At 36.4% G+C, this 143,028-nt stretch overlaps 9 protein-coding genes, 6 long non-coding RNA genes and 2 pseudogenes across 29 annotated transcripts in view; 6 read left to right on the top strand and 11 right to left on the bottom strand.

Annotated features, from left to right (window-relative positions):
- AT-HF (HIS HF) overlaps window positions 1-2,684 on the bottom strand; it is an 11,169-nt gene extending 8,485 nt beyond the window's left edge. The window contains exons 1-10 of one of the 4 annotated variants that reach the window (XM_086590395.1): window positions 2,429-2,684; window positions 2,267-2,346; window positions 1,946-2,040; window positions 1,560-1,663; window positions 1,162-1,331; window positions 955-1,069; window positions 766-821; window positions 624-662; window positions 372-470; window positions 23-85 (exon numbers count right to left, since the gene is read on the bottom strand). In XM_086590395.1, the coding sequence (XP_086446521.1) occupies window positions 23-85; window positions 372-470; window positions 624-662; window positions 766-821; window positions 955-1,069; window positions 1,162-1,331; window positions 1,560-1,663; window positions 1,946-2,040; window positions 2,267-2,346; window positions 2,429-2,552 (945 nt within the window). In that variant the 5' untranslated portion in view covers window positions 2,553-2,684. Of the gene's footprint in view, window positions 1-22; window positions 86-371; window positions 471-623; window positions 669-765; window positions 822-954; window positions 1,070-1,161; window positions 1,332-1,559; window positions 1,680-1,945; window positions 2,041-2,266; window positions 2,347-2,428 lie in introns of those variants that run through there. The other 3 variants (XM_086590394.1, XM_086590397.1, XM_086590396.1) reach the window with 3 other exon arrangements.
- A 3,098-nt stretch (window positions 2,685-5,782) lies between these two features.
- LOC147518585 (replication factor A protein 1-like) lies at window positions 5,783-7,560 on the bottom strand. Its single transcript, XM_086593959.1, has 4 exons — window positions 7,417-7,560; window positions 7,018-7,291; window positions 6,840-6,930; window positions 5,783-5,903 (listed from the first exon to the last, which is right to left on the bottom strand). The coding sequence occupies exons 1-4, from the start codon at window positions 7,558-7,560 to the stop codon at window positions 5,783-5,785; spliced, it is 630 nt and encodes a 209-aa protein (XP_086450085.1).
- An 8,868-nt stretch (window positions 7,561-16,428) lies between these two features.
- On the bottom strand, window positions 16,429-18,959 carry LOC147518586 (uncharacterized). Its single transcript, XM_086590398.1, has 6 exons — window positions 18,687-18,959; window positions 18,552-18,606; window positions 18,434-18,484; window positions 17,989-18,080; window positions 17,823-17,900; window positions 16,429-16,847 (listed from the first exon to the last, which is right to left on the bottom strand). The coding sequence occupies exons 1-6, from the start codon at window positions 18,731-18,733 to the stop codon at window positions 16,700-16,702; spliced, it is 471 nt and encodes a 156-aa protein (XP_086446524.1). The 5' UTR covers window positions 18,734-18,959; the 3' UTR covers window positions 16,429-16,699.
- A 2,760-nt stretch (window positions 18,960-21,719) lies between these two features.
- On the bottom strand, window positions 21,720-24,007 carry LOC147518587 (uncharacterized). The gene is made up of 3 exons (XR_015214082.1): window positions 23,641-24,007; window positions 22,629-23,345; window positions 21,720-22,157 (listed from the first exon to the last, which is right to left on the bottom strand). It is a non-coding gene; the product is annotated as an uncharacterized LOC147518587 (long non-coding RNA).
- A 437-nt stretch (window positions 24,008-24,444) lies between these two features.
- LOC147518588 (uncharacterized) lies at window positions 24,445-27,698 on the bottom strand. Of its 2 annotated transcripts, XR_015214084.1 has the most exons (6): window positions 27,684-27,698; window positions 27,451-27,501; window positions 26,737-26,818; window positions 25,743-26,064; window positions 24,869-24,981; window positions 24,445-24,544 (listed from the first exon to the last, which is right to left on the bottom strand). It is a non-coding gene; the product is annotated as an uncharacterized LOC147518588 (long non-coding RNA). The 2 variants fall into 2 exon arrangements; XR_015214083.1 differs by lacking the exon at window positions 27,684-27,698 and having other exon boundaries at window positions 27,451-27,515.
- A 4,795-nt stretch (window positions 27,699-32,493) lies between these two features.
- Window positions 32,494-35,620, top strand: LOC147518589 (uncharacterized). 2 transcript variants are annotated; one of them, XR_015214086.1, is made up of 4 exons: window positions 32,494-33,642; window positions 33,710-33,771; window positions 34,669-34,804; window positions 35,329-35,620. It is a non-coding gene; the product is annotated as an uncharacterized LOC147518589 (long non-coding RNA). The 2 variants fall into 2 exon arrangements; XR_015214085.1 differs by having other exon boundaries at window positions 32,494-33,771.
- A 2,153-nt stretch (window positions 35,621-37,773) lies between these two features.
- On the bottom strand, window positions 37,774-44,851 carry LOC147518590 (small ribosomal subunit protein uS19-like). The gene is made up of 4 exons (XM_086594794.1): window positions 44,802-44,851; window positions 44,705-44,729; window positions 40,130-40,162; window positions 37,774-38,010 (listed from the first exon to the last, which is right to left on the bottom strand). The coding sequence occupies exons 1-4, from the start codon at window positions 44,849-44,851 to the stop codon at window positions 37,774-37,776; spliced, it is 345 nt and encodes a 114-aa protein (XP_086450920.1).
- Window positions 44,852-53,477: 8,626 nt separating this feature from the next.
- Window positions 53,478-55,219, top strand: LOC147518591 (uncharacterized). The gene is made up of 2 exons (XM_086590405.1): window positions 53,478-54,210; window positions 54,293-55,219. The coding sequence occupies exons 1-2, from the start codon at window positions 53,998-54,000 to the stop codon at window positions 55,058-55,060; spliced, it is 981 nt and encodes a 326-aa protein (XP_086446531.1). The 5' UTR covers window positions 53,478-53,997; the 3' UTR covers window positions 55,061-55,219.
- A 276-nt stretch (window positions 55,220-55,495) lies between these two features.
- On the top strand, window positions 55,496-75,197 carry LOC147518592 (uncharacterized). Its single transcript, XR_015211843.1, has 13 exons — window positions 55,496-56,020; window positions 56,113-56,353; window positions 56,863-57,075; window positions 57,592-58,088; window positions 59,629-62,072; window positions 62,185-62,389; window positions 62,479-62,607; window positions 64,503-64,616; window positions 67,584-67,654; window positions 68,113-68,263; window positions 69,070-69,279; window positions 70,105-73,266; window positions 73,400-75,197. It is a non-coding gene; the product is annotated as an uncharacterized LOC147518592 (long non-coding RNA).
- Window positions 75,198-76,782: 1,585 nt separating this feature from the next.
- Window positions 76,783-81,087, top strand: LOC147518593 (uncharacterized). 8 transcript variants are annotated; one of them, XR_015211839.1, is made up of 3 exons: window positions 76,783-78,440; window positions 79,172-79,300; window positions 80,183-80,640. XR_015211839.1 is itself a non-coding variant. In XM_086590399.1 (2 exons), exon 1 carries the CDS (start codon window positions 77,102-77,104, stop codon window positions 78,431-78,433), a length of 1,332 nt encoding a protein of 443 aa, XP_086446525.1. In that variant the 5' UTR covers window positions 76,783-77,101; the 3' UTR covers window positions 78,434-78,440; window positions 80,183-80,640. The 8 variants fall into 8 exon arrangements, 2 of the variants coding, with proteins under 2 accessions (XP_086446525.1, XP_086446526.1); XR_015211840.1 differs by having other exon boundaries at window positions 76,783-78,435; XR_015211837.1 differs by adding an exon at window positions 80,677-81,087 and having other exon boundaries at window positions 76,784-79,300; window positions 80,183-80,560.
- A 1,063-nt stretch (window positions 81,088-82,150) lies between these two features.
- LOC147518594 (uncharacterized protein At2g34160-like) lies at window positions 82,151-84,726 on the bottom strand. Of its 2 annotated transcripts, none has more exons than XM_086590404.1 (5): window positions 84,586-84,726; window positions 83,565-83,613; window positions 83,042-83,104; window positions 82,852-82,916; window positions 82,151-82,770 (listed from the first exon to the last, which is right to left on the bottom strand). In XM_086590404.1, the coding sequence occupies exons 1-5, from the start codon at window positions 84,664-84,666 to the stop codon at window positions 82,510-82,512; spliced, it is 519 nt and encodes a 172-aa protein (XP_086446530.1). In that variant the 5' UTR covers window positions 84,667-84,726; the 3' UTR covers window positions 82,151-82,509. The 2 variants fall into 2 exon arrangements, with proteins under 2 accessions (XP_086446530.1, XP_086446529.1); XM_086590403.1 differs by lacking the exon at window positions 84,586-84,726 and adding an exon at window positions 83,883-84,128.
- LOC147518595 (zinc finger CCCH domain-containing protein 40-like) lies at window positions 84,432-87,529 on the bottom strand (annotated as a pseudogene). Its single transcript, XR_015211842.1, has 4 exons — window positions 87,390-87,529; window positions 87,032-87,302; window positions 86,634-86,857; window positions 84,432-85,269 (listed from the first exon to the last, which is right to left on the bottom strand). The product of XR_015211842.1 is annotated as a zinc finger CCCH domain-containing protein 40-like (transcript).
- A 391-nt stretch (window positions 87,530-87,920) lies between these two features.
- On the bottom strand, window positions 87,921-90,224 carry LOC147518596 (uncharacterized). The gene has a single exon (XM_086590401.1). It carries the CDS (start codon window positions 90,094-90,096, stop codon window positions 88,540-88,542), a length of 1,557 nt encoding a protein of 518 aa, XP_086446527.1. The 5' UTR covers window positions 90,097-90,224; the 3' UTR covers window positions 87,921-88,539.
- A 2,032-nt stretch (window positions 90,225-92,256) lies between these two features.
- LOC147518597 (protein CHAPERONE-LIKE PROTEIN OF POR1, chloroplastic-like) lies at window positions 92,257-93,053 on the bottom strand (annotated as a pseudogene).
- Window positions 93,054-93,091: 38 nt separating this feature from the next.
- Window positions 93,092-94,393, bottom strand: LOC147518598 (uncharacterized). The gene is made up of 4 exons (XR_015214087.1): window positions 94,257-94,393; window positions 94,007-94,080; window positions 93,860-93,910; window positions 93,092-93,175 (listed from the first exon to the last, which is right to left on the bottom strand). It is a non-coding gene; the product is annotated as an uncharacterized LOC147518598 (long non-coding RNA).
- Window positions 94,394-106,003: 11,610 nt separating this feature from the next.
- LOC147518599 (uncharacterized) lies at window positions 106,004-111,574 on the top strand. The gene is made up of 3 exons (XR_015211844.1): window positions 106,004-110,846; window positions 110,937-111,013; window positions 111,142-111,574. It is a non-coding gene; the product is annotated as an uncharacterized LOC147518599 (long non-coding RNA).
- Window positions 111,575-127,011: 15,437 nt separating this feature from the next.
- LOC147518600 (uncharacterized) lies at window positions 127,012-128,856 on the top strand. Its single transcript, XM_086593961.1, has 2 exons — window positions 127,012-127,260; window positions 127,585-128,856. Exons 1-2 carry the CDS (start codon window positions 127,012-127,014, stop codon window positions 128,854-128,856), a joined length of 1,521 nt encoding a protein of 506 aa, XP_086450087.1.
- Window positions 128,857-143,028: the final 14,172 nt, after the last annotated feature.

Genomic DNA, 143,028 nt, shown 5'->3' on the forward strand with positions numbered 1-143,028 from the left:
TGCAGTAGAAAGAAGATAATACCTCGTCAGCCCCGTCTTTATAGTACTGTTGAGCAAGCTCCACTGGCTTCCCAAGGTTTCTCACCTTCCAATGATTAAGTGAAGCAAAGGAAACATTTAATTACAGTACACAGCAATACAAGTCTAAACAAAGGCTTAGTGAAGAGGATCATGCAGACTAATCGAGTCGAGTTGATTCAAGTTTATATTGATTTATCACATAGAGAAAATGTGAAAACAACTTAGTTCTTAGCTTTGCCCTTTCTTTTTCCGAGTTGTTCCTTTGCAATAAGGTGTCCTTACCCGCTCAAAAGTAGCATAGCAAGTTTTTTCAATTAACGTAAAAAATAAGTCAAGTATTATTTACAAACCTCATTCTCCTTTGTATGCTCTCTCACATCATACTGATCTCCTTTTGTCACAACAAGGTCTCCTTTGTCATTTGCCCTAACATCAAGACACGCAATTACCTGATGAAAGAATCAAAAGTGAGTATTGGTAATTAGAAAGTAAATTTTGTAGACAATATTGCAAAAAGTAAACGCACAAGTTTCACAGAAAATAAATTAGATAATTTTTTTAACTTCCAGAAAAATCTCATTTCCAGGTTCAAGAATTCTTACTCTCTTAGCAAGTCCTGAAGCTTTCCCTTTAGTATCCCTCTGTATCTTGTATGACGCTTCAGATTGTCAGTTGAATTAAAAAAACACAGGTGACCAAGAAAATTATGTTGTAATCATTGTATTCTGAAGTTTCAGAGACTACCTTTGTTGTGTATGACTTCGAATGCAAGAACCTTGCCAGTATTGAAAGACCAACATCTGAAGAATGTATTTTAGGCATTTGTTAGTGCTATGATGTAATACTAGAAGAGAGAACAGCTACTAAAATCTGAAATGAACAAAACAGTAAAAACACGCATATAAGACATTGAAATCACAATAACTTTCTTGCCTCCACTCTTCTCTGGGTGAAACTGAACTGCATGGACATTTCCCCTTCTAACAGATGCAATGAAGTTGTCTCCATAATTGCATGTTGATGAGATCCATTCTTTGTTATCAGTTGACTACAATAAACAAAAAAATTGTGTTGGAAGAAGCCTAACTTCAGGCAGAGTCGTGTAATCAAAGAAAGGAGGATGGGATGGCAGCGTCATACAGGCACCGCACGGTATGAGTGAACAAAATAGACATGCTGTTCAGCAACATCATTCAAAATTCCCGAGCCTTTTGTGATTTGCAGAGCATTCCATCCAATATGAGGTACTCTGATGCCATTAGAAGAGTCAAAACGTCCAACAACACCAGGTATCAAGCCAAGACCTTTCACTGAGAAGCAAGTAATACAGAGAGAAAACAAGAAGGATTAAAAAGAGAAAGTAGAAGGAAAAAAATAGCTTCATTCAGAAAATATTTGTTGCGGGGGGTAAAAATTCCACTAATGTATTGCATTTTAACAAAAAAAAAATACCGTGTACTTCATTCAACCAGAGTAGCAAAAGTAAAGCTAAAGCTAAAGCTAAATGAATTCAGCATAGGCATGAGATATATGTCTACCTAGTCCTTTCTCCTCACTAGATTCAAAAAGTAGCTGAAGTCCAAGACAAATTCCTAGAAAGGGACGGTCATTTTCAATATAAGCACAGAGCGCTTCTGCCATCCTGCAAATCATACATTCTAGTAGAATATAATTATCTCTGAATGTTAATATACAGGTACGACAATATCGATGAGAATAGGAGTAAAATAGGGATAGCAAATGAAGGATTGTTGAGATGATTGATATAGGAACAGCCCTCTCCAGATTTTCAAGTTTAAGTAAGGGCGGAAGTTTGAGTTAAAGTTCATTTTGATCCCAACTACAGACTAAGGCAGGCTTCAAAATATCTTTATCTTTCCGAAAGAGCAGATTATCAGAGCATAATGCAGTGCTAAGAACTTACCCATTCTTATTCAGCACGTCCATTGCAGCAGCAAAAGCCCCAACCCCTGGAAAAATAAGGCTGTCCGCGTTAAGAATGTCTTCTGGTGTTTGAACCTACAAACATTCCAAACGATAAACTAATCAACTACATGTTTTCTATCTTTGATAAGTGTAAAAAAAGTATCATATCCAAACAAATAAACACCATTTGAGATATTTGGATTACTACTATTTTCATGTTTTTCTTCAATACAGAAAACAAAACAAGTTATAAATGACGTCATAATCATATATTGAACAATCTAAAACATAGAGAGAGAGAGATAAAAGAGATGATTACATCTTTGATGTTGAAACCAAGAGACTTGATTGCATTCCTCACACTTCTGACATTCCCAGCACCGTAATCCAACAGTGTCACTATACATTCAAACAAACATTAAACGAAACATTTCCATACAAGAAATGAAAAATAAAGTGAAAAAGATATCAACTTTATAACCTGTATCAGCTCCTTGTGCTGAAGCGCGAATAGAGAAGCTTCTCTTTGATTGGAAATTGAGATTGTTTCTAGAAAGTTCAGTTTTAGTAGAGAAGAAGTGTGAAGGAAGTAGCGCCGACTCCATTGTCTCAAATGGTCAGCTACGTTTCGTTGGTTTGACCCGTAAATCCCGAGATTTAAGTGACCATTTACCAAAACAGATGGTGAAAAAATGGACTTGACAATGCACAAAGCTTCTTCTTTCTCTTCCAAGTCTGTTTTTATATTCATATTTTAGTATTCACTAGTATATAGCCCGTGCCCAAGGCACTGTCACAAATTAAACCCAACCCTAACCAATCCAATGATAAAAGTCTAGCCCACAAAGTATTCATTGTTGACCAAATCAACAATGATCCAGTACTCTTTCAAATTAACATTGTAGACTGTACATACTCTATAAAACTTTGGATCTGCCATGTCACAAACTCACAACTTGTGAAATACAATAGTAGCCACCGGATAGAGCCCTATGGCCCCCACACCAAGCCTTTTTATTAGATAGATTGGATTGTTTTGGGTTAAACATAAACAAAAGAGTTATAGTCACTTGAAGGTGGCCAAGTGAATCTAATTTCCTAAGTTTAATTCAATTGTAGCATGTTTTATTTGTTATAGTCACTTGACATCAAATGTATGCACAATTGCACATGATCAAGTGGTAAAAATTGCTCATTTTATTTAGTTTGGTTTTTGAGCAGTTCTTGTCCGAGAAACTAATATTTCATTAGCAGCCTCTGTGTTTCATCAAGGAATGGGTTGTTTTTTAGCCGCAAATCAAAACTTGTTAAAATGTTAGCCAAAACTTCATGGGTCCTCACCTGGTGATTCCACTTTAGAGCTGGGCAACCCTAGAGGCTAGACAGAAATCAAAGAATGCTCTTTTTCTAATGCAAGCTAAAAAAGAAATAATCACATTTTCTTGGTTGGCCTATAAACAAAGCAACATGCAAATGAGCGACGACCAACTTTTATGAAGAAGAAGGCCCAACGTTCTTGGAAAGTTGGATTATTTTCATTTTCTTGTTGGTTATCAATTAATTATGGACTTAAATTACGGGAGATTTGGGTGATTGGGGAAGGGCTTTTGTATAATTATATGAAAACAATAATTATGGAGGAGTCCAAAATGCTTCAACCTGATTGGTTGGACAGCTAGGATAGCTTGCACTTGGGACAGCAAAACCGGACACGCCATATAGGACTATTTCTCCTCATACTTTCCGGACACGTTAGAGCATTTCCAATGCAACTAACAACTTATTACTTCCATATAAGACTATTTGATGGTACGAGACATCCCGTCTGAAAGGGGAAAAAAAGTCGCGGGACAGAATGAAATAACTTGTTGCACGGCTTGTTTTAATTATTTGTAAAACTCGTTATATTTATTAATAAAAAATTTCACTTAAAAAAAAAAAAAAAAAAAAAAAAAAACTACTCTCATTGTCACCTTGCATCGGGCCATTATTTTTTGCTCATAAGAGTGACAAGTTGCTATTTCCCCTCAAAACTGTTTGCATTGGGAATGCACTTAGAAAGAAAGTTGACTTAATCACAATTCATAAGTTACAAAAATAGAGATTTACTAGTTCTTTGGCTTGTGCGTTGCACAGGCTAATCTATTTGGATTGGTAGAGTTTACATTTAAGTACATAAGAGTAACAACAGATATAGAGGTGTAGTAATATGGATACAAATGTATTTGAAAGTATATATTACATACTAAGCCATCTGAATTCTTGCACATAATAAAGAATTGGATGGTATACAAGCAACATGGATTAAGCATATATTGCGTACTAAGCCATCTGAACTTAAAGTTTGAGTTAATATGTCAAATTCTTATACTGAGTAAATACTCGGATGTTATACAGACAACACAGTTGAAAGTATGAGGCAAACAAAATGATGGCTCGTGATCAAAGTTATTTCTAGTTCCTGATTTGGTAATAAATATTGTCATTAAACAATAGAGTTGTTTGGTTTGTGTTAGATAGAAATGCACTGCAAAGGAGGATGTTAATGATTTGTTCTAAAAATAAGGGAAGAGGATAAGGAGCCAAACTCATATTGGTTTGTGTTAGATAGAAATGCACTGAAAAAGGAGGATGTTAATGATTTGTTTTAAAAATAAGGGAAGAGGATAAGGAGCCAAGCTCATATTGAAACTTTGCAGAAAACAAAAGATGGCAGTTTGCCTCAAACACAACATGAATATAATTCTGACCTCCTAAGCCCAAGTTGCAAGTCTGCAACCTAACGCCCTACACGGGTGTCATATATTGGAGTCCATGCCACGATCTAAATGCAGGATGAAAAGGGAATCTCAGTCCCATTTGTATTAGAGTTTCAATTTAAATAGAATATGCGTGCCACCCCTAGTACTATATATATGTGAGATAGAAATACGAAAAAGAATAAATTGTATAGTATGATAACTCAACAGGTTAACCATAACGAATCAGTCTCATAAGTGAGAGTTATTCATCTATTATTACAAATATTATGCTGAAGGAAGTCAAAATAAAATAACATATATAGATACGACAGTAAACTCCTTACCAACATCGACAGTTATTCGACTATCATCAATTTTGCTTCTGCAAACAAAACAATTTAATTTTGTTTAGTAAATGATATGTTGTAGTTGTAGTTGGTCCTGAAAAATTTGATATCACACTTATTACTTTATAAGTTGTCCTCTTTATTCTCTTTGACTTGTAGCTTAAGGTTGAGCAATCATTAGGAGCGTCATTTGTATCAGACTATGAAAAAAACATCGAAATCATTTAATTTAAATGTGATACGGTGGGAAAATCATATCATAATATTAAAGTGACATAGAAGTAAAGTTAAAAGGTACCTTTGTATTTGTTTTGTCTGAGGTTACCATCTTGGAAATCAAAATGCTTTCTTCCGAGGAATCCTTGTCTTGTTGATCAATAACTATTTGATCTTGCAATAAATAACAATTAAGTGTACTTTACAAAGAAATATTACCTTTTATACATAATAGTAAGTGAGTCGGATACTAAACATTTTGGACGTTCTCATGTATGCCACCAATCTAAATATATTGATCTATGTGAAAGATTTTGCTGACAGTAAATGATTTATTCTGATCTTTCAAATTAAATGGAGTTATTTTAATTTCAAAAGTGAAAGATACTCCTATCAGTTTCTTCAATTATTCTTTGATCAGTTCAAAACCATTATCCTAAACATAGCAACAATATAGTAAGTAAGAACTGCAGTATAAACGTCACACTCGTTACAAACAATATTCTAATAACATTGACCATTTCTTTTAACCTATTTCTCCATATCAACCAATTTTTCAATAGGATCCAATATAAGTTTTTTAGCAAGTTTGTCAAAAACCACCAATGATATAGAATGTGTTGAGTTTTCAATTTGTATTCGAATCATATACCTTTCAAAAAGGGAAAAAGTTGTTAAGTATAAAATATGTAAATTGATTTAAAATAACAGTTTTAGCTCAAATCTTGGCTTCACATCTGTAACAAAAGTATGGCAACCATCGCACCAATCATTGTTGTTTATGCGTATCACTTTTCTAACACATTTACTGCAGCCATAATAAAAAAGCTTAAAATCATGTAGCACTTCACAAATTTTTGCTTCACACGTGTACATTGTACCTTGTGTTTGTGAAGAAACACAAAAAAAATAATTATGGTAATTATTTTTCAATGAGTCGAACAAAAAAGAGTTGGTAAAGACAAATTATATAAGCTATTTCCTTACCATGGAAGGCTTTTTATCCAATGCATTTATCATCTCCCGCAATGTTTTTATGTAAAGATTATTCAAAACATCATCGTCGTAAGTCAATACAAATGGCATTGTTAACAACTGAGTATTTTTCCCCTCGCATCTATAAAATGTATATAAGTACGCATGTTGGTAAATTGCTCATGGGAGATGTAGCTTTCAGATTTATTAGAAGCACAATATATTACTTGATAATTTCTTCCAAAGGATGTGCCTTTGGGATGTCTAAATCAGTATAAATTAAACCTTGGTTTCAGTTGTAGATGGTAGAGCGTATACACCTGTTTTAACACATTTGATTATGTTTATAACTTTGTACCCGAAGTTAATTATGTCAAAGCACATTTTTTTTGTAAAATATGTACCATTGAAGAAGGTCACACTTGTGGATGTAATAACTACAATAGGAGCAATAGTAAATGTTCGAATATTATCTTCTTCAATTTCGAGACTTTTTTTTTTCCAAAGTGTAATCTTCAATTGATGACCTCTACATAAATAACAACACATTTTCTATTATAATTTCTATATGTTATATATACAAATGAGCACTGCCTATTATAAGTTTATTTACCTTTCATTTTGTATGATAATATCCCTTCTCTTAGAAATGCTTGATGTACCTTCCTTAATGTAGGACATAGATATCAAAATCCCAATGACATCTGTAATTCAATTGCAAAAAGTGTTTTAAGGTAATGAATACTTTGTATAAGTTTGTAATGCTGAAATTCCGTTATATGTGTGATTACCAGTTGCATTTTGAGTTTCTTCATAGCTAGAACTGATGGCATTGAAAGGCTTGAAAGAGAACATATACATTGGGAAGTTGTTAGATTGGTCATTCATCAGTTTAGCAACTGTATCCCATTTGAAGAATATCATGTGTATATTGTTAACATGACGCAAAATCTTTCTCGCTAATCCTACATTAAAATTTGTGATGATACAAATGTTTCCTTCTTGGAGAACACGCTCATGTTTAAGAGCATCTTCTTCAGGAACAGAAGCATGCATCTGATTGCCCTGTATAACATAACTAATAAATTAGCAATTTGGTTTCTAATCCAAATGGTTCTATTTACTATAACACATTTTTTTTAAAAAAATATGGTATTCATTGCCAAAAGATTAGAAGGAAAGATACATACATGGGTATCAAGTAATATCAAGTCCAAGCTTATGCGTTTATCGCCATCTTCAAAGTCAAACACCTCCCAAGTTCTTGAGATTCTAATGATAATTTTCCAATGTTTCTTAGACCTATCAATCTGGTCCAATGAAGTTGCCGCCATTTCGATCTACAATTGAATAACAAATTAAAAAAGTATGAAGAAAAGAATCAACATTATGAAATTTATCTGAAAGGAAAAGTATGGAATGGAGAGAAGCGAAGGAGCACCTGGAGAGAATCATTTTTTTTTTACTATTGGGAGGGAACCATATGAAATATGTCAAAGGCATGTCCATTTAAAGAGAAAAGAGTGACGATTGAGAAAAGAGAAATCTGAAGTGTTGCGAAGATTGAGAACAAAGCAGTTGGTAATTGCTATACTGGGTCAAAAAGTTCGAGAATAGACGACTTGCAGTAACTGCATTTTATATGGTAGTTTTTCTCAATTCAATGAATGTAAATTTTACTTAGTGGAAAAGGTAGTTATATACTTAAATGTCCTACGGTTCAATGCAAATAAAAAATTGGATGGGAAGTTATCGAAATGGCACTACATTTTGGAATGAATATGTTTTTTTTTATGAGTTGGGCAGAGTATTTGTGTTCAGTTATGTGTAATGCACAATCGAGACAGATATTACTAATTTCGCCTACTTAATTGATTTTCTCTTTTTTTCTTTCTTTCTATATTTGCATGGGAAATTGAAAATTGTGATACTAACATGGGTACTTAATTGGTGTATTAACGTCGTGTAGGTGGTAGCCACTATTAGGATGCCTCTTTGGAGAAGGAATTCTCAACTGCAGGTGTGCATCAGTTGTGTGATACATTTGTGGTTTAAGAGATAAATTAATACGGCATAGTTTCTAATGATGACTCCTCATTGCCATTAAGACGTGGAGTTGGATCAAATATCAAAAACACCTTGCGTATCTCAGCATGCAGAGAATCAATTCCCTAGAGGAGCTGCTAGATTGGATAAATAAGCGATAGAGCCTCCAGATTTTGGTAAGAACATAATGCAGTAACTTGAAAAGGCTTCCCTCTTGTATAACAACTTTACAAAGTCTAGTGGTCTTGGATGTTGACAATTGTCCTCTTCAATGCTTGCATCGTTGAAGTCAAGAACTTGACAAATCTCAAGGTACTTGCAGATGACGACACATAATCCTTAGCAAATCCAGAACAACTCCAGAGTTGATCTATTGACACCAAGGATTGGATTATGAAATAATATCGCTTATGGGTAAGTGTTTGCCACCAATATCCCTTCAAGAGTTGTACCTTAGGTCCTACCATGGAGAGACCAGGCCTATCCAGCACAATCCTTCTTCCCTTCCTGAGTTGCTATATCTTTACATCGAGAATGGTGAACTCACAAGTGTAAGAACAGACTTATGGGGTAATACAGGAAAACCTTGGAAAATTTAGGCTTATGTTTGGAGTACTTGCCTCACTTAGTGGATTATCAGCTTTACCTATCATATTCTTACCATTGTGTTATTGGAGATGAACTTTGACAGCCTAGTTGAGAATTCTACTACTCTAGCTATGCCTGTTTAGAAGTTCCCCTTATTTGCTAACATTGCATGTTACGGTGAGTACCAATTCAGTAGATGATGGTTCTTGTGATAGAGAATTTATTGGAATTTGTGTTAAATTAATGTCCAATTTCTTCCATTATCTTGTATTTGTAGAGTGATTTTTTTGGGCAATGGTCGTTTTTGGGAATCTATACCACATGAAGAGATCATTTTTGCTCGACTTAAAAATCTGGTGTTGAGTGGGTTCATGGGCATGAAGAATGAAGTAAGTTTTGTCCAATTCGTCCTCAGGTTTGCATTGATGTTTCATACTATTAGAATCACATGGGACGCAACAGTTGAAAAGGGCACTAAAAGAACATGTACATTGGAGAATATGATGTAGTTCCGAAGGGCTTCACCAAGAGCAAGAGTTATATTCTCTGGCTGAAATTGCATTAAGATAAATGGAATTCCTGTCAACAACTATGTATTATGGGAGAAGGAAGAAGAGGAAAGAGAGTGAAGACGGAAGGAGGACAAAAACCACTGTATCATCCCTTACATACGTGTTAACTCTCTATTAGAGATAGGTAATCATGTTCTAGCGTTTTAGTGCGTGGTTTTCAGACTATAAATCTTAATTGCATGGTTTTATTGTGTGGTATTCAGAAACATAGATGTTTTTGTGCCTGGCAAACCCACCCTTATTGAACATTATATGTACTTATGTAGCATTTGATTATCATAGAGTTGACTGATCGAACAATGGATACAGAAGGTATAAGCGAAAAAGCAATCGAGAATTGAAATTAATAAAATTAAGATGCTACAACCGAATAAATTACAAAGTGAATGAATAAGTTATAAAACTGGAAGCACAATTCAAAAAGCAGTGAGCATAATAGGCAAATGATGAATGTTGAAAATTAATTAAATTACAATGGAAGATTCATACAGTAAAAATTACAACATTAAGTAAGTACTATATGGAGAACTTAAAAGTAATAATGTCATACATAACCATTACATAATAGAATTAGTCAGGAGATAAGATCATTTAACATCTCTATACATTCCGAAGCACCGGAAGTTTTGACAAAGTTTTTATAAGGAAGTCAATCTGTAGCTGCAAATGGTTCATAGATTTCATAAGGTAGTCGATCTGCAGCAGTAAATGGTTCATAGTCTTCTGGTATATCTGAATTTCTCTTAGCCTTTATGTAATTTAGCCGGAATTTGTAAATGCTCATGGAAGGACCCCTTTCAACATTCTTTTGGCACCCATAAACTGGAAAGCCTTCTTTATTGTATGCATCTGTTGAAACATGACCATTTTCTTGCCGCATACAATCAGTATAATCATCATGTAGCAGGAAGACATTGTTGGCTATTAGTGCTTAATCTGGGCTCAAACTGGATTCATCAGTTTTAACTTCGAAAACAAATGATAATCCTATTAGCTCATCCAATATGGCCTTTGTGACTGCTAAACCTCCTTCCTAAAATGAAGTAACATCAATAAGTCGTGGAAAAAAAATAGGGTTAGTTATACTTACCCCCCCCCCCCCCCATTACTAGTTGCAATTAGTGTTACCCCCCCCCCCCCCCCTCCATTTGAGTGATCTAATGGTCAGATTTCTTCATCCGAAACAAAAAAAATCATCTCATAACCGTTGGATCTTGCAATTGGGGAGGGTATCACTAATATTTTTGAAAACGGGGATAACACTAATTGCAACTAGTAGGGGTAAGTCTAACTAACCAAAAAAAATAATGTGCGACCAATCAAGGTATTGTGAACAGGAAAAGCAAATGGAGCAAGCAAATTCTAACCTTTTGATTCATTTGAAATAAATCATCGACAGGGATCAAAAGAACCTTTTCGGCTTGATTGCCAAAAAGAAAATTTGATGAGGAAAATGTTTGATCCTCTACTTTAATACGGAGGCCATACCTTATTATTAAAACATGAGTACATAAAAGTATAAGTTTGTATGTAGATAATATTAAGCATAACTCTATACCAAATAACCAAAATACACGATAATGAATAAAAATACCTTGGAGTAGTGTGAGAAACCATATCATAGCATCTCTCACACCATTTGTCATCAACTTTTTTGCCACAGTTTACACATGCCCGAGAGGATCAAAGTTATACATAACTTTTGAAACTTTTGCTTCAAAACTATAAATTGCACCTTGCTTCGAAACTATAAATTGCACCTATAAACTTTTGCTTCATTTGGCTAACAATTGGTTTTTTTCCCCTTAACATATCCATAATTTCCTTTAAGGATTTTCTGGAGGTGTTGTCGCTGGTCTCCATCACTTGAAAAATCAATTGAAAAGTGAGTAACAACTATCGAATCAAGCATTCTTGCTTTTTGACAATGGGTATATGTTTTATAAACTAACTATGAGAAAGGTGAAAACTGAAAAGAATTCATTTTCGGATTGTCTCTTTTGAGTTTATCTTTTTCCTGATTTTTACGACAACCGCTGTAGTCTGTAAACCTGACGAAGGAATGGCCATTTATATAGAGAGACTAATGAAGCGACTGAGTAAGTTTAAAATGAAGCGTCACAGCGTTTGGGAACAAAGAAGTGAAATCAAAAGGATTAGTTATTCGAGATTTTTTAACCGTGTGTTATTTTGGGTTTAGGATAACTGCTTTTTCCAACGTGGAGCGCTGAGCACACAGTAAAGGACAGCCTTTTAGTAGTGTTATCGGAGATTTATTGAGAAGTTCTCGCTTATTGCAGCTCCGCTCACGAAGTTAACTAGGAAGGATGTGAAGTTTGTGTGGACTAATGATTGTGAGAAGGCTTTCTTAGAATTGAAACAGAGGTTGACTACAGCTCTAATTCTAGTAATCCCGACTAGAGGCGGAAAACTAGTGGTTTTTACAGATGCTAGTAGAACTGGTTTGGGTTGTGTGTTAATGCAAGACCAGAAGGTGGTGACGTATGCTTCACAACAGTTAAAGATACACGAGAAATGTTATCCTACTTATGACCTGGAGTTAGCGGCAGTGGTTTTTGCTTTGAAGGTGTGGAGACATTATTTATATGGTGAGAAGTTCGAGCTTTACACAGATCACAAGAGTTTGAAGTATCTTTATTCACAGAAAGAGTTGAATATGAGACATCAGAGATGGATGGAATTCATAAGTAGTTATGACTTCGAGATTCAGTATCACCCAGGCAAGGGCAATGTAGTGGCGGATGCACTTAGTTGATTGCCTGGTGTTTTAACCACTCTTATGGTGCAAGAGTGAAAGAGTTTAGAGACTATAGCAGCTTATGACGTCCGGACTACGATACAGATGAGGGGTATATATGCAGTTTGGAGGTTAGGCCGGTGATTTTCAGTAGAGTGATTGCCATGCAACACAGAGACCGATTTCTTTTGAGTCGGTTAGATGATCTGGTCATTGATATTTTAGATGATTGTCCGTTTGATTGGGCAGTTGATTCTGAGAGAGGATTGAGATTTCATGAGAGATTGTGTGTACCAGATGATGCAGAGTTAAAGAATGAGATATTATATGAAGCTCATCGGTCGCGGTTTACAATTCATCCTGGAGGAACGAAGATGTACCGAGACTTGAAGAGGACCTTTTGGTGGGAAGGAATGAAAAGAGATGTCGGAGAATATATTTCTCAGTGTTTAACTTGTCAGCAGGTTAAGGCAGAACATCAGAGGCCTTCTGGATTATTGCAACCATTAGAGATACCGATGTGGAAATGGGAGCACATTTCTATGGATTTCATTGATGGCTTGCCTAAGTCTCGGAGAGGTAATGAATCTATTTGGGTTATTGTTGATCATTTAACGAAGTCTGCTCATTTCATTCCTATTGACGTGCGTAGAAATACAGATAAGTTGGTTTCCTTGTACATTCGGGAAGTGGTAAAGTTATATGGGATTCCAGTGAGTATTGTTTCAGATCGAGATCCTTTGTTCACTTCCGAGTTCTAGAAGAGTTTTCAGCGTGCTATGGGTACTAGTTTGGTGATGAGTACAGCTTATCATCCTCAGACAGATGGACAGACAGAGAGGGTGAATCAGATATTAGAAGATATGTTACGGTCTTGTGTAATGGATTTTGGTGGAGGATGGGAGGAGCATTTACTTTTGGTGGAGTTTGCATATAATAACAGTTTCCAATCGAGCATCGGTATGGCACCCTTTGAGGCTTTGTATGGGTGTCCATGTGACCATGTCGATCACCTACTTGTTGGGCAGATGTGGGAGATCGAGTATTACTTGGGCCTGAGATAGTAAGAGAGACATCTGAACAGATTAAAGTCATTAGAGAAAGGATTAAGACATCACAGAGTAGGCAGAAAAGTTATGCAGATTTGAAGAGGAAACGGGTTAAGTTTTCTGTAGGCGACTTTGTATTTTTGAAGGTTTCCCCTATGAGAGGAGTTATGAGGTTTGGCATGAAAGAAAAGTTGAGTCCACGATATATTGGACCATATGAGATAGTAGCCTCCGTTGGTAGTTTAGCGTATCGTCTTGCTTTGCCGCCTAACTTAGCGATGATTCATGATGTCTTCCACGTGTCTATGCTACGGAAATGTGTGAAAGATCCTACAGAGGTTGTTTAGTCAGCAGAGCTAGAGTTGAACGATGATGTAACTTTTATAGTGAGGCCTATCACGATAGTAGATAAGGATGTGAAACACCTTAGGAGGAGGATTGTAAACTTGGTAAAAGTGCAGTGGAGTGAAAGGGAAAATGATGTGACTTGGGAACTTGAAGATAAGATAAGACAAATGCATCCTGAGCTCTTCTTTGACACTCTACCTTGAATCTCGGGACGAGATCCTTTTAAGGTGTGTATATTATAACACCCCGTCTTTTTATTTTGTTTTCCTAGTATAATAATAATAATAATAATAATAATAAATAATAATAATGATAATAGATAAAGCAAAAGATATGATAACTATCAACTTAGGGATAAAAGTCCCGTAATTAAATATATAAGTTTCAACCTTTGTTTTTCGAGGAGATTTTAAAAACATAAAAAAATGAGTATTCTCACGTAGAGTTTTTGGGAAAAACACAACGAGAGTTTTATAGAGAGGAATAAAAAAAGGAGGGGGGGTTTACTGACAGTAGAAAAGGAAGTTTTTCTGTTACCTAGCTGATAGTTGGAGCGCGCTACAGGTGAGTAGAGAATACCTCAATTCATTTAAACATGAAATTTCTTACTCTTATTACTCTTACAGTATGTTTTGGGTTTACCGACAAAGTTATAATGCTATCAGTTTTTTGCTTTACTGCGCATGTTAAGTTTTTATGTTTACTCACTCTGTATCTATGCAGAGGAATTGGAGAATACCTATTGTGTTCACATGATAAATTTTACATTTAAAATTATGTGGTTTAACTACTGTTATCATTGGTTCGATATTGTCGACAGAAAATCTGCCCCAATCCTTTGAAATAAAACGAATACATAAGTTGGTTATGATTATTGTAATTGTCTTGGTGGAACTAGATAAGTATCTATGCATTTCTTTGATTTGTATTGACGGCGATTGTTGGTGTCGTGAGATTGGGTTGTTGAAGCTCCGGAGGAGCAATAATGGCGTCCAAACAAAAAACCAAATCGTCATGATTTTGTTGTGCTTGAATAATTTGTTTGTTGGTTTTTGTTGTGAGGTTAGACTGTAGTTTTGATTGTTGATTGTTGAAGGGAGATTGGGTGCTCGAGAGTATGAGGGGAAGCTTTAGAATAGGCGTTAATGGAGGTCAATATAGATCCAGTTTTGAGGGAGGAATTTGGGGAATCAATGAATTGGGTTTTTTTTATGAATTAAAGTAGTAAGGGTTTTGTTGTAGGTTATTTTCGGTTAGTTGGAGAGGTGAGTGGTGGTCCGACGAGTGAAGCTTTAGCAAAACATTAATGGCGTCGATTTGAGATTTTCGCAGTATAAGGGAATTGGGATTTTTGGGTATCAGTAGATTGGGTTTTGGAAGGGGAGTGGAACCGTGGGGTTCATAGTGGAGATAGGTTGGTGGGTGGTGGTGGCTGATCGGTGGAAGGGGTGAGCTGGGGAAGAAGATGAACAACGAGGCTTTGGGTTTTGTTGGGCTTGGGCCGAGCTAGTATGTGGGCTTGTGGGTTTTGTCTTTCTTTTTCTTTTATGGGCTTAAGTTATGTTAGATTGGGCCTGTGAAAGACTAAACCCTTTGGCCTTAGTCTTTGTGGTTTTGACCAGAGTTGACTGTTGATTATTGACCAGAGTTGGCTTTGACTGTTGACCAGGGGTGACTTTGACCACTTGACCCAGTTTGACTTTTAACTCGAATTATGATTCGGTCTATTAGGATAGGTCTAGGGCTATTAGCATGCTTGGCTTTAGGCTAAGACTTTTCTATATATACTTGTGTACGTGTATTAACTACTATGTGATATTTCAGTCTTTTATGATATACAACGTTATGACACTTAGACATCCATATAATTAATAACGCGTAAACCAAAAATACAAGAAACAAATACTCCTTCGTCCTCTGAAATAATATATGCAATAAAGTTCAATAATGCGTAAACAAATTTACCGCACCCTTTTAGAACTCTCCACGCCTCAAGTTTTGGAAATGAGTTTTATGACTGATGATGTCATATGTTAGGTGGGCATTTATTGAATGTGCCATAAATGGCCCATTAGCGTTATAAATGGGTATTCATTGAATGTGCCATGAATGACCCGATTATTTGGACTGCCCAAGAGAGGAACTAAGGTATTCGCCTTGCGGGTTAGTTGTATTCTTTAAATGTACGGGAATGTAGGGTTGGGTATTCCTTGAATGTGCCGGGAATGACCCAGGGCATTTATTGAATGTGCCATGAATGACACGTTAGTGATATGATAGGTATTCCTTGAATGTGGCGGGAATGACCTAAGGTATTCATTGAATGTGTTATGAATGACCTGAGTTTTATGCCCAAAGAGGCTGTGAAATATGTGTATGAAAGCCTAGAGATGGCTATGATATTGTGGTATTCGGTGGGAGAGAGGTACACAGAAATGTGTGATTTGGCAAATGTGTGGAGTACAAATCGTGGAGTAAGTACTAAAGGGTGGTTGTATAAGAAAAGTAATTGATTAATTGATAAAAGAAATTGATTTGATTATGCGAGTGTGTCTGGACTTACATTTGAATACCTATAGGATATCTACATATGTATATAAAATTTATAACTTTCTTTTACAAGAGGGTAGGACTTAATAATATTTTGTGCAGAACTCTTATACAACAATGGATATCGGTAAGTTTTAATTCAATTACTTAGTTATTAAAACAAGTTATTATAACGAGTTAATAAAATGAGAGTTTTGCTTGGAAAAAAACTATGCATGTTGAAATGACGGAATTACCTGTCTTCCAAACTAAAAATGATTATATTATAATATATTTAAAGTGTTAGTTGGATAATTAAAGATTGAAAATGTTTATATGTGGTTAGTCTACTCATACCAGCAAACCTTTTAGTAGTGTTAATAGATTCTTGTTTCGTACATACAGAAAACTAACAAGAGGGGTTTTTGAACTGGATCACGCATTTAAGCTTGAACTGAATGCTCGATGCAAATCTCAAATGGTAGTCACTAGTCAGCCATCCTACCATTCAGCAAAAATGTGATGTAATTTACATGACTGCTTGTAAACAAAACTCCAATTCTTTAGTAACTTGACGTCTACTTCAAATATCGCCTTCAGATTTGTCCTCTTTAGGCGGTGCCATTTGCCTAGTTAGGCGTGACCGAGTCCATGGATCCAACGGTGCTTTTTGAGCTTGTAGCGGAATTGGTGGTTTTGATTGCCTGAGTTCATTCTCTCTATCGACAAACCTACACGATCAGTAAAACACCAGCTAAGTATTTAATTTTACACCAAGTAGCTTATGAATGCTTCAACATACACTCACACATGCCAAGATTACCGCTAATTCCTAAACATAGGTATCATCATACAATAATTCACATAGCCTACTTTCCATGCGATAACCGGAAAAGAAGGACAACTGTGATGAGCATTTCACATAAAGGATTCAAGAAAACAATTGGATTATGCAGATTGTATAGGCTTAACAGAATATGTCACAAAGGCTCGGAAAGAATAAACTTTCCAATGACATGCATAACGGAACTTAGCTGCTTAAACAATGGATTTCAGAAACTAGGTAGTTTCCAACTATTCTATTTTGGGTATCAACTATCAACGTAGTTATTCTAGAATATAGTTGATTCTGCAATGTTAAGATGCCTCATCCAGTCAACCATGATAGTGAAACTCTGTCCGCAATATGGCTTTCTTGGAATATTAATCAATGGCAACATATATGATAAGGCTACAATTAGATAACTTAGACATAACAAAATGATACAAAAGGATCTGGATGTTTCCTATTGAATCAGTTCTCATCCATCTTCTCCTTTTTTTTTTCCTTTCTTTCTGATGAATTAAATCCCTAACTGTAAATAATGGTAAAGCTAGTGTTGCTTTTTAGCATATTCTGTTTGAGAAACAAATTGTTTAGCAATTAAACAAAACAGGGTCTATTTGCAGAACTAGAATCATGAAGGGAACTCAGAACCCCACAGCTTATAAAAGTATACATAGAACTAAGAGCAAAGTAGGCAGAATGTAAAGGACATTGCAAAAAGGGAACAAAATCTAGTTAAGTTAACGGGAAAATAAAATCCTAATATGGATTGGCATTGCTCCCTGCCAACAGAGAAGTTCGATTTATATATATTAACCAAAGAGTTCATTTCCCAACGAAATAAGGCTATGAAGATAATATATTTAGGATCGACGCTTACTCGATATAAGCCATTGGTGCAGCGTCCCCCACACGTATGCGAGTTCTGAGAATTCTTGTGTATCCACCTGATCTGTCCCTGCATATACAAAAAGCTCTAGTTAAGCGTAGGAAGATGAGATACACAGAATCCCAAAAAATGAGGGAATTACTTATGAAAGGCATACTTGTAGCGGTAAGCCAGCTCAGTAAATAACTTGTGAATGACATCATCTCCCCGCACAAAAGCAGCAGCACGCCTTGCAGCACAGAGAGTACCCTGGAATGATCTAGTGTTTATGACGTGCACTATGGAGCACATATAAACAGGCACAAAACCTACCAGTACAAACTTGACCACACTAAGGTCCTAAGAAGATCGTGTCTCTATAATTCATCAGGCTTGTTTCAATCAAGGCTCCACTCACAGTTCAATATTTGTAGGCAGGCAAACTTCAAACCAACTATGTCTATGAGTTCAGGGCTGTTAGTTACATACAGAGTCCAATTAAGACATTACTAGACAAGCACGTACCAAATTGATAAATTGATAGGATGTAGTTAAGCGAACAAGTTGAGCGTACACATTCTTATTCAAATGGCATATATTTGTTAATAAATCAGTACACATACCTCTTTTCCTAGTTGCACCATGTTATCAGCGAGACGGCGAACTTCCTTGGCCTGGAGGAAAAATAGGCAGTAATTTCATAAAAAAATGAATAAAATTATAAAATAAATAACCATTCACCTTTGTAATAGTTGTTTCAATGCGTTCATGCTTGACCAATTGAGAAACCATTGTCCTACACAAAAATAGTAAAAACTTAAATAAGGAGGTAAATATATAATAATAATATAATAATAAAAAGATTTCGAATTCAACCTGAACATGGACATACGATGACCGGTGGGGCGATTGAGCTTCCTCATTTCGAATGTGGTTCAATTTCGGGTAAGTTAAATTAATAACAAAGGTTTTTCAGTAGGGACTATTATAAAACCCTACTAGCTACTTCAGTGGGAAATGAAAAAACCCGGGTCTGAATCTGGGCTTGAGTTTAAGGATTTCTTTAGAAAAGCCCGACACCGTAAGCCCGATTGACCTTCAAAACACAACAAATGGAAGACACCTAATTTCCTCTACCATTCGTCCACTACTTAAATAATGAAAAACATTTTAAAGTAAGGGTCCTATTACTGCCGACCCCAATTTGTGTTGGGCAGACTCCAAAAAAAAAACAATTATTATAAATATGCCATTAGTTTCAAAAAATCCAAAAAAAAAAAACAATTATTATAAGTATGTCATTGATTCTCAAAAAATTGAATTCGAAACCCCAAACTAAAAGATTCCCATTTGCCAGTCGTTTTGGACTAAAATCTAAACGACTTGGCCACACCGCTTTGAGACTTAGTCCAAACGACCGCCACACCGGTCAAGCCAAAAAACGTAACTTTGAATTTTTTTTCAAAGTTCAAATCCAAACGACGGGCACATCGTTTTGAACTAAGTCCAAACGGTGTGACCATATCGATGGAGACTTAGTCCAAACGGTGTGGCCATATCGTTGAGGATTTTTCTAAGTCCAAACGGTGTGGCCATTTTTTATAAGTCCAAATTCAAAACCATATGGCCACATTGTTTTGGACTCACCCAAACGGTGTGGCCATGTCGTTTGGGATTTGAACTTTGAAAAAAAATTCAAAGTTCTGTTTTTTGGGGTCTTAACCGGTGTGGCCGGTCGTTTTGACTAAAGTCCAAACGGTGTGGCTCAAGTCGTTTGGGATTCTAAATTCCAAAAACGACTAGCTGGGTCGTTTAAGTTTGGGATTTTGAATTCAATTTTTTGGGAATCAATGGCATACTTGTAATAATTGTTTTTTTTTGGATTTTTTGAAACCAATGACACACTTGTAATAATCATTTTTTTGGGGAGTCCGCCCAACACAAATTGGGGTCCGGCAGTAACAAATACCTAAAGTAATTTTCTTATATAGTGGTGGAAGAATTGGGTAATTTTAAATAATTTTCTTTATATTTTTAAAAAAATAAAATAGTTGGTTGAAGTAATGAAATTGAGGAACAATATAATCAAGTTTTTGTTTGTATTTTTCAATTGACGTAATTATGCTTTTTTAGTTGTATGTGTGTTTCCAATTGTAATTTTGATCATGTGTTCCAATCGATGTAAGTTCTAGAAATCCTAAAAACAAGTTTCTCTGGGCAACCAAGAAATTACGCTGTGTAATTCACTCAATCGACCCAGTGAAGTCGTCCAAGTAAAGCTATGGCAACACTGCTGAGTCGTTTTGAAGTAGGTGGTGCGGCATGTGGGAGTCCAGGCCCGGCCCTGACCAGGTGCATTATGGGCGACGACACAGGGACCATGATGTGCAGGGCCCAAAATATATTTAGTTTTACTACCAAAAGCCTAATATTTTTGAAGCTACCCAAAAGCCAAAACAAAGTAAACAATACAATAAAAATCGGGGACCCATAATGTGACCCACTAGGCCACTATGTCAGAAGAATAAATAAATGAGATAAGCCCCCTCCATAACTCCATAACTCCATAGTTAGTTATTATTATTATCTTACTATATTAGAAAAACTAGTTTTCGAACCCGTCCTACGAACGGGGTGTGGTTATATTAAATTATTCTAAAACAGAACTATGAGATATGAATATAATATTGATTACTTATCTAAATTTTTTGTAAAGTGAAAACCCTATTACCCTTGATTAAACCCTTTGACATTTTTTTTTTTTTTTGCTTCATAATGAATGCATCGAGTGTCCAATTTTTCGTTCAATGCAATTGCATCGAATTTCTCATTTTCCGTTAATTATTCTTTGAAGTTAGAGTTACCAACCAAACTGGAGAATTAAAGAACCGTCCATGTTAAAAATTTAGTGTAGCTATATTGCACTAAAACAAAATCTTATTGTTCTCATTTGTAAGTATTCAATAATATAATTTCAATGGATAATAGCAATATACCATTGACATAATTGAGCCTAGTCTACTTCATTGCATGTACAACGTTGTTTGTATAATTTTAATTAATTTTTAATTTAATTTAATTTTTTTTCCCTTTCTAATAAAGACCACTCCAACAACAATAGCAATGCACCTTTGACATAATTGAGCCTAGTCTATTTCACGTCTGGGTCCATAATTCAATTTCTTGCCTTAAGATTCTTTTGAGTTAGAGTTGTCAACACCTACTTCTATGCATGACTCCATTGAACTGATTGAAGGTTCCTTCCCCATAATGAGTTTAAGCTTCATATGATATTTAAGCATGCTCGAGTCCTTCTGGTAAAATGAAAAATCAGCATTATTTTCATAACCGGATTTTTTCGTAATCGGATTGATGAAATTCCACAAAGAGCCAAAGAAGCTAAACTTCTTGGAATGCTTCCTAATTTTGTTGTGCATGAGTTGCCACCTCGAGTCCTCAACACCTGTCTAAGATCCCATGGGATTCCATAACTTGTAAGAGTAATCCGAAAATCAAGTTCCATCCATAATCATCTATTATTCCTGCTAACGGCAATTTTCATTGCTAACAACAATGGACTGCCTTGAGCCTTATAATTAGAAACAATACCAAAATCTTTGTTTGTAGTCCCACCATTTTGGCATTGGTTTCTTTTAGTATGTACAGTCCTACTATATTGGCATTGGGTGCTTTTATCCTCATACGCTATTTACACATTCCCGTCAACACATGCAGTTATTCACTAATACTCCACTGCACCTATATTGAGTGAAATACGCAAGTAGTATTGAAAGAAATGTTAATTGGCTAACTCTTACACATAACATTTTGATAGATTAAAAAACATTATAGACCCCGGAGTAGCAGGGCGATAGTAACATTCCTGAATCCTGATTCTTAAAATCTCATATGGTTTGCAGTTTTACAATATCATTTTCTACCAGAACTTGTTTACCTTCCACAGAATAAATAAACCTTCCAAAAGATTAGCAATAGAATAAAATGAGAGGCTGTTGTTACCGTAAATATAGAGCGGGGAAAATACATAAAAAGAAAAAAAAAACTTTGTTACACTTCTTATAGACCAAATAATGATGCACAACCATCAATCAATTTCAACCTTTAACACCACCAGAATACTAATCATTGTCTAAGACAACTCTTTTTATAAAGTAGATGAATTCATATGTATAAACTACATTGGAATTGAAGAGGCCAAAAAAAAAAAAAAAGCTTGGCAAGAACACCAAAAGCCACATAACTGGTTTCTTCTTGCAAATGGCAATTCAAATAGATTTTCGTGGGTTGTTCATAGTTGCACATACATTGGAAAGTTCAACTGGAATCCTAAAGCACACAAACAATAACAAATAATATTGCACTAAACAAATAATATTGGTTTAGTTAGGAGTCAATTATGTACTTAATTAAGTTCACAGAACCTAGTTATTGTGTCAAGTCCTGGTGAATATATGCCAAAAGCTTGCCGATCTATGGTTAAACCACATGCATATATATGGTAGATAAGACTAATGATTTTAGATTTTAATAGAGGTCACGTAAATGAAGCCAAAACATATTATTCAGAATGCATGTCTCACCAACTTTGAGTAATGTGAAGATTAGATATTGTTGGAAGAGTTTGAAACAAAAATTGTTACACTTCCTTAAGTGAAACCAAAAAAAATTTTACTAATAATTTTTGATAATTTGTAATCCTTTTACCAATTAAGGAAGTGCATGCTTGCAAGCTTTTTTGAATAAAGTATAATTGAGGGTGGTGAAAAGGAAACGTAATGGTATCAAGATCTTGTTTACCTGGTCAAATATGGGATACTCGACAGGCGCTTGTTAACCAAATTGATTGCAAGCTGATGTCAGTATTCCCAGACCTACAAATCCACTCTTTGAGTGTTTAACGTCTGGATACTAATAACGCCAAACAAAAACAATAATGAAAAGATTTTCTGTTAAATTCTTACATGCATCAAAATTAAATAAAGAAAATAGCATAAATAAATAAAACACTAATGAAATACACAAACATTGCCTCAGTCCCTCATTGAATGAGTTATGTTAAAAGATAGGTTTAAGATAACTAAGAAAGAAAAAAGTTTAAGATAACTACGAAAGAAAAAAAAGAGAACTAACCTTGAAGGAGTTTCAGAAAATAAGTTGCGCCGAAAATCTAAAACTCCAAACCTTTTTTTTTTTTTTTTTTTTCCTTTTGCTTTAAGTTGTGATCACAAATATTATGGTTAAATTGTCTAGGGGAATGGGGGAGAGAAAGAGCAGATGTTGAGACAGCTAGTGTAGATTTCTTTTTTCTACAGGCCTTTGGATACCAAAGTACAATATAATCCAACAGACAAATCAACTCAGGACTCAACCTCAATTCGCATAACACTCACTCTTTAGCAATTTCCATTGAACACTCGTCCCTAAGTCCAACGCAAAGGTGCTCTTCTCCATTGTTTGATGTCATGATAATCACAATGTTAGAGAAGTCCACCGAATGCCCATTGCTTACTGTACCTTCATTAAACAATTCCATATAATAAGGTTTTCATCCTCAAAGAGTTCCCCAAGAATACTTTTAGCTAGTTCAAATTTACCATCATTTGAAAGAACTAAGATTAATTAGGATTGATTCAATTGGTCCTCCCGACTTATTTATCAATTGGTACAATAGGTGGAATTGGTGGTAGCGCGGAAAACACACATGCCAGACAATAAAACCTCCATCTCCTAGTCATATAATTTGTTGGCAAGTAAAACTAACATATGGCATATAAAACATAATACGTAATGACAATGAACATTCAATAACCTGGACGACCTGCTTGTTGATTTTGGAGTAGGTATCAAATCGCCAAAGCGTCAATCCATTAGTCCACTTCTTTCTATGTAGGTTCAACAGCATTTTACCCTCAAATTAATTCATTCTTCCTGAAATTATATTGATTGAGTAGTAATGCCTGTTCAACCCATGAATCAATGATATTTCCATTTATGCCATTCACCTATTTGAAAAAATGTATATTCATAAGACCTCAAACTCGGTGAATAATCATATATGTTTGATTATGTGTATATTAGGAGTAGATAATTCAACAAAATCATAGCACCTGCTCTGCCCCAAGAGTATCAAGCATCACACGAACAAAAACAAATACTAAAATGGTGCATATCTAATAAGCAGAGGGACTATCATATCTAATGGACCCCAATCCTGTCTTGCATCCTTGTAAAAAATCATAAACTTAAATCTCTATGCAAAAACACTATAAATTAGAAACATGTTTTCACTTCTTGACATGTAAAAGAATATATAAAAACTTGCAAGGGATTCAACTATACGTAAGCCACTTGCAAGGATTGTAATTACCCTAGTGCAACTCAGCAAACTCTTCTTTCTAGATAAACATAGTAGTATTTTTTATTTTTATTTTGATAACATAATAGTACAGTGGAAACCATTCTTAATTCTTAAACAATATGACCAATGAAAATAGGGCCTAAACTTACCAATCAAGTAAAGTGAAATAGACTAAGTAAGAGCATGGAAGGACTTTTGCTTACACATTTGGAGCAATAACACCACCATCTAGTGCCAAAGATTGATGTCGATGTGTTGTTAGCGATAGTTATTTATTTCTCCTTGTCACCCTTGTTCTTTTGAGCGCATGTAGTCTCCAACTTTGGAAAGGGTATGCATTGCTTATAGATTGGTTCTGTACCAACAATGAGAAGCAAATAGATTAAATCCAAAAACATTAGCTCTTAACAAAAAATATGACAATCTTGTGGCTTATATTAAAACAAAATCCGGTTTGGACTCGAAGTTCCTGGGACCTGTGGTGGAGAAGGGAGATACCCTTATAGAGTATGAAATACTATGTACTGATGTGATCTATAAAAAAATTCTTTTTTATGGTAAAGCTTCCTCCTCTTGTTCAATAAAAGCTTGACCTAATAGATTGACTGAACACTCAAAATTGAAATTGATATATATTAAAAATTGATTGAAGGTAAGAGAAGAAGAAGAAGGAACAAACCGTGAATTTGTAGATTGAAAGAACACGATTGGCGATGGTTATTTTCTCTGCTGATTTAGTTCCATTGATTATTTTATCACCGATCAACTAATCCAATACCAAGCCAATCTTAGCTTGAAATACAAAGACATTCTTAATCAGTACCAAACACCAATATATACTGTTTCAACCATATTGCAAACATAATTTTCAAGGGGAAAAAAATGAAAATCAATTCAACGGGATTGTTTATGCAAGATGATATAATTACTAAGAAATTACACAGGAGATTTAGATGTAAATCTCAACTCTGAAATAATCTGAAGAGTTAAGATTTTACCTTATTCCCCAATGTTCATCTATAAAATTACATTACTGACATACCCATTCCAATTACTGTAGCTTTTTATATGTAGTTCCCCGACTTGGAAATGAATCAAACTGCTTGTAGGTATAACATGATGCATTCAAATTGAAAGGAAACACTGAAAATAATAACTTAACTTAAGAGCTTTCAATACAATTGCTAGTGTGCCCATGGTGCAATAATCGAGTTTCAACAGCAGCATTAGTACACTTCAATTATAAAAAAATGAACTCTTAATAATAGTTTGTAAAGGATGGGTATTAGTAAAATAAGTTTACGACTATCACTATTATCTTGAGGGTCCCCAAAATGTTTAACTCCCTACTCCAATCAATTGTACCCATACCCCATAACAGCAATCCCTATGTTCAATTCCTTCAAATGAACCTCAAGCATTTTGTGTCTCCTTTCAAACACAACAAAACTCAAAAAGAGTAGTTTAAAGCAACAAATGCAAGAGATTGAACCTACTTCTATTTTATTAAAATATTCAATAATGGAAAGGGATAGTATGAAAAGGGACAATACCTAGAGAGCCAAAAGGGATTCATTCTTCCTGAGTAGTTCTCAAAGAACGGCAAGCATATAGAAATTTGACAATCTCCTGACTTTGGATTCAAATACTTGCTCAACCATTCAAAACTTTGATCAAACCCTTTAGCTTCATGAAATTTGTTCGGGTTATTTTGTCAAAAATTGAAAGACTTGCTCGACCATCTTAAATGACTAAAGTGGCTTTTTGTAGTCTGTAGTTTTAGACTATACCAGTGACGTGTGAAGAATCCCATAGAGTATCCCTTGTCATCATAATGCGGTGAGTAACATTATAGTATTTGCAATTGCTCCATGCCTAGTGAGACAGCATTGTCAACTATTAGCAAATAAATTTTGATACATAAAGTAATTAAAATAAAACTTGTAAAATTGATTGACATATCATATACAATAAAATTTCATCGTTTCAAAGACATAATCGCAACCCATCATGCAGGTGTCACCAAGCATGATAACAAAAGAGGCAAGTGATGGATTAATACTAATCCATTATTCTCCATTCTTAGTTTGTACCTCTAGTCCATGTACTTGATTTTTGTTAAGTATTCTAACGAAACTTGCATTAGTATACGTTTCTAAACCAAAGCTCTCAAAGTTCATTCTCCTCAACATCTGCTCTAGCTTAAATACTTGTCTCACGTAGGAACCAAGAAATATATGAACAGGTGGAATAAGTAGTAAAAATTATTATACTACTATTACTTGATCAGAAATAAATTGAAGTTCACTTGAATTGGGATATGACCAAATATGTAAAGACAATCAAACTTCTGAGCACAAAAAAAAATAGTTACATTTTTAATGCGATTAGAATTCGTGTAGGAAAAGAGAAAAATCTAAGAACACTACTTTTAATGTTCTATCTAAGCAATTGGTTGTAACTCTACATTGTAATAACTAATAAGCAATTGGACATCAATTAAAAAGCGGCATTAATATTTGCAAAGAATTAAAATTGGTTACTTACGTGACACGAAATACCCAAAAAGAATGTCCCACTCCGCAATTTGTTCTCTACTTCTTTGTTGATCAAGACGAATGGCCCATTTCTATGTTACAAAGATAGAGTTTCAGTAAACCAAGTTAAAAACCTCAATAAACCAATACACGTTCAAGTTTTACGAAATTAATCCTAAAATTGCCCCATCCTCAAATTTAAATACCACATTTAAAAAAGATGAACTATACCTCAATTATAAGTTAATGTAAATTTTGAGAGCTGGCGATGGATACAGAGATTGCAAATTAAAAGTTCCGCGAGAGCAACTGGTTAGAAGAGATGAGATTTCTAAGGAACAAAAGGAGATAAATCAATAAATTTTACTCATATTTTGGTACAAACGGAGAAAAAACAATCAATTACAATTGAAAACAAACAATTTTCAAAATCACAACTGAAGTTGTCGGATTCTCACATATAAAAAAAAAGGAAAAGAAAAAATGTATGAACAAACCTTTGTATCTCTTGAGATAAACAATTCTTATTCTCTTCCTATGAAAGCTCCTATCAGAAGGTCTTTAAAAATAGGGTGGTGTTTTAGAATTGCAATGGTCTTAAATTCAACTATGAGATAACGCATCCTATCCACTAATTACACACTGTAGATGAAATTAACAAAACATATCCAAATCAATAAATCCTCCAAACTCACAGAATATTATACGAAGGTAAAAACATTACTTATCGTGAATCTTCTGAGAGTGTTGCATACTCCGCTTTTAGCTTGTTAACCTGCGCGGTCAAATCCTTTAGCATTTGGATTGTATCACCTAGAATAGCTGTTTTGTCATTCTTTGGCCGATCAGGGTCTACAATGTGCACGTTAGTCTAGCATACATAAGCCTCTCATAGTTTCATAAGCGCACGACTATCAAAAGCAAGTGACACAGAAGATAAATAAGGATATATGGTACCTAGTGCATTCCCTAGTCTTACTCAAGAAACTGCTCATTTAGTGGGTCCCTTCTCAACTTGTCACGGTCTACCTTCAGAACTTTTCTTGCATTAACAGGATCTTTCACTTCTACTTTTCTACAGCTAAAAAATGTGGGTTCCATTAATTGTGACAATTTTTATAGTAAATCTTTTCTTTGCTATTCTATCCTTTCTACACATTAAATATTTTGGTCCTTTTACAGGTGAGGAGAATCCAATATCAATCCAAAACAAATGTGAAAGACAAAGCATCTGTAAAGCGTATGGGGCATGGGTATGGGTATTGGGAAGACTTAATTTATATGCTTATCGATTCTACTAACTTTATAATGGCTTGAGTATCAAGTTTTCTTTACTTTGATTTCTCGATCAACAGTTAATTGGTTTTGGAAAATTCATCTCTTACAACTAACAATTAAAAGATGAATTCGATGGTTTTGGAAAATTAAACTGTGGGAATAAGAAGAAATATTACAACAAAAAATTAACGAAAAAAATAAAGACAGTGATAACAGTATGGAAATTGGTAAAAAGGTAAAAGAGAATAAACAAAAAACAATAAGGGGGCGCATACCTGATATGAAGAAGAAATTGAAAAGATTGGAGAGAAGAGAGACAAAATTTAGTGAGAGAATCTCTAGGGGTGTTTTTAATTTTAGTCGTTGTGTGTGTGTGTTTTTTTTTAGGTGAATAGGTCGTGGGTTTTTGGCGGGTCTAGGGCTTTCCAGTCTATGTTAGAGACATGTATTGCAGTTTTTCTGTATGTATGAAAAGTTATACATTGACCCGTATCATTTATTTTCTTTTTTTTTATGGAGCAGAATTTTATGAGCAAAATGTAAAAAGTAAAAGTTAAATAAGATGTTGGACCTGGTGCTTAAGAGAATGAAGAAAACACGCACGAGGGAAACATCCGACAATTCTGCGATTGAACGTCATCATTGCAAAGCATAGATACAAAGTGATTGAGTTGATGCGATAACGACAGCAGAGATATAACATTTCATTACATAAAACAATGTAAATACAATGTAGTTTTGGCCTTCTGCTCTATTACAATCACGAATAAAAGGAGGAGCTAGATAAAAAGAGGAAAATTTGTGTCAATAAGTTTAACAATAATCATATTGGCAACCATTTCAAATATTAGATAGCATAGTAATTGAAGAAGCACCAGAATCCTAATTTAACAAAGAAGGCAATATAGGGAGGGGGGTAGCGAGATTCACCTCATTTTCATTTAAATGTTGAAAATTGTCTTTTCTTGCTCATCAAGTTGACAGTGATGACTTTGGCTTATTAAATGAACCAAATCCTGGGGGGAAAATATGATTATAAATGTTACTTATAAATATGAGAACTGGAAGTAGGCATAAAACAGAATGAGTTTCAACAGTAGCACACGAAATAATAATGTACAAAAAAAGTGTGAAGTTGCAGATGTAGGGACCCATTATCACATTGCTTCCATGAAAGCTATACAACAGTACAAAAATTCCCATATAGCCGGGGACCAAGTTCACATTCCCAATTACAAACCTCACCACAGTGCTTTGGTTCGGCACAAAAACTTCAAAGGTTCAATATCATAACCAATTCAAGTGGGAGAAAAAAAAAACGTAAAGAACCATCCATATCAGATAGACATATAGAAGATTTAACACAATAAAGACCAGCATAGAAACTTAGTCTACAAATATTTTCCGACCTATACAGTGCCAATTAAAACAAAGCTTCTACACCTTATGCCCATGAGTCCAGTACACAGGTCTTTTTTATTAAAAAGAAAAAAAAAACGAAAAAAAGAAACCCCTACTGGGAACAACAAATGGTAGACATCACCTGCTATAGAAATATATCTTTACGCATGAAATGGAAGGGGTGAGGATATATACCAAAATATGGACCAAAAATTATACCACAATTTTTTAGAAGTCAGCCAAAACATGCCTAGTACAAAATACCTTTATTGAGCTCCAGACATCCGTTAATAAGAAAATTGAAAATATCTAAATATGTCTTTAGTGCACTTGCGGTCAGAACGATATTGACTGGCAAATCCACTCTATATCCCAGAGCTATAAAGTCGAAGTCGTGAACTTGTATTGCAAAACAGCCAAAGAGCCAAAGAGCCAAAGCTAAACATCATTAAGGAAAAATAGATGAAGCATTAGCATTAATACAGTTCCTCAGATAATGTAATTTCTACACAAAAAAAATATTTACCAATTACCGGAGATCGAAGGGATTGCTAGAGCATGTTGGATTTCAAAGAGAATATGGAGGAGCAGTAGCAGTGCAAAGACCCATTCGGCTTTATGAGTAGAATGTGAATGAGGGCTTGAATTACACTAAAGTAATTAGCGTGAATGGGCTCTGTTAGATGTTGTTTCTCTTTTTTTTCTTGCCGATTCATTGTTTTCTTTTTTTTTTTCTCATGATTTCTCGTGACTATGTACTCATCAGAGCATCTCAAGGGTTGTTTTTAATTTTAGTCATGGGTTTTTCTTTTTTATTTTGGGAACAGTCGTGGGTTTTTAGGGCGGGTTTCCATTCTAAGTGGGAGACATATGTCGCAGTTTATTAAAATAATTTAATCACATAGGTATTATACCCAACCTATATTAAAATCTGTAAACTATCAAATCACAGGGCGATCCATATCCTTACTCAATTAGCATTAATATCATTTTTGTGAGTATGGGATTATATGATTAGTTAATCAGCTTGAAGGTACTCTGTAAACATTAATCTGCTTGAAGGTACTCTGTACATGTGGGAACCATCAAACATGGAAAGTTTTGCCTAGACAAATATCAAAAGAAATGCATTTCATTCACTTTTTTATATATATTAATTTAAAGCCCATCCAATCCCTTGAAACTTGAAAGTAAGAAGTTTAGGCCTCAAGGACTTCTGACCAAGTACAATCTGTAAAGAAAATTCATAAGCCAACTCCATGTTTATTGATCAGTTATGTTTCAACACCACAGCCTCAAACAAACCATCATATTTGAATTGTGAATTCCCAGCGAGGGGCTAAACTCTTAGTCTTCATCTTGAAGAGACGTGAACAGAAACCATAATATGGACATATAAATCAAGTAATGATATCGTATATATTCAAGGATGTGAAGGCGTGGAGAAACAAATTGAATAAACTTCCTTAGAAAAAATAAAAATAAAATAAGCATAATTAAGTGGAGGAGAAAAATAAGTGGATAACAATCGTACTAACCTCATAACCTGCATCCTTCTCCACCCCAGGTAGAGAGACTCGGAAAAAATAAGCGTCATCACTTATGCCGATGTCAAGTTGACCAATAGATGGTCCAATTCTCCATTCTCTTGCCGTTCCACTATAGACAATAGATGGTGCCAAGGTACAAACCGAATCAAGTATTGAGCGAGAGAACCGGTGTAGCTTCTACTTGCTCTTTATCTCTTCATCCATTAATCTCTGCCAGCTAACAATTGAAGGACCAATTTTAGAAAACTTGGGATAACCCTATAATTAACCGGAGAAGTGGAAGCATCTCAGTTTGATGATAAAAAAAGAAGCACCACAAAGTGGAGATGTGAGAGAATTTCTTTGTGAGAAGGTTTAATCGTGCAACCATCTCAATTGTTTCATTTTTCAGAGTTTTCGGGTTATTTGTGGTTACTGAACCGTATAATTTCTTTTTTATCTCTTTATTTCTTTTTTTTTCTCTCTTTACTCCTGATTTCTCGTGAGTAAATAGGGTACTTAAAATTAGCCGACGTGGACACCCTCACAGCACTCCAAAAGGGTCTGCTATTATATATATATAAAGATATGGGGGTCGATGAACAGTTTTTTCACGTACGTCACAGGGGCAATTTTGTCTATTCGCTTTCTATTGTGGGGGTATTTTGGTCTTTTCACTGTCTAAAAATATTATCTCGACACTTCTCGATTTTTTCCTCTCTCCGCTCAGTCTCTCTCACTTTGTCTCCCCCCGTTCTGTCTTCTAAAGCTCGCTTATGGTTTTTGATTCGATGAAAATTCTGGTTTGAAGCCTAATCTGCTTACTTATAATGTTGTCATTGATGTTTTTGATAAAGGGGGTGTGGATTTTAGTAGAGTTGTGGAGATTTTTGTGAGAAATATTTGTGTATATGATTTGAGGGACAAATAACACTTCGCCATTATCTACGAGAGTCCTCATCCCGATACCCCTCTGCTCAGACTCGCTTGGAACAAACAGGATTTGAGGTACATGGCTACCATTTTGATGGATAGCAGACATTCGGTCTCCCACAATGTGTGTCCCCCGAAGTTGGATAGGCACCGCGACAAGCGTTAATGCTATTGCTTGGGCTCCCGAGTCCTCGCCATATCTGTTTAATTTTATGGTGATGATGCCCGGACACTCATTTGGGAGTTGTCAACTTCTTTGGTCCCAATGGGATTGATCCCATGTTGGCCTACTCTGCCGACTCGAAATTAACCAATTGCGCAAGTGGTCAGTGCTCCAACTAGACTGGATTGCCATTGCATTTTCCTCAAAGATGCAGCTCTTGAAAGTCTAAAGGTGCACTCAACAACTTCTCCTATTACTGCACTACAATTTTACATCTATTTTAACCTTTCCACTTCTATGTCAAATGTGTGCTTAAACAAAATCAATGTTTTCTATGTCTCGATCAGGAGAACTTAATGTATCTAAGAAAGTGGTTTTACTTGCGTTTCTAAGATTCTAACACAGTTGATCCTCACACATCCTCACATTTTCTGAGCATGCATGCTATATGTTGTAGTAGAGTTTGTATGTAGGTAGTTAATTAAGCTCAGCATTTATCAAGATGTAGTCCTGTAGACATTTGGATGACACACTAACGTACTAAGGTTAACTGGTTGGTTAGATCCATAGAACTTTTCTGTCACCTCTTATTAGGTTGACCGTGACAATTCAACCACAAGAGTATTCCTGATGGTGAGTCCAATACTCATACATTCATGCATAATGAAAAGAAATTGCTTTTGGAGCCACTCTATCCACCCATACTAAAAAATGTGGCCCGTGCTACTTTATTAGCCGAAGAACCATGGGACTTGGGCACATCTTTCTATAGCACACCACTTTGAAAGTCAATATATATTTGTTTATACTAATTACTAGCTACAAATATTATGTACCAAATATATTATGCATTTGTGCTTTGGAAAGTTTCAAGAAGCTATGGGTATTTGCAAAATGATGGAGCGAGCTAACTTAAAAAAGGATGTGGTGACTCATAATGCGCTTATAGGCAATGCCCATGCATAGTGTTTGTGTGTTCTAAGATTTGATTAAGTACATACACAATGTCATCTGACTTCAGAGTCGAGTATTCCCTTCGCCTTACATATAATTGTTAATTTAAATGTGGTTTTATTTTGTATGTTGTGTTAGTCGATTGAAAGGTTAACCGGACGATTACCTGTTTCTATTGAATATGGAGTGAGAAGTTTTCATTAAGTCAAGTGGAAGATGTGGTAGGTGGACATGTTGTAGCTATGATAAAGGTGGAGCTGCTATTATTACTGGAATAAGAAATCATTTGTTTAATATTTAGATGGGGTTGCTGAGGGCTTCAGGCTAATGGATGGGTGTCAGTTCTATTTGCTCGAGTTACATGGATACTATCCACTATTAGTCCTCCGGTATCCATAGCTTGAGAATGTAGTTTCTTCGCTTAGACTACTGCTGGTTAGTGACTCAATATCATATAAACTTGAGTACTACTATAAGTTATACTACATCTTTTACAAACAAAATATTTTATTACAAAATTGGGTTAACTGTGGTTTTTATTTTCTCTTTTTTCTTAACGGAATGCTTTAAGACGTACAGAATAAGGTTTCCATGGAGTAAGACAGCTGAAGATGCTAGATGCTCAAAAGCTCTTACTACTCTTGCACTAGGTGTCTAGGTATTTGTTTGTAACCCTTTAGATTTCAATTTCATATCTATTCGTATCGCTTACATACTTTTGACAGTTACTTTAATCGAAGTTAGTGGATCGGAGCTTAATGCCTTTTGCTATTGATCCAAACATCGGGTATATGGAGTTTTCAGTTTTCGTCAGAAATTTTCAATACATTCAAGTTGGCATATCATTATTTTGTAATTCACTTAGTCGTGTTTATAAATTTCATTTATCATAGATAGATGTTAAAATGTATGTTTACATATTCCATGTAATATAAGTTATTCATGGTTATAGTTTTATGGAACAGAGTAAACAAGTGCATAAAATGTACCTCATTCCCTTTGGTTTGTTTCTTCGCTTAGCTCCCATTGTTAATTTTTCCTGACACTATACACTCTTTATTATATCATAAAATTTAGTATTTTATGTTTTGTAAGTTTTTTTTTTTGGTTCTTGATATGGATGTTGAGATCAGTGTTTATTGTTTAATGCTTGAAGAAGGTTGTAGTAAGCTTTGGCTTGAAAAAAGGATGTAATAAGAAGCTTAGAGTCACAATACATAGCTAAGCATAACCTGAGAAGCCAACAAAATTACGGATAAAAAGAGAATGCTTTTGGAGGAGGTATTGCAAGCATCCTATTGGATTGAAAGCTTTCAAGGTTTTGATTTCTTATTCAAATGATATATACTTTAAAACTGTGATAAATCAAAATGAATGTACTGCAATTCATCATAATGTTTTGGAATTGCACCTTTTAAGGTTGTGATTATTTAACACAGTTAATACATCCATCCATCTCTATTTTTCTTAGTTGGAATAGAATCCTTTTTGTATTCGTAATTCTATCATTCTTTTTCGTAGTATTCATGTCTTACTATTAAAAAGTTTATGAACATATTCTTCCCAAATTAAGAATTCATATCTTACTATTTTTCATCTTATTTATCAATTATCCATTACATAAGGTCTACTCAATACCCAACAAACTTTTTCTACTTTTTTTTCTTCTTTTTTTTGCTGACAGGTGTGAAACATGGTTAGTCGTTGCCTTAAACAGACCCATTCGATCCATCTCCATTTCACAGGTTCGAACCTATACAAATTAAAGATTTGCATTGTGCTTCCTCGACCGCTTCAGCCATTCCACAAGCCTATATGTGGTGAGTCACAACCAATACATATTCCATATATATTATATACCAATACCCGACAACTTGGATTATGCATACACATGTAATAAGAATAAACCTTGCTCAATTTTCAATTGTGTTGGATTCTGAATAGTATTTGGATGTTTGACATATTTCGTAGCAGTTAAGATACCATTTATATAAATGTCTTGGCGGCTATAATTGGTTTGATAACATTACCTGTCACATTTGATTACCCATGTTTCATATGGATTGCTATTATGGATTAGGAAACCAGAAAGATTTAGTGCATTGGATTAATTTAATTTGATACTTGAGAGTTTACGGGTGGTTATTGGTATTTCTATTTTTACTGGATGCATTAAGAATGAAATACACACCATGACACTTTTCTTCAAGCCTTAGTAAGGTTCATGCATATTGGAGAAAGGAGATCGATTATAAATTATGTAAACTTTTGTATTAAAAATATACATTGCTTTATTATTTACCTGTGAAATTTGCTCTGACATTTGCATTGTTTTGTTTGCAAGGTCCCAGGCGTGGAACTGTAGTTTAGAGCTTCATGTGTAAACTATTTTTGTTCCCTCTTAATTTTTTAAGTTCGAATGGGTAATGTCTTCTTGATGTTGCGAACAACTATGGTTTCTTCTGTCAATGTAAAAATTGAATTTCTGACGTTTGTATGCCTATTGTTCATGTGTGTTATGTCATATATCCAATTTCAATTCCAGGGTTGAATTATTTCTGGGTCTCTCACTCGATGATTTTGATTGTGAGATGAGAAAAGGAGTATAGGACTTTTTTTTTTCTTTGGAAATTTTCTGGTCGAGTGATGTATTGTTAAGACGTGCAACGCACGTGCATGATGCTAGTTTTTTATAAAAATAAGTCCATAGTTTATAACAGTTAGTATCTCAATGACTACATTTTTTTTCCACCATAGTCTCAACGACTAGAAGCAATAATAGCTTGAACGGCTCTCTTAGCTCAATTAGCAATGAGGACACAGTGATCACTCATTCTTCTCTCATCAAGCAGACCACTATCTTTATTCATTTAAGCATATCAGGTTCTATTATTCCAACTCAATCCTTATATAACTTCATTTAAAAAAAAAATGCTTCTTAGAAAGTATCAATGTGGAAAAGAAAAACGCAAAAAGAGAAAAAGACTTGTAAAACTAACTAAATAACAAAAAGTGTCCCTTGATAAATTCATTCTTAAAGAACTATAAGGTTTAGAAAAAAATTTGGTGTTGATGGAAGAGGGCCACATTTCACCGTTTGCACAGGGCCATTGAAATCTCAGGAACGGCCTGTGGGAGTCGTTCAATGTTTTCTGTTTATTTGGCCTTGGGGAGACCCACTCAAGTCGTCTGGACTATACGCATGCGACCTACTCAAGTCGTTTAGAAGTGGTTGGTGCGGCATCACTTCCTCTTCTTTCTCTCTTCACCTTCTTCATCTCTCCATCAACTTCTCTAGTTCCAGCACCACCACCATTAGCAACAGTTCCAGGTGGAACATGGGATCTTCTTCAGTCAAGCATAGGCATCTCAGCCATGCACATGCAACTTCTAAACAACAACAAAGTAGTCATCTTCGATCGAACTGACTTTGGTGCTTCGAATCTTTCTCTTCCTTCAAACTATTGTCGCTTTGATCCGAACGACGTGGCATTGACAACCGATTGCACATCTCATTCTTTACTTTACGATACACTCACAAACACCATTCGCCCACTTGTTATTCAAACTGATACTTGGTGTTCGTCAGATTTTGTTTTACCAAATGGTACTCTTCTTCAAACGGGGTGGTTATAACGATGGGGATCGTGTCGTTCGCATGTTATCGCCTTGTGATGATGATTTATGCGATTGGATTAACGTTAGAAGATGGTATGCAAGTAATCAAGTGCTGCCTGATGGAATTGGTTGGAACTAGTTATTTCTGGTTTATTTTTGTTTGGGCTTTGGTGATGGGGTCTGCCCAACACTCCAAATTGCAAGTTGCGCCCAACACAATTACAGAACCCAAATTGAGTTGGGTCTGCCCAACACAAAATGGGATCCGTCAATAACAAGACTCATAAAAAAAAGTCAACACTCACTAATGTACTTAAATCTGGCCTGGGTCAATTATTGGTTCAATACAAATCAAGCTTGAAATGGTTTAAGAGCTACTTTATATGAAAAGCCCAAGTTTGTAAACCATTGTGGCCAGAGATATTTTGTTGGTTTACTGTGGCCAAGAGCACATAACTTTGGGTTACAAACAATTTTTTTTAAAAAATTGTAAAAGGGCGGCATTTGGGATTTATCCTTCACAACACAAGATTATAAACAACCTGAGAATCGGTTTCAAATTCAACGTGGCACAACTCCATCTATTTAGCCAACTGCAAACTAGTCGGCAATGCTAGAGTTTCTGCTTGTAAAGTAGAAGCTCGCCTGATTGGAGTAGCAAAATTCATAATGAATTGCCCAAACACATCTCTAACGACACCTCCCGCGCCTGGTCCCGGATTTCCAGCTAAATAACCATCAATGTTAAATTTTGAGGTGAACTAATGTACATGTATTAACTTAGAGGTCAATCTATTAACCAAAGGAATCAAAGCAACAGAATTTGGTGGACTTGTGGTCGGTTGAAACCTGTACTTAATTACGTTGATTCTTAAGGGATCCAATTAAATGTCTTTGTTACAGATTCCCTGCCTTTTCCATACATCACACCCTTGTAACTAAAGAAAGATCTTTCGTAACATCAGACAACTAAATCTGAAAATGCATTTTCTTTTTATAAGCATAAATGCGTAAAAAAAAAACAAAATTTCCTAATACTTTTTTAGTATTTCGATCCAGGGTCAACAAAAAAAGTACTTCCAACTGGCAACAAATGTTTAAGGGAATCACGATTTAACATGTAAAAAAGTCAAAAATTCAACTTATAAGCATAAACAGTGACCGACAGCTCTCACTTGAGAGGAATGAACCTAGACGAATGGGTGGCACCAATACCAGGCCTACCATGCTTCATTGGTTTGTAAGAGATAGAAAACTCAGCCAGATAATGCGCGATCATTTCTGGTTTAATTTCAACCTGGTTGAAGGTCTTCCCATTGTAAACCCCAATCATCTCAGGTACTATGATCATGTTTCGAAGGTGAGCCCTCACTGGTTTTGGTTTTTCACCTGTTGGCGCATCCTTTTTCTATTTTGAATCACCACAACAGAACATAATCAAATGCTCAAACATGTAAACTCCGAAAAACCACTAAAAATGGATTTCCAAATTCAAAAGCAATATATGAACAACAAACAATTTCCTATTGTAATGAATGCCTAAAAAGTGTATATAGCATTCTTATAGCATGCTTATAACTATTTGTTTCCAAAATGCCTACTGCCTAGACCAGGTAGCTAGGTCTGCTTCCACTATAAGTGAATCATGGTTGCCTACCTTGCTAAGTTACCAACATGTATATGTCATGAGCAAACATTTACTCCACGCCATGACCAATGAAAACATTGGATTGGGCGAAGGTATATATGGTGTAAAATTGAAATGTTGAGGATTCACTATAGCTTAGGTTTTAAGTCATCCTGAACATTAGTTTAGAACATAGTACAGTTACTAGGGAAAAAATGCACAATACCCACCGATGCTGATACTATTGACAGTGCTACAGTAACCCAAAAGCACTAAAGACCGTCTGTCCACTGAGACAAGATCTTACAGTAATTGAGTTTGGACCAAAAACCATGTCTTAAAATCATATACATGTATTCCTTCGAGCTTCAAAGGCATGACCTACAGACCCGTTTACCCAAATTCTACTATTTCTCTCTTGTTGTATACTATTTTAGATTCACTCTGAGAGGATAGAAACCTACAAAGGCTACACTGCCTTGAACTCACAAAACAAACTGAGTTTCTAGTAGTTATACTATTCATTTATTGTCTTCATCGATAATAAAAAAAATAACATGCAAAAACAAAAACAAAAGGTAAGTTGAGATAACCCACAAAAAAATAAACACCAAAAATTGCCCCTCTCTACAAAGAATTTAAGTGCCTCTGTAAGACATATAAACAACCTCCCACTTAAATCTTAAAACATCCTATAGAGCACAGAACAATATACAATCACCCTGCCTATACCCCAATACCTGAAACTGACCAAATTCAATCTAGAAAGATTATATAACCTTACTGACAACCTTCACAGCATAAAGAAAAATCATAATGAACCACACCCAACTCACACAAATCTAGATAAAGAATGGCTTTAGATAGGATTTACAATCAACCACAGGAACGTTCGGAGGAAAGAATCTTACTAGTGCTCAGATGCCAAGAATAATAAACATATAAATTTTAAAAAGATGAATGAGTTACAGGATTAAGTGGAGTATCGAAACCCTTGCCTTCATGCCACCCACATATATCAAACCAGACGGGTGGAGGAAAATCACTAAATCTAGGTAAATGGGACACTGTGCAATCGATCTACGAATAATTTTGGGATAGCTCATAGAGGTAAGACTCATAAAAGTGTTGGGAATTTGAACGTGTTGCCAAGAATGAGGGATGATACTTAACCAATGAGATATAATAAGGGCCTAATACTTTTTAGGCAAACAAAATAGGGGGTTCACGGATGTCATTGCGCAAGACTACCGACCCACCATAACATTTACAATAGAGTTGGTTAAACAAGTAAATGTCATTCCCATATTGTTAAGAAACTCAAAAACCATAATTTAATTACAGGTAAAAATTATGTAGAAAACTTCAAATGAATTTGTGGCGCTAGTAGGAAAACCAGATATGTAGATTGAAAGAAGGAGAAACATAACCTTCTTTATAAATATCTAATAGTGTTTGCCAAAATACAAAATCAAACAAGAACAACTCAATGGTGTGGTATTTTAAAACCCTAAATCAAAAAATATAAATGTAATAAAAGAAAACAATAAATGCTGTAATATAGTTATTTAAAGCAAATATTCAGTAACTAAAGCCGACACAACCAAAAAAGGCAAATCACGTCAGTACTAAGTAGCATTCAGATATAAAGGCCCTGGTTCACGGTGTGCCCAGTTCATGTGTGATGTATGTGGTGTTTAGAGGATAAAACAACATGGTTGGATGAGCCACAAATCAGAATAATAATAAAAAAGGCGTACAAGCAAGCCACTATAACATTGTAACAAGAAAAACTATAGTGAAGGACGAATTTCATTGCGTACCTACCCACATAAATAAGAATAATTAAAAACAAAACAAACAAACATACATAAACTTAACAAATTTGATAAATCATTACTGTTTTGCGCAATTTCATAATCAAAGCCATTGAAGTTTTAATATTGTAGTGAGTGTATACTTCAAAAGAGTTTAGATTAAGAGTTGAGGTTCATCCTAAATTGTTTAGAATTTGAGTGAAGGAGATATGAAAAAAGAATGCAGACTTTTGAATATTAGAATGGTTCTAAGCGAATTGGCTTGAAAGCTTTAATTGTTGATTGAAATAACTTGAAAACATGAAAGAAATATTGATTAAAATATTGAAATGGAAGCAACAAACAAGATTGAAGATTAAAACAAAGAACAAATAACAAGTTTGATTGAAATAAAGAAAATGAAATAACAAGTGATTGAAATAAAATAAAACAACAAGAAATTAAAGACATGAATTGAAAAACAAGACAAGAAAATAAATAAACCAAATGGTTTGGATCCTAAGAGCATCTTTAGGAGAGAAACTAAGAAAACACCAAAATTTTGAACCAAACCAAAAAAATACTAACCAACTTCAAGAGAAACATAAAATATTCAACATCAAATGACGCAGTTTTGGATAAACCGCGTCGTATAGCCCACACAACTTTCTTAAAACCGTGCCACTAAAGCCCATCTTAGAAGCCCAAGCCTAACCGCGTACTATTATCTTTTAACCCTCTAATCCTGCGTGGTTCTCTTCATTTTTCATGCTCCCTCTAATCTTAAACTCATCTCCTTAAAAAAAAAAAAAAAAACTATCGAAACTCTTGACGATTTTTCAATGGATCATTCATCTTCTTCTGATTCATTTTATTCTGATTCATCTTTTTCATCGAGCTCGAGCTCTTCAAATGATAACACTGCAATTAAGCGTTGTTAAAAATTAGTGGTTATTGCTCTATCTTTGGTCTGACATCATTTGGGTTTATTGCGTCAGCAAGAAGCGAAGTCTTCTTATAAGCCACATGGTGGTTCGAAGAAAGGAAGAAAATACAAGAATCATCAGTACGAGGCAACACTGGCTCGTGTAAATGCTAACTACTTCAGTGCAAATTCTATATTCATTGACCATGACTTTTGACGCCGATTTCGTATGGGTGAGTAATTGTTTACTCGTATTTTCAACCATCTTAACCATAATGTATCATATTTTCAACAAAAAGTTAATAATGCGGGTAAGTTTGGGATTCACCCAAAAATCAAAGTAATTGCTGCTATACGAATGCTTGCTTATGGGTCTCCAGCTGATCTAGTAGATGACATGTTACATGTTACTGAGCCAACTGTTCATGAATGCATGCGCTATTTCTGTGATGGAATTATTAGAATTTTTGGAGGTGAATACTTGCGGAAACCAAATGCTGCAGATATTCAGCGTTTGCTTGAAGAGTCTGAGGAACGTGGATGACCTGGAATGTTAGGAAGCATTGATTGCATGCACTGGCAATGGAAGAATTGCCCATCCACTTGGTAAGGGTCTAACACTGGCCATGTGCATAAACCAACAATGATTTTGGAGGCGATTGTTCCTCGTGACACGTGGATTTGACATGTATTTTTTTGGAATGGCGGGTTCTCACAATGATCTTAATGTGCTTGACTGCTCACCAATATTTGATGATATAGTCAATAATGAAGATATCCCTTGTAACTACACTGTGAATGGGCATCATTATGATATGGGTTATTACTTGGCTGACGGTATATATCATAATTGTGCCACCTTGATTAAAACAATTTCTAAGTCGACTGTTATACAAGACAAATATTTTGTAAAGAAGCAAGAAGTTGCTAGAAAAAACATAGAGCGGGCATTTGGTATATTGTAGTTGCGTTGGGCTATTTTAGCGAATCCATGAATGTTATGGTATTTGGAGACCATGGCTACTGTTATGAGGGATTGCATCATTTTACACAATATGATTGTGGAAGATGAACACAAAACGGATATCTCGCAGTATATTCCTGATTATAAAATGCCAAGTAGAGAAGGTGCATCTGAAGATGATCGAACGCCACTTTATTCTATCTCGTTGGGCATCTGGCGTCAAGAGGGTTCGTTCAAAAGTTGTTCATGATAGATTGAAGAATGACTTGGTAGAGCATTTGTGGAGCAAGCGTGGGCGGCGTGGTCAACGTTGATTTCTATTTCTATTTGGACTTTGTGTTTATTTATCATTTCAATTTCTATGTATTTGTGTTCTAAGTTTATTTATACGTATTTGTGGTTTTATGAAAGGATTTGTGTATATGAGAATTTTGAAAATACAAAGTAGACTCTGCCGATTTTTTTTGAGAATGATCAAAAGTATCAACTTTAAATTAAGGTAACTCAAATTAAAAAAAAATATTCAATTAAAGTACATTCTAAATAAAATCAAAATACAAACTCAAATTAAAGTATGCCATAAATTCAAAAGCATAAGTAGGAAGTAAATCATTTAGATTATGCACAACTTTGATTACTACCAGTGATATTGCCAAGTCGATTTTTCATTTTTTGTAAAATTTTTGCCTTTTTGAGTTGCCAAATTTCGTGCTCATCTTCGGGTAATCCTAGCCTTCTAATTTTATTCCTAGTATTTTAGCATCATTTTCATCTTCTCGAACTCGGAGCGCATCTTTCTTCAATTAAAGTTTTTCTTTTTGGATTTGGAGCTCCTAATCCATCACATTTTTATTCAATTAAAGTTTTTCATATTCCATCTCATCTTTCTTCAATTATCTTTGAGCTTCTAATTCATTGCATTCTTTGGTGGTTTTAGAAAGGTCCACAAGAAAATCATCAAGTTTCTTAGCGGATTCCTCCACTTTAGAATCACCTTCTTCTTTATATTTTTGCCTTGTTCTATTTTCTTCTTTCTTTCCAATAGGCCTCAAGCCCATCAACTTGGTGTAGATCATAATCTATTGGTTAAGTTGTCACAGTTGATATTGGAACTGATGAACCTCCTTCCCCACTGTTTGACTTCAACTTTTTGGTGGGTCGCAATTCATTTCTTAATTGTAGCCTCTTCCATTTGGGTGAGTCTTTCACCATATTATAGCATTGCATCCACTTCCAAACCGCATTATGCATCCCATATGCTATTATTGCTTTTTCAACCTACCAATTAAGAAAAAACTAAATTAGAATTGAAAAATATATTTGTGAATCAAAATAACAAATAAAAACTTACAATCATATTGTCATTATAGCAACTTGGAGGAGATGCTTGAATCTTAGAAAGAATAGCATGGAACTTGTTGATATTAGCTTGAATGAGAGTTCAACGGTGTTTCATGCCCATGAAGTTGCGTTCGGTTACTCTTCCTAGATTTGCATGAAATGCATTTAGAATCCTACTCCAAAATTCGTTTGACTTTTGCTCATTTCCTATTACACCATCTTGACTAACTTATAACCAACTATTGGTGAGAGCAACATCTTCTTCTTGTATCCATGAAGCCCTTATAGATTTTGCTTTTGGCTCTTTACTAGTCATTGTGGTTTAAAGTAGAGAGTAAATAAAAGAAGTGAGTGTAAAACCTATTATGTGAGTGCTTCAATTTATAGTGAAAGAAAAATATAGCCATTTTTTGCCCGTTTTTTCATTGAGAGCACGTGGTGTTGGAAAAACCGCGCGGTTTTCGCAAAACCGCGCCATAGAAGCCCAAGGCTATGCGGTGTTAGAAAAAACTGTGCGGTTTTTCCAAAACCGCGAGAGAGATTTGATACATCACTAAAGTTGGAACCAAATTTTGGCTGATTTCGTGTGTTGGTTTGGTGTTTTCATCAACATGTGTCTCTCATAAAGATGAAAAAACACCAAATTATTGGAAATTTGGTGTTTGATGCTAGGATAGTATCTCACCTAAAGATGCTCTAAGACAATGTATGAGTTATTTCTCTCTTGCTTTTTGTTTATATACCCCTACTTTTGCCATTTATAGATTTGCCCTTATCCATTATAAACTAGCTATAGACACCTCACCTCTTTCACTTTTGCTTTTGCTTTTGTTTTTTGGTGCCTTCTTGACCAAGATAGGTTTAAGGATAAATTTTCATGATTTGAAATAAGGGCCTCCATCTTTGGTTTTCTGAATTGGAAATTTGGTGTTTGATGCTAGGATAGTATCTCACCTAAAGATGCTCTAAGACAATATAATGGATGAGTTCTCTCTCCCTTGTTTTTTGTTTATATACCCATACTTTTGCTATTTACATATTTGCCCTCATCCATTATAAACTAGCAATAGACATCTCACCCCTTTTTCTTTTGCTTTTGCTTTTTGGTGCCTTCTTGACCAAGATAGGTTTAAGGATAAATCTTCATAATTTCAAATAAGGGCCTCCATCTTTGGTTTTCTAAATTGAGGACTTTGACCGTTGATTTTGACCGGTTGACTTTGACTTTTTCAGTACTTTTCTATAGTAGTTACTGGTCTTCATAATAAGCGTGGTTAATGCTTCTTTTGGTCTTAAGTTGCAGCTTTTATGATAAGTGGCCTGAAATACTCCTTAATCTAAAAAAGGCAGTAAAAGCTATGAGTTGTCTTTTCATTAAGCGTAAGAGGGACTATAATTCAATAATATACGAGTAATAAAATGCACATTTGGGAGCTGATCAGCCACCGACTTTCTCTTCAGCCCACGTTGAAGCCTACACAAATCATCAACAAACAAATCAAAAACCAAACCCGACCCGACCATTTCATCAATAAAAATTGTTTACCTTCTACGCGCTATAGCTGGAAAAAGTTTAACAAGTTCATCAGTAGACATATCAAGTAACGCATCTAAATCAACCCCTCTAAAACTAAACTTCCTAAATGTTCTCCTCTTTGGTTGTCTTGCTGCACCACCAATATCTACTTCTATATCCGCCTGTGCAGCAAATCATTAAAATTAACAAATTGGGTCAGACTTAATGCTAGAGACTTAAAAAGTCGAAAAGGTATAACGTGATTTGCAGCTAACCATGATTGAAGAGATGAAGTTCTGTAAAACCCTAACACGAACACGCCCCAAAGTTCTATGATTTTATAGTAAGCAATAGTTAAAATGTCACGATATCTACCAGTTCCTTAGGAAATCGATTTTCCAATATATTGGTATGTGTTGAAATGTTTCATGGAAAATATTTTTGTGAGCAAAATGAAAATACTATGCATCTTATATTTTTAAAACTTCCCGACCCTTAAGGATCCATGTCTATAACAATATCTATACGATGTGCAACTAAAGACCTTGTATAACATTCATGATCACTTTGTCAATAAGTACAAGTACACACCATCATAGGCTCTGTCAATACCTAATATTCTCGCCAAATGAATATTAACCACGTGTCCAGCATATCCACACCTCATATATATTGGACACATGTCATCATTAGTTACATCTTAAGTTTCGTTGTTACCAACCTATTGGATGATTTGGATCATAGCAACCAAAAGGCACGAGTTGTGAGCACCAAAGGTTACCTCATCAATGGAGCATTTATTATTGTTATTTAAGAGCTGCCAATGGAGCACCAAAGGTCATCCAAGTAAGAAGCTACAAAAGAGAAATTTAGTTACAAGGACAAAAGGGGAGACACGTACGTGATCCACAGGTTACCATCATGGAAACTTCTCCAAGTTCAATTTATATGGAACTACATTAGACTTGATTCTAGTTCGGCAAAAGAACTAGATACGTAGACAACTTCACACATAAGAAAGTAAGTCAATACTGTCAATAAAATCATTTTGGTTATGTAAATGATAAACAATTTTTACTCCTTTACAGACTCACAAGTCACACCTAGTCCCAAAGCAATTCGGACCAACAATAACGAATTGCCCCATGCCAAAATAAAACTGTGTCCATATTGTGTATACGTACATTACAAGTTGTTTATTCACAAATATTTTTTTTTCAACTTTATGGTCGTCACGAAACCTATACCCGTCCAAGCTATCTTATTGTAGATCTTCTTGGTTGTATTCCAACTCTAATATGATTTATGTGAAGATTATATGTGGCCCATCATATATATCTATTGTGATATCTATTTCCCCATAGCAATTAAGTTTATAATTATATAAAAGCAATCTCGATCTCCTTATATCTATTTTCCTCTTACTAATTTTGCGACAGCATCCAATAGGTTGAACGATGACGATTCTTCTTCAAATCCAATCAAGAAACCAATAACTTCTGCCAATGTGATAAGGTGGTTGTTAGGGAGGTTGAGTATTATTTAAATTGGAATATTGCTGAAGAGAGGGTTTCCGCATTTGAGAAGGAAATCCGGTGATCGGAAGCAGAGAGAGGAATCTTAAGTTGTTTTACTATATTGTGAGCTTGATTTTGCTAGTTGGTGGATTTATGAGATTCATAGTTTTTTTTCCTCTCCACTATAATCTATATATTAAACCACGTTGTTCATAGAATATTATTTGTAGCAAGAAACTGGGGAAATCTATGAATAACAATTTAAAAACTCGAAACAATTAGGGAGCAACTATGAGTGATGAAAAAGCCCTTAAAGCCACCCCAACTTAACTACATCCCGCAACGTTATTTCCCAAATTAATATCGTATTGGATGACCAAATCACTCATTTAGACCATCGATTTAAAAAAAAAAATTAAACGGTTTATTAAAGAGAATTCGCTATCCAAATTTGATTCTTAATGAAATTAAATACATGTATTGTTAGTTAGATTGAATACCCTATTATGCTATTATACAATACCTAGTACAACAATAGGACGTCCAAATCCTTAAGAAATTGGGATTAAAACGAACAATGAAAAAGAGATTTTGGTTTTATATATATGTTGTTAATTTGAATTCTTATGAAAATTAGAGAGATTTGAAGGCATTCATTATTGTGTTGTAAAATAAATAAATCGGGTCTTCAATATTGGAATTTGATACGATTATTTTGCTTTGATTGAGTACACCCATCATTTTAATTAATTATGTTTTTTATATTGGTGAGGATTATTTTATGGGGTTTTTTTACTTAACCCCCCAAAAGTGTGCACGTGTTTTGTGTAAATCATTAGAGTTTGCACTATACTTTTAAAGATTTTCGTTTGTATTGTGTGTATTGCCCAGTTTTGCGCGCATGAAATAGCTGTTGGAATTTGAATTAACCTCCCAAATTTACGCATCAAATTTGAGATTACCCAATTTATATAGTTAAGAAAAAACGAGGAAGATAGAAGAAGATTGAGTGAGCAATTGACTGAAATACCACCATGTTCGTGGTTTCAATATGTTTTTCGGCCATTTTTGCAAAACTTAGAGAAGAACCCAATGATTTTCCCTTGTAGTTTTTTTTTAGTGTTTCAAAACAGCCAACTAATATTTTAAAAAAAAAATGGAGAATCTAAAACCAAAACTATATTAATGCAATAATATTGAATTAGTAAGGAAGAAGTGATTTTTCCTACTTTGTATTTTATTATTATTGTTATTATCATTATTATTATTATTTTACTAAATTGGATAAATTTGGTAAACTCAAATTTAGTGATTAAAATTTAGGGGGAAGAGCAAATTTTAAAATTAGAGTGCAAACTCTAATGATTTTTGAATTGGGGGTTTACTTAAAACACCTACTTTATTTCTTTTGGATTCTAAACATCATCTAGATTCCCAAATGCTCAAAATAGGTTTTTACTCTCCTAAATTGTATTGAAACGTGTATAAAATTGTAAATCTTTGTTGACCATATTTTGTGATTTCAAACAGAATCTAAGAATTCCATATTTCAAGTTTTAAACCCTTGCATTTTCTTTGTTTGTGAAGAAATCGAAATAATAGTACTAGGGGGTGAATAATGTAAATTCAAAGTTTAATCGGAATATATTGGACCCAAACCAAATGTTCAAACCCTTGCATTTTCTTTGTATGCGATGATGACCTTGGATTTTTGGTTGTCAATTTATCATTTGCTAGTTTTCCAATAATTTAAGCTTACGCAACATACTGAAAAAACTCAACATTAGCTAAACATTGGTACTTTGCAGCATACTTAAAAATGCATAGTAGTGGTATTATGCAAACTTAAAACTACATAGTAATATCACTGAATTTTCATAGACGTTTTTTCTGACATCTGAGTTTTGAAAGATAACATAGGCTATCTAATGAAAATTCATATTTTCATATGCAAATATGAAATTTCATATACGTTTTTTCTGACATCTATCTGACAGGCCGATGACACATGTTATGTAAATATGAATTTACATATACACATAGATTTTCATAAACGTTTTTTTTTTTGTCATTTGACAGATGACATAGTCTATACAAATTTGAATTTACATGTGCAAATATGAATTTTCATAAACTTTTTTTTTCTGACATGTGAAAATCTGACAAACTACCAAACGCATCAAGTTTATTTTTTGCATTACATCTAGAATTCAAAGATCAAGAATTCAAACAAAATTAGTATCCATAAGTTACATTCATAATCCAAAAGTTTTATTCTTTTGTGATGGAGGAGATCACAACAAGCAACGACCACATTATTGAGCTTCCTCCCCAAAACTTGATTTCCCAAGTCATATTCACTCTTACAAAACAATAAACAAGTAATTGGCTTGTTACGTTCAATATTTTTACAACTCTATTAATCTATCTCCATGCGCACATCTATATACGACCAAGCTATGAGAAAAAACTCGGCATGTTAATGACTTCAATGTAATAACTTTTCTAACTGGAGTATCTTCTTTTGAAACTTTTGATTTATTTGTTTTGTTGGTTTTCTCCTCTTTTTGGGTTGTTTTGCCATCTTATCTTCTATGTAAATTTAGTTTTGTAGGATATCAAGGGTTTGCAAGAAGAGAGGAGGCGTCGAGAAAGAAAGAGAGAAGAGAAAATTTTGAGATAGGTTTCACGGGTCAATTATGTGTGGAGGTATTTTAGCCAATTCAGGTGTTTTAGAAAAAGTAGTGAAAGGGTTTTTATGTAGGTTATTCATGAGCTAGGGAGATTAAACCTAAAACTTGATTTTAAAAGTAGAGTGCAAACTCTAATGATTTACGAATTGGGGGTTTACACGAAACACCTACACACTTATGGAGATTTAAGTAAAAAATTCCCTTATTTGATTTCTTTTGGATTCTAAACAATATCTAGATTCCCAAAGGCTCAAAACAGGTTTTTACTCTCCTAAATTGTATTGAAATGTGTATAAAACTATAAATCTTTGTGGACCATATTTTGTGATTTCAAACAGAATCTAAAAATTCAATTTTTTTTTAAGAACAATAATGTAAATTCGAAATTTAATCGGAATATATTGGACTTCTTGGACTTCTGCCGGGAATTGCGGTTTTTGGAACTTTCGGATTTTCAAAAATTCCGAAATCCTGAACTATGTGTGGACCCTCTATCTTGGTAAAAATTTGTATGATAGATATATTGTGAAAACGATCATTGGCTTTCCTACCATTTGAAATTTTCAACTAATGGCTTCACCAATAAGCAACCCGCCTCATAACTTCTTTCTCATGGAACCTCGTCTCATTGGAATCCTATTTAAACCACTCATTGGAACTCGTCTCATTTGAAGTAGTCTGCTTTTATTTCATCTATTTTCTGCTGATCATGGCTTCTGATCTTGTACTTGAAGATCCCACCTTAACTGAGGTGGAAGTGATATTCAGGGTGAAATATAAGGAAGCACCAGTGAAACCAAAAGCTGTACCAAAGCTGATGAGGTTAAAGGAGTGTAAGTTGATCGAAACTCGTCATGCTCTAATAAAAGCTACGAAAGTTGTACCAAACAATTCTACGAAGCCTGGATCCGCTACACCAATAAGCAGGTTGAAAGAACTCAAGTTGATCAAAACTCCTCCTGCTCTGAAAGCTAGGATTGCAAAAGCTGCATCAAACAAAAACTACACTTGTAAGGCCTAGGAATCTCTGGTCCATCATGGAGTGTTTGAAAGTTAGGAAGGCCTAGGTTTTGTTTTACGAAATTTACGTAAGGAAATGTATTTAGTTGTATAGTTATGTCAAATCAATGTAGGAGAATCTGTAACTTTTATTATGTATCTAACGTGCAAATTGCAGGGAGATTCTGTATGTCTGCCGGTGTTATGCAACTTTTTTTGTTAATGGGATTTTTTTTTGCACGCCGTTGATGTGCATGAAGTTATTCATTGATGTTCTTGCAGTTCCATTTTCTTTTCTTAGCATACACAGATTCCACTTATTTAGCAATGGACATGTTGTATTCATGAAATCTGTGTCGATCTACATATGATAATGTTTGGATTCAAAATTAGATTCAATTTATTTCACCATTTTTACGCCACGTTTTATGCATTATGCAACTGTGTAGTTTTTTATCTGGCTGATATATATTAGTTTGATTGACTGTGTAGTGCCATTCTTTTGGTGTTCAAGTAGAGTGGCTTTAAAATCATTGATTTTCTTTTCTAGTCGTATTATTCGTTTATTCTTGCAGCTCAATGCTTACAAGGGACAAATGTATACTTGGAGGACCAAAATATGAGTGATATACGCCTGTATACTTAAATTACAATTCTTCTAAAGATCATTTTGCACTCAGTTATGATGATTTCATCAAATGTGAGGGTTTGCTTCAATCTATATCTTAATATTGAGGTTCAAGAACATAGTGTCTAGTACTTGCAGTTGTATCAAATAGAAGTTGGGAAGTGATGAGTCCATCAATTCAAAATTCTTAATCCTCGATGATTTTGCAATCGTTGTCTCTGTAAAGACAAAAGCCGTGGCGACTTGCATCCTGAGTACAACATATGTGCTAAAGGCATCCCTTTAACAAATTCATTGATGCCATATAAGTTAGTAATAACATACTGTTTTAGAACATGGAAGAACAAGACTTGGCTAGTGGACAGGTGCCATGAAGATGTTTGGTCGAGCAAAACCAGTTTTCAGCATGTGAAGCAGATAAGGAATTGACCTGCACATTGAAGTTTAGGATAATATCCAATTTAAAAACCACAATGAGAAAGACAGAGATAGGAAAGAAAGGAAAAGAGATCAGAATAAGTATTAGAAGGGAATGATGAGTGGGACAGTTTTCAAACCCAATGCTATATATATAGGCATGGATTTTCTTGACAAAAATATGTAGTTCATCTGGACTACATCTATTTTTTGATTGTGTAGGCGCAAGCGTGTGGGCAGTTATGCCATGTCAGTACGCCCTTGTAAATTCTGATATCTTTTTACCACCCTCTAAGCCTTTGTCAATTTGCAATTATGCACTCTGTTTGTATCGCTCTCTCTCTTACTGGATTTTGCTTTAGTACTCCCTCTTTCTGGCTGCCATGAGTTGGCCTATTTAAAACTCCGTATACACATTATGTGTCAAAACAAAGTAGAGATATCGCAAGAGCATTAACTTTTAAAAGGACACCATTAGTAGCTAAACAGCTGAAATGAAGTTATATCTAGGCTTGAGCAAATGTAAAATCTCCCCTGTAGAACAAAATGTGCTTACCAGTCAAGGAGTTCTAAATACTGTAACACTGATCATTTAGTCCAGTTTGGCACTTCATTATCCATATCAATACCATAGATCGTGCACACACAGTTTTCTTATGGCAATTTGTTTTAATGTTAGAGGGAATATGGTCTTCAAAATTCTTTAACATGCATGCCATGTCAATTGCATCAGATTACCTACACATATTGGCGTATTTGCACCAAACTTTTGTCGACAGTTTCCCTGCTGCTTTATAGTGTTGTCTATATTCATCTAGATATACTTAGAGCTTGGACTAATCTTGCCTACGTAAGTGCAAGATCATAATGCTTTATCAGTCTCCAAAGACTGGGTTAAACTCTGCCTCCATGCCATGACTCTGAGAGAGTATACCATGACATGTCCAAATAACCCTTTTAGTGCTCAATATTTAAATTGACCCATCGAGAAAATTCTCTGCTACCTTTTGAAACATTTGAGGGAAAGAGCAAAACTCTGAAGTTTATTTGATGTATTCTACATAATTGGAAGATTTCCAGTGATTTTAGGTTACTGCATTTTCTTCCCCTTATGGTGAGATTTGCATGATTAGATTAATCCATTATGATGAACTCAAGGCGAGCTTTAATTTTAGCTTGAGCAACTCGTATTAATGAATTTTGGATGATCGACAACATATGAAGCAATTGAAAAATCTTGCAACAATTTGTTTTTAGAGTGCTTGAGATGGTAATGTGCACTCTTGTCTATATTGTTTTGCACATTCATATATTGTCTGACATGCTTCTGATGCTTTGCTTCTATATATAACATGACTTTTGTGTAACATGGCTCTGTGGGCAGTGTGTCGAATGTGATTATCAATACTCTCTTGCATTCATTTCAATCAATAGGTTCACCGAACTCCATGTATGATGGAATACTGTGCATATATGAGACAGTGGTGTCCCAATTTTCATTGTTGACATAATTTTGAACACACAGTGTTAAGTTAGTTGTAGCACCACAGTAAGCTATTTGAATTGTAGAAGAGTGTACCCGCATTTATGCAATCTCAATGAATCAGTTGTCGTCAATATATAGTAGCTATTCTAGCTGTGAAGTCCACCGTTCACAATTGGATGCAAGTTCAATAGTTTTCCCAATGTTTATTATGCTGTAAAAGACAATCTGCAATTATCTGATATTGAAGTAGTTAGATTTCACCAGAGAAACCAACTATGATTTACATGGCCTTACAGAGCTGTAGAATAATTCTAGATGAGCTCAATAACACTAATTTTGTTTCTGATTCATTGGTGTGGTATCTGTGTGGCCAAACCAACCGGTTAGTATTGCATAGTTCAACCAACTGGTTTGTGGTGTGCATATTTCATTTTTGCTAGTTGACCAACTTTGTGTGTATAGTAGAGAACCACCACTAAATCACATTTCACAAACGCATATAATTCTACAACCAAATTAAAACTCATAGATTATCAATCTGTAGTGTTTGAAAACCTTATAATCTTATTGCTACAAACATAGGTTATTTTCTGTACAAGTACTATATTACAAGATGTTACCATCATGGACTTAGCTTGTTCAATGCGAACCATCGTTTATTTACAACGATTTGTGAACCCAATTCTCTAACAAATTTTTCGTAATGCCTGGAGCAACAAACTCCCTTCTTAAATCTATATGATGTATGGGAGTCCATAAGGAAATTTTGAGACGAGTCTAGGCCATATTGCATATTGTACCATACAAGTTGTTATTCACAAGCACGGCGTGTTCAACTTGAACGATCTTCTAGCCCACATTTCGACACCCAAATCTCATCCGATTTTCATGATTCTTGAACCAATAGACTCCTATGTTAATCTAGTTTCACATCCAATAAAAAAAACTCATACACATATTCAGCATTCCCTTTAAATTCCATTAAACCCAAACAAATACACAAAAACCCCTAGTTCCAACCAATTTGTGTTCAAAACCAAATTTCTCCCCAACGACTAAACCTCACCCAACAAGCCTATAATCATTACAAACCTTAAATCCTAATCTTCACAATGCTGAAAACCTCATTAAATTTCATTAACTACAACTCAAGTTATAATCAAAAGAAATCAAGTGAAAAACACACTTTGAACTCCCCTCAAACTCTTATCCCACTCCCCAGCCCAATGTTTCAATCCAAGTCATTCTAAAGCAAAACACACCGACCGTAGATAACGTTTCATCGAAAGGCTAATATTCAAATTTAAAACATGTATCAATCCATGTGAATACCAAACCAACCAATCAGGTTTCTCCATTCAACTCTTCTCTTTCAAACATTTCGTATAAAACCCCCTTCGTTTCTCTCTTCTTCTCCTCACATCAGAAAAATTCCCCATCCTCAAATCTCTCTCTCTTTATATATATAAAACCCTAGTGTTCAATTATGGCAGCAAGTGAAGAAGTAGTAGCGGTTGCTGAACCAATAGTAACAGATCCAGTACCAATTGAACCGGTGGTTGAAGAGCAACAAGAAGAAGAAACTAACAAGCCAGAAGAGAAGAAAACCAAACCGGTCAAAGTGAAGGAACCCAAGGTGAAGAAACCTGCTGCTCCTAGAAAACCTAGAGGGGTTTCTTCCCACCCTCCTTACATTGAGGTAAAAAAAGATGTAATCTTTTTGTTTTAATTTAGTTTAAGTGAATTGAATTGTTGATCTGATTGGTTGATTTGTTGTGTAGATGATTAATGATGCAATAGTGTCGTTGAAAGAGAGAACAGGGTCAAGTCAATATGCGATCTCGAAGTTTTTGGAAGATAAACATAAAGATAAGCTACCACCAAATTTCAAAAAACTTCTTCTGGTTCAGATTAAGAAACTTGTTGCTTCTGAGAAGCTTGTTAAGGTTAAAGGTTCATTTAAGCTCCCTTCAGTCCGCTCTTCTTCTTCATCAGCAGCTCCAAAGCCATCTGCAAAACCCAAGGCTAAAGCAGCTACAAAGCCAAAACCCAAGCCAAAAGCTAAGCCAGCTGCAAAAACGAAAGCTAAAGTTGCACCAAAACCTAAGCCAGCCGCTAAGCCAAAAGCGGCTCCAGCCAAGCCAGCTGCGAAGAAAGCTAAAGCTGTTGTTACTAAACCTAAGCCAAAACCGAAGGCGGAAGTGAAGGCTAAAGCAAAGCCAGTTGCTGCTAAGAAGCCGGAGCCGAAGAAGGAAGTGAAGCCAGTTAAGACAAAGGCTGTTGTTGCTAAAGCTAAGCCAGCTGCTAAGGCGAAAGCTGCGCCGGCTAAGAGTAAAGCTGCAGTGAAGCCGAAGGCTAAGGCTGAGAAGCCAGTGGCTAAAGTTGCGAGGACGTCGACTAGAAGTTCACCAGGGAAGAAAGTGTCGGCGGCTGTTGTGGCTGTGGCTAAAGCTAGTAAGCCAGCTGTGACTAAGAAAGCTCCAGCTAAGGCTAAGCCCAAGGCTAAGTCGGCTGCTAGAAAAACTCCAGCCAGGAAGGCGAAGAAATAGGAAGGGAATAGGTTTTTTTTTAATGAAGGGTAGTTGTGTAAATTTAGTTCTGTTTGATGAGGTTAAATGCCCGTGAATGATAGATAGGTTTGTTTGTTTGTATTGACTATTGAGAGTTTTTTTTTTAGTAATGGAGAAATTAATGTTTTAGTTTTTGAATTCCAATCTCGTAATTGTTGTATTTTTAATCAATGAAATTAGTTCAATTCAATTTCGATCGGGTGAAAAAAGCATCGTAATCTTAATAATAGTAAGTTAATAACAGTGATGCATCTTTACTTATTTAATTAAGTGTCGCACAACATTTGCCATCGAATTATCCCAAGCCCAATAAAATCAGCCTTTTTGCGCTCCAGAATGCACCCAACTCACAATCACTCACCAGTCAGTCAGCACTCAGCACTCAGCCACTCAGGTGTGGAATCAATTAGAGCTCATTACTTTCACCATTATTTTCTTGTTTATGTTTATTTATTTTGATAACACTATTCAATTAGAGAAAATAGTGAGGGAACAGAGACCCTTGTGCTTGATGAGGAATTGGGACATTTTCTAACACAACTCTACCAGTTTACCGTATTGGATTTGTGTAAATTGTCAGTTATGTAGGAATTACACTTAACATTGTATTCAATTGCTACTGTTATGTGGGTTTGAAACTTGGATTGGAACCAAAATGCTGTTACTTTCACCACTCTTCTTAGAAGATGTGGAGTTACACGACAGAATCTATTTGTTGTCAACGGGCTTTGCTGTGCTATGAATGGTGATATTTTCCTGAGGCAACAAGAAGGCAAAAAGTTAGGTCTAGTGTAAAGACGTATATTGATTGCCTTTGTAAGGAAAACCAGGTAGATGATGCTCTCGTTCTGTTCCGGGAAATGTATGGCAAAGGAATTGTAGCAGATGTAATTAATTACATGCAATTCTATAGTTGGTGGAATTCGCAGATTAATCAGTGTAAAAGAGCTATGAGTTGGTTTAACTATATGTTGAGAATGGAGTCTCTCCTATGTAATAACCTTCAACATTTTCATTCATGTTCTTTGCAGAGAGGGGAGAACTGCTGAAGCACTGAAGCTATTAGACTTGATGCTTTGAAGAGGTCAAAAGCCTGACGTCAGCACATGTAACTCATTGATTCATAGCCTTGCATTTCAAATCACTGGGGGGTTTTTCAGTGAATACAGAAACTATGTCTATGTCAGTGGGTTTCCTCATGCTCGCAAGAGGTGAACATAATTAGAATTTATGGAGACGCTTCATGAGTTCTTGCTACGAAACTAAGGAAAGGTAATGTGCGCACATAGATGTTCCTTATTTGGGTCTATTATACCAAAATGTATTTTAATGGAGTAGGTAACTAGGGTGAATTTATTTTGATAGTTGAGTTTTAGTAGAACTTTTTTTTTAACGAAGTTGTTGCTTTGTGTTTTAGTACGTGTTTTGGTAAGGGCCTAAGTAAATAAATTAGTTTTAGTAGGAGTAAAGCTAGTTTTGAACTTTTGATATATACTTATTGGAAACGGTTAGAGTTATGATGTTTGGGATGAATGTACCTCGTTTGGGCAGAAGCTGTGTTGACCGCAACATAATTTATCAAATTGCATACCGTCTAAGTTCCTATTGAAAACTAGATCATAGAACTTCTTCCCCCCCCTCTTCTGGAAGCATCCCTAATTACTCCAAAAAAAAAGTATTTGGCTGCTGTTCATATTCTAAATTCATTTTTTTTTTCAAGAATCCTAATTTGAGATTGTATTTGGTGTTTCGTAACTTCCGTTACTTGTTTCTTGCTTCAGCAAACAAAATCTAAACCAAAGTGGAGTCACTCCTTGGCTGTTTAAGGTTTTGAGATGGAGATAGAGGATGCGAAATAAGTTCTGTCACTCATGCTAACCTTGATCGGGTGGAGGAATCTATGAGGACTTGTGGAAAGATGAAGAAGATGATGGAACAAACTCTCGGATCTAATGATATGCTTCGTGCGAACTTGCTACAGGACTAAAGAAAAGGTAATGTAGTCTCATGGAGATATTGAATTTGAGTCATTGAAATGAACAAGTAATTTAAATGAGTAGGTAGCTAGTTTATTGCATTTATGTTGATATTTGGATTCTCCCAATTTTTTTGTTGTGGTGCATATAGTAATCCCGTGGCAACACGTGATACGTGTTCCATAAATCAAAGCCCAAGTCTTTATTTTTAGAAGTTGTTACTTCTTTTTGTTTTGTTTTTTGGGTTTTCTTAATTTGTTTACTGCTACTATTAATTTAGATATGGTCCAAGTAGATTAGTGTAGTAGGTATTTAGTTAGCATCTTCTTTGTGTTGAGTTGGAAGAAAATTGAACGTAGGATGTACCCCACAACATTTTTGTCTTTTTAGTGTCAAATCAATTAATAAGCTGTGAATCTGCAAATGCTGCAAGGTGTCAGCAGTAAGAAACTTCTTTTGACGAAACCCTAATTTACTCAAATACCCACAAAACCTCCTTTGACAAAACCCTAATATACTTGCGCTGTTGTGCAGTGGTTGAAGAATCACAATGCATATTGGAATGTGGCTGGAGAAAGGTATCGATTGGTACATGACTTGTAACTTTCTTCTGGTTCTATCTTGAAGATGTTTTGAAGATGTTCCGATCAGAATTTCGATTGTTTACTTGTGGCTGGTCTGGTAATTATATAGTCCTATCAATATTTTGTAAGTTTCAGCGGAACAATACTTTTAAATAGGTGGTTTCTGAAACTATTAATTTACTTGAATGTCTTTTTTGTATGTTATTTTCCAGAAACTTGAGTTATTTAAGAAGCTTTTGGAACTAACTCGGCATGTTCAGGGAAACCTATCAGTCCTTAAAGTGTCAAAAGCGTTTTAGCTTTAGACCTAGAGATGTTTTGTTAGAAGACGATAGAGACTGTATACCTTCAATTGGAAGAAATATTGTTGGTTGATAAAAGAGGAAAGCAAGGAATGGCTAGCTGATGGAGACAAACAATTGAATTTTCATTCTCTGCAGAGCTAAGGTATGAACGGAACAGGATACCACTTTTACAGAAGTTGGGAAGTGTACTTTATTCTTTAGGTTTCTAATTTGTGACCATGTTCCCTTTTCCTCCTGTTGCTCAGAATCATTGTTTTCTCTGTTTTTGTATTTGTTTCTCTTATTTTTTGTTGTTGTTATTATTATTATTATAATTATTAGTATTTATTATTGTTATTATTATTACCTTGTTGTCAATATATTTATATTTGTGTGTGTGTGTGGGGCGGGGAGGGGGGTGTAAGTGAAAACTATCGTAGTTCATGAGAAAGTGAAGCCTAAGAAGGAGTATGTGATACACGGCAGGGGTCAACTGTGGAAACAGCATGCTTACTAGGTTGGAATCTTACATTTTTGGGTTAAGTAGTATTACCCCCACTAGATGAGTCAATTAGGATTTCCCCCCACTAGATGGGAAATTAGCACACAAATGCCTTCATTGTTTTCAAAAAGAAAATGTTCAATTTTAATTAGGTGGGGGCAATTGTGTCATTTCCAGTCATTTAACCTAAAAGTTAACAGTCAAACCAAGTTGACCGTGTGTTGGGGGGAGGAGACCCTAATTTCCCATCTAGTTGGGGGGAAATCCAAATTGGCTCATCTAGTTGGGGGGGGGGGGCAATACTACTTAACCCTACATTTTTATTAAACCAGATAAGTTTCATTGATTTGGAAAAGACAGAAACATACAATGAAAAAGGAAAACAAAGACATGGCCGCAACCAAGTCCTTGAACGGATAGCTAATAGAAGCTTTCCCAAAATGTTTGTGACCTAAAATTAAGTGGATGTGGGTCCTCCATCTTACTCGGGCGGATGCCTTTCAACAAAAGTCTATGTATATGTTGTTACGGAGCCACGGTTTTTACCTTGGAGCAAGCCTGCTGCAGGGTATTGAAGTCATTCTGCGCTTGAAATATTTGAATTAACCAGCTCCATATACACACTACATATCCACACAAGGTGCTCAGGTCCTCTGTTGCTTCGTTACACATGTAACACCTTGAAGCAAGCTGTAGCCCTCTTGTTCACAGTTTGCACAGTTGCATCAATGGAGGTACCCTGTGCCCCTGTGGTTACACATTTTCCATGCAATTCCAGCAAGTCTAGGGTGAATTGCTTGGTATACTTCATAGGCACTTGACACTGTAACCTAGGAAAAGTAAAAAATTGACACTTTAATCTACACCGTTGCATAACTTCGTTGTACAATTTTATTGGTTGAGGCGCAAGATGATGATCAGCTATATGAGAAGGCAATGCCAAAGAAACCGAATGAGTACGTGGTGCGGAGAAGGCATAGGAGGAATGGGATGACTTCTGGTTAAGCATTTGGAATTCGTTGGAAGCTATCTATTGCCCCATTAAAGAAATGGGGTTCTTTTTCTTCTTGGTGAATTAGTTGTTGGGGGTTCTTTATTTTTCCTGATTAGGATACATTATTTATTAAAATGGTAAGCCTCCCTATGTTCTTGTGCTTCATTAGCAAGTAATAATTCTTTCTTGCTGGGGGTTTTATTTCAGGCTGTAGTAGAAACACAGGAGGGTTAGAGACAGTGGTTCGCTTGAGAAACTAAATGGACATTCTGAAGAACTGATAGTGTTTTCTTTTTCTATCAAAGACATTCCCTCACCGGTGACAAGACTGACAACTGAATATAAAGGGTGAAGAACGTTTTCAGCAACATCCCTTTGGAGACTGGTTTTTATGTACGAAAACTTGTTGGCTATGCAATATGCTCAACGATTTGCCAGAGAGGAATTATGTAGATCCATCCATCCATTAAATAGCAACAAATACAGAAATGCTCTTGTTCACCCAATCTTTTGGGAGGTCTGAGTGTCTGAGATGGGAGATCCTCAAATTGGATTATTTTGGACACTATTAAAAATTGCTGCTTCATCATACGTATTTGCAGTGTAGTATTAAGTGGTCCTCCATTTCTCATCAATCAAAGACCATCAATACTGAACATAGAGAATGCTCCCATTGAAAGTCTTTTTCCTCTCAGATGGACACTTCAGCTTTTCCAATAAATCGGCCTCTCATATGGACACCTCAGCTTTTCCAATAAATCGGCGGATAAAAAAAAAAACTCACGCCCATTTGGAACTGTGCAAAAAGAATTTTTTTTTTTTTGTCAAAACTCAAAACCTCACCAAATCGAAGTTGTTGCTGATAAAGCAAATCTTCTATCTAATCAAATACTTCCAATATCACCATTTTTTATACTTTTTCTCAAATTAGAAAAGAGATAGAAAAGAATTCAATCTCATTCAACTTCGGCATAGAGTTGTTGACGAAAAGTTTTCATAGCCATGATAAAAGCGAGTTACTTTTAGAAGAATAAGGAAGGTATGATTTTCTATCTCTGAGCTATTTATTGTTTATGAATTAGTTGTAATTCGACTTTTATTTGTAATCACATTAATTTTGATTAGTGTGGTTTTTAACTGAAAACACTTGACTGTGATGTTAAGTACCTGGAAGAATATATTTCCAAAGCCTGAGGGTGCCCTCACTCTTTCCATCTCCTTCAAGTATTTGTGCATCAGTAAATCCTTCAGGGAAAATGGTAGGGAGATGGTGCAAACTATACTTCATCATCTCATAAAACTTGTGTGGATTGCACTTCACTTCCGTCTCTACTTCAGCCTGACAAACACCAGCCATGTTTTTCACACCAAGAGGTATAAAGAAATGATTGAATACAAGAGAGGGTGGTGGTTTGAATATACCTCCCCAAAGATCAGCCATGCTATTTATAAGAGTCCCCATGTCGTGATTCACATGCAATACATATCAATCGATCTACATTAATTATTTTAGTATTCATTATTTCCTACTATCATAATTGAACGGATTTAACTAAAGTAATTTTTATGTTTAAAATTGACAGAACAAAGGGTTAGTTAGGGATGACCCCCGTTTACGAAAAAACTTAGGGATACCCCAGTTGCAAAATCCAACTTACTAGATGAACTTTTTTTTTTTCATGTGAAGAAGCATTATTGGGTACTTTTCTTTTTGCTAAAGGGTTGATTATAAAAAGGAGAAAATATACAAGGGATCGGAATGAAAACAATTCAAGAAAAAAGGAAAAGAAGAAAGGAATTACATAACAGCTGGTCATTGGAATGTAATTCCAAGAGGTTATTTTTTCGATGCTTTGTAAAGACCAAACAATACTGATCTCTTGGGAGCTTAAATTGTTGATAACATTGATGTTGTCACCTTCAAAAAGAAATTTTCCTCCTCCTAAGTGTTTTGCCAGCTGCACTGCTACCTCGGCTGCAAGAAGTCCACTCTCCTCTGCTAACTTTGCTGAGAATAGCAAGTAAACCTCATTTTTCATTCCAAGCCATAGCAGCAGCTCCTGATAGAGATTTCTTATTAAAAGCATCATCAAACCTAATATTTACAACATCCGACATGTTAGAGAGGTTACTCTTATGTTGTTGCAAAGATGAACTGAGTAATTTGTATACAAAATTTGATTCAACGATATCATATATATTGAGAATCGAAAGCTTGCATTTTTTGGTGGGAGTGTTTGTGCATATTAGATTGCAGTGATAATTTTATATAATTAGTGTCCTCTTCGTCAGACTGTTTAGTGTTAGCTGGAAACTACAACATTTCTTTGTCTTGATCAACGATCAAGGAAAATTTGAAACAATAGTACCCTCCCCCCCCTTCAAAAGAAATTATATTTGTTGCATGGTCAAATGATGGGAAATTGGATATATTTCGAGACTATTTAGTAGCCGTTATTAATCTTTTAGGATTCTTATTAGTGGTTGCATATGCTTCAACATTTATAGGGTAATCAGGTGATGCAAAGGTTGTTGCGAATGGTTCTTAAAGTTATTCTTATGAACATGTTATATATATTTACTGATTATGCCATGTAGAAGTTCATGGCAACTTGGAAGGAAGCATGTCAGCTTGATCCGTTTGGATTGTGGTAATATATTTAGTTTGTTCTGAACTTTTATGGCCTTGGAGTTGCTTTAGTTATGTCAAAAACTCCACAGCCAGGTTCTAATTGTAGGAACTTTGATCTCTCTCTCTTACAGAAACAAACCGTAAGGTCCGGCTTCTCTGCCAATGTACTGATGTTTTCCTTTGACACCAATGAACATATCAATTCAAGGCAAATGACGACGGGATGCCTATGTACAAGAGGCCTTTTATGAGGGGGAAGAACTTTGGAAGGTACAATCTTTAAATTTGGAAGGTGTGGAATTGTGGAAACGAGTTCACCCATGTTAGTCTAAAAAGGTAAGTTTGTGATTTTCATTCTTTAACAAGTAAGTCAACTATTCAATGATGGTCTTCTAAATTTAATCCCTTAATGTCACCTCTATCAGGTCTGTTATTAAGTTGGTGATTAAAAATGTTGTAACAGAGAAACTGGAAGGTCGCCATGCGGAAGGTTTCATGACTTGAACCATTGGATTTATAGATGCTATTTTCACTTATGAATTTTAAAGTCTAAGGTAATCTATTTCATTGCCTTTATATGTGTTAACTACAAGTTGTGTTTTCATCATACATAATATTTTTTGCAATGAATTGGGTTATTTAATTCTTTAGTTTTCTATGTGGTACAGAGCAAGAAAGCATGACTTAGTGACTGCTTACTTTCCGATTGCGTTCTTATTGTCAACTTTTTTTTATCTTTTAGTTTTGTGTGTTGGTATAGCCCTATAGAGCAAGAAAACATGACGTCAATCTATTCATTTAGGCTTTGTTGTGAAGGTAAAAGAGAGTTAGCTATAAGTAATGGAAAGTAGAAAATGACGTCATATATATTTCATACAACCAGCATGTTTGTAGAAAATCATTTTTCATTTGCCTATGGTCATTAAATGGTTTTTGTAATACTTTACAATCAGCATGTTTGTTCTCCGTAATGACTATATAAGCTATATTACTATATTCATACAGGGATGTATGTCTTCATTGGTTTCTCATGTAGTTATACAGAGATGTTTCGAGCCTCATGTAGTTTATTAGATATGAAGTATCAAGTAGTATTATTTTGCTTTTTATGTCTTTTTCTCTTGAGCGGCAAAAATAGAAAAATAGAATATATATATATAATAGTTAGAGGTTAGTACATGCACCACACACAACTGATGATTCAAGTGACATTCATCATCGACTCCTTGAAGTTGCTTTAGAGTATCCAGTAAACTGGAATGAGTTTGGTTATGTAGATGCCGACTAGATAGTATTCCATTCACTTTAAGGTGTTGACATCTTATACTACTGATGAACTGTTTATGGGACAATATTCATTGTAAGGTTTTTTCAGAAGTTTTGTTTATGGACACGAGACTTAATCTTAGCAGTGTTAGAATAACATATGGGGCACAGTGATGGACTACTTAGAGATATGAAATTGTGTCTATTTGGGTTTATGAAACTGTAACCTTACTGATGTTTGATGAAACTAATTTCAGAATAGTGAATGACTTGACAGAAGTGGGGAAGTTGAGACTTATATTGAAGCCTGTTGGAGTTGATCATGAAGATAGTGTATAATGGATGTACAATTTTGCAATTAAGGAGTATGAAGTAAATCTAGATAAGATATTTATGATGAATACTTTTAAAACATGTAGCAACTCTTGGGCATGCTTCAGTAGTCAAGAGTATAACAAAGCATTTCAATCACTAGGCCATCAGGTATCCAAGAAGGAAAACATAAGTCTTAAGGGATTTTTTAGAAGACAATTCAAATTAGCGAATGTCATCTACTTTCATAAGATGACTGATACAAGGATATGATGGTAATCGGCAATCAACAGAACTCAGTACACTACATGGTATACCATTTCATAATAGCATAGTGCAAATATATGTATTCATAGGTGTATCTTAGTAAGCTTATGGAATCTGAGATTAAGTGCAATCGTTATACGATAACTTGAAATTAAGTCAAAAAAATTTCATAGTTTTGGTTTAGGTAGAAGTCGAAAGAATACATGCATCTTTTTGTCATATTTGGAAGTATAAAATGATTATTTGTGGCGGTTGTGCATGATTATTTGTGGCTGTTTTGGATTTTAATTGATATTTGGAAGTATCTATTATAAAGCTTGAAGAAGAGTGAATTGTTTGATGTCATATCTCTGCTCCTACATACCAAAACAATCTACTCATTAGAAAATAGAAAGGTAAAGTATATACACTATCGTGATAACATTTTTTTTTAATTTTCTTTGATGTTCTTAAATCATGCATATTCATTAAGTTCATTAATTTAGACAGAAAATAGAAAAATAACTTCTTAATGAAATCCAAAGTTTCAATTTTTTTCTCTTCCCTCACCTTAATCCACATGTTACGCTATTTTTTATTTTATTTTATTATTTTTATTTTTCAGATTTCATATTATCTTAAAGTCCCAATAGGTCTTCAATGAGGTGTTTTACCATGTAATGGACCGAGAAATTTAGATGGCAACATTGTTCTTACTCGACAACGTGGATTTGATCAGGTACGTTAACAACAAAACCCATTACTATTCTCTCTCTTTCTACTGTTAAAATTTTCATTTGATGTCCACTTTATATGATGTAACTTATTATGATCACTTAATCTATGGTACGTCTGTCATAGATGAGGGACAATAGTAAATAAAGCAGAAAAAGGCAAAAAAGGGCACATATTCTTAGTTTTATGAGTCGTGAGTCGTGAGTCGTGATTCGTGATAAGTTTTAGTTTTTGAATGGGCAGTGTCTTGAGCTACCAAGTAGAAGAATTGGAATGTAAGGCCATTGTGCATTAATTAGTGTGGTTGTTAGAATTTTTATATCAATATATGGTTCTTGTGTTATAAACTAAAAAATAGTTTGGTTTGTGTTATTGTAGGTTTGTAAATATTTATATTGATCTCTTATTGCTTTAGCTACATAAGACTATGGGAGTGTTGGTTATGTTAGTACGTACATAATAATGTTAGACTGTTAGTCATTTATAGGATTAATTAGTCCCAAAAGCGATCGGGAAAGAATGGAAGAATGGTTTGCTGCTACCTCAGCGGGTTCATGAATGACTGTTTGTTGGCTGACCTTGACTTGGATAAGGAGTTCAACTTTTTGTTTTTTCCTGAGTTTGAAGAAAAAGTGACAGTTTCCAACTTGTGCTACGAGCAGAAATCACCAGGTGTCAAATTTCCCGGGGTGGAAGAAAATGGTGGTTGTTTGTCTGAAGACCTTCATGCGCAACTGATTGTCAAAAACCCATGATTTTTTTTTATTAAAATGGCTTTTTCACTCATAAGACGGAGACTCTTAGTCTTCTAAATAGGAAGATGAGTAGCCCTAGGGAACTGAAAAGTAAAAAGCCAATCTCGATGTGTAAAAGCATTACTACTTGTGTTTACCCCTTATCGTAGTTGACTGGAATAAGGCAGTCTGGATGCTATCGAAGAGCTAAGGAGAGATAGAGATAAGCAGGGAAAGGGGACCTAGCACTCTTAATAAAGATACGTACCATATAGTGAGGGATGCCCAGGGAGAGCTTGAACCTATCTATTTCAATGAGGAGATCATAGTATTCCTGTAGCTAAGCGAATGTGACTTTGTGGGCTTCCCCCAAGTAAGGATAGATAGTGAAACCTTGAGGTTTAGGACTCACTATGCACTTCCTTCCCTCTAAATAGATGGGTAAAGTCTTTCCTATCCTAAGATCAGGTTTTTCTTACTTAGATAGGGTTATCTCATCTTTGATCTGTCCTTAGGTTGGGGCCAATGAGGCTAAAGAGTTAGAAGTCTTATCTTCTACCTTTTTTCAGGCAATCCAATCTATCAAAAAGTGCGTGCAAAAACCACTCAATTCTTTGTGAAATTAAGAAGAGCAGCCAACCCTTTCTTATTATATTAATTATTAGCGGGTAGGTGAAACTTTTTCTTGAAGTATAGATGAGATTAGAGATGAAAAAGACGCTAGGATTAGCAAAAGATCATTGATCATACTTTCTTGCCTTAGCCACTATTGAGTAAGAGGGATTTCTACATGCCTTAGATCACTATCGAGGAAGAGAAACTCATAGCACAGATAATCCTTACCTATGAAGGTAGTTTACTTGCTTACTTTAACAAGGAAGGAAGAAACAATACCTGTTGTTAACAAAACGGAGTCTCAAACTTTTATCGCACTGGTCTTAAAAACTTAATTATCGTATTTTCAGGCATAACACCAGTAAAAGACCACCTAGAGGCCTATGAAAGTCACATGTTTTTTCTTAAGAAAGATGACGCTAAAAGGATGTTTTCAATTTCATTAGCAACCAAGGTGATAGAGAGAGGTGGAAGGAAGACAACCTATTGTTAATTCGAGAATGCTCCCAGTGAAACACGTCACCACCTATTTTTCCTCTAATGTGGGTCAGCCCCCTTTTTACTCTAATGTACGTGGACACGTCAGATTTAACAAAAATTATGCAGAAAAAAAGTAATTCCATGCCTTTTTTTGCCTCATTTCAATTGTTCGGCATTCTAACCCTATAAAATTCAAAAAGAAAAACAAAACACTTTGTTTATTCTCTCCTCTCTCTCTCTAGAAAAAAAACCAGAGAAACAAAAAACCATTCTTTAATCTACAAAAAAGATTGAGCGGAAGGTGGACTGAGGTTGATAATCAAGCGTTGGGCTACAAAGAAGATTGTTGCATCAACGAAGAATAGCCGAGATTCGAAACCCAAATTTCTGGGGGTTAAAAAATTTGGAGGCGATCATGTAATTATGTTTTCCTTTGACACCAATGAACATATCAATTCAATATGCAAGGCAATAAATGACGAGGGGATGCCTATGTACCATTGGCCTTTTATGAAGGGGAAGAACTTTGGAAGGTACAATCTTTATATTTGGAAGGTGGAATTGTGGAAACGAGTTCACCCTGATTTAGTAATATCTTTGATAGCTATGGGTATCATCAACAATTTTGTTAACGCTGAGAAGGAGGTTGAGTTCACTATTCGTCTCATTCTTCTCGGTGAATTAGTCAAGTGTGCTGTCTCTGAGGGAAAGAAAGTTGTTCGCAAGTACACTGACTCTCAAGAAGATGCTGCAGAACCTTAGGTAAGCACTTAATTAATTCATGATGACAATGACTTCACATTTCTTTTCATATATAATTAATAGAAATTAAATTAGTTTGCAGCATTAATGGAACTACAAACAAGAACTGCCCAGCCATGAGCATTGGTCTTACTTGAATATTAAGAAATATTAGTTGTGCACGCCGTCTTAACATTTACTCAACGTGTCGATGCATGCCTTTGGCAAGAATGTGAGAAATATTATCTATAATCTTTCTTTGTCATTGGCTTCCAAATGTGATGGACAAACTACCTCATATCCCCCAACACCTAATATTTATGCCTATTTAAATAGGAGTTGGCCTTTACCTATGGGAATACCAGTGGCATTTGTATAAATATATTGCTCTTGCTGTGTAGGTCTTCTACAACGTCAACTTTAGACTTCTAACGCAACATCAACTTCAATTTCTTGAATTCAAGCACCACCAGTATGTCCCCACGACCACATCTTATTTGATCTACGTCATTTTTGTTTCCTTGTTCTTTTAGTAGTGAATCTTCTTCACGACTCCATAAAACGTCTTCTTCTTTCAAAGTACTGTTATAACATATTGTTCTTGATTGCTTATAAGATTCTTAGATTTTTATTTGTGTGCAATTTTAAGAGTTGGAATTTGCTTCTGGGGTTGTTTTTTAAAATCATTACCTTGAAGTTCTGAAAAATAAAAGGGAGAGGCACAAATGAAAATTTACAGTTCGGAATTGTTATTATACATTGCATTTAAATTGTTTGATAAGAAATAGATATAAGAAACTTCTTATCTAACAATTTAAATGCGCAATGTAAACAGTCAAACAAAGATTCATTTTTTGCAAAAATTTGCATATCAATAAATTACGATGAATTTTTTCAAGCACATAAAGAATGAGTGGTTATTTTTTTTAGGTGAATATAAAGAAGTTGAGTGTAGTAGTGAAGCCAATGGAAGGTTATGGTAAGGCTTTGGCATCAGTATTGCGATTCAGTTGATGGGTTGAGTTCGGTTAGGTGTTCCTGATACTGAGTTATGGACACTTGATCCTAAACAAGCTAAAAGGTTAGAATTGTGACGAGTGTTTTTTTTTTATTGGATGCTTCGGATTAACCATCTGATAACCTTGAAGGTGATATGATCTTGCTTCATGCACCTATTTTTTTGTATGGTTTTACGGTTGGTGTCGTATATTATTATTTTCAAATACTTCAATAAATAAAACTTTGTATTCTTTACTGATCTATCATATTTTTTGTTATAATTATCAGTTTTATGTAGGCAGTTTTATCTGCTCGATTAGATTTTTATTGATTATTTCCTTTTGGTTTGATAAAGCACTAAGTTAGATGAAACAGTCGATTTAGATGAAACTATGAAAATAGACGATTAATTAAAATTCTAGCGATTGATTAAACTTAAGTTCATTAAAAATTCCCTCCAAAACATAATAAACTTAGGCGTTGTGTTCAACCTATTGGCATTGCATTGTGTTATAAACATTATATTTTGAGGTATTGGGTTCTCACCATTAGATGTCCATTAGAGTTTGAGGCATAATGGTGTCTTCTCAAGCAATTCGAGAACATGCAGAGATAGATTAGCTACTATTGTCCACGACAATATCATACATTTAAAATCATGTGCACCATTTTATTAATCTGCTAATGATGTAGTCTTCAATTACTACTCATGGAACAATGCAAAGTTGTTGCAAAGGTAATATATACTTTGCAAAGTTAGTGGCAGAGATGAGTATTGGCATGAGCTATTGCTCCTTTATTAATATTGGCACATGCAGGGTACTACTTGCTCATAAATTATTTTTTGGTAAGTGATGGTTAATGAAGTTATTTGCTTTTCATCTTCAGAGGAGAGGTCTATGCTTGTAAATCAGGATAACCAAGTTAACCAAGTTGAGAATATTGATTGTGTGTAGAGAACTGAAAATCAAGAGACGTACCCAAACGTTTGAGACCTTGAAGGACATTACACCATATTGCAGTTTATATTATTGTGATGGAATCATGCAAAGGATGGGAGTTGTTTGATCAGAATGTTGAGAGTATGGTTATGTTCGTGTATGTGTTTATACTTAATGCTTGAAATTATGCAATTATTAGGTTATATTTTGATCATATCTTGGATAATTTAGTGTGGTTTTTATTTTTTGATTGCTATTATCATTTCATTATTTCGGTGAGTGTGTTTCACACTTGATTTGACCGTTTTTGCACTATTAAAACATTAGCAACTAACTAGAGACTATAGCAATAAATTCGGAACAAGCTGTGTTAGGATTTTCCCATTGGTAATTATAAGTTTTGCTTACAACTACTTAACTGAGGTTGGGTTTTCTTTTCTTTAAGTGGAAGTAACATTTTGTAGTTTTTTTTAAAGAATGAGTAAGATAATGGTTGAAATGCAAGCTTCAAACTTTTTTTAAAGTCTCTTATATTTTTAAATAAATTTTGTTTAAGGGCGGGCATAAAAATGAAGCTATTAAACAAACCCTTGAAAAGGAGATTGTCAAAGGACTTGGAAGTCCAGGTAGAGAGTCTGTAGGTATGGTCAGTTGAAGTACAAAGTACAAACAAGAGGTTCAGTTGAAATTCTTCCACTTAAAGAGGGAAAGGTAGTTGTGCCGCACTAAGTCCATCAATAAGCACGATCTCATGTCACTAGATTGAAGGTAATACCAGATGGTAGCCTACATATGAGCTATACAATTATCTAAGTTTATCTGCAGTCACACTACTCACTCCTTTCATTATAAAGAACGATATATTAACAATCTAAATTGTGGTTGTTGAAGAAATTTATGCTGCGGATTGGTCTTTGTTAAACACTTCTTATTTGTTATTGAGATCAGATTTAATATACGGTGATGATAATTTCTTGAGCAGGTGCCGACTAGCAAAGTTGGTAAAACCTTTGGGTGATGATACCAAAGGTCTGGGGCTCGAACTTCGCCAGCATTAAAGAGTTATTGATCTCATTTAAAATAGACTTGCTAATAACAAAAAAAAATGTTAATTTCTTGAAGGTAAAACAGGCTTGAAGATAATCTACAATTTCCAAAGAGTGAGGGTGGACTAGGCATCCAGGATCCTATTATTTGGAACAAAGCTTCTTATTGTGGACTCATTTACAGAATTTCTTGTAAAGAACCTAGTCTTTGGATCTCATGGACATGGACATGGACAGAGCACATTAAGGAGAAATTCTTCTGGACAATGCAAGTACCTAGAGACTGCTCATGGACATGGAGATGTATTTTGAAGCATAGGAAACATGCTAATAATCTCTTAAAGTATAGCATTGCACTCTATTATGGCACGACCCATGGTGCCTTGAGGGCCCGCTTTTCCTCTCACAAGAAGTTACAGACCATCTACCATTACCTCTTGATGTAAAAGTAAGCTCACAAATCACAAATGGAGAATGGAATCAGCTAGTTCACACATTACCAGAGGGAGAAGTCAAAAGTCGAATTCTTGCTACCGAAATAAATGTCCATTTGCCAGAAGATAGAGTGATATGGTTGTCATCTCCATCAGGTGTGTTCACATCCAAAGCAGCTTATAATGACCTTAGAAAGAAAAGAAGAAGCCCCAACTGGTGCAAGATGGTGTGGGGAAAACTGGTGTTGTCGAAACATTCTTTCAATGGATGGCAATTGTTCTCGGGAAGCTTACCTACTCAAGATCGATTAAGGCATAAGAAAGTCTTGAATTCTTCTTAGTGCTGTTTTTGCAATTGTGAGAGGGAAAACTCAAAACATTTGTTCCTTGACTGTCATTTCTCTTCAAATGTCTGGGCAAGAGTGAAGCAGGCTTTGGGATTGGGTAGCAGTGTGAAGAGTTCAAATCAAGAATGGTGCTGCATTATCAATCACTGCAGAAAACAATCCCCCAAAGCTGAAGTCTACAGAGCATATGGGAACGCAACTATATGCTATCTTTGGTCAGAAAGGAATAGTAGAAGATTTCAAAATCACTCAGTAACATGGCAAAGTCTTGCTAACACCATTCTGCACGACATGAAACTCTATCTCAGCATCAAGATAGACTCAGTACTTGATACCGTGGAGATCAAAGCTTTACTCACACGACTCGATATACAAGTTAAGTACAAGAACAAGACTCCTCTTCTCTGTAAGTGGAAACTGCCACCCTCGGGGTTTATTAAACTCAATACGGAAGGATCGGTAGCTGAACAACTGGTTGGCTATGGTGGCTTAACGATTGATCGAGAAGGAAATGTGATTTTCACATACTCAGGGGGAGGATATCGAAGGTAAGTTTTTTTTCAAGAGCTGAAAGCAATAGAGGTTGGTCTTACCATCTGTAAGGAAAATGACCTAAATAAAATACAAGTCTGCTCAGATTCCCTACGTGCAATTCAGATCTTGAATGGCAAAGAGAGAGCCCCATGGTACAGCATGAACATCGTAGGTTCTACTCTTAAGCTTGTATCACATTTTCTTGAGGTCAAATTTTGTCATGTCTACAGGGAAGTGAACAGTAGTGCTGACTACTTAGCTAGACTATCTTCTTCCGCTAATGAGCAATGTACATGTAATATCCCCCCTCTAGATTCTACACTAGCAGAGATTGTTGCCACTGATGTAAGAGGGAAGGTTTATCTCAGATTCTAATGTAGGTCCAAGGGTCAGCCGAACCCAATTAATTCTTCAAAAAAAAAAGAAAAAGAAAGTTGGTTTGGTATTATGTATGAACTATGAGCAATTGCTACATGAATATGTAGAGTTAGATGGTTTTGTTAAGGTTGTTCTGGTAACGTAGGAGATGTATGTATGTTAGTTGTATTGTATAATTCGTGTATTAGGGTTTTTAGATGGAATGTGGTTTGTATATTTATAGTTTTCTTTTTATTTGAGGATTGGTTACTTGACTTAACTGGCATTGGTCGAGATGGTTAAGTAGCTGGTTCTACGAATCAATATATCTTTTAGTAGTTGAATTTACGACTGAGGTATGAGGTTTTATATTTAGTTTGGATGTATTCTTATTAAATTTTCAGGTTATGACAGATTTTATATTTATGAAATGTCGAAAATACAGAGGAGACTCTGTCGAAATTTTTCCAAAAAAGTCACGTATCTTAGGTATATACTTGTTTTAGATTTGGGGCATTACAAAGTCATATCAGAGCTTTAGGTTCAAGTGTCTTAGCAGGCTTGTGTATCCTAAATATCTCCTAATCACGCTTAGGTTTAAACTATGGGTTAATAACTGAGTGAGGACGTCCAACTGTGTTGGTTTATAAAGTTGTTAATGATTTATTGGTCGGTATTTGATCCATGTTTATTAAGTTTACTTAGATTGGATGGTGACGATGTCTGTTCACTACGCTTATGTGTTTTTTGGGCAATCTAAGACTAAAATGTCCCGGCTTTGTGTTTGTGGTGCAGGATGTCACATAAACTTCAGGTAATTTGAGTTATATTTAGTATTTAGCATGTAAGCATATTATTTATGACCCTGAGATCTCAGTATTTCAAGATATGTATCGTCTAATATAAGAAGTATCTTATAGACCAAAGTGCGTACTTATCGATAGATAGAATCCTCTAACAGAGTAATGAGTTATATGAGTTATATATAAATAGTTAATTCGGCTGCATTACTAAGAGCGTGAGAGAGGAGGGAGGTTTTGATGTGATAAGGAAGGCAATTTTGAATATGTCACTTCGCCACTAGGACCATATCAGTGCCTACGGAAAAGGGAACGAGCGAAGGATGACAGGCCGGGAAGCATGAAACAGTTGACATTAACACCTTCTCTTGGGTATGCTTCAGAATGTAGACACCTTTTAGTAGTTCAAAAGATCCTTTCCCTCTTCCTGGTTGACAGATAAGCATGAAATAGTTGACATTAACACCTTCTCTTGGGTATGCTTCAAAATGCAGACACCTTTTAGCAGTTCAAAAGATCCTTTCCCTTTTAAAAATCTTGAAATGTTTGTGATTGTAATCTGCAGGCAATGGCCAACCATGGATGCTCAGTACGTGTGGGGCGTGATACAGAGAAATAAGGGAAAGGTGTGTATTCTCTCTTACTGCCATTAACCAATAGGTTTTAAATGTATCATTTTCTATAAGGCAGAGGTGCGGTTCTCACCTTGAAGATGTTTATAGCCTTGTTGATCCTTTACACCATATTCTTTTTTTGAAGGTTATTTGGAAGATCGTCGTCCAGCTTCAGAAACTACTTTATTATGGGAACCAACTCTCGAGGCCGAAGCTCTTGTTGCTCAAAAGTTGGCATTGAAAGTCTGAAACCTTGATTGTGTAACTATATCTAATGAGTTCATTATATCTATTAATTATCAACGATAAATCTTCTTCAGTATCAATTATCAACTCGATTTCTTTCTTATGAATTTAGACATATTCACTCTTTCAATATCTAAGTGTACTGATATTGTGCTTGATATTTAGGTTCCTTATTTGTACTGCTTCTAGCGAGACCGTGGAATTAACAAGTTTTCCTACTATGAATTTCTTCATTATGTCCTTGAATTAGCAAGATGCATTATGACCTTTACTTAACAAGATATTCAGTGAACAACATTGTTAGTTTTCATTAACTATGTTTTTTTATGTTTCAGGGTATTGATCGCAATCTCAGGTGAATGGGTTATGTTCTACTGGTTTGCAATGATCTTAGGTTAGAAGTCGAACTAAAAAACTTATCATGAGCAATATATAAATAGTTATTACGAAGTTATCTCTAGCATTGGGTTGATTACTAAAGTCTGTCTAAATAATTTCCGGTACACATCATAAATATCACTTTGTTGTATATTTGGGTGCATTGCATTAGTAGTCATATCAGGCCACTTTTATGTGGAAAATGCCCCTGTTTCGAAAACAGATATGTTGGTGGACCATTTCATGTGAAAACAACAAAGATACTCCGGAGGGGTTCATAAGCACATGAAGCTCAGAATAAGGGAAGTGGGTGTGTTTTCCAAGTTGGATTATTAGCCATTACTCTAACGTTTACCTGACAACCGACCTCACATATAAAGCAAGTCTACTTATCATCATGTTCACAGACAAGAAGGAGAAATGATAAGCGGAATGGGCAATGCATGTTGTTACTCACTGCACTTTGTCCTTAGCCAACTGTAGAACCTTGCTTTTATGATTTTATCACAATATCAATACCATGTTCTAGCCATAATGCAGAGCTGACACATCCTGCCGGTGGAAGTTGCAGTAGGTTGATAATGTGAATTGATTGACCTTTTGACTGTTGTTTATGCCATTTGCAAGATCAACAGGTATATGCATGGGGTTTCAGTCCAAGCCTTAACATCGAGTTGAACAAAGTTGCATAAAGATGAAGATCTGAAAAGAAGAGGCTATTTCTCCATTTCTCTTCTCTATGAGCTCTGAGACTGTAGGAACACGCTAGGCTAGAATGGAGAACAAATATATATCTCCAAGAGCCATTTTACAGATCACTGGTTTTAATAGAGCAAGATGTTCTGATGCTTTTAATAAGGATCAGAAGTTGGAAGCTCATATTTATAAACGTAGCCAGCTATGCATTCTTTTAGATACTTGGTCACCTCCTATCTCACAATGGGATAAAGTAAATATTGATGCTGGATTTGACAGGTTTGGTAGTAAAGCTGCAACAAGAGCAATATGTCATACAACTGATGGAATTATATTAGGAGCAACATTAATGAGATTTCAAGAAGAAACAACCTGAAGCTTTAGGTGCTGAAGTAGCTGTTTTGTTAGCTTTGAAATTTGGTCATTTTGTTGTTTTTGAAGGCTTAAAGTGATACCATATATTATGTAATGTACTTAATCATAAGATCATCCACTATTAATGTAGCAAGCCTGGTAATGGTCGGGCCAATTAGCTAGTAATCAATAATGATTACGCGATCATTATTTGTAAATAAAAATGAAGACTTTCCGACCTCCTATAGTAATTTCTTGCTTCTCCTATTTACTATTTTTATTTTATTAGATGTTTGTAACCGACAGTAAACCCAACAAAATTTCTTGGTTCGCCGTACTTGTTACTGTTGTTAGTTTGGTCACATTATTTAACGGAACAGCAGCGAGTGTTTCCGACAGATTGAACAATGTTCGAAACTATGTCTCCTATAGTACAAAATATTACGATATATCGCGATAAATATATAGATTTTAGTAAAAAAATATATAAATATCGCGATAAGTTTAGATATTTCGATAATATTTCAAAGTTGAGATATTTCGATAATTTCAAATATCGGTGATATTTCGATAATATTTATGATATTTTAAGATATATTGTGGTATTTGGTGATATTTGGTTTAGATAACAATTTTATTTAATATTTAATATTATATTTCAAATAAATATAAATGATATATCATGATATATTAAGAAATATCTATGATATTTGTCGATATTTTAAATATATCTACGATATTTATATATCAAACAATGTAAAATATCTCTAAAAATGAGAATATATCCACGATACATATCAAGAAATTGAGTATCCATAAACACTTATATCCTAATATTTTGTATTATCCAGGATTTAGGTTTAATCTCCCTGCTACAAAAACCTGTACAAAACCCCCTCTAAGCGGATCAACTCATGAAACACTCCTCTTTTTAAAACCCCAATTCTAATTGTCTAAAACGATGAAATTGCCCCCAAAATAAAACCTCCAGAGTAAAACACATTACGCTTTATGTCCATATTCTCTTCTTGTTAAAAACTAAAACCATATCTTAAAATAAAAATGAAAAACAACATACTTTCTCAAAAACCAGACCTTAAAACAAACAAGGTCTTTCATTTTTTTTTTCTTTCAAAATAATTTTTTTTCCATTTTTATATAGAAAAGATTAATAAGGTTGTGATTAAGAAATTGATGATGATTTCTCTGTTAGATGCATTTCCCTCAACAAATGAATTAAAAAGCCACAACGTAAAATTCGTAACGCAAAAACGGTTTTGTAGTATACGATTCTTATGCAAAAACAACTTTTCATATAAAACTACTATGCAAAAATAGATTTGCATAGAAAAATAAATACTATGCAAAAATATATTTACACTAGTATTTGCCTATGCCGTATGACACAGATACGCGTGCCTTTGGTGCTCCCGACGCGCATCCGCCCCCGTACGACACAGATACGTGTGCCTTCGGCCCCCCCGACGCGCATCTACAGTGCACGTGCAGATGATCACGTGCTTTTGGCCGGCGCCCGACGACATCCGCTCCCTACTCATGTTTCTAGAGTAACGACCACGATATCGCGATGCTTTTGGTACTCGACGCACATTCCCCCTCGATATGGCACAGATACGCGCGCCTTTGGCGCATTCACGCCCCCCTTTACTCATGTTTCGGGAGCCCAACAGCTCATAAAAATTCAGCTCAAAAACAGTTCAAGTTTTTTTTGTGCGGGTGGGTGAGGTGAGAAAATTTTTAAACACACCCCAAAAAATCTGTTAACTCATCCTAGAAAAACAATCTCGTGGCTTATGGTGAGGGGTGGAACGACCAAATATTAGTGGAATTTGTCGTCCCACTGCACCCTTAGTTAGTTTTACAAAAACATAGGGAGCTTATATATAAACAGCTTGAAAAGAGGGCGGTTTAGTGAGTATGGGCGATTTGAAGGTTGTTTAGTGGAACGGGTTTTGAATGAGGGAGGTGAGCATTCCCTTGAATCGTTCACAATTTCACACTTGACTTGAGTTGAAGCGATGATGTTGACAAGAAAATTAGCTCAAAAGGTAACATTTCCTTCTTTTTCACTTTCATCGTTTTGCTCCAAAACTCCCACGACTACTAGTACTACACTACTACCCAATACAACTTGGTATCCACTGTATTAGATATGTTGAGAAGAAAATTAAGTCCAAAGGTAACATTTCCTCTTTCCAAAACTACTACTCAGCAACACCACTTGGTCCTGTTTATTCGTTTAGAGAATTTGGTGAGAGAGAGGTGTAAATCTGGCAACTTAACCTTTGACGAGGCATTGGCTCTGTTCAATCGTATGATTCAGGCCAGACCCAATTTGCCTTCCGTTTTCCCATTCAATCAGCTGTTAGGAGCCCTTGTCAAGATGAAACAATATTCTACGGTATTAGATATGTACAAAACAATGACTTGTGCAGGAGTCCAACCAAGCGTTGTTACTCTTAACGTTTTGATTAACTGTTATTGCCACTTGGGTCGTGTCGATTTTGGTTTCTCCGTTTTCGGTAACATTTTGAAACTTGGGTTCGAACCAGATGCTATTACTTTCACCACTCTTCTTAAGGGACTCTCTTTGCATGGCAAACTAGCAGAAGCTGTCAAGTTACTCCACAAGATTGTGGACAATGGGTATCCTTTCAATGATTTTACTTATGGCGTCGTGATCAACGGACTTTGCAAAGCTATGAATGCTGGGGCTGCCCTTAGGCTGTTCAAGGCAATGGATAGGCCTGGTGTAGAGATTTATAATATGATTATTAACGGCCTTTGCCAACTTAAGAGATTAGATGAGGCCATGCAACTTTTTAAAGATATGACTAGCAAGGGTTTAAAACCTAACAACTTCACATACAGCATTGTTATAACTGGCCTATGCAAGGTTGATAGAATTGTGGATGCACAAAATGTTTTCAATGACATGCCAATTCATGGGCTGAGTCCCAATATTGTCACATATGGGGCATTGTTAGAAGGATTGTTTACTCATGGTTGTGTTTCAGAAGCTATGGAGTTGTTCCTTGTGATGGAAAAGAATGGAATAAAAGCCAATATTGTGATTTACACCATCATCATTGATGGTATGTGCAAAGCTGGGGAGCTTAGTAAGGCAACGGAGATCTTTTGTAGCTTAACTGCCAAAAATTTGCAACCCAACACCATAACATATACCACAATGATCTACGGTTTTTGCAAGAGAAGGATGATATCTGAAGCTCAGGATTTGTTCGTAGAAATGGAAGAAAAGGGTATTGCACCAGATGAGTTCACTTACAATATCATGATCCAGGGATTAATCGTTGAAAACGATATCCCTAAGGCAGTGCGATTTCTTACAGAAATGGTTAAAAAGGGTTTTTCGGTGACTGCAGAAACTATGTCTAAAGTAGCAGATTTGCTTGTGCTTGCGAAGGGTGTTCCCTATTATGAATCTGTGGAGATGCTTCGCGAGTTCTTGCTACATGACTAAGGGTAAGGTAATAAGCTGGGTTCTGCAACTACTAACACTTGGATGTCTTTTTCTTATATTATTTTCCAGAATCTGAAGTCATTTAAGAAGAATTTGGAAAATATCTCTTCGTGTTTAGGGCAACAGATCATAGTCTGTGAAGTCTCAAAAACATTTTAACTTTAGTTCTACCGAAGCTTTGTTCGAAGACGAAAGAGACTGTATTTCACTATTTTGTAAATCAGAAGGCATATTTAGGAATGAAAAAAAAAATGTCTAGCTGTTGGAGACAAACAACTGCATTTTAATGCCCTGTAAAAGTAACGTACGGACTGGATAGAATATTGTGTTTACAGAAGTTGGTAAGTATAGTTTATCTTCACGAGTCGGGTTATTGACTATTTCAAGAACATCTTGTTGCTCATAATCATTGTTTTGGTTTTAGTTTTGGTTTGTTTGTCTGTTTTTTTTTGGGGAGGGGATGGGGCTTAAGTATAAACTGACTTCTTAAAAATCCATCTATAGAGCAGGATTGACTTTGACCTATGTTAAAAGAGTTTTCTCATGCTGGTGACTTACTTATCTTAATGAAATACGAAGAAAATTTTCAGAGTATAACACATATTCAAAATATTTTTATTAATTTTCCATACCTGTATGCCATACCCGTGTCCTATCGTACCCTATGCCTGTGTCGCCGTGTCGGTACCCATACCCGTATCCGTGCATCGTAGGTATTATGGGTTCTTGTTTGCCCAGGGTCTGCCAGCAATTTGACAAAGCCCGGGGCTAGATGTGATGGAGAACTGTTCTTTCTGACTACAAAACAATATAAGCATGGAGTTCCTCACTTCTGCATAACTTGATCTCGTTCTTTATGCTTCCAAGGTATTGCTTGGTTTTTTCTCACTGTTCTATTTTCTTTATACTGCCTTTTCTGTTAGTTATTTCCTAAAATATAAACTCAATAGTGGCTGAAGTATTTCATATGTACTAGGAATATTTAAGTTTACAGTCAAGTGAAGGTTCTGGACATTTTTATTGACAACTTCATATTTTATTTTCATTTCTATTATCTGAAAGTGTGTCGACTTCTCTGTATTGCACTAGCTGTTTATATTGGTCTGATCTAATTACCAGGATACCATGCGCTGTATTTCTGGCAAGCCCTCACAGATAATGCAAAGATATTGTTTTAGCTCTCTCTTTTCCCTTTTCTTTTAAAGAGTAAAACGTTTCAACTGTTTAAACATTTCAAAGTTTATGGTTTGCGGATTAGTTACAGTATAAATGTATTGTTGTTAATGGAGAGAAAAGAGGATGCGGCCTAATTAGCCTTCTATCACTTCAGTATATACATTAAAATAAGAGTTTACAATAATAGAAACTTCCTAAATAACCCATGGACGCGGTGGCCTCACCATAGAAATAAAAGTTATATGCTTTGGCACTTTTAAAATAGCATCGGAAGTTGACATCAATGCAGATATTATATCAGTTTAAATGGTATGTTTGATACTTTATAGATGCATATTGGAAAACCCTGTATCCTACTGCATGCAAAAAGTCCTGTTTTACTTGTTGGCTGATTAATTTCACACATGGGGATAACATTCTTAAATTGATGCATGATATAATTTTGGCTTGCCCACACCAGATGAGCGGTACTGTATGGGGAATGGAGTGATCAAAGATGTATCCTCACTCTAGATAATTGACAGAAGAGGGAGAAGGCCGTTTCTAATTGCTTTGCCATATCTGTTACTGCAGGCAGTCGATTGCAGAATATCAGCAGAAGACTCTTTTGGAAACTGCAAATACTCCTGGACTAGTGCAAGCTGGGAAGTAGCGTTGGAGCTTTGTTCCCGAGGCAATCTGCTCATCATATTCCAGACAGGAATGACAGAAACTTGTTCGAAAACTTTTTGTCCTCCTATATTGATAAGTAAGAGATAAAACAGCTCTATGGTGCCATTGGGGTTGTGATTCCATCTTTGGGAAGTCTGATATTCAAGGTTAGCGGTTGGGTTTTTATGGTAAAATAGTGGGGGAAGGTCTAGGATTCGAGATGGCCAGCCAGAGTTTGTATTTTGAAGTAAACATTATGTCCTCAATTGAATTGTACATTTGAGCCTTTGAGGTACCCATGTAAGTTGTTACAACTATTCAGTGAAACTCTCCTGTAAATTCCTTCCCTTTGTAGTTTGTGAAGTGTTTCTGGTGTTGAATTGCCTTGTCCAATTTTGGATACATCATTTTTCCAGTGTTAAACCGCTTATGTTGCAAAACCAACAAACACCACTCAATTGCGCAATTGATGTTTTGGGTTTGGCAAGATTTTGGTGGTATTTGAATTGATGGGAAAGGCAAAGGGTGGTTCAATTTCATCAGGCTGGCCTCTGCTGTTGGGACTGGATTTTTTTATGTCAAGCGTAAGAATCCTCGAAAGATGACTGAGAAACTCAAGTTTCGGAAATTTGATCCTCGGGTTAATCGTCATGTTCTCTTACTGAGGCAAAAATGAAGTGAAGGCTTGCTTTGTTTCTGCTGTTTATGGAAATTTGATCCTTGGGTTAATCGTCATGTTCTCGTTGCAACAATTTCGGTTGAATTGAATTAATTTTGGCTCGTATGTACCTGTGCATTTACTAGTTATTAATTTTCTTGATTTTTATGTGATACAGTGAAAAGAATGGCAAACTAGGCTCGTTTCAGTCATCTCAGTGGACGTTTGCAGCATCAGTTCATATATTTTTGTGTTTCTCACTCTTCGTCAGAAGTTTAACCACCACTCTTCCTGTGTTTTATCTGGACAAAATATCATACCGGCCGGGCGGATTGAGACTAGGATTTTTCTGTGGAAGATATTAAACATGGGACTACTTGGTAGGGTTGTGATAGAGCTTATTATTAGCTAATTACTTGTGAAAGAAAAACAGTGTAAAACAGTGTAAAACAGAGAAGACTGGGGGTTTGACGACTGCAGGTGATCATATGTTCCTTATGGTCAGTTCCAAAGATGTAATTCTTACATAGTTCCATTAGGGGTTGTAGTTTATGTACAGATAGCCCTTGACTGATGCCCTACTGTCTAATGTAGTGTCCTGAGCCGGTAATGATTGTTCTGGTCTTGTGGATCCTTGACTGACGTCCCTACCCTTTTTCTGCTTACCATTGTGTTTATACTTGGTGCGTCAAAGCCTAAAATCCTAAAATACATGCTAATAAACCCTAAAATCCTAAAATGCATGCTTACCATTTTTTTTTGTACCAGTTGGCTCACTCATAAATCCCACTTGTTAATCATACCAGCGGTGACAAAAATGGCTAGATGACTTGTCACCTCATCTGTTTTCTTCCTCCAAGTTATTGTAAGCTTTCGAACTCCTCTAGTCAAAAAACATGCAGGATGCAAATATGACTCTATGAGAGCTTCGCTTGACAATATTTATATAGGGATTTTAAAGTTCAGTCCCCCCCTCTCTTCACCACCAACCTTCTCACACAAGATGCAGGCAGAACTTTTCCTGCAAATTTTTGTGAACCAGCGCAACTCCTTCCACAGTCCCAGATAGATGAATGCTCTAAACTGGCACAAATGGTGTGTCCGAAGCCAATCACTTGAATGGTTGTAGTGAATAGCTAATTGTAAGATAACTTCAGGATCGACAGTAACACTTCACCACACAACATATGACTTGGAAATGGAAGAAAGAGAAGTATAAAGGCACACTTCTATTTAACAGTCAGATTATTCTTTATGTGATGGAAAAGAAGAAACATGTTACAATATGTCTGACAGAACAAAAACATACACAAAAGCAACAAATCTACGAAACAATCTCAACAGATCTTAGTTTTGGGAACTAAATGCAATAACACAAACAAATCTACAGACAGTCTCAACAAATCTGAGAAAGGAGAAGGTGGTAGAGAAAAGCATACAAATGTACTGGGTATAGTGTTTTCCCATAATATGTTGATATCTCCACACCCCCTTGACTCCCTGTTAGATCTAACTACAAGAAAGACTATTCCCTTTTCCTACCCAACTCAGATGCAAAGAATGAGAAAACTAGGCTACAGAAAATGGAATTCTAAAGGTCCTGTGCTTTGTTGTCTTCCACCTTATCTTCAGCAATCTTCAATACCACCATATCTTCAGCCATCTTTGCCACCATGTTATTATCTTCAGAAATCTTTGCCACAGTGTTGTCTTCAGCCGTCTTTGACACCAAGCCATCTTCAGCCATCTTTGACACCACATTATCTTCAGCCGTCTTTGACAGGACAGAAGAAGCAGCAGCAGCAGCTTGCAGACTTTCAAAATTTTCACTCTTGCTCAGCCATATCTCAATCTACAATTGAAGGGGAAAATGATTGGTCACTGACAGATGACAAGAATAGATAATCAGAGATATGAGATCTCTTCAACTCACTTTAGCTTTCTGGATAAGCTTGCCTTTGTTTTCATCTTTCATGCCAACAGTAGATGTCAAAATCTCTGTACAACTCCAAGAAATATAAGTCTGTTAATGTAAGTATATACACAATAGAAGTATGTGCATAACATGTTGCAAATTCCATTAAATGGAAAGGAAAACTGTATGAAAGAAGAGGACTTCTTACTCTTCTCAATAGCCAGCCCATTGTTCTTCAAAATCTCAGCAATAGTGACAACTGTAGCAATAGCTGAATCCGGACAGTGCAAAGGTTAGGACATGGCAATTGCTCAAGATAACAGAGAACACAATAGTCCTACTACCGTAATGAAATATTCCCAGACAAGAGTTGCTCAAAACCTATATGCATACTACTACAATGTCATTGGCCAATAGGACGCAAATTAGAAATCAGAACTGTTACCTGCAGTGTGCCTTGTGTCAAAACTCAAAACACAATCAAGTGATCAACCATCTAGCACATTAACTTTAAATTATATACACTGACATTTCTTATCCTTTAATCCATGCACGATGCATGTACAACAAACTGTTTTCAAAGATGACTATTAAGATTGTTTCAAAATGGATCAGTGATTGATTCTATGATATTAAACAGAAAATAAATAACCTTGTTTCTGGAAAAAGCAAACAATCAATGATTTTAACGTAAACAAACACAGAATAACACAAGTTGAAAAGAATTATACCCATGCCCAAGGCAGAAAGTTCGACCTCTTCATGAAGGCGCATATACTTCTGCACAACATAAACAAAAATATACAAGTAACATTAGAAAGATGATATAACAACTTACACAAGAACAAAATTTGTTTACACTCAAAATCAAAATAAAAAATCATCTCAAAGATCAACAACATGTAATAACTTATGAATCGTGCGTAACTTAATAATCCAAAAAACAAAACAAGAAAGATCAACTAATCTTTAGGATCTATAACAGAAGAACAGAGCAACAACATTTGACGTAAAACTCATAACAAACAACGAAAAGAAGATTAAACGACCTTGGCGAGATTGACGTAGAAGAAGAGAGGTTTCTTAGTATTAGAAACTTGGATTCTATTCTTCTTGTGCCCATTAACAGAAGATTCACGACCATTAACAATGTCGTTATCATCGCTCTTCATAATCACTTCCCCAGCGTTGGTTATCACTTCCATTTTTGTTGCAGATAAAAATGGGAGAAGAAAAACATGCAAGTGAAGAATGTTATGGAAAAAGTTGGTTATATATAGAAGCGAGAGACAAGGTTAGTTTTAAACACGTGTTTGTTTGTCACTGGTTTTCTGTTAGCGGTTATTACTTATTAGAGAATTTTGTCTGAAACGTTTCGGGTTGAATGACGGAATTGTCCTCATATTGGATTTCCTTATTTAGTTATGGCAGTTAGACGGACTTTGTTTTCTGGTTATGTTGGGTTGGCGAGCTTTATACAAAAACTTCTTCTGAATTTGTATTTTAAAATGCTTTTAGCTTATTCAGTCTTACATTATATCGTGGGCGTAGCAGTCAATAGTGTAGTATAATAACCCATGATGATCGGAAATTGGAAGTGGTAGTGAAAAATCATGTTATTTTGTTCCCAAGTTGCTAGTAAATCAAAGGAACGAGGTACACAACTTTTTTCTGCTACTAGAAAAAAGAGAAACATTTACGAAATTCATCATTCAGATAATGGAATACAACCCAAAATTTAGATGAGCACACCTGCACAAAATTGTCCCGGAGAGTGCCCCTGCCCTGCTGCATGGGCTGTTGCAGAGGAGCTGCAGACTGGTAACGTGGCATGGTGGTTATACATGTAAGCTAGTAAGGAAACTGAAGTCCTGAGGTACTAGGAACATTGCGTGTGCCTTGCTGAGATGTAATAAGAGCACCCATCCTCTGAGGATCCATTGAGGGATAATAGCTCTGTCCAGACAGGGGAGGAGGAACATTGGAATAGTGAATGGTTTTGGCTGTTGTTCCTCAGTGCCTGGCAGTTGATAATACTGATTGTGCTGTTGGGATGTGGACGCTCTTATCATCATCTCTCCATGTCTTCCTTCCTTACCACCATTGCTCTCTAAAGTTTTCTTCGCTGTCTGTGACTTCCCCCATGACAGCTTCAGTCTGAGACCCTGTATGACCACTTTGTTTGAGAGCTCTTCTGCTGCCTTTTCAGCTTCTTCTCTAGTTGTGTAGGTTACAAATGCACATGCACGTTGGATCACCATCCTTAAGGATTCAATCTGACCGTGAGCATAAAAGTAATCCCTCAAATCGTCCTCGCTAATCCTATTATCAAGCCCACCAACATACAGGGTCTTAACACTCTCATCTGCAGGCGGTAACAAAGATGGCATCTCACCTGCCTTGTTCAAAAGCTTCAATGCAACTGGATCTTTATTTCTGCAGATAATAGATTAAGGGTCAGAGATAAGAAACCACATATTCCATTACTAGAGACTCACAGATAAGCATATATTGAAACATATTAGCTGTTCAGGAATGAGTACAATGAGGTACTTGTTGACAAAAACTTACAATAGCACATTTAGACATGACAAAATAAACTTAATAAAGTAATGACTAATGAGTTGACAATCTAGGTGACAAGGAGAAGGCAAGTGAGACACATTGATCATGTACAGTGAATTCAACCAAGGGATAGATGTCTGTCAAGCAGAGAACGGCTAAAGGCATGTACATCTCTCGATCGTATCATATATCCAATCTGCCTTAACTAGAGAGGCTATCTAGAAAAATGGACACAACATTCACTTCAATAGGGACTGACTGTAAGTTACTATCAGGGTATCCCTACATTGATGGGAGACTCGCTTGTTAATCCCAGTAAAAAATAGCAACCAAAACCAACCACTCTACGAAGGGATATCCTTTTTATCCCCGCTATTGAAGTATTTTGGATCTTAAGGAACAATTCACCACAGTTTCTAAATACAAAATGGCTAATGTTAGAAACATGATATTGTGAGCCCCTATCATACAACGGTTCTGAACAAAAGAATTTGAATGAGGTTAATCTGAATATTATTAAAGTTACAGTAAGGTGAGTATAGCAATAAGGCAGATCTGTCCAGATGCATTGTGCAATAGCCATTGTGTTGTATGTCCCTAGAATTTGGTAAGTGAAATTGGGATTATATAGGTTCAGGGTGGATAGTAGCTTTTTCAGCAGATTACTTGGATCATTTCCCATATCAGTGATGTATTGAGTGAAAGCCATTTACGTACTGCTAATTTACAAGGTAAATACAACACGTAGATAAATGTTTTTTAACAGTGTTCTGTCTTTCCATGATTTGCAAATACACGTTTCTATTCCTAGAGGGTAAAAACAACTATACAATTTTACATTTTCATTTATTCTCCTAACATAAGTAAACTTGAAGAACTCATAGAAAGTGGGGATTTACCACATAAAAGAATTCAAGAACTAGTAGATCTGGATCTGGGTCATACTATAATTTTTCTGTTCACTGTCAGAGTTATTCTATGCATGCATCATTCGTACATGGTTCTGTTTTTCTAAGAGTAGAGAATAAAATAGTAAGCAAGTTTACAAATATCTATTTCTTTACAGGGCGTTTACTTATAAAACTAATATATGAAGATAAATGCCAAAAGAGAAAGATAGTATCCTCATCATGGCACATCAATTTAGACAAGAGTAAGGCACATTCAAAGAGAAAAACAAGAAAATTGTACCGACAAATTGCAAATTTAAACAAGGAATTAGACATAACACATACCCAAAGTAACGATCCTTTATATTTTGCTTCGCCAGGTCTCCAGTGATGGGCATTTCATGCCGATAAGGGCATTCATCACCTCTTGTGCATCCACCTCTGACATAGAAACTACAAACATGTGGTTTATTTCTTACGTAATACGGTTGTGTCCTCTGAAGTTTTAGTAAAGTGTCATCTGGGCGTGCCTTCCCATAGGAGGATTGATAGTCAATGCCAGCTCTAGCCTGTAAAGAAAACCATTTAAACTTCATAAGCTCTATTAGCAAAACCGTATAAATATACATGAATGGGTAGGAAGCCTAACTCAATGGTGAAAGGGCGAAACAAATAAATGTGCAAACAAATAGCAAACTGAAAATTTGGCAAGATACATGGTGAAAGGCTATGAATCCACATACCTTGCGGTCATGCTCCTGTGCAAAGTAGTCCCTATTCACGTCGCTCCTAGAGTCCTAGGAATAGAATCACTGTTATTAATAATACCCAGTGCAGTGTCTCGAACCTGAACTGGTAACCCATGGTCAAGATCCAAGATGCACACTTGGCAGACAAGTTTTAAATTAGAGCACGTCTGACAAATCTCCGTCTTCTTGTACCCAGCACGGGGAGCAGGCTGCCACTTACACACCGCGTACAAACTTTGCATTCCTTACCAAAATTTTCTTTTAACTGTGACATGAAACATAAACAAGAAGTATTAGCATTGCCAACGTACATATTGCGAATGGCTAGGAAAAAAAGAGAGGCAATACTTACCATGTTAATGTAGGGGTTGGGGCCTCTGGTTCCCATAATGCCATTAATCACTGCTGCTTCGTTTGCTTGTTTAATAACAGTAGAGAGCAACAGGGGTGATTGAAGAGAATATAAACCCCGTGGGCTTTACCTAATTGAACTCTAATAAATCCTAATTCCTAATTGAAAGTGCTAATTCTACGGCGAATCTGATTGTTAATATACCGGTAAATCTCGGATATGTATATATATCGGAATTTCATGAAGCCGGCATCTCTTCTCCACAGCTAATTGCCTAATTCTGTGGGTTGCCTGAATATAGGATGTTGACGGTAGGGGTAAAGTCTATTAGTCAAGAATTTTTAGTTTTGCAATTTTTATTAGTTCCGTTTTCCCCATAAATGTCAACAACATCCCAGGAAGTTTGATATATATATATATAGTCTAATGGTGCGGCGGTGTTTTTGTTGAAAACTAGTATATTTGGAATAAGAAATTGCATAGTGTTAAATGAAAAACTAGAAAATCACTAACTCTATGACTAGCTAGCTCCCCTCAACTGTTAATGAGAAAAGATCAATGCAAGAGGGAGAGAGATGTGTTTTTTTTTTTTTTTTTGTATATGTCAAAAGAGAAGACGAGGTGGAGAAACTTCATTTACGCAATGATATGCAACACCTACTGTGATTCCAAGCTCATATAAGCGAGGAGAACAGATTGGCTGTTATAAAAACCTTTTTTTATTTTATTTTCCCTTTTGACACGGTCCTTTCTTCTTCTTCTTCTTTTTAACCTTGTTAATTTGTACGTTATATTAGCTTGCAATCACATTAGTTGTTGCTTATGCGTCCACTGGTGAAGGTTCAGCATCCCCGTTTTCCGATTTTCCAAGTGGGAAGCAAAAGAGAAATCCTTTGTTTGAGAAGAAATCTCCGTGTAAATAAGATCCTTTAACAAGTCAAAACTCTTCAACACTAACAATACTTTAATGAGTGTCTATTTATTGTACTTAATGTAAAAGGATATTAATGATTGTCTTTACAAGAAAACATCTTCAACTAGAAAAAACTGATCATCAATAACCTCAACAGTGCACGTCTACTGCCAAGACAGAGATGTCATGTCGACTCACTAAATTGTGCAGGGTGCAGTCCATATCTACTCCATTTTCCTAACCAACGGGAGGCCCATTGAGGTCAAAATCCCTCATTACCTTCGAGCTAGTAGTGGTGGGACTCTCAACCACCACTGTCTGACAAGGTTCAATTATTACTCGTGGTATCATCTCCAAGTTAGTAGCGGGAGTCTCGACCACCACTGTCTGACTAGGTTCAGTTACAAGCGGTGTCACCACCGAGCTAGTACTGATGGGAGTTTCGACCACCTGTGGGGGACCCAACTCACCCCAGTGACATCTCTTGTGTCCCCCAAGAGCTTGACCTGTAGGGAATGACTTATCGCACATCGTGCACGGATGACTGCCTTTGCCTGCTGCTTTATTGGTTACTCTAAAATTTTCTGTAAGATTTTTTCCAGAGCAATCCTTGTTTCTCTTGTTATGGCTAGACCTATGACCACCTAAGGCTTGGTGAGAAGGGAAGGACCTGGAACAAACATTGCACCTGGATATGTTGTTGCAGGAAGTTCCTACCTTGTTTTGTGCTAAACCGATCAGACTCGTTCCTACTTCAGCTGCTTCTGGATTTGTTGCTGTTATTTTCTTGCCCATAACATCACGAGACATCCTAGAAACTCGACGATCCTCTTTGGTGGAAGACCTCTCCTCTGCCTTTTCATCTGTTTTTTGCTTCCTGGATGCAAAACTAGTAACCTTTGCGTCAGCAGCTTCCAATTCTTCTACTCGCTTCTTTACCTTGAGAAGGTCTTGTTCTTCTCCATGTGAATCTTTAGGATGAATAGTTGGTCTACTCATCTCTTCTTGAACTTCAGTGCGAGCAAAACTCTTATGATCTGCAGGTACCTGTTCCAAATGATCCTCTTTATTGTTATGACCAGAATTATTGACAGAGGAATAACGACTTTTGCGGCCTCTCTTTGCAGTTGGCCAGGTCCTTGGGTAAGGTGTCCAGAGGCTTGAAGATGATGATGGCACTTGATCACCAGTAATGCCCTTGTTTGTAAGATCAAGAGAAGAAACAATCGAATTATTATGCCCTCTTGACGACATGTTCATCAAATCCACTGAAGTAGTACGATTTCTTGAGTATGAAGAGTCGCTGTTTCTTGCAGTCACGCCAATGGCTGTGGGAGTTGCAGCTTCCCTCCATTCTTTTCCATGGTGGATGCTCATGTGACCGTGCATTGCTTTCTCGGAAGGGAAGCTCTTTCCACACACCGAACAGTCTGTTTCTCTGGACTTTTCCTTATGATCAATGGTCCACTTCCTCTTCTTCATAGGGTGGTAGGGATTTTGTTCCACTTCATCCTTATCCGTATATGACGATGACTCTGACTGGGCAGCATGAACTCTCTTTAATCCCACCGCGGTGGAAGAACTGTATTTGGTTTTCGAGAGTTGGTCAAGATTTCTATCACCAATTGTACCATCCCCACCAGCTGGATTGATTTGAAAAACGTCTTTGCTATCAGACTTTGCCCATCTATAATACGCCTTAGTAACTTCACTATCAGTACTTGTTGCATGGGATTTTTGTTTTACTTCTTCATCTTTGGAGAATGGCTGACAATGAGGAATCTGTTGATCCATCAGAGCAACAAAGGCAAAAGCAAGAAAACTAGGTTTTAGAGAGAAAAAACGAGTGAAGAAAAAAGCTTGGGTTTTTAGTGTTAAAATAGTGGAATAGTGTTGTTTGGTTTGGAATTCCTAATTGCTGTGAACAACTCACTTCTTCTTCCATTCTGAAAAGGAAACTTGGAAAAAGTGCATTTTTAGATAGATACCTTAGTGAACTATGATACTACTTTTGGTATGGAGCGAAAGTTTGTTTGCTCTACGAGTGCGAGTTTAAATTGGTGGTCAAGTTACCTAATCACTGTGTAACTCACTCACCTCCTAAAATTATCCCGTGTTTGTAAAAAAAGAAACTCTAGCTATAACTAGTTAATTACAATTCTAGGCAGACATAGAAAAGATCCCCAGTTTTGGGACCGCCCTACTGTGACAACCAAGGGCATCCTTAATCTTACTTAGTACTAGATTTTGGACCCGGGCATACGCCCCGCCTCGATCCAATATTATACTTTCTAAAATAGACTTTAAAAATTATTTTTGCTCATTATTATTATTATTATTCTCCTAAAATTTCATCATCATTTTATTATTTATTTATTTATTACATAATTTTTATAACATACTAAAATTAATTATTCTTGAATTGAGTTATTCAGATCCAAATAGATCCAAATAGATGGTGTCTAAGAAATTGTTGTTAGAAAATCCTATACCAAAAATCCTTCTTATTAATTTCCGAATTTAAATGTGTTTTGTGGTTGAGGATTAAGTTGGCTATAATAATAGGATACGTGAAGTTCCCCTTTCGAATGGAAATTGTAAGTTTTATGAGAATGTGGGTAGAATTGCAGGAGATTGAACCAATAATTCCTGATTGTAGCATTTGTTTTGACTGAGCAATATTGTGATTGTGACCAATAATCAGTAAACTTACTACACATCAATGCGAACGTGTTTGACAAATGTGAATGTTAGCTGCAGATACTCGGGTCAAACTTCAAAGTAATGTATAATACAAATGATAAAGAGTGTCTTTGTTCCACTATATATACGGATTGGCGGGGACGGCTAGTACTCTTTAGAGTCACACTTGCTACCTAGTGCTTCTGACAGATTGACATGTTTTGGTAGATATGGTGTGGTTCGTACATATGGTTTGTCTCCTTTTTGTTAATTTACAAATCTACTTATGATCATGACTCATGAATAGTTAGTTGTTTTTGTAATTTTGTCATCATTAAAACAGTTGTAAAGACTTGATGGCTGTTCTCGGTGTTTACCTTGGCCACCTACCTCTGAAAGTGGAATACCTACCCAGCACTCAAATAAACGAAATAAATGAACCCCCCCAAGTCCTAATGCAACCCCATTTTCCACGCATACATGACAAAATGGTCTTGGAAATCAAGCTGCGCTAGAAATAAAATTAAAGCATATATAGTTGAAAAGATTATCACTAAACATAGTTGTTAATCATACTAGCAAGATGTACGTGCTTTGCACGTTGTTAACAAACAAATTTATTACATAGTATACAAAGGTTAGTAAACCATTACATATATAACACATCCTAAAGCACCCGTCCATTATGGAATTTATTGGTGGTTGAATTTTTTGAAGAAAGTGAATTGTATCATAAACTTTGACATGCCTTCTGAAATTGATAGGTAAGTTTTTTAGGCCTTATAAGGAAAAGGTAGAGGGAGAGAGGAGACTCCACTTATTGGTTTAGAGAGTAGAGTGACAAAAAGCGCCCAAAGATCATGCATGGTTTTGTTCATGTAGCAAAAATCTATCTTCGTTGGTTCAGTACTCATCCTTACATTAGTCTAAAGAGGGGGAGGGAGGGGGGGAGGGGGGGAGATGTGCGTTATAAGCTCGATCGAGATAAGGGAGGGTTAAAGTGTTAAACTAAGAGTTGTAACCTAACTTACCATCCTGGATTTTATTTCCAGCGAGAACGTTTGCATCCGGGAATGAAAGGTTGAGTACTATCACACGTATTGAACACATTGACTGGCAGAGCATGTGCTCCGAGAAAGTCATAAAAATGATAGAGAAACAAACAAAACGTGAATGCTCGCTGCAATAATAAGAGAGATGCCAGAACATCCATAAACATCCGCCTCGACCCACTTTACGTCCACGAAAAATATGATGCCAAGGGTACTGCAATCACTTCAGATAAGTAGAAGAAACCCAAAGAAGCAGATAAGTTAAGAGTGAAGTTGTGACTTCCAAACTCCTTGGACCGTACCTTGAAGTACAGGTGGAATCAATCCTGAGTGAGTAAAGCCTAGCGTTATCCAACAAAACAAAAACAAAGATCCATAGAGCAGTATTATACGATCTTAGTAGTAAAAGAACTATCAGTATGCATACCCATATAGCAGAGCTCGGAGTTTGCTCTTCATACTTCATATATGGTTGTCAAAAAAGATATTAACACCTACAGAGTCGGTCTATCCTTTGTCGGAAAGAGTATGCTAAGCAGCAAGTACTATAAAGACGGCAACCGTCTTTATGACAGAGTTGGTGGAAGGAGTTTGAAATATACTTGTGACAGCCAGCACAACCTGTGATTAAGTTACATCCCTCATTTTTTTTCTTGATGTTAACTTTTGGTCTCCTCCTTTCATGAAACTTCTGCATAATTATCTTGTCATGTGTTGATTCTATAGCATCGACACTGGACTTGTGTCCTGCATATTTGTTAATCAAAAAGTTTTTTGCTGCTTGTATTTCATCCTAAGAAGCTTCACCGCTGATTCCAAGCCTTTGTATGGGTCTCTTATATTGATTATGGGGAAAATATCTGTACAAAGAAGAAGAGTCAGATGCAACAATCTAATACAAATTGGATATTTTATTGCATTGATGCACAATCTAAGAGTGTGAGTCTAATTGCAAGGACACAATAATTGTCAATTTGTCACCATAGTTTAATTTAGGTAAGTATTCCACTCCTTCATTTTCTTAATGTTAGCGTGTGCTTGATTGAACCGGCCGATACTGGACGCACTTAAAACAAAACGCGAACGGTTGGATTCAGGTTCCTTTAACAAAGGAAGGCCTAATGATGGAACACACTGTTCTGTAGAAGAAGACATGTTTTGATTATTTGAATGCTAATTGACACTATCACAGATTAAGCTATATCGCTAACTTTCACTCAACAAAACTATCAGGAGTCCATTCTAACCAAAAACAGATATGCAATGTTCATCTTGATCACATTGAACACCAACATGTGATCTCAAAATTTTCTCACATAATTTGTGGCCATTTTTTTTTTGAGTGAGAGACCTAATGAGCTTATAGAATGTAATGCCGAGAGCACCAAGGTCTTTGTGTGGTGTACCAGCCAAACTGCTGGAAAATTGTTGCAAGCTTCCCAGATGAATTCTATGAGCCGATTGAGGTGTCAATTGTACTTTCTATACATTTTATTGGTCCTTTCTCTTCTCTCATCTAGGAAGACTGGAGCAAATCACAAAGGCTTGTGAGGAGAGAACTATCTTTGTAAGAAGTTTCTTATACAAATACACCTCTAACATCTTGTAAGTCTTATCAATTTTTTTTTCTTAGCATGTTTGAAGCAGACTCCTAAAATTGCTAAATGAACCTCAAACAAATGAAAGCGTAACCACTTTCTACGAGGACATAAGTGAATGAATACCTGCAAACGATAGAGTCATGAACTTCCATTCACCATATATTATCAACATAGTCATACAACCTCATGGATGAATTACACTATGAAAGAAGGTCCACTTACCAAAAAAATTACAGCCCTGATTCTTCTTTAGCCTATGGATTAATCTTCATCCTTCTATTGCTCTGAGAAAGATCATAGAAATTGATCAGGATTTCTAGATTATAAATATATATCAAATAAAAAAAGAAAATTAGATTTCATGCATACATTTAATCTAGCTGTAGTGCACTCTGATCCTAAATATTTCCAACTTGATATTCATATGGTCGCATCTTCATGACCTGATACAACCATTTTAATAAATTGAATGTACAATAAGTTAGTTAATCAAATGAAAAAAGGTGCTCTCATTGCAAAGGCGAGTGAGCAGTCTTTGAGCGTGTTGAGGTTCCAAAGTGAGGTCTTTGCTATCACTTACTTAAATATTGAAAAAAGTAGAAAAGCAAGGGGATCTTACCTTTGTTGCCCAATAGTGACTTGGTTCTCACCAAAATTAAATCAGGGAGTTATAGGCTTCTTCCCCACGATGATGTTAATCTCTATGAGCTCATTTGGATATTGGTAAGCCCATCATAATTCATAAGTAGTTATCAAGTTAGTAGACAAATCACTTGCAGAGAAGTTTCATAGGGAAAATATTACGGTTTGTCTTTGTTTAGTGGTTCTCACCATGCACCTTCTTGTTTGAACATTTGCTTCTCTTCCCGTTTAGGCAGACTTTTCGTGTTCACCTATAGGTCAAAGTAGTAAGAGAACTGGTTAAAATAATCTGAAAGAACTGGACAAAGTAAAAAAATCATGTTGGTCGGAATCAATCATTTGCATAAACCAGTAGAGTAGAATATGTATAATGTTCTGAATATTTGATGCAGCCATGCAAGTGATTTGAAAAAATAGTTAAAATCAAAATGCACTTGAGGCAGAAAAGCACCAAACAAAATTGTATGGAAGTGCTCATTCCAACCCAAAAAAAAAAAAAAAATAATAAAAAGGGGGAAAAGCAAGCAAGAAAGAAACTATACGGGCAGGATATATAGCTACTTTCCTCTTCAGTCTTCACTATTTAATTGAATTGCATATTTACAATACAAAGCAAGGAGCAACTTGCATTGCCTCAAACTATTCAGTAGTATAGATTGTTTAAGTTTGAAACAATCAAGATTGACTACTTATGGACAGGGCTCACGGTAAGCCCAAAACCCCTAAATGTCGAGATTAACTTCAGATCAAAGCGACTCAAGGAAACCAGCTTTCGTTCTTCGGACATTAATCTAGCACTATCGCAAGGATATTTGAGTAATTACATAAAGAATTAAAGAAATGCATGTTATGAGTTTTTGGGTTGGTTGTATGATGCGATGTTGGATGTAATTTATATGCCTATATGTATGTATGAATCCACTATTCACATACTTTATATGCCTATATGTATGAATCCACTATTTGTTTTACTGCGCAAGTACTTGAAGAGTTGCTGGAGAATGTATCACACTTTAAATTCTTGACTCGAGGGAAATTAGTGGCCACCAAAGTTAGCAACCTGAGTGGGGAGAAGTGCCACCTTCTTCTGCATTACACCAAAGTTAGCAGTCTTTTACTTTAAATTTGTCATAATAACATATACCACTGTTGTTGTTTCATCATCTAAGGCATCAAAAGGTCACCTCTCACCATAAGAACCTTAACTATTGTATTTGATAAATAGCTCACTATTTTTCCTGATTCCATTCTAATGAAAATTTGAACTATCATTTTGCACCATTCCTCAACTCTTTATTCCAGATGAATCATGTTGTGCTTCCCCTTAGACTTTATTCTTACTAAATCTCATTCTAAGTTAAATATAGTATTTGCTTTTTAGCTTTCTTGAAAGTATATACTTATTCATTTGTGCAAATCCCGATTACAAGAACAAATCGTAGAAGGCTCCATATATTATTAATTCTTTACTTATTATCATATAGGAAAAATATGAAGAGGTGGATCTGATCACCAAGGGTGGTAACTATGGATGGCCTGTTTATGAGGGCTATTCCCTGTACAAAGCTCATGTAGGAAATACTTCCATTAACTCCTCGAACTTCATCTCACCTCTATTGGTATATAGCCACTCTGATGTAAATAAGAACGAAGGATCTGCATCAATTACTGGTGGTTATTTCTATAGATCCTTGACTGATCCATGTATGAATGGAAGGTGAGTTCAGTACTCTGAATATAGTCACTGTCAAATATATGGTCACAAAATTGGTGGTACCTGTTACTAAAAATATTAATGAATAGACTATCAGGTACATATATGCAGATTTATACGCAAACTATATGTGGCTGCTGCTGCCATGTCTCAGGTTTGTTAGGCCATCCTTATCTGATTTTGTTTTAATGGTTTGGATTGTGTTAAAAATGTGTTCTTTTTGTGGAATTGAATGGAGAGGGGCAAAGGGGCTGTGTGTTATGTTGTTTTTATACATTTATTTTATAGGTTTGGGTGTGTATAATGTAATTGTTAATCCCCATTTGTTATTCAGTTGTATTTACAGTAAAACTTTATATGATGTTAGTAGGAATTGAGATTATTTCGGTACCGACGTTTAGAGTTGGGTATACTATTACCACTGATGCTCTTGACAGTCTTTACAAGAAGGTAATATCTTATTTGAAGTTGTTGATGTTGCATTGTGAATGTATAGTTATCCATGCATTATTGATTTGTTTAGATTTTGATATAATTTTCTTATATATAATGTATCAGTGGAATTCATAGATTAAGTCGGAGGGAGTCACTTGAGTGCATTGCTTGCAAAGGAGACTACTCCGCTTCACTTACTCATGGTGGTCAATCATTCTTTTCATATCTCTGGAATCTTCTTTCTGAGTAATTATGGGTAGTTTTTTCATTGTTGTACTGTTTACTTTATTTTGGATTTTTATACAATGTATGATTATGTGTGGCCATTGTTAAATTGATTTTTGACATTTATATCAAAAGAGAAATAAAAAGAAAAAAAAGAAATAGAAAAATAAAGACAAAAAAAAACATATAGGTGAAAAGCCTTTAAAGGTGAAAGGGATTTTTTTTTTCATCCAACGTTTTGAAATGATACAGAATACCAGTTCTAGAAGAGGGATTACTTCACCCATGAAATAGGATGTATGTGTTGTAATAGTATATCAACAATCAATAAATGTTGGAAGTTTAGTAATTGACTATATAATTTTCTAAGCTAAGCTACACATGCCACCTTGATGGATACGAAAAGAAGGAAAGAAAAACCATTTTTATGCTACTGCTTTGAATGCTCTTTCTTAATAGCACTGGAGGTCAAATGGAAGGTGTATTTGAGTTATGCATTATGCGTTGTAAGCATGATTAATATCTTTTATCCAGCTTAAAGAAATGGTTATTTTCCAAAAAAATTATTTATTCTAGGACCTACGAAATATTAGTGTGTAAGTTATGATATTCTTTTATTTGATTTGGCCTTACCCATATGCATGAGGGTATTTATCCCACTCTGGCTCTTTCATGCAACTGTTGCACGAGGCAGATTCTCTTTACCGGCTCCATCGTTACCTCATGATCGCAATGTAAAGTAAATTGCCTATTCTTTCCGGGAAACTCTCTCTCTCTCTCTCTCTCTCTCTCTCTCTCTCTCTCTCTCTCTCTCTCCAATTATCTATTGATGCTTTGGTTAATTTTACACTAATTCTAGCTATATAGATGGAAGTAGTTTTACATATAATAGCAACATTAACATTGTTGTTGCTGTAGCTATTGACAGTTGATTGATGGTATGCCTATCAATCCTGAACAATCTTATTAGCACTTTTTTGGACTAAGAAAGTCCTTGGTTTGAGTTTCACATTAGATAAAAAAAAAAAAGAATACAAAAATAAGAAAATCGAGAAAATCATATTTAAAAATTTGTTAAACATACATTAATGTACAAGAGTAGAATCAATTTGAAACTTTTTGAGTTTAACTTGATTAAGAGGATATAGCAAAATATATAATATCGTGTGTACATTGTTCTGTGTGTTTATATAAAGATATCATTGTCATTGTCCCTGCACTCATAATGATAATTGGATCACTTTTCCTACCAGATACACCCAACTCCCTCATTGAGAGAGGCCATGCAAAGAAGGCCAAGGCCATGTTGCAGAAATTTCCCCACTCAAATGATGTAGATGAGGAGTTCCAAGACCTTATGGACGCAAGCGAAGTGTCCAAGCAAGTGCAACATCCATGGAGGAACATACTTTAGTCAAGATACGTCTTAATTTTGGTGTGTTGATGAATTCTTTTATTTTGGTCTTCCTTTAAATTTAATTCAATATTAGTTGTAATGCATTTTCGATTTGTGGTACTTTTTGTGCATGTTGTTCAAATAGTGGGAATGGGGTCACATGATGTGATTTGGTAGAACACAGTTTCAGCGTTGTTGCTAAATAACTTTTAATAGGGCATGTTGTTTTCACTTTGCATAGTGTGTATTGGATTTCAATGATCATGTTTTAATTGCCCTGTGTTCAGAAAGGAAGGAAGGAAGAAAGACCTATTAAACTTCTTTTGCATAATCTCGGCGAATTAGGTTATCAGGTGTTTGAAGGTGTCGATGGGGGTGTTGGTAGCTTGATTAAATGGAATCCAGTTGCGAATGTAGATGGTCGTGACATATGGAACTTTTTAAGAGCTATGGATGTACTTGTGAACACGCTGCATTCGCAAGGTTATGTTTCGATTGGATGTGAACCATGCACAACGGCTATATTGCCTGGGCAACATGAGAGGGAAGGAAGGTGGTGGTGGGAGGATACAAAGGCTAAAGAGTGTGGACTTCATAAGGGGAATATTAAACAGGAGTATGTTGAGCAAGCAAATGGTGCTGCTTTAACTAATGGGAATGCTATTGAGGTAGATATCTTTGATAATAAAAGCATTGTGACTTTGAACAGGATGGGGATTGAAAATTTGGCCAAGATGGAAAGTAGGAAAGACAGGGTACTTGTAACGCCCGTATTTGTAATATGTATTTATTTATTTATTAATTAATTAATTTTTTTAAAATTTGTTGGATTGGATTTGGGATATGTGGGCCTGATTTTTGGACCCGAGTCTGTGTTGGGTTTAGGTTTCAAACCCAGGAATATATATTCATATTTTTCCAGAGAATACGGTTTTTGGATAAAAAAATAAAATAAAATGGAGGCAGAGATAAAAAAAACTCGTTTGCTAGAGAGTTGGAGCGCAACGATTCGAACTATGAGGGATTCGTGGAGCTTTTAATTAAGATGAGTAGTTATTTGGCTTTTTCGTCGAACCTATAGTTTTACGTGTACAGACATATTTTTCTGTCCAAGGTTTTTCATCCATTTTTCTACTTATTCTTCTGTAGTTATTCTGTCGAATTGCTAAAACTGGTTAAATGTTACTCTATTGGTTTACTAAATTATTGAAATTATGAAAGTGAACTGTTGAAGCTTTATGGGCCATTAATGGTGGCTAAAGCCCAAAGAAAGTATCGTTTTGTAAATGGTTTGAACTTGTATATAGTTTGTTTTGGTTGATTGTATGGGTTGTTGGTTGATGTCGAGGGATTAATGGTTTGATGTTTGGTTGTTGGTTGGAGAGAGGGGGCTGTTGGAGCTTGAAGGAAGTGTTAATGGCGGCTCGCCCAAACATCATCCTGTATAATAGTTTGAACTGTTATTCTGTTTATTGTGTTGGTTTATTGATGATTGGTTGTAGTGGGGTAGTATAGTGTGTGTGTGGGCTGCCGAATGGGGGCTGTTGGGAGCTTGAAAACGCATTAATGGCGTCGAGAATCTTGATCAATGGTTGGGGGAGTGATTTCAAAACTTAAAATTTGGAGTTTCTTGGTGAATTAAAGTTGTGGGGTTTTTCACCCTAACTAATTTTGATTGGTTTTTGTATGGGGGTGTGTGAAGGTTTGTGGTGGCTGATTTGGTGGAGGTGGTGAGCTGGAGGAAGAAGAAAGAGGTGGTGGCGATGCTGTTCCTCTTAGTTAGGCTTTGGGCTTTGGGCCAAAGTGTTTAGCTTTTGTTTCTTTGGGCCAGTTTCATTTTAGTTGTTTGGGCCAGTGTCTATTTCTTTTGTTTGGGCCAGTTCAAATTTTATTTTGGGCCTGCCCATATAAATTAGAATGGGTCAAGGTGAGCCTTTAAGTGTTTAGACTTTTGAGCTTTGGTTTTGGACCTTGATTGTGGATTATTGACTGTTTAATTACATTACTTGTTATGTTGTAAATTTTATGGACTAATCCTATGGTAGAATGTTGAGGAAGTCTATATGAATTGGCTTGTCATTATCTAAGAAAGATTTGACGTTGATATGGTGTATTTTTGACATGTGACGAGATTGAGATTTTAGAAGACATAATATTCCTAAAACGCCTCGTCATTATATATTTGAGATGTTACTATGAGATATGATAGTAATTGTGGATATTTCCCACGGGATTGTGGCTTAGTGCAATAATATATTGACACGTGAAAGAATGAACGTTGTTATGAGATGTATTGAGATAATTCTAAATATTTTTGGCTTCGTGCAATAATTTATTTGGCACGTGATAAAGTGAGATGGTTATGAGATATAAATGTATGACATCTGAATAAATTACGTAACGAAAATCCTAGAACCTAGCTACCACAACTCATGTTATTTGGCCCTTGTGATGGGCGTATGTGATTTGATTGGCCCTTCTTCCATTTCAGTGAATCTGAATGGCCCTTCTGGCATAGCCGAATAGTGGCTTGATTATTCCGTTTGCAAAATTAGAATGGGATGCACGATATTTTATGCCGAATAGTGGCAGTACCCGCGTAATGACGTTCGTGTGGGTGTTACCTGGATATCCCGCTTAGGGTAATTACACACGGAGTGGTTCATTACGTGATGGGAGGCATGTGGATGTACATGTTCGGCGTTGGGAAGTGATTGTGGTAGCCAGGGAAACTAGGTAAGACATAGAGACGACGTGATTCTAGAGACACTTGAAGAAACTCTAAACAATAATAGTGATGAAATAACAAAGTGCACGTTAAATCTCTAATAAATGATTTATTGTAATTTATGTTGCATTCACAACAGTTCTGCAGAAAGGTGGGTTAAATTGATTAGTTATGCAGGTGTGACCTACTCTGTGATTTGGCCTATACCAGTGTAAGTAAAGAGTAAGTTTATATTTGTTATTTGATTATTAGATATAGTTGATCTAGTACGGTTTGAAGCTAAGACGCCTCGGTGGAGGAACTAAATGCCTTACTATTAATGAATGGGAAGCTAAGGCGCCTTAGTGGAGGAACTACCTACCTTAATTAGTGTATTTAAGAATGTTGTATTAGTCGTTGAAAGGTAAGGCACCTCGGTGGAGGAACTAACTGCCTTATGGATTGTGTATATATATGTATAAGTATATGTTGTATTTTAGAGCTACTCATACCAGCATTGTTTATAATGCTAACCTGATTTACATGTTTGCTTATCGGGTGTGTTCATAAAATAAACCTAGTTGATAAGTCTTGACAGGATTAGTGTTGAAGAAGCTTGATTGCTGCTTGTGGTTTGCGCTAGCGTCTCATCACAGGATATGTTTTGTTTTCCTTTGAGGTGCTATAGATTTTCAGTTGAGACAATGTTTTGTATTTTTATTTGTAATTATAATTAAAGAGTTATGGAAAGGAGATTTATAATTTAATCATATTGGTGAGTTTTTGGTAATGAAGAGGACTTTTGTTTATTTAAAATTTTTTATTGGTTTTTAATTATCCGTATATTTAAATAGATGATGGGTTTTTGGAAGTGGAGAGTGCATCACACCTCGAAAATCGAAGAGTCGGGAACAAATATTGTTTTTCCAATTTTGTCGAAATTCGGGGTGTGAAAGTTTGGTATAAGAGCATTTGGTTAGCTTAGACTTAGGTGAGTTTAAGTGATCATTGAATCGTGGTTTATGGGTAGTGTTCATTATTAAGTATTATTTTCAAAACTATTTACGCTATTCGTTTTATTTTTTCAAAGAAAAGAAAAAGAAAATAAAAAAAATGAAGCCAGTCAATATTTTACTTGATTTGTTTGTATGTGTAATGTGTATATCTATATTAGTTACTTTTGTGGAGTGCATATGTAATGTTTTTTTATTTTCCTTATCATATGAGGAGTAGTTACATTTGTTATATGTTAATTATTAATGGATTTGATCAAAATGATATGTGCTGCTATAATGTTGTTTTATTGTTGGTGTTCATTTTTACATGGAGTATGGATTAAGTACGACAATATGTCTGTGAACTTTGTATTTGAGTGTTTTTTTATTATTCAAGAAACAAGGAGATATTTTAATCTATATTAAATGAGCTGTATTAACTGATGACTTTGTGAGGTACTAAGTAAGGAACTAATTGCCTCTGTGTTGGAGGAACTATCTCGCCTCACTCGTACACTTTAATGGATGAATAATGTTGTAAAGTATAAAAGATTAATTTGTTAGATGCGATTTGTTAGAAATAGAAAGAAAAATAAATAAAATATAGGTGTATTCCGTTTGAGATGTGTATACTTGCGTATACACGCTTTCTTATATTATTGTATATAGATGAACAATTACCGTGTGTATATGATGATAATATTGTTTCACCAATAAGACATGCATGTGTAGGTTGTTTTCTTAATACTGCGTTATTAATGATTAATTAAAATAATTATGATAATTGGTAGTCGTAAACCATATTGGAATTTATGTAGAGGATGTCTTAATATAATGATGATTTTACTTCAACAGCAAACAAATTTTATTTTGTCTTATAAGTGTTTCGTGCCTATAAATTTGACATGATTGATTAATATTGTTACATTAGTTTCACATTGATTTTTGCATCTTCAAGTATTTTAAAACATATGTCTTGGATTTATTGTTCTTAATTAATATATTGAACTTTGTTCATGCCAATATAACTTGTTGTGGGTGATATATTAGAAGTGGCCGGGTTTATATTATCCTAATTTTTTTTAAATTTGTATGATACGGTAGCAAGTCTTATTTTAATTGTCATTGTGTATGGAGATTAATTTTGAACCTATTCACTGTTTAAAATAATTAGTAATACTAATAATAACAATGAACGTCGAGTATTTCTTCTTAATTGTTTTGTTTCAGTCTATATGATTTTGATGGATGGATATGCAAACATTTTTTTTTTGAATATGTGATATATTTGATCTAGTTGCATTCCTGAATTAAGATTCGATAGTTGTTCTCATGTTCATGATTTATATAGTTTTAAATGATTTATTTTTGCTGGCTGGAATGAGAGTATTATAAGTTTGATTGTTTATCTTCCTCTCATGTTAATGAATTATAGTTGCATGAAGTTGAGTTAGAGTTCATTAATATTTTGTTTGATAATGCAAAGAAATAATATTTGTAGATACAATAAAATAATGGAACAAAAGGGTCTCTGAGAGCATGACTAAGTAAATATAATGTTTTATTGTTTGAGATTGTTAATATCCTATGATATTTCAGTAGATTTCAAATGCATAATAATTAGTGTAATTCATCCGTTCTCTATAACTTTTGCCAACTTAGTAATTTTATTCTTGTGTGATTAAAATGTGTTGGTGTGTCAAAGTTTTCTTATACTTTTAGATCCATAGTTTATCATAGTGAGTAGTCATGAAACAAACTACAAATTATATGCACTTTGTTGTTTAAATTTTCTTATGAAATACGTAGTATGTCTGTTGCTTAGATTGTCATCCATGATAATAAGAGAAACTTGATTTGTTTGTTTAGTAAGAAAAAAAAAATAGTTTACTAGTAAAAGAAAATAAATTTTGATATATGCATGAGAATAAATTGATGTAAAATTGGATAAGAGTGTTTTAATGCGTTATTGATGATGATACATTGGTGTTTAGAGTAATGAACGTTATTGATTCATATTATTGTTTGTATTTTTAATTAAATGTTTTCATTTCGATTTGACTCATATGATATGGGAGTACACTTAATTAAAATGTTTGAGATTTTTATTGTAGTTTCAATGACATGAGTGATTTTTGTTTTAAGTGTATTATGACACAAATTTTCTTTTGTGCATGATAATGAAAAACTTCATAATATTTTTATGCAAGGATGAACTTACCCCACATTATTGATTAGTTTAAGTAGAATATTATTTTATTTTTTTTCGTAAAGGTTGCTACGTGTCAAGAAACTTCATGCTAATGAGAAACGATATATTTGTCTTGTGTTTAAGTGAAAGTATGTTGTAATAATTTATTTTAATATCTTATATATAAAGCGGATACCAGATTTTCCAATTAGTTCCCGTATTTCCGGTTTTAACACAAAGTTTTTAATTGGAAGGGTACCGGAAAGTTAGACAGCCACTTTCTTTTTGTTTTTCATTGAAAGTGTAAATTAGTAATTTAAAACATTTCAAATACTATAAAACTCAACGTTTTCAGAAAACAGAGACACCGTTCGCGGTTTCCAATTAAAAAAAAAAAAGTAAACCGTTCGTTCTCCTTCTCCGTTCTTGATATTCCCAAACACTTTGCCAACCAAAGAAACATAAATTTAAACCCTGTTTTCATTTTCCCAAATACTAAAATCACAATTTCCATCCAGTTTCTTCAATTCTTCCCAATAAAATTACGATAAATCATGAAGATTGAAAGATTTGATTGCTCTGGTTATCCGGATCAAGGGTTCCAACCGTAACCTCCAAATTTTCGCCATAGTCGCCAAATCAACTTTATTCCACCCAACACCATATGGGAAATCAATGAAAAGAAATTTGAAATTAATCTTTTTGTTAATCCCCATTTTGATGATCCATGAGATTGCTATTAAATTTGATCTCGCTATAGAAAAATCTTCAGAAAGAGTTGTGAATCGATCTTGGAGATTTTCAAGAAAGTTTCCGATCGTGGGTGTGTACCTTTAAGGCCCAACGATCAACCCAACTGGATTGCTTTATAGCAACCAGGAGATCCAAGAAATATTATCTGTCTGTGCTTAGTTTGGGGCCAGAGTAGTTATTGACACATCTTTTTCTGGATTGGAATTGAACACCGAGGGTTGGGGTGGTTGGAATTTAGAAATAGTTTGTCAGAACTCACTTGCTCTGGGAACTCCTCTTTTTGTGTGTCTCTGCTGACCGGAGGGCTTTACATTTGGCTTTCTGGTTCTAAATCAGCCTCTTCTGATTGATGCGTTCTATTCGTCTCCAAATTTAAGAAAGCCTCACTGCACTGTTAAATACACAATAAAGAAACTGATGACACTAAAAGAGAAGAAAGAAGGAAATCTATTGGAGGCTGTCTCTGAACAGAAAGGGATACTGAGGGCTCGATCTAAGCGCTTAATGGAGGTATGTAATTCGCTTCTATATTTTTGAATAATCCATTGTAAAACTGGAAAACATACTCGCCCAACTATGAACAATCATTGCTGCACCTATTGTTCATATCTTTGAACAATCATTGAGTTTTTCATTTTCTTGGATAATTCATTATACTATTAATTCGAAGAATTCAAGTGATTGTTTTTGGTTTGGAGAATTGTTTTTTATAGTAATCAATTCGTTCAAGTTGTTATGTGTTCGCCCAAAACATCACTTCGCCTTCTTCACCACTAATAAGAAATTTACGCTTTATCAGGGTAAATTAACCCATTACTTTTTTTTTTTTTTTATTTTTATTTTTTATTTTTTATTTATTTATTTATTTTTTATCTTCCTCCTATCCTCTCTCAATGGGTCACTTCAATTTAAATGAGGTCGCCAGTGATTTCTCCAATTCCAGCCTCTTCCCCTTCCGCAAACCCCATACTCTTCATCATTTGGATTTCTCACTCTCGAAGATGGGTTCGCTCTCTTCATGTATGCATGGAATAAAGGTGTGTGTGTTGGTGATTTGATATTTGTCATGTTTCATTGATTTTTGCTTGATTTCATTGATGTTTCTCTTTCATTTGATTTTTGCTATATCAAGGTGTGTTGCTAAATTAAAGGCTCCTAAAATTCAAACTCGCAATTTTGTGCGTACAATATAATTCAACTAAGGATATATTTGAAACAGTTGAATAGACTTGGTTTTCTTAAAGTTTCAAAAGAGCAATTCTCATGCCATGTGAAAATACTTTGAAAATCAGTACCCATTGACCATTGTTAACTATCTTTTTCCCTAATTCTTTTTCTGCAAACTATTTCTAAAAGGAACTAGGATATGCAACAAGTAAACTTTCTCCACTCTCTTTCTCTTTACTAAACTGTGGCAAGATATTTGATTCTTATCGTCATTTTTGGTCGGTATGTTCTGCTATTGGGTTTTTTTTTAGCACCCTAATTTAATTTTGTGATTTTTGATGTCTTTGCAACAAAATTGTTGTGCGCTTTTGCAACTTTGAATACTACTCTAATGCTTCAGGGGTTTGTTATTCTCACTTTGGCGACTATGAATTCATTGAAGCATTGATTGGATGCTCCAATCATTTTAACGAATTTTTTTTAATTCACTTTTGTTTTTTCCCTGGCTCCATTACCCTTTGTGGTAAATGTTTGTTGCACTCCTACTGATCGGCATCTGCTACTTTACATAATGTTATGTCTTCTTCTTTTGTCGTTATTTATTTTCTGATGCGCGCTGTGCTTTATTTGATTGGTAATATTCAATGCCGTTTTCAAACTTAACTTGGGTGGAGATGGAAGGACAACCTCAGAAACAGTTTAAATCTCAATTAGGACATACTGGTTAGGTGGGGAAGGTAACTAGACTACAAACCTGTGTCTCTCTTTTATATTGAGTTTTAGAGGTCATGAACTTAGAAGTTTGGCTTAAAGATCTTACAGGTGAGTTAATTATAAATCTTTTAGTTTACATTTTTGTGAACTGGTGGTTGTTGTGCATGCTTATGCCTTCATCATAACTTTTAATTCATTTTGAGTTTTAAAACTAATTAGAATTTCACCTGTTTTGGATATCTCAGTTATCGGGATCAAATAACATTATGAAAACCAGAATGGATATCATATATGTCGGTTTTGTCCGACATGTATGACATACCTGATTTATTGAACAATCAATCACTTATCTAAGAGTGCCATGGTTTCTTGGTCAAGAGGTTGTGTGAAATATACTACATATATTGAGTGTGGGCCGCGTGGATATCTTCCTTTCTTTGATAATCACTGTTCTGACTATTGTACAACCTAGCATTTGTTATAAGTATTATGAGAGTATTATTTTATTTCTCTGTATCTATATACCTACTCACTTGCATGTCCTTAGTTTTTTCCTTTTTCTCTTCAGTTCTTTTATTCCAAAAATCTGCTACTTATAATGTTCAGTTGGCTAGCGCAACACTTATGGTATCTATGTGAGTCAGAATGGAACTGTTGCTACTGAAGAATGAGAAAGCAAGGAAGGTGTTATTTATTGGTTGGTTTGACCCCTGGTTTTAATATGATTAATATGAGCTTTCCCTTTATTGTGCCGCACACCTTTTCCAAAGTGTTTAGGAGACCAGAAAATTATTTTGTGGATTAGTCGCCATCTATTGTAGAGTCAGGAATTTTATTTTGAATGGGTCATGTAAATAGACTTATAGGTTCTCCAAATCCAGTTCTAACATATCTTATATATAAAGCGGATACTGGATTTTCCAATTAGTCCCCGTATTCCCGGTTTTAGACCAAAGTTTTAAATCCGAAGGGTACCGGAAAGTTGGACATCCACTTTCTTTTTGCTCTTCGCTATAAGGGTAAATCGGTAAATTAAATTCTTAGACCCAAACTTCGCAAAACCGACACACCGTTTGCCCAATATTCCCAATTAAAACCCGTTAAGTTCCTCTTCTTCTCCCCAAAAAATAACAAAGAAGAAAAAAATACAACAACACTATGTACTTTCGCCATGAATCTTTTTTTGGGTTTTACAGTATCCATCATTGGACGCGACTATTCTCCTAAAGCACGTGAACCAAATATGGTGAAGAACAACAGAGTATAGCAAAAAATATCATTTTAGATAGTTAAGCATATCATTTGAAGTCTCATATCTATTTTCTGTTTTTTGGTACGAGTTGAAGTGTGAAGAGGAACAAAGTAGTTGTCTTCTTTTCTTACAGATTTTTTGAACAAGGTATGTTTCTGAACATTTAAGTATTTTTATCTAGAAACCCTCTATGCTATATGGTGAGTTTTGGTGCTTTTTTTAGATATACCAAACTGGAAGACACTATACCATTTTACATGTTGTATAGTTTCGACAACAATTTTTTTTTTTTTTTTTACTAAACCAGGCTTATTATATGATTTGTTGTGTTTGTGCATCTTATTAGAAGAACTCATTTTGGGAGAGTTTCCTAGAAACATACTGGTTCTTCAGCGAATTACATTATATATACATATTCATTCTTTTAAGAAATGCCAATTATGAACGTATTATGTTCTTATATTTATGTGTTTTAATTGTTTGAAAAAAATTCTTGATAACTTTCATCCTCACTTTTATGTTTAGTTACAATTGAGTTTTGAGTCTTCACAAAACAAGATTGTTTAATATCAATCAGTTTGCACTTCACAAAATCGATTTGAGGCTTTTGTATTTTTGCTTCGCTGTTTTTGGGGTGTAATGGCTTTGTCAAACGCAGGTCGCTGTTGGGATTCTAGACAGTCGATCATAAATTTGCAAGTAATGATGTGATCCTCTTACTTTTGGCTTCTGCCTCACCTTCGTCTTCGCTATGTCTTGGTAAGTACTACTATATCTCTGTCTTCTTTTTTCTTCTCTTAGTTGTTATTTACTGACAAATGTCGCAACTTTTCTGTTACATAGAATGTCTTATAAGATAAAGAAATAAAAACTGGTAGAAGGCACGTTTAATTTCAATGGTGTTGTTCAAAATTTGCAAACGCCCATCTCCGAAATCCATTTAACTGAGTTTGCAGTTTAATAAAAGTCCTTATAGCATTTCCCTTTCAAAATTTTACGTAGTATCAAGGCACGCTTATGTGCATTAGTTTGATGGTATTAGTCGTTGTACTAGAGTGATAGCAGTCATTGTAAAGTTGCAGAAGGCGTGACTCAGTTCAAGATATTATAATAAGTACATCTTTAGTTTCTTCTTTTTTTTGGGAATGATTTCATAGTGCTCTATAAAATTTTGTTCTCTGGATTATTTGTTTACAATAATATTAATCTTCAGTTGGGTGTTTGCTACCAATCTTTTGTGGCTCTTTATGCATCTTACGTGTTGACTCACAATGTAATAAGACGTTACATTGATCTTAAAAAAATGATTCTTGCACTTTGGATGCATTGCTTCTGACATTATCTCAGTTTACCATTGTTAAATGCAGCGTAGCCAAAAACTTCTCCCTTTCTTTACCTTTTAGTACGTAGCCTATTTAACTTTTTCTTCGTTTATGGCCCTTCACTTTTAAGTTTATATATTGTCCACACGAAATTGTTAACTCATGAGTACTAAGTGTATTCTTGCTATGTGGATTTGGTTTTGGTTTACTCGCTATAGATGTGCACAACGCTTTTGTATAATGGAAAGAGTATAGCGAGTGGATGTTATAATCAGTTCTTTGAAGGGTATAAGTATTATTTTGAGCCAATGCATTGTAATATTATGTTGTGGTCTCCATTATGACAATGCTTTGGGCTTTTTGGGGAACCAAGTGGTCACGCGGAGGAAGCAATGGTAATATTTAAACACCTTTTCTCCTATGCTACCAATTTTCATTAATTTTATGTTGTCTAGGTACAATAAGCGTTTAAGTTGTTGATGAAGCTCTGCATAAGTAAGTGTAGTTAGGAGTACGAATTAGATTTTTGTGTAGATTAAAAGGTTCTTGATTCCTCTCTCGCTCTAAAATCAGGTTCTCAACTCACATTCATATACTGATCATTTTCTTAAGGGATGACTTACATACATACTACCTGTTTACATTAGTTAAGCTTACATTCGTTAAAAGAAAAACAATACTTAAAAAAATGCAAATTGACAAAAGCAGCACCACCAAATTTTATAGAAAGAAATCGGAAGGTCACTGTCGCTGAAGCCATATCAAATGCTTAAATATCCGTTTGAAAGAAAATCATAACTTGGTTAGGAGAGAGTAATAAAAATGTCTTAATTTGAAGTAAAAGCCACACTTTGCATTAGGGCACATGTTCACAAAACTCTTTTATGCTAAACACTATTATAATCAGGAAATAATTCTTCATATAATCTTAAGCCATTTATATGGAAGGGAATGCAATATAAAGTCAACTTATTGTGGGCTATCTAGATTTTGGCATTTGATGTACTTATCTATTGTCTCATAGCTGCATATCACCATTTATTCCAGTTTTTATTATCAATTTTATATGTTGATGATCCTATTATGTCAAGCTCAGCTTAGCCAACTTAATTTTATAAGTAAGTGTTATTAGCATCAACGACATAGTGGATTAGTGGTGTTGACGCCTTGACGGTTGAGCAGCCAGATGAAATTTTCCATCATTTCCATCATCTAGAAAGTGGATTGGTTGAGATACTTGGGCAGTCAAGTTGCTTTCTGAGAATTAATTGGCGTATGATATTGTAAAAGTTGTTAAGGTTGGTGTAAAAAGTTGTTAAAGTTGTAAAAGTTGTTAAGGTTGGTGTTGTCAATAGGGGAGGCTTAGTTGGAAAAGCTCTTGGTCAGCCAGGTTGAAGCGGTCTGTAAGGGTTGGTGAGACAGGGTTCAGAGAAGTCGCAATGTCCCTCCTGGATCATGATCGCTCTGCTAATGTTCTACATACTTCCTTGGTCAAGATCACACACTCTATTTTCAACCTCAATGAAATGAAGGGATGAAAGGTAATAAGACTCGTGGGAAGAAAAATGTGACCAAGGTTGCATCGTTTGAGCAGTTTATTCTGCATGACTTTGATGCAAGTGATGAGTTTTTTCTTATTCTTCTTTGTCTTAAAGGGGTATTGCGTGCGATTTTTATTCCTAAAGGTTGTTTGAATGTAAGGCTTCACTGAATCAGTTTGATTTGACTTTTTTCTATTTTTCAATATTAAAACACCAAATCAATCAGATGACTTTATTATCTCAAGGAAATGGAGATGCGTGACCAATGTTCTTCTCCAGGTTCCTCTCTTGGTTTGCTGACATTGTCTCTCTCTGTATTCAGGTGAGGTCAATCAAACATTCAAACACCTTTTATATGTATTTCAGATATGCATTCAGTTGCATTACTTTGTAATTTCATAAATTAGCATATCAACAACATATGATATTTTGTTTGTTCAATGCCAACAGACTGAGCCAGAGTTCGGGCCAACAATGTCAGAGATTGTGGAATCTCTTGAGCTCCTGAACGATAGGAGTTTGGCAGATGGTATTGAAGGGGAGTCCTTTGATTTGTCTCTTCAAACAACTAATACTCGCTTCATATCCTCTCCTGTTACTAGCTAAGCCTCTGCGAATGTAAAGCAATTTTTGTGAGAAAACAATATGTTTCACCGTCTGATTGTTCAATGGCAGTGTCATGTCAATATAATTTTTTTGTTCTCTGTTGGACAACAAAACTGTAAATCACATTTGATCCTTTCTTGAGTGACTCTGAATGTAAGAGTGACTCTGAAGGTATATTCACGTATCTCCATTTTTGGCATAATGTGGTTTGGATTGACAAACCCAACATTGTCAATTAGTATACGAAGTGGACTACATATTGGTCTCTGTTCTCTAATTATATACCTTTGATCCCAATAAATTCATAGATGGAATGATGTAAACAATCCCAGCCCAGAATGACTATTCTATTGGGTTTTACTTTCTAAAATGAAAAATGCCTCGCCAAACTGACACACCATTTCGGCTTATTTTCCAAATTAAAAAGGGGAAAAATGAGTGTATACTGCACTTTTATTGTTTTCCAGAGTTTGGGTGTTGTCTGGATATTGATTTTTTTTTTTACAGAAAGTGTTCAATGATTTGGGGTGTTGATGGTTTACTAATTTTTCAGTGCATTTTGATGGTATACTTGCACTCTAATTTTCCATTACGTGGAATTACGCCTGAGCGTATACTGCACTTCTATTATTTTCCAGAGTTTGGGTGTTGTCTGGATATCGAATTGTTTTTACCGAAAATGTTCAATGATTTAGGGTGTTGATGGTTTAGTCATGGATTTCTTCCTAAATCATGTTGTCATTATCGGAGACAGTCATTTATCAACAGTTTTGGTATCAATCAATTTTGAATAGTGGTTACCATTATATGAATATCTTTTTCCAAGGCTTGACACAATTTTGGTGACCCTATTATTGTCATAATAACTCTTCCCTTAATTGTTTATTTTTTTTGGCTTTTTTTGTCTTCTCCATTTTCTTGGTCAAGTGGAGATTCTTCATTGTATCTCACGGCTTTTCTCTGTCGTCTTTGATGTTTTTATTATTACTTTGTGAGTCAACACGTAAGATGCACAATGGATCACATTTTTAACGCCTCTTAACTCCTTCATTATACGCTATGTCAAAATACCACATGTGGAGTTGGGTAATAATAACATTTTCAGAATAGAAACCAATAACCAATACAAGAATTGATCAAAGGATTGTGTGAATAACGACAAAACAGATATAATTCAGCGATGCGACTAGCATTCATAATTTTTTTTTTCGCCTCAATACAGATGATTTGAAAAAATCACCACTCCGTCATTTGAATCATTCAATCTCCATAAACACGAAATGAGATCCACAATATATTGAAAGTTTTAAATGGTAATCTTGCCACATAGAAATCTTCTAGAAAACTTTTACTTACACATTCAATTCACTCCACATATTATATCCGACTTAATAGCTCTATAGAACAGCTATCAACAGTGTCCAATGTATTTTTTTTTTAATTGTTTCTCAATATGATCATTTAAAAAAAAAATGCATTTGTTAGCTAGCTACAACTTCTTTCTTTGTCCAAGCCACCTGCTTATTTTAAACGACCAAAATATATTATATTTAAAACTTTTAAATGATAATCTTGCTACATAGCCATCTTCTGTAAAGTTTTTATTTACACATTCAATTCACTCCACATATTATATCCGCCTTAATAGATCTATATATAGAACAAATATTTACAGTATCCAATGTATTTTTTCTAATTGTTTCTCAACGTGATAGTTTCTAAATAAATAAATAAATAATTGATTTTGTTAGCTAGCTACAATTTCTTTCTCTGTCCAAGCTACCTACTTATTTAAACCAACAAAAAAAAAAAACTATTGATGGATTCGCTATATCATTCTAGAGACAATGATAAAAAAATGTTATTCTTCTTACATTTTTTTTAGAAATTTTATTCTCCAGTGTATAATAACAATTATGTTGCACACCATAATATACTATTCTTATATCTTACATATAGTATACTCATATGAATCTAACAATGTTTCTCAATCACATATAAATGCTCGACAAGATAGTTACACAACCAGCATATCAAATGTTAACTTCATCAACATAATACTTATTTTTTTGTTAAATTAGTTTGTGTTACATGCACTAATATTGACTAAATTACAGACGGTTAAATACCTCTTCGAATATATTTATTCGCACCATGGCAGAGCAACAAAAATCAAATCGGACAAAGAACACAACTAGCGTATTGAAGTGTTTTTTTTCTTATTATAGTTTTTTGTTAGACCTCGACCTGTATTAATCTAAAACATATTACGTAATATATCCATTCAAACAAATGTAACATGTTACTATTCTAATTTACATGCGTTCATTCCTTTGATTTTCTCCACCCCAATTTTCTTTCCTAGAACGTGCAACGCACGTACCCGTTTACTAGTAGACAATTAAACTATATATAATAGATTTTGTAGTGGCATGAGGAGATATATTATGGAATTTTTTTAAAATAATTAGTATCAAAGTTATCTTGCTCAAGTTTAACCTTTGTACATTCTTGGGTAGGTTCTAAGTTAATAACCAACGTTATTTGTTCGTATAGCTTACCTTACTTTCGAATCTCGGGACGAGATTCTTTTGAGATGTGTATAACTGTAACTCCCGTATTTGCAATATGTATTTATTTATTTATTTATTAATTATTATTATTTTTAAAATTTGTTGGATTGGATTTGGGATATGTGAGCCTGATTTCTGGGCCCGAGTCTGTGTTGGACTTAGGTTTCAAACCCAGGAATATATATTTATATTTTTTTCCAGAGAATAGGGTTTTTGGATAAAAAATAAACTAAAATAGAGGCAGAGATAAAAAAAACTTGCTTGTTAGAGAGTTGGAGCACAATGATTCGAACTATGAGGGATTCATGGAGCTTTTAATTAATGTGAGTAGTTATTTTGCTTTTTCGTCGAACCTATAGTTTTACGTGTACAGACATATTTTTTTGTCCAAGGTTTTCCGTCCATTTTTCTGCTTATTCTTCTGTAGTTATTCTGTTGAATTGCTAAAACCGGTTAAATGTTACTCTATTGATTTGCTAAATTATTGAAACTATGAAAGTGAACTGTTGAAGCTTTATGGGCCGTTAATGGCGGCTAAAGCCCAAAGAAAGTATCGTCCTATAAATGATTTGAACTTGTATATAGTTTGTTTTAGTTGATTGTATGGGTTGTTGGTTGATGTCGAGGGATTAATGGTTTGATGTTTGGTTGTTGGTTGGAGAGAGGGGGCTGTTGGAGCTTGAAGGAAGTGTTAATGGCGGTTGGCCTAAACATCATCCTGTACAATAGGTTGAAATGTTATTCTGTTGATTGTGTTGGTTGATTGATGATTGGTTGTAGTGGGGTAGTGTACTATGTGTGAGGGCTGTCGAATGGGGGGCTATTGGGAGCTTGAAGACGCATTAATGGCGTCGAGAATCCAGATCCATGGTTGGGGGAGTGATTTCGAAACTTAAAATTTGGAGTTTCTTGGTGAATTAAAGTTGTGGGGTTTTTCACCCTAACTAATTTTGATTGGTTTTTGTATGGGGGTGTGTGGAGGTTTGTGGTGGTTGATTTGGTGGAGGTGGTGAGCTGGAGGAAGAAGAAAGAGGTGGTGGCGATGCTGTTCCTCTTAGTTAGGCTTTGGGCTTTGGGCCAAAGTGTTTAGCTTTTGTTTCTTTGGGCCAGTTTCATTTTAGTTGTTTGGGCTGGACCACATTAGTTGTTTGGGCCAGTGTCTATTTCTTTTGTTTGGGCCAGTTCTATTTTTATTTTAGGCATGTCCATATAAATTGGAATGGGTCAAGGTGAGCCTTTAAGTGTTTAGACTTTTGGGCTTTGGTTTTGGACCTTGATTGTGGATTATTGACTGTTTAATTACGTTACTTGTTATGTTGTAAATTTTATGGACTAATCCTATGGTAGAATGTTGAGGAAGCCTGTATAAATTGGCTTGTCATTATCTAAGAAAGATTTGACGTTAATATGGTGTATTTTTGACATGTGACAAGATTGAGATTTTAGAAGACATAATATTCCTAAAACGCTCCGTCATTATATATTTGAGATGCTACTTTGATATGATAGTAATTGTGGATATTTCCAACGGGAGTGCAATAATATATTGGCACGTGAAAGAATGAAAGTTGTTATGAGATGTATTGAGATAATTCTAAATATTTTTGGCTTAGTGCAATAATTTATTTGGCACGTGATAAAGTGAGATGGTTATGAGATACAAATGTATGACATCTGAATAAATTACGTAACGAAAATCCTAGAACCTAGCTAACATAACTCATGTGATTTGGCCCTTGTGATGGGCGTATGTGATTTGATTGGCCATTCTGGCATAGCTGAATAGTGGCTTGATTATTCCGTTCGCAAAATTAGAACGGGACGCACGATATTTTATGCTGAATAGTGGCAGTACCAGCGTAATGACGTTCGTGTGGGGGTTACCTGGATATCCCGCTTAGGGTAATTACACACGAAGTGGTTCATTATGTGAGGAGAGGCATGTGGATGTACATGTTCGGCGTTGGGAAGCGATTGTAGTAGCCAGAGAAACTAAGTAAGACATAGAGACGACGTGATTCTAGAGACACTTGAAGAAACTCTAAACAATAATAGTGATGAAATAACAAAGTGCACGTTAAATCTCTAATAAATGATTTATTGTAATTTATGTTGCATTCACAACAGTTCTGCAGAAGGGTGGGTTGAATTGATTAGTTATGCAAGTGTGACCCACTCTGTGATTTGGCCTATACCAGTGTAAGTAAAGAGTAAGTTTATGTTTGTTATTTGATTATTAGATATAGTTGATCTAGTACGGTTTGAAGCTAAGGCGCCTCGGTGGAGGAACTAAATGCCTTACTATTAATGAATGGGAAGCTAAGGCGCCTCAGTGGAGGAACTACCTACCTTAATTAGTGTATTTAAGAATGTTGTATTAGTCGTTGGAAGTTAAGGCGCCTCGGTGGAGGAACTAACTGTCTTATGGATTGTGTATATATATGTATAAGTATATATTGTATTTTAGAGCTACTCATACTAGCATTGTTTATAATGCTGACCCGATTTGCATGTTTGCTTATCGGGTGTGTTTATAAAATGAACCCAGTTGATAAGTCTTGACAGGATTAGTGTTGAAGAAGGTTGATTACTGCTTGTGGTTTGCGCTAGCGTCTCAGTACAGGATATGTTTTGTTTTCCCTTGAGGTGCTATAGATTTTCAGTTGAGACAATGTTTTTGTATTTTCATTTGTAATTATAATTAAAGAGTTATGGAAATGAGATTTGTAATTTAATCATATTGGTGAGTTTTTGGTAATGAAGGGGACTTTTGTTTATTTAAAATTTTTTATTGGTTTTTAATTATCCGCGTATTTAAATAGATGATGGGTTTTTGGAAGTGGAGAGTGCATCACACCTCGAAAATTGAAGAGTCGGAAACAAATATTGTTTTTCCGATTTTGTCGAAATTCGGGGTGCCAATCATGTTGGACCCAGAGTATCGATTGCATGCTTTCTGACTCCGCGTTTTCATATGGCAACAAAGCCTTTTGGACCTATCAAGGAGTTGATATAAGATGAAAGGAGCCTAGTATACAGAGAAATCTCAATGAATGAGTATCTTGCCCAATTCTTCTCTCAACGACGTGATGGAGAGTGCATGTCCAGTTTCAAAATGTGATACGTGCAAGCAGTAAAGACTACCGTTTGAACGTTTACCAAAACTATATGCTTCTCTATTGCACTATTATTTAATTTTTCAATTTTGGTTGACATTTCTGTTGAATTAATTCCTATGTCATATTGGGGAAAAAAATGTTCAAGTATCAATTGCAGAGACATCAAACAGAATTGAACCTCAGCATTGGTTCCTAATGGATGTAATTAAATAAACTTTTAAAATACATAATGCAATGACAGTGCAAAGTTGTTGACCTAAAATGGCAATGCAAAAAATCAGAGCTGTAAAAAACAAGATTGTTTACTTGGTCCTTGCTTGTAGACCTAAGTGCATCAAGAAATGTTTAATATAACTCTATCTAAATACTCTTCGTTGGTTACTATGTTTCGATTTAGAAATGTTTAGTGTAACTCTATCTAAGTACAAATTCTTCAGTGAGAGCTCCTAATGCTTGATACACGCAAAAGTTTATTTTCATGAAGATTCCTCCTAGGATACACACTACTGACAGTAGTACAAAAATTAGGGAATAATATTATTGAACTAAGATGAGAGAATGTTTATCCTCTTTCGTACATTTCCCTTAGTAATCAATCTTAATAGTTTAATCTATTTGTTGTGCCTCACTCTGTACTAACCATTCTCCATTTCTATCCTTGCAGAACTTTTCTCATGTGCAATCCTTCGTAGGCCATGGGCATAGAGTCACGAGTGTGGTCTTTGTGAATGCCATCGAACCTTTGTGCATAAGCGGTGATAGTGGAAGTGGCATATGTGTATGGAGTATTGGCGTAGTTCTTGGATAGGAGCCACTAAAGAAGTGGTATGAGCAAAAAGATTGGCGCTATAGTGGGATTCTTGCATTGGCTGACTTTGGAACTGAACATCTCTATACAGGGAGTGGCGATAAGTCAATTATGGCATGGTCACTGCGGGTAATGGCAATTGATTGAGTGTCAATTCACATTGTTTCAATACATATGATTCATAGTTTCCACAGAGCACTGATAACAAATAGTGCTTATCAGCATGTCATTTAGACTTTCTGCAAACAGGAAACTGAAAATAGCTCTATATAAAGAAATAACCAGTTACCATGGATACAGACTCTGGCAGGTCTAATAGAGTTTAAATGCATAATTTACTCAGAAATCTACTACCAAATGACACAGTCTTTATCATAATGTACGCAAAGAGATAAAACTAACAATAAACATTACAATGTGATCAACATAAGCTAGAAAATAATTTATCTAACTGAAACACACAAACTTGCAAAGTATCAAGACTTATTACAATTCAAAACAAAAAAACGGCCATCCAAACACCAAAAAACTAACACCAACTTTCTAAAACTAACAAAACATCAGTTGGCCTTTCTTAAAAATATCCACAGCTAACCCTTAAACCTTGGACTTTCCTATCCATTTATGTGTTCGCAACAACGACACATTTGTCTTCCCAATCCATACTCTGACATTTTACTCCTAGTGCAATGACAGTTAACTACTAAACATGTCAAATCAAACATAAAATATTCAATTAAGCCAAAATAGAAATTAGGAGAAAAACAAAAAAAAAGACAAGTAGGTGATATAAATGGAATAACCTAAGAACATAGTATGATAAAAAAAAAAAACCTATCAACAACTTTTACTGCTTAATTATTCTTTGTCTTTTTTTAGCATCCACATTCCGACCACTTGAACTTCCTTAATCATAAAGTTCTTGAATGCTCTTCATTTTAAGACGAGGACAAACAACCTCTTCATCAGATTCATCCAAATTAATATACTTCCTAAAAACTTCAACCAAAAATTCCATACAGTTCAAGAAACTTAATCCTTCAAAGTTACTAAATCTATCAAATCCCACAACTATGATCTTGTTTTCGTAGTGTGGGTTGTGTTAGTTCTTGAACAGTTTTGGACCTTGTAGTCATGTGATCCTGGTTGTTGAATATGAGAGAATGGTTGTTGAGATGATGTATGTGAGGGAATCGTGCTAGAAGGTAAATTTCTGCAGAAGGTGAAGTATTGCCAGAAGGCTGAGCTTGTGTTTGATGTTGGATTTCTAGTTGATGCGTTTGTATGTGCTTCATGTAGTGGTGAAAAAGTGTCTGATTGTACTTGAGATTGTTAGTATGCGATTGTACTGGAGATTGTACTTTTGAGTGTTGAGATGGTGACACTGGTGAAGTGACAATTGGAAATGAAGTGTCATAGTTTGGAGTATGATGTGTTGAAGTAGGGGTTTGTGAAGTGACCAGATCGACGAGGTATAAGTGGTAATGTGACCTGAGAATAAGAATTTTCTTTGGAAGTATTTTGAGATTTTGTTTGTGAAGGAAAATTTTCTTCGTTGAATATGAACATACCATACCTAGCTTCCAGTTGATATATCTAAGCATCTATGTCCTTTGAAAATGATACTATACCCTACGAAGGCACAAGGCTTAGCTTCGTAATCTAGTTTGTGTTGTGTACAAAGTTTAACCTTTTAATAGGCATGTGCATCCAAAGACCGAGAAAAGTATAGTTAGGTGGATGTTTGAGAATTTTCTCATTAGGTGAGACGTGTTGTAAAGGGTTGTCTGTTGATCAAATAGATAGATGCTTGGAAAAGTTATTGTTGTGAATAAATAACTGCGGAAACAACGTTACCCACAACAAATAGATCAATCCTACACAATGATCCATCCTTCTCAATAGACAAGACTTCAACACCCGCCAAGTACTATCCCAACGCTTCTCATTAACAATTTAACAAGCAATAAAGTAAAGATAATAATGCAAAAGAGAACCAACCACAAGACAAGGATATATAGTACGTGGTTCGGCAATTTGCCTACGTCCACACTGGCGAGATCCAAGCTTGACTAGATGTCCAGAGTAACAGATTACAAGAGCTCTCAATTCACTTACAAAGAATGAACACTCAACTCACTAAGAATTTCTCTCTTACAATCTCTCTCTTTCTTTCTTTTTGGTTAAGTTAGGTTTCTACAGAAAAAACCAATATTTATACTATTTCAGAAAAACTTCCGAAACAGTGAATTTCATGCTGAAAACGGTGGAGCACGGGGCGCGCCCTCGACCAGGCAAAGTCGAGCGCGGGTCGTGCCTAAAGTACTGGAGTTCGCCAAAGGAATGAGCGCGGGTCGCACCTTGTCTAGGTGTAACTAGAGCGCGGGTCGCGCCCTTCACACTAGAGAGAAAAATACGTATTTTTCTCTACATTCTCCACCTCGGTGAGGTTTTAACACATAAAACCGAGCCGAACACATCCAGCAAGAACACATCCAGTAGGAACATATCCAACAAGGAAGACTCGCAGTCAACTGCCCACAAAGGGCCACCCACAAAGAGTGTCTTACTCACAAAGAGCCACCCACAAAGAGTGTCATGCTCACGAAGAGCCACCCACAAAGAGTGTCTTGCTCACGAAGAGCCACTCACAAAGAGTCATGCCCACAAAGAGCACATCATGCCCACAAAGAGCTATCTTCACTGAGAGTCATGCTCACAAAGAGCAATCACGCCCACAAAGGGCCATGCCTACGAAAGGCATCAATCAACAATGCATGAGCCTCCACCATTTGTGGAGTACCTCCAACCAATGTTGGAACTCAACTCCATAGAGAACTTTCTACAACCCAAAGCCCTTTTGCCCTTAGGCAATGAAACAAATTCCCAAGTACAAAACTTGTCACGAGCCTCCACCATTTTCTACATATCCACCAACCAATCTCTGTAATGAGCATCTCTAACAGCTTCCTTGAAGCTATCTGGCTCATCATCTTCAATATTCAGTGCATAGGCAACCGAGTCCGGTTGACTATAATGCTTCACTGGCTTATCATGCCCATACTTTATAACTTGTTTCACACTTCTCTTTGGATTTGATCTAGCCAAAGCTTGCTGCTCAGGTTGTTGTAACTCTACTTCTTGTTGAATAGTTCTTTCACTAAGAACCTCACTCTTTTTAGCATCCTCAGACGCTTCTATCTCAATCACTTGAGATTCTATATAATCACCACTATTTCCAGTCTTCTCCAGCTTGCTAAAATGTAGCACCGAAGTCTCATCAAAGGTAACCTCATTGCTGACCAGGAACTTGTGGTTCTCTAGACACCACAATCCGTATCCCTTTCCTCCCTTTGCATAGCCCAAGAATATTGCTTTCTTAGCTTTAGAATCAAGCTTACTATCCTTCATGTGGTAGTAATCACTAGATCCAAACACGCGCAAAGTACCATAATCAGATGGTTTCCCTGTCCACACCTCATAAGGTGTCTTGCAGTCTATCGTCGGAACTGATGATCTATTATACAAGTAGCACGCCATGGCCAATGCATCTGCCCAGAACTATTTGCCAAGATTGGCATTGGAAAGCAAACACCTAGCTTTCTCAAGCAACATGCGATTCATTCTCTCTGCTAACCCATTTTGCTACGGCGTGCTCCTCACTGTCCAGTGTCTGGCAATTCCCTGTTGCGCACAAAACTCTTGGAAAGGCTTATAGGTATACTCAATACCATTGTCAGACTGTAGAGTCTTCACCTTCCTATCTGTGCGATTCTCAACCCTTGCCTTCCACTTCTTAAATGTCTCGAAAATTTCATCCTTGGACTTCGAGATATATACCCACACATAGCGTGTATAATCATCGATGAAAGAGATAATACCGGTTACCTCCCTTAGAAGCCACTCTAGAAGGTCCCCAAACATCTGTATGCACATAATCCAGGATTCCTCTCGTCTTGTGCTTGCGTGTACCGAACTTGACTTTGCACTGCTTGTCATAAACACAATGCTTGCAGAATTCCATACTTGGTTTCTCCAAGTCTTTCAGTAGCCCTCGCTTGCACAACTCAAACAATCCCTTTTGGCTCATATGCCCAAGGTGCATATACCACAATTTTGTGCACTCGGAATCATCATTACATGTACCCACTGCTACATCACCTATCACTGTACTACCCAACAAAGTATACAAGTTTCCAAATCTTTGACCCTTCATAATGACTAAAGAGCCACTAAGGATCTTTAAGACTCCACCATTTCCTATAAAATTGTGGCCTTTGGAATCCAAGGTACCAAGAGAAATAAGGTTCTTCTTTAACTTAGGAACATGCCTCACATCGGTTAAAGTCCTCACTACACCATCATACATCTTGACCCGTATAGTTCATATTCCTACCGTCTTACAAGCAACATCATTACCCATCAAAACGGAACCTCCACTCAAGTTCTCATAGGTAGCAAACCACTTCCTATTTGGACACATGTGGTAGGAACACCTGGAATTAAGAATCCACGTATCGGTCATGTGGTTGTCTTGTGTAGACACCGAAAGACTTACATCATCCCCATCGAAGTCGGAAGCAAGACTTGCTTCACTAATATCCTCATTCTCAAACTTACTACTCATCTTGTTACTCTTTTTCGGGCTAGGGAAACCACATAGATAATGCCCCTTTTCTTTGCAATTATAGCACTGTACATGTTTTAAAGGCTTCTTCGAACTACCCTTCGACTTGCTTGTGGAAGTCATCTCATTCGACATCACCCTCGCCATATTTTCTTTTGCTTCTTTATCAAACTTCTCTACTTTAAATCTAGCATTTGACATCTTGGGAGCCTTTTTTTCAAGTCACACACAATAACCCAAAAAAAATATCTCACTCAGGAATTTTATCGAACACCTTGTCTACACAAATTTCGAGCACTATGGTTTTTCACCAAAACTCAAAATCCTAGGTTGTAAACCTCGTTATGATACCAATTGTTGTGAATAAATAACTGTGGAAACAACGTTACCCACAACAAATAGATCAATCCTACACAAGGATCAATCTTTCTCAATAGACAAGACTTCAACACCCGCTAAGTATTATCCCAACGCTTCTCATTAACAATTTAACAAGCATATAAAGTAAAGATAATAATGCAAAAGAGAACCAACCACAAGACAAGGATACATCGTGGTTCGGCAATTTGCCTACGTCCACATTGGCGAGATCTAAGCTTTACTAGATGTCCGGAGTAACAGATTACAAGAGCTCTTAATTCACTCACAAAGAATGAACACTCAATTTCTCTCTTACAATCTCTCTCTCTCTCTCTCTCTCTCTCTCTCTCTCTCTCTCTCTCTCTCTCTCTCTGGTTAAGTTAGGTTTCTACAGAAAAAACCTATATTTATACTATTTCAGAAAAACTTCTAAAACAATTGAATTTCGTCTTTGAAAATTGGGGTGGGTGCGCCCTCGACCAGGCAAAGTCGAGCGCGGGTCGTGCCTAAAGTATTGGAGTTCTCCAAAGGAATGAGCGTGGGTCGCGCCTTGTCTAGGTGTAACTAGAGTGCGGGTCGCGCCCTACACACCAGAGAGAAAAATACGTCTTTTTCTCTACAGTTATTGAATGAGCCATAAGAGTCCTAGATGTCTCCAGAATGTGACTGTGCTTCCTCTCAACCACTCCATTTTGTTGTGGAGTGTAGGTGCGCGAAAAATAAATGAGTAATACCACAAAGTATTAATCAATTCTCAACAAAATCTAGAAAAATCATCTACTAAACTCACATATTATCTAGAACCAGAACAAGATGCTATTGGTGATGGCTCCCATGGATCTGTATGAATCAGTTGAAGTGGACTTGAAGACCTTCCTTTGGATAAGAAAAAAGGTAATCTGTGGTTTTTACCAAGTTGACAAGAAGGAAGAAAGCTTGAACACTGAGAAGATCTTTTTACTGATAACTTTGTCTGAGCAAAAACTAAGATAGGTTGTGCTGGATGGCCAAGTCCTTGTGCCATGTTGATGATGAAACTTTATTGACAAGAAAAGTTGTTGGTGGCCTGTTAGACTTGAATGAATGAGATTGGATAAAAGGCCAACAATAACGAGTTCTTTGAAAATTATCTTCTGTGAGATAAGATTCCTCCTCACATAAATCATAGAAAGATGTAAAAGTTATGGAATAATGGTTATCTGGGACAAATTTTTGTACAGATGACAAGTTATGTGTAATGTTTGTTTCAATGAAATTTAGTCAAAAGAGTTGGGATAAGAGGTGAACCAGTGTTTTTAATGTCTAGCCCCTCTCTATTGCTAAATATCACTTTATCTCCACCATTTTGTATTGTGAAAACACAGAAATATTTGCTAAATCCAATGTTACATGGACACCATATTTTGAAAATAATCCGTGTCTGTGTTAGACACATTGGGCACATTGTATGTGATATACCTTAATTTTTTATACCTTTTGTTTCAGACACTTCGTATCCGTGTCGGATATGGACACACTATTCCGTGTCAATGTAACCTAGGATAAATCTGATGTGATATGGTTAGTGACACCTGAGTCTGTTATCTATGTGTTATCATGTGGTGAGTAGGATGTACTGGTCGTAGCTGCTAATTCTAGAGGTGGTAATCAGCCTGAAAAAACATAATTCATTCAATGGTAGCAATCCACTACCAGGTGACCAGGTGTACTGCCTATCTGACATTGGTGTATATCAATGTTAGAGCTTGAATTCCCATTGTTATAAGTTGTACTTCCATTGTTGTTGTACTTCACATTGTAGTTTGGATTGTAATTACTTGTAATTACTACTTCCTCCTCCGATCCTCTATCCTTATTACTTTCTGATTGTTGTAGTAAGGTACTCTTGTAGAGTTTGTAAAGTTCAAGTTTTATAACATGTTTTTCATTATATTCATATATTAAATTGGGTATGTTGTAAAAATTGCCGCCAAGGAGCCCTAGGCATTCATCCCTGTCCTACTGAGGTTCTAAAGGCACCAATTGTACTGGAAGTTGTTGTGGCTTGTTGTCAAAAGGTGTTGCAAAGGTAGTGTTGGGGTTTATACCGTACCAATACCAATCGATTCTCCTACTACACAGATAATTTGTATTTGAACACAATTCAACTCTAGACAAATTCTAAATATCAACTACAACCTATGCTAACATGCCCAACTCGCTAAACAACTATTAACAACAGATAATAATGTAAAGTAGAATTAAACGCATATCACAACACAAAGATATACCGTGGTTCGGCCAATGGTGCCTACTTCCACAAGAGCTAGTTCTTTATAAAGTGGGAAGGAAGATTACAATCACTCCTTGCAGTCTCTCACCTTACTAGATCACTCTTATCTCTTTACAGGGTTGTCTCTCTGTAAATGTTATCTCTCAATCTTGATAGCTTCCAAGATTGGGTTTTCTTTGACTTTTGTGCTGCCTCTCGTGTGTTTTGGTTTTGCCAAAAATCCAAACATATAAGCCAAAACTCGCGGTTCGGGAAAAATAGAATCTTGCCAAAATAGGCATGGGCGCGGGTCGCGCTCGTGGTAAGGCCAAGTCGAGCGCAGGGTGCGCTCACTCTTCTGGAGGTTCATCAAGGCACGAGCGCGGGTCGCACTCTGAGCAAGACAAAACTGAGTGCAGGGTGTGCTCAAGCTTTCCCACGCAGGCTAAAATCCTTTCCTCCTCATGTGAGGGATAACGCCAACAGGCACCAGTTGGGAAGCTTAGCGCCTTGCTTAGCTTCGCCCCGACAATATAGTCTAATCCATGCATATGAGTGTGTCTTCTCGTATTGGTATTCACGATTTGATAGGGATCAATTGATAGTTGCTTTTGCTTCCGAACTAGTGTTTTAGTTCTTATCCTTGTCTTGTAAGTAGCAGTACAAATATGTATAGTTTGTATTCTAGGTCTTTACTTAATGATAATATGCATGGGTGCGTATGGGGGGCTCTTATCTCTGCTAATTAAGCTTGCTTTCTTTTTGAATTTAACATTAATTTACTGCAGACGGCTGGGATTGTTTTGTTTTTCGTTGTCTTGTTCTATTCTGCATTTTGCTATCCAAATAAGAGCCTGAATAATTTAGTCAAAGAAGGTCCCTTCAATATGTGTGTGGGCCTTTCCCTTCTGCTGGTTAAATTTGATTTCCTTTCCAAATTTGACTTTCATTTGGCTTCAAGCTGCTGAATCCCTTGCACATTTTTTTTTCGGCATGTTAGAAGGCCCCGCTTTGAAGGGCATCCAAAGCAACAGTGAGTTAAAGGTTGACTCTCTTGTTTTAATTGTATACCATGGAAGAGTTTAGATATTCAGTTTCCTGTACTTTAAGCCCCCTTTTTATAATTAAGTTGCTTTTAATCTCTGCTATGCAGTCTCATGACTTTTTTGTCTATTTTTCAAAGCCAATTTCCAAAATATAGATGACGTCCAATATATTGGACCCCAATTATCAGAAGATATTGGACTTGGGAATTCAGTTAAGGGAATTACTGATAAGAAAGGTGGTAAGATTCAATATTCTTAGTGTTGGAGATATTTACTCGATATTTTCTAACAAATCGGGATATTCCCGTTTGGATATCAATCAGTGATAGATACCTCAGACTGAATCAATTGTTTGTAGAAAATGAAGTATATATAGGTTGGGGTGCTTGTAGAACTTTGTGCAGTTTGGTAGATTAGGTTTATATTATTTTGCTTTTAAGTAACAAAATCTGATGGTTTTTGTGGTGGTAGGATAGGGGACCAAGGATATTAGCGGGCGGATGCACCCAGGTCAACTTATGGTACATAGCCGCGGTGCACAGGATCGGAATAAAGGCATGGGGTTGCGGTACGGAAACCCTACGCGTGGAATGAAGAGGGCCGCAAGATGGGGGGACAGATGGAGGGCTAGGAGGGGGTGAGGGAGGATATAAAAGGAAAAGAGAGAGGAAAGAGGAGGGGAGCTTCATTTGGTTGCGAAGTGAGTCAAGACCTAGGGAGGAGAGAGAGCGACTGTAAGAGAAAAGAAGTGAGGAAATAATGCTGGACATTGTAATAATGCTGAAGATCTAGTGAATAGTGTTTGTAATAGTAATTGGGATACAACATTTGGCCCCGTCTGTGGGGACCGACAAGAACAAAAACAGTATGAAAAGAGCTACAGTAGGAAAGAGAGGAGTAGGCCGACCGCGAAAGGTGGTGGCGCAAGAGATGGAGGCGGAAGTTGTAAGCAACGAAAGGGGAGATCAGCGAGAGGAAACAGATGCGGGAATGGCCTCGGAGGAGACACGGCTAATGCGGGAAGAAATCACTAGGTTGAGAGAGGAGAATGATACACTAAGGAAAGAAAGAGAAATAGCAGAGGAGGAGGGGAGAGCGGAATCAAGTGAGGAGTCTGACAATGAAGAAGAAGGTTCGGATCTCGTGGAAAATCCAGTAGCGGGCCTTACAATGGAGCAAGTACAGGAAATGATAAACAACGATCGGGAGGCGAATCCTCAACAGACGAAGAATCAAACGGGCGCGGCCAGTTAGGTGGTGACTAGGTTGAACTGCAATCTGCTGGCGGATGCAATATGGACTTCGGAGGTGCCGAAATGGTTCAATCAACCAAGGTTTGAAAGATACGATGGAATAGGAGACCCAGCAGATGGGTTGCGGTGCATGATGTTCCTGGCCAGCTTGAAAGGGGGAGCTTCGGACTGGTATTATTGGTTGCCTTTGAAGAGTATAACCAATTTCCAAGAGTTGGAGCAGGCGTTTATAGATCATTTTATACATTAGAAGAGGTGGGTTGTGGACATTGCGGCCTTGTTCAATGTTAGACAAAGGTCTGCAGAATCTGTCAGGGAGTATCTGTGCTGCTTCAAGGCCGAGACCTTGAAGGTGGAGAATTTGGACGAAAGGACGGCAGTGATAGTGTTTGAAAGAGGTCTGCGGCCTAGAACAGGGGTCCATCAGCCCGTCGCAAAGAATGAGACTGCGACCTTACACGAGTTATATCTGCGGGTAGAGAAGTATATTAGATACGAGGACACAATGCAGAAGGATTCTAAGAGGGTAGCAAAGGCAGTGTCATCGGTAGAGAAAGAAGGGGATCGCAGAAAGACGGAGTCGGCGAACAGAGGTAATGAAAGATATCACGGACATCCATCGCGTCCGGAAAGGAGTAGAGAGATAGCGCGAAGAGAACAGAGGGAAAGGAAGCCATACCGCAAGCTAGAACATACGCCTTTAAACATGCCGCTGAGTGATATATTTCCATTGATCAAGAACATGCAGGGGTACGAGGGACCACGAACCGTCCCTGCCAAGATGCCGAACAAGCTGTACTGTGCATACCACCAGGTACGCAATCATGAAACTAATGATTGTTATGCGTTGAAATGGTTGGTCCAGAGGTTGATAGAGAAGGGAATGATGAGAGAATTTATAGCGGAGGCCCCAAATGTGGAGCAGGTGCCAGCTCCAGGGAGAATATTGGGAACCATTAATGTTATTTTTAGTGGAGAAGTTCTGAGTCACAACGCCCACAGAGATAAGGTAAGAAGGACATCAAGTATTCAGCAGGTCAATGAGGCGACCAGAGGACCGCGATATAGTGCAGGGACAATGGACGGGGAAGATAGGATTATATTTTATAGTGCAGATCTCCGAGCCGTCGATACTCCTCATGAAGATGCGTTGGTTATTACTATGGCGATGGGCAATTACATGGTCCAAAGGGTACTGATTGATTGTGGCAGTGCAGTGGACTTGCTGTTTAGGGGAGCTTTGGATGAAATGAGGATCAATTCGGGGCAACTAAGGCCGCCGCGGTCTAGTTTGTATGGGTTTAATGGGAGTGTCACGGAGCCTATGGGAGAGCTTTTGTTACCAGTGATGACAGGGCCTGTAACTGTGTTCTCAAGATTTATGGTGGTCGATTCCAACTCCCAATACAACGCGATCCTAAGAAGGAGGTGGATCCACAAAATGAAAGCGGTGCCTTCGACCTATTACCAAGTTATTCGATTCCCCACCTCAATGGGAATGTATGAAGTCCGCGGAGATTAGGTGGGGTTGAAGAACAGTCATCAGGATACCATTAAAAGGATGGTCCGTTGACCTGGAGGAGAATCATTGAACCCCACGAAAAGGCAAGCATAACAATTACAGTGCGGGGCTGTGGAGGGGGAGGGGGAGGAGGAGGTTGTAATGGAGCCGAAGACTTTAGATGAGATCAAGGTAGTGAATCTGGGACGGAGAAATTTACATCAATAGGGTCGAACTTGATGGAGAAGTGGAAGAGTAAGCTGGTACAGTGTCTATCGGAGAATAGGGATGTGTTTGCATGGGGGATAGAGGATATCATAGGGATGGACCCTGATTTCGCATGTCACAGACTGTATATGAGGGAGGATGCTAAACCAGTAAGACAGAAGATGAGGAGTGTAAGACCTAAGTACGCGGAAGGAATTTAGGAGGAGGTTGCCAGGCTGAAAGGAGCGGGAATTATCAGGGAGGTGGAGTTCACAGACTAGCTGTCCAATATAGTCATGGTTGCAAAGAAAAATGGCAAGGTTTGAATGTGTGTTGACTTTACGGATGTAAACTTGGAGTGCCCCAAGGACAATTATCCTATGCCAAGAGTAGATGAGTTGGTGGACAGAACTGCGGGGTTCAAAATGTTTTTATTTATGGATGCATCCATGGGATACAATCAGGTTGCGATGTATGGACTGGACCAGGAAAAGACGTCTTTCGTGGTGGAAGGGGGTACTTACTGCTATACGAGAATGCTATTTGGGTTAAAAAATGCAGGAGCCACTTTCCAACGGTTGGGGGAGAAAATGTTCGAGAACAAAATTCGAAAGAGAATTGAGATATACATAGACGATATGGTGGAGAAAAGCATGTCAGAGGAAGAGCACTTGGAGGGGTTGAGGGAGACATTCAGGATACTGCGAGTGCACAATTTGAAACTCAATCCAGAGAAATGCACATTCGGAGTCACCACGGGGAAATTTCTGGGGTACATTGTGATGCAGCGGGGAATAGAGGCTAATCTCGAATAGATAAGGTCATTGGTGGAAATGACATCACCTCAGACGGTGAAAGAAGTGCAGCGATTGGCAGGGAGAGTCGCGACCCTAAACAGATTTATTTCAAAATCATCCGACAAATGTAGGCTACTGTATAGGTTGCTGAGAAACACCACAGATTTTGCATGGACATCAGAGTGCTAGAAAGCGTTTCAGGAGTTAAAAAGATATCTTAGAGAAGCACTTCTATTGTCGCGGCCCGAAATAGGAGAGAAATTATATTTATATCTGGGGGTCACGGAGTATGCGATCAGCTCGGTCCTCGTTCGCGTTGTGGATAAAATGGAAAAACTGGTGTATTTTCAGAGTAAAACTTTGTTAGATGTTGAGACTAGGTACAGCCGAGTGGAGAAGTATGCTCTGGCATTAATATTCTTAGCCCTGAAGTTGAGACCATATTTCGAAGCTCATGTAGTGATCGTGGTGACGAATTTGCCCCTCAAACAAGCACTGAAAGCTGAAAAATCAGGAAGAATGCTGAAATAGGCCGTGATGCTGAGTTCATATGAAATCCAATATCAAATCAGGACGGCGGAGAAAGCTCAGGCAGTGGCAGAGTTTCCTGCGGAAGATCCCACTTGGGGGGAAGAGATGGTCCTGGAACCCGAACGAGAAGAGGAACAGGATCACTTGAACCCGTGGGCTGAGAGGAATGGTTGGAAGGTATTCATGGATGGATCGACAACAGATGCAGGCAGCGGAATAGGTGTGGTGCTGGTTACGCTGGAAAATAATAGACTGGAACAAACAATGAAGTAAAGGAAGTTACCGTATACTCAGACTCGAATCTGGTGATGTGTCAAGCGAACGGCGGATTGGCAGCGAGATGCCCTCGAATGGTGAAATATTTGGAAGTCTTACATAGGTGGGCGACGAAGTTCACACGGATCCGATTCGTACATTTAAACCGCAGGGAGAACTACCATGCAGATGCTCTGGCCTATGTGGCCGCCGCCATGCCAAGATCGGAGGAGAGGATTATCAAAGTAAGAAAATTAGACAGACCGAGTATCGAGGAGCCTCCAGAGATATTAAGTGCCGCGGAAGAGGATGAAGGATGGATGGAGCCTATCAAGCAATTCTTGTCTGGGCATGAGGTGATTGATAAGAAAGAGAAGAGAAGACTGGAATAGGCATCCTAGAAGTATACACTGATGGGAGGGGAATTATACAGGAAGAATTTCAACGGGCCTTTACTGAAATGTCTGGGGCCGAGGCTGGCGCAAGAGGTGCTAGCGGAGTTACACGGGGGAGATTGTGGGAGCCATTCAGCGGGCAGGACAACAGCCCACCGACTATTAACGCAAGGATACTTTTGGCCTCACATGAAGAGAGACGCTGTGGAGTTTGCCAAAAAATGTGAGAAATGTCAGAGGTTTTCTCAGTTGATATTTGCCCCAGCTGAGCCACTACACAATGTATTTAGTCCCTGGTCGTTCGCAATGTGGGCCCTCAATATAATGGGACCGCTGCCTATGGCCAGTGGTAAGAGGAGATTCATGTTGGCCGCTACCGACTATATTTACAAAATGGATTGAGGCCGTGCCGCTGCAGCAGGTAAAAGAGGTGCAAGTGGTCAAATTCCTATGGGAGAATATACTATGTCGGTTCGGGCTACCTACGCTATTATCGTGGACAACGGAACCCACTTCACATGCTCTAAAGTGAAGGAGTTTTTACAAGCCTATCATGTGAAATAGGGATTCTCGGCCCCATACAACCCCGAGGGCAATGGACAGGCTGAGTCCTCCAATAAAACCATACTTAACAATCTCAAGAGGAAGTTGGAGGATAAAAAAGGGGCGTGGGCTGACGAATTAAACTATGTGTTGTAGGCTTATCGAACTACACCACGGACAACCACTAAGGAGACTCCCTTTTCATTGGCATATGGCATAGAGGTAGTGATACCGTCAAAAATGGTGGCAGCCACCACCCGAACCCGAGCTGTCGAAGATGGGTCAAACTGGGGCATCCTGTCCAGAGATATGAATTTGGCCGAGGAAAGAAGGGACACCGCGCGTATAAGGCTGGAAGAGTATCATCGCCGCCTCCAAAGGCAATACAATAAGAGGGTGAGACTGAGGAGATTCAAAGTAGGAGACATGGTGCTTCACAGAGTGACCCCTAGCACAAAGAAAGCGAGTAAGGGGAAATTGGGTTCAAATTGGGAGGGACCCTATATTGTGGTCGACGTTGGAGGGGCAGGCACATACAAGTTACAAACCATGGAAGGAAAATTGGTAGAGAGACCTTGGAATGTGAGATTGTTGAAGAAGTTTCACTATTGAATGTAATAGGAGTGGTCATCAGCTACATAAGCTATTTGCAAATATATAAAACCATAGCACTTTTGGGGTGGACAATGTTGCGTTAACTTCCGATTTCCCTTCAGAGTGAAGGCAGTGAAGGGGATAAACCCTTCACGGACAAGAGGTCCAAACTAAACTGGGGCAAAACAAAAAATGAGCCACCCCATCGTGGATAGTAGGTCCGAACCGAGCTTGGGGCAAAGTGAGTTTCCCCGATTCGCGGACAAGAGATCCAAACTAAACTGGGGCAAAAATGAGTTGCCACATTGTGGATATGAGGTCCAAACCGAACTGGGGCAAAGTGAGTTGCGCCGGTTTGCGGACATGAGATCCAAGGCAAGCGGAGGAAAGGGAGTTGTCCCATGCCGCGGACGAGGGGTCCGACCTGAGTGGGGAGAAGGTGAGGTGCCCCCGACACAGGCATGGGCAATTGAGTTGCAGAGTCAAAGGGGGGAAGGCAAATCGAGTTGTTTCAGTAGGGGGGAGTAAATGTGGGAACATGAGCTTCGTTACGAGAGGTGCATTACCTTCTATTTGGCCGACAAAGAGATAAGACATAGACAAAAACAGATTTTGCAAAGCGAATAACACAACAATCACAATTGGATAGAGGCAATCAATCCTCATCAACGATCACTAGGGAGAATAAAAGAGAATAAAGGTGTAGAGTGACGAGTGTAGCAAAATACAACGGTAATAAGAACAAGACAAGGCACATGGGAACTATGCACAAAAAACGTCTAAGCATCTTTGCGGATCACTTCATCAGCGGCCTCCTCAATAGCGGCATCCGCAGCCGCGTCAATGGCCCCAGCCACCAAATCTGCTACCTCGGGAGCTATGACCGCAGTAGAGGAAGCAAGATCCACTAGTACCACAGCAATCTCGGATCCAAGCGCCGGTATAGGTGCTTCTAGAAGGAGTCGGCCTTCCTTGATAAGCCGATCATACTCCTTCTTGATCTTCTTGGCAACCCTCTTGTCGGCCAGTGCCCGGAAATGATCCTGGAGCTCATCCATGTCAGTTTCATACTATTTGAGAAGGGTCACAGTGTCTTCCTGGTGTTTATGGGAGAAAGCTGAGGTGGTTGCGTTGTGCTGCGAAAGTAAGGTTTTGTGCTGGTAACTCAGGCGGTAATTAACCTTATCCATGTATGCCTGGTGGGAGGCCTCAGCGAACTTGAGCTCGTCCTGGGCTTTGAGCTTATCCAGTTCTGCGGCCTCATTCAGCTGTTTGAGTCGGGCGACTTCTTTCTCCAGCAATTCCACTTTGGACTTAGCACCAAACAGGCCGTGGATCCTGTAGGAGATGTCTAAGCTCATCTGAAAGAGAGAGGAAGGGTCAGGCTACCTAAAGCGGAGGAAGAAAGCTACCTTGTGGGAGGAAAAGAGTACCTTCTCCCAGCCAGTGTAGAACGAGGTTCTGTGATGATCAAATGAGCCCCCCCTCTGCATAGGCGAGATCCTTGGGAAGGTGAGACCCATAGAACAGGGAGGAGGCCACTGCAGGGTTCTCCAAGGTCGAATCATTGGTGTTTACGATGCGATCAAGTAACCTTGAAGGTAAGGCGTATGCGGCGGCGGTCGGTGGAGACTTTGCCGAGATCTGAGAGCCGCCTCCTTCCCAAACCGCTGCTCTAGACGGGTGGGGACAGTAGGTATTACCGTATTGAGATTGGCGGGGAGCTCATCAGATGTAGAATGCCGCGGATGCTTGGAAGCCATGCAAGGAGAAGAGCGGGCAACAGTGCGTCCGAGTCCGAGTCGCTGTCAAACAGCTTCCTCTTGTTAGCACCCATGTCGGAGTGGGGGGAAGCCGCAGATGGAGAATGAGTAGACAGATATTGATCTTCCCAAGTGGTCAGGGATTGGTAAGAGGGATGATAAGAGCCTAAAACTGTAGTTTTAACCCCTTAATAATCATACTTTTAGACCAATTATGTGAATAATAAGTAAGAGTTAATATCGACACGTGTTTTTATGCATTTCAGGCTTCAAAGTCCATTATGTGCAGAAATGTGCCACTTTAGCTAGATAAAGGAGCAATGGTTGGTTGCTAAGGAGTTCTGTGATTAAAGGCCAAGATTCAAGAAGACAAAGCCTTTCTAAAGCCCGGTCAAAGCTGAAAAGTCAAAGTCAAACGGGCGTAAAACAAAGACACAAAGTTAGCAGAATTTCCGAAGACCATATCTTTGGACTCAGACCTCGGAATTGGGCCTACCTTATGTCAAAACAACCGGCTCGGAAATAGCTTTCCAATGGTCCAATCCATGACCCAATCAGAGGAGCAAAAGTGGACTAAACATCTGTCGAAGCCAACTGCAGCTGAAGAGCCCATTTTGGACTAAAGAAATTGGGTTTTGGGCCTGATTCTCTGGCCCAAAACATGGCTCCAAGCCCATGCACGATTTTTGGATCTGAAAGTATAAAAACAAAAGCTTAGCTCTTTGTTAATGGTAGATAGTTAGACCTAGATTAGAATTATATTAGTTAGCCTCCATTAATGAGTTTTAGAACTTAGTTTTAAAATTTCATTTTCTTGTTTTAGATTAATTTCTTGAATCATTGAATATCATTCATTAGATAAATAAAATAGTGATTATTCTTGTCATTTCGATTTTTGTTATTTCAATCTATTAGATCTAGTTTTAATTCTTGTTGATTATCATTTCTTAGTTGTTAATTAGATTTTAATTATTGTTAGTTAAATTAGTTAAGTTAGAATTTTAATATGATGTGTAGTTATAATTCAATGGGAAATGATGGGTTGATGACTCAAGGCTAAAACCTCCATTAGAGGGGTTGATGAAGCTTTGATGAAAACTTAGTGGTATAGTGTAGAAGCATTGTAGAATCTATTCCACTCTAGAAGGTCGCGGATTCGGCCATGAGAATGGGTGGACGACCTCACATGCTAGTTAGTATTTGGTAGAAATGCCATGAACACTAGGGATTAGAACTCGAAATTCTTGCCGTAAAAACGTAAGAATTGAGATACAAGCATCTATGCTAGGTTATTAAGTTGGATTCGAGGTGGATTCAATTACCCTCTAATCCTTTATCTAGATTAAAAAACAATCATATTTCCATAGCATTCGTAGTTTAAATTCAATATAATCAATTTCATATTGTATCGTAGTATAACACTCTTCGTAAAGCTCTCATTAGACTTAAGACTGACAAATTAGACTATAAAACATTCCATGCTAGAGAACTAGGAGTGGAACGAATTTGTTACTCCACTCTATTTCGATAGAATTGAGAGTAGAAACTTTGATAAATATAAACATATAGGCTCATAAGATAGTTTTAGTTTACTTACGTTTTGAGTTTCATCGTTCATTTCGTAGGTAAAACTATTTCATTTTACGTTTATCAAATGGCGCCGCTGCCGAGGATCAAACCCGGGTCACCCGCGTGACAGGCGGGAATACTCACCACTAAGTGTAGAAGCAAAAGTAAATAACAAGGTTTTCTTTAGTTAAATAATATGAAGACTCTATTATCTCAGACTTGTCCCTTTTGAATATCCATTTCCTTCCTTCTTAAACCATCTCCTAATCCCCGCAACACCTAATAAAGACATCTAGCTTAATTAGGAATAGGTTAGTGGGATAGTAAGTGGCAGATGTGTTTGATCAACTTCGGCTTCCTTGTGTGTCATTGAGATTGTAAGGTAAAGTATGCCCACCGCATTAATTGGAGTAGCAAAACTTGAGTGGAAAAATCGAGTGATTTTTGTCTTGACTTTTATGTGAGAACCTACTTAGGGACGCTTATTCCAAAGTTTCGAAACGGACACATTATCGCATTTCATAGCATTACTCATTGTATATATGTTTATTTGTAGATGATTGATTATTATGCATATATTAGCTTAAGTTTCGACATGATTATTCTCAGATTCATTGCTAGTGAGATGTATAGATAATTGAGACATAAATAAGAAAACAATAGTTTTATTTCTTAGTCGTTGTAGCATAGATGAAGTTTGTTAGTACCTTCACTGGAAAACTCTCACTAGACTATAACTCGTCCACTAGGGAATTCCTAGTGGTTTAAGGCCTTGTTGCGATATGGTCAATGCAATCGCGACTCAAATAACGGTGAGAGTAGATAACTCTATTTTTGGTCACTTATTCTAATTTCTCATCTTTGCTTGAGGACAAGCAAAATGCTGTTTGGGGGTGGTTTGATAAGAGACCAAAACTGTAGTTTTAACCCCTTAATAATCATATTTTTAGACCAATTATATGAATAATAAGTAAGAGTTAATACTGATTACGTGTTTTTATGCATTTCAGGCTTCAAAGTCCATTATGTGCAGAAATGTGCCACTTTAGCTAGATAAAGGAGCAATGGTTAGTTGCTAAGGAGTTCTGTGATTAAAGGCCAAGATTCAAGAAGACAAAGCCTTTCTAAAGCCCGGTTAAAGCTGAAAAGTCAAAGTCAACGCGGGCTAAACAAAGACACAAAGTTAAGCGAGAACTTAGAAGACCATATCTTTGGACTCAGACCTCGGAATTGGGCCTACCTTATGTCAAAACGACCGGCTCGGAAAGAGCTTTCTAATGGTCCAAGCCTTGACCCAATCAGAGGAGCAGAAGTAGACGAAACATCTGTCGAAGCCAACTGCAGCTGAAGAGCCCATTTTGGACTAAAGAAATTGGGTTTTGGGCCCCAAAACATGGCTCCAAGCCCATGCACGATTTTTGGATCTAAAAGTATAAAACAAAAGCTTAGCTCTTTGTTAATGGTAGATAGTTAGACCTAGATTAGAATTAGATTAGTTAGCCTCCATTAATGAGTTTTAGAACTTAGTTTTAGAATTTCATTTTCTTGTTTTAGATTAATTTCTTGAATCATTGAATATCATTCATTAGATAAATAAAATAGTGATTATTCTTGTCATTTCGGTTTTTGTTATTTCAATCTATTAGATCTAGTTTTAATTCTTGTTGATTATCATTTCTTAGTTGTTAATTAGATTTTAATTATTGTTAGTTAAATTAGTTAAGTTAGAATTTTAATATGATGTGTAGTTATAATTCAATAGGAAATGATGGGTTGATGACTCAAGGCTAAAACCTCCATTAGAGGGGTTGATGAAGCTTTGATGAAAACTTAGTGGTATAGTGTAGAAGCATTGTAGAATCTATTCCACTCTAGAAGGTCGTGATTCGCCATGAGAATGGGTGGACGACCTCACATGCTAGTTAGTATTTGGTAGAAATGCCATGAACACTAGGGATTAAAACTCGAAATTCTTGCCATAAGAACGTAAGAATTGAGATACAAGCATCTATGCTAGGTTATTAAGTTGGATTCGAGGTGGATTCAATTACCCTCTAATCCTTTATCTAGATTCAAAAACAATCATATTTCCATAGCATTCATAGTTTAAATTCAACATAATCAATTTCATATTGTATCGTAGTATAGCACCCTTCGTAAAGCTCTCATTAGACTTAAAACCGACAAATTAGACTATAAAACATTCCATGCTAAAGAACTAGGAGTGGAACGAATTTGTTACTCCACTCTATTTCGATAGAATTGAGAGTAGAAACTTTGATAAATATAAACATATAGGCTCATAAGATAGTTTTAGTTTACTTACGTTTTGAGTTTCATCGTTCATTTCGTAGGTAAATTATTCATTTTATGTTTTATCAAGGGATGAGCTGCAGAATGGGAAGGGGAGTTGGAGGAATAAGGTGGGGGTTTGCGGGTAGTTACTGTGGGGTGTCGCCTTTTTGGGGGAGGTGGTGAGTTCCGAGGTTTTCGTTCCTTGGGTGGAGGGGGACGGAAAAAGGGGGCACTATACCCTCCAATGGTCTTCAGTTGGGGATCTAACAGTAGCGGAGTGGCGGTGGTGTGGTAAATTCCAAGAACTGCGGATTGGGAGGGTCCCAGATCGCGGATCTTCTGGAAAATGGTGGAGGAGATATGGTCGTAAGGTTGCGACTTCGAATTTGGTCTCCAACCTGTAGAAAAGAGTTGCAAGATCAGATGGGTAACCACGATACATGCATATTGAATGGTAAATAAAAGGGATACTTACCACTGGGAAGGAAAGCCAGATGATTAAGGGTCAGTTCAGGAGGAAGATCCGCGGATAGAAAGTTTCCTGAGACATACAACGGATAATGGTGCCATACCTTGTCTGAAAAGGTGACACGGAGTACAAAGGATTGTTTCCTAGGGCGGACGCAAAAGGAATGATATCCGACACTGACGTCCTTTGTGCTCTTTTTTATGTAATAGTGGGCGGTCATATCGCGAACCATTATCTTGGGTACCCTAGATTCATTGTAGTGGTTTGCGGCATACATGACCCTCCAGAAGTTGCCAATGCCTTGGCAAGGGGGGATGTTAAAATGGTTGTATACCTCGACATCAAGGCGAGTGAGGGGTAAGCGGAGTCCGGCAATGATTTGCCCAACCATGGCCACGAGACACCCTGGTTTGTAAGGGACTAAATGGGGAAAGTAGGTTAGGTCAGGCACATGTTCTAAGGTGACGTCAGCAGAAATACCGTAGGCAGCCTTGACCGCCTCCAGATTAGGTCTACGACTACGGAGTGGAGGCAGCAGAAGGGCAAGGGGTTGCCCAGAAGTGGATGGAGCCTCGGTTGGATCGAGAGGAGGGGGAGAGGCGACACTGCGAGAAGGGGAGGAGGAAGAGGCGTCGGATCTGGAATCCGACATTTGGGAAAGACTTCAAGGAAGAAGGCACGCGGTCACAACAGGACAGAGATGGAGGAAAGAGAGAATCGTATTTTAAAAGGGGAATGCACAGTACAAAAAGAAAAAGGAAATAGAGAGAGAAGAAGACCAACCTGGGGAAGGGAGAGAGTGGCTGATACGGGAGCTTTAGCAGAAGGAAAACACAGGGGACACCCGCGCGCTTGACCGGAGCAACCGAAATGAGAAGATGAGTGAGTGGTAGAGAAAATAAATCTAGAGGAGAGCAGGAGGCTAAATGAGAAAGAAGGAAGAATCGAGCGGGATTTTATAAGAGGTAAGGGTAAAACCGTAACTTGAGGGGAACTGAAATCGAGGGGACACCAAAAGGTAGCAGCCAAGGGATGACGCGTGGAGACACAGGAATCGAAGAGATGCATGCAATAGGCACGCAGGAAGCGCGTGAATCCAGTGATGCAAGGGAGATGGAAGGCCACGACTGGAAGATAGAGTAAGCCGGACTTTCGACCCCTTGATCGCAGGAGGATCGCGGACTCGAGAGGAGGGAGCATTTGTGGTGGTAGGATAGGGGGCCAAGGATATCAGTAGGCGGATGTGCCCAGGTCAACTTATGGTGCATAGCCGCGGTGCACAGGATCAGAATAAAGGCATGGGTCGTGGTATGGAAACCCTACGCGTGGAATGAAGAGGGCCGCAAGATGGGGGGACAGATGGAAGGCTAGGAGGGGGTGAGGGAGGATATAAAAGGAAAAGAGGAGGGGGGCTTCATTTGGTTGCGAAGTGAGTCAAGACCTAGGGAGGAGAGAGAGCGACTGTAAGAGAAGAGAAGTGAGGAAATAATGTTGGAGGTTATAATAGTGCTGAAGATCTAGTGAATAGTGTTTGTAATAGTAATTAGGATACAACAGTTTTGTTAAGTAACAAAATATTATGCTTTTGTGTCTTTGCTATGTCCTTTTTTTAGGATTATGTGGTTTACTAAGTCTGTGTTAGAAGAGGTGGCCGTAAGAGGCCGGTTCCCAAGGGTATTGTCTATGGCAAACCCAAAAACCAAGGTATTACTCAGTTGAAGTTCCAAAGAAACAAGATATCAGTTGAAGAGGAGCGTGGTGGTCGAAAGTTGGGTGGCTTGAAGGTTCTCAACTCTTACTGGCTCAACGAGATTTGTAGCAGAAGTATTTACCACTTTTTCTGTTGTGTTCTGTCACTCTGTGATTTCTCATTGTGTTTTCCTTGATGCAGGACTCTACTTATAAATACTTTGAGGTTATCCTTGTTGATGCTGCCCACAATGCAGTTCGAAATGACCCAAGGATCAACTAGATCTGCAAGGGAAAAGAATAGAACCAGCCAACAATGGGGACTCTCTTATGGGGACTCCCGTTGACTCACGTTGACTCTCGTTTGACTGTCGCGGTTTAGCTCTCAATGGTGGTTGTGTGTCCTTGGGGCTTCCTTGGAGGCTCTGTTCCCACCCAACAATAGCTAAAGGAAGCACCTTTAGTAGATCTCACTAAGAATAATGAAGAAAATGTTGCGAAAAGAGTTTCCTTTGCAGACAAAGTTCGCGGTGCTCAACCTCAACAACTAGACTTGGATTCTCTTCCAGTTCCAGAAATGAAAGGAAATATGCCAATGATTAAGCTACCAAAACAAGCAGTGGAATGAGGAAAGCTTTACTATAAGTACAGCCTTGTTGGTAGACTAGACTTCAGAAAGCTCAATGTAGAAGAAGCTCGTAGAATTGCATTGGAAACTTGGAAGCTAAAGGAAGATTGGAAGATCATTCCTCTTGGTAAAGGATTTTTCATGATTCGGCTAACTTGCGAGGATGACTGTAGGAAGATATGGTGTGGCGGTCCATGGAAATTCAAAGATCAAACTCTTCAATTAACAAAATGGACGCCTGATTTCGATCCTGACGTCCAGGTAAAATCTAGTGCTTTAGTTTGTATTAAGTTTCCAAAACTTGGACAACAATATTGGGATTATGAAATCTTGATGTCTATGGGTAGAGGACTTGGCTCTCCTGTTGGTGTTGACAAACATACTCTGCAAACATACTCTTCAGTATTGGTTGAAGTAGATCTTGCGAAACCAATACCAAACTAGATACTTGTTGAAGAGGACGAGCACACGTCTTTCCTTTAGGAAGTCAAAGTTGAAAAACTCCCAAAGTATTGTGGTCACTGCAAATCTGTTGGGCACTTTGTTGCAAAGTGCAAGGCACTGCAAAAAAGATTTAGACACGAAGAAGCAGTAGTGGGTGAGAAACAAGCTGAGGTTGTGCAAAAACAGAAGAAGAATAAGAGGAATAGAAACAAGAACAAAAATGTACCGATCGAACCAACGAACAATGTCTCGGTTGAGACGATGGTACAGTTCCCGTTGAGGTGCCTACTACAACACCAATTGAGGTGTTTCCAATTGATGTGGGCACCGTGGATATTGTAGTTGAGCAGCAAGCATACTACACCAAAACAGGGAATTAGTAACGTTCGCTTTTTTTCATTAGTAACAGTTTTTAAGCATAAGAGAGTTCCTCTCACTTTAATACCGTTAGCAATTATGAGGAACTGTTACAATGATTTTCCATTAAAATTGAATTAATTTCTAACATTTTTTTTGGAATTTTCTTACGAAATATATGCGTTGTCAAACCGTGAACACTACAAAAAAACACAAAAAAAATTAGAAATTTGGGAATTAAGTAAACTAAAAACTCGCGCTCTCTTGAAGTTTCACGTATTCACTCTTTAACTATAGAAAAAAAAACTATCTTTAATCGATTCACTCTCACAAATCTGTTTCGATCTCTCGCAACTAAATCTCTCAAATTTCTTTCAATCTCTCTCAAAACTGTTTCATTCTTGAGTTGTGTGCTGCCGCCGCTTGTAAGTACGCCTTCCCCTTCCTCTTCCTTTCAATTATGTAGGGTTTGGTAATTCTTCGGTAGCACTAATTAACTTCTCTCTCTCTCTCTCTCTCTCTCTCTCTCTCTCTCTCTCTCTCTCTCTCTCTCTCTCTCTGCTTTTTAATCCATTATGATCTAGGGATTTGCTCGGTTTGTTTCAGTCCAAGTTCGGTTTGAGTTGCTGCAAAAGGTACGATTTTTATTTTGCATTTGTGCGTGTTCTTCGAGCGAAACTACTATCTTGTAGTCTGATTGTTCTTGTCTGCAAAGGGGATGATTTTAGGGCTTATGATTTTTACTTTTGCATAAGAATCAGGCATAAAAGATAATTGTTTTTGAGTGTTGTTAGTTCTCTGTTTCAGTTTGTTGGGTTATTTTTACTCTTCTGCTACTACTACTAGTACTAGTATTGAGTGTAAATTTAATGTGTTTGTGTCAAATACGAGTGAGACTCATACATTTGGTGGTGGGTTGTAGAGCCACTTACATTCCATATATATCAATAATAAGCTCTTGATTGGACGCAATTTTAGCTTTGGATTGCGATAAGTTTAAAATTTTCATGTTTACTGGTGCTTAGTTTTGCATTTTATTTGGTGTATCCAATTTTTAAATCTAATAATGTAAGTCTTAAGTAATTATTGTTTTATGAATTTTTAATCTAGTTACAATGAGTTACCTCCTTGTTCATTGTGTTGATTTGGAACTATTATTGAAAAGTGTAGACTGTGGAGGCAACAAGTAATTATGCTGCCTGAGAGAACTTGCATTTGTGAGTGTTAAGTTGAGATAGGTTGTATAGAGATCCAATTGTGAGTAGATGAAATTGTTGTTGTATCTCTTTGCACTTTAGGAATAGCGGTAGCAGCTATGTTTACGAAACTTAAGCTGTCATGCTACTAAAGTCTATGGTGGACGTCTATGATTTTTTTTTTCCTGTTCACTTTTTTGGCTATTATATAGAACCTCTCCTTAGCTTATTTCATGTTGTTTTTCTGAGAATCAGAATTGAGCAATTGCCTCCCACAGAAAAGTCTTATATTGATGTCTCTGATGCAAGTAATTTAGTTCATGTACTACCTGAATTTTGAGTGAAGGATACAATTGAGTATGGTTTAGAGTTCATTGAGTCGGCGTTGAAGTGTTTAAAGATATGTTTCACCCAGTTCTTTGGTGTGGACAAGTGTATGCTCATTGGAGGGCTAGCATGAT

This window comes from Coptis chinensis, chromosome 2 (assembly GCF_015680905.1).
Source record: "Coptis chinensis isolate HL-2020 chromosome 2, ASM1568090v1, whole genome shotgun sequence".
In the NCBI taxonomy this organism is placed as follows: domain Eukaryota; kingdom Viridiplantae; phylum Streptophyta; class Magnoliopsida; order Ranunculales; family Ranunculaceae; genus Coptis; species Coptis chinensis.

What these genes read in the sequence shown, in the direction of transcription:
- LOC147518585 (XM_086593959.1), bottom strand. Translation starts at nt 7,560, where the DNA reads ATGGCGGCAACTTCATTGGACCAGATTGATAGGTCTAAGAAACATTGG. An exon ending in TGATATTACTTGATACCCAT is followed by an intron (nt 7,292 to 7,416) that starts GTATGTATCTTT and finishes TATGTTATACAG; the next exon opens with GGCAATCAGATGCATGCTTC. An exon ending in AGAAACTCAAAATGCAACTG is followed by an intron (nt 6,931 to 7,017) that starts GTAATCACACAT and finishes ATTGAATTACAG; the next exon opens with ATGTCATTGGGATTTTGATA.
- LOC147518586 (XM_086590398.1), bottom strand. Translation starts at nt 18,733, where the DNA reads ATGAGGAAGCTCAATCGCCCCACCGGTCATCGTATGTCCATGTTCAG. An exon ending in TTGAAACAACTATTACAAAG is followed by an intron (nt 18,485 to 18,551) that starts GTGAATGGTTAT and finishes TTTTTCCTCCAG; the next exon opens with GCCAAGGAAGTTCGCCGTCT. An exon ending in TGGTGCAACTAGGAAAAGAG is followed by an intron (nt 18,081 to 18,433) that starts GTATGTGTACTG and finishes AGATCATTCCAG; the next exon opens with GGTACTCTCTGTGCTGCAAG.
- LOC147518590 (XM_086594794.1), bottom strand. Translation starts at nt 44,851, where the DNA reads ATGTCTACTGATGAACTTGTTAAACTTTTTCCAGCTATAGCGCGTAGA. An exon ending in AACGTGGGCTGAAGAGAAAG is followed by an intron (nt 40,163 to 44,704) that starts TCGGTGGCTGAT and finishes AATATTAAAACT; the next exon opens with TCAATGGCTTTGATTATGAA. An exon ending in TTATGAAATTGCGCAAAACA is followed by an intron (nt 38,011 to 40,129) that starts GTAATGATTTAT and finishes GATTCAAAATAG; the next exon opens with AAAAAGGATGCGCCAACAGG.
- LOC147518591 (XM_086590405.1), top strand. Translation starts at nt 53,998, where the DNA reads ATGGCAGCAAGTGAAGAAGTAGTAGCGGTTGCTGAACCAATAGTAACA. An exon ending in CCCACCCTCCTTACATTGAG is followed by an intron (nt 54,211 to 54,292) that starts GTAAAAAAAGAT and finishes TTTGTTGTGTAG; the next exon opens with ATGATTAATGATGCAATAGT.
- LOC147518593 (XM_086590399.1), top strand. Translation starts at nt 77,102, where the DNA reads ATGTTGAGAAGAAAATTAAGTCCAAAGGTAACATTTCCTCTTTCCAAA.
- LOC147518594 (XM_086590403.1), bottom strand. Translation starts at nt 84,038, where the DNA reads ATGGAAGTGATAACCAACGCTGGGGAAGTGATTATGAAGAGCGATGAT. An exon ending in ACTTTCTGCCTTGGGCATGG is followed by an intron (nt 83,105 to 83,564) that starts GTATAATTCTTT and finishes GTCCGGATTCAG; the next exon opens with CTATTGCTACAGTTGTCACT. An exon ending in AGCTTATCCAGAAAGCTAAA is followed by an intron (nt 82,771 to 82,851) that starts GTGAGTTGAAGA and finishes CTTCAATTGTAG; the next exon opens with ATTGAGATATGGCTGAGCAA.
- LOC147518596 (XM_086590401.1), bottom strand. Translation starts at nt 90,096, where the DNA reads ATGGATCAACAGATTCCTCATTGTCAGCCATTCTCCAAAGATGAAGAA.
- LOC147518600 (XM_086593961.1), top strand. Translation starts at nt 127,012, where the DNA reads ATGGAGGCGGAAGTTGTAAGCAACGAAAGGGGAGATCAGCGAGAGGAA. An exon ending in CGGGCCTTACAATGGAGCAA is followed by an intron (nt 127,261 to 127,584) that starts GTACAGGAAATG and finishes TTTATACATTAG; the next exon opens with AAGAGGTGGGTTGTGGACAT.